We start from the raw sequence: 144,179 nt of genomic DNA, 5'->3' as shown, positions 1-144,179 counted from the left end.
GAACTCTGGACATGGGCCCAGCTCCCTACCGACTATGCTATCCCGGTGTGGTCGGTTTCTTTAGTTAACGTCAGCAAAAAACTAATAAAGTTTTTTAAAAAAATGAGGTCAGTAAAATCTTTTTTATCTCCATTTAAAAGAATTTACTTTTGTTTTTTAATATTAGCCTAAATTAAAGGCTCCAAATTTAAAATTAAACTTGTTAACCATTTTGCAACTTTTAAACAAGTTGCAATGTTTCAGTGCTTAAGGCATTGAACTGTCATTTTCAAGGACTAGGACTCGATTCCCAGAGGCGGTATAAAGCTCACCCATTTTCAGATCGACGAGTACTAGCTTGTCTGGGCGGTAAAAGCGGCCTGTGCGCAATGCCGACCATATTGTAACGAGCATTCCGTTGCTCATGGCATCTGTGGAGCCTCAACCTCTATAACATCCCTGGTTGTAGAAGTGCTTTCTTCTTCTTTTTCTGCTATTAATAAACATAAGTAAATATTAATTATACGCTTAAAATTATACAATACTGTAAAAAAATTATTCGGATATAAATTTTTGCATTATTACTTAATGCCTAATGTATGTAATACTATTACATATTACCACTATAATGTATTTACTTTTCATTATTACTATAAACAATATCTTTGGTAAAAAAAATTTAAAAAGTTTTTATAGTAACTAAAAATTAAATAGAAGATTTAAAAAAAAAGCAAAATTATGTATCAAGCTGCAGCGATAAGCGAAGTAAATTTGTTACGAGATTAAAGCTTTAATTTTAAATGTTATTTTAATAAGTTTTAATAAGGAGATTTCTAAGACAAACAATTATTTTAAAAATATTCTTATAAAAATATTACATTTATTTTATTCATAGATTTTAACAGAATCATTAGAGGAATATTTGCAAGTCATTAGAGAATTGCATGTCATTTGAGGAATTAGAGGAATCATTTGAGGATGTCATTAGAGAAATAATTAGAGGTATGTTTGCAAGAGTATGAACAAACAGAATTGATTTCTTTTTATTACAATGCAAATAATCACGGAAAAAAGTACCGGTATTCAGGGTACCGGTATTTTTTTTTTTTTTTTTTTTTTACCGTCAAATCAATTTTAAACGGAACATGCTACGGAACTAAACATCGGATAAAAATCAAATTTTGCAGTAAAAATTACAGCAAAATCACTGAATCACTCCAATTAAATAAATATTACGGTAAAAATTGGAGTATAATATTTCATAATAAAAAAGAAATTTTACGTACAAAGTGTCGGTACTTTATACCGTAATTTTGTCCGGGATTTTTTACAGTATATATATTTTTTTTAAGTGAATAATTTCAACTTTAGAAGAAAAAAAATCTGTTTTGTGTCAAGAAATAAAAATGTTTTAAAAAGCAATCGTAGTGGTTTGTGACCGGCAGAGAATTGAAAAAATATTTTTTAAATTTATTGATTATTTTTAAAAAAAAGAATGCTATTTCTTAAAGGATTTAATCAACGTTTACGTAAAATTGTTTTTTAACTGCAATGCAAATACAATAAGGCTGCTTATTTAAAGAAAAGCAGTATTAAAAAATGTTTTTTTTAGAGGAAAATAAATATATGAAAGCAAATTTTTGTATTAACTAAAAAATTAAAAAGGTTTCAATTACGAAAGATTGCAAATATTTCAAAGATAAAAAAAGATCCTTTCATTATTTTTAAAATGTGCAAAAAATGAAGCATTTCTTTATGAAATTAATATTCTTTAAAAAAATTATAAAGAAAATATATAAAAGCACTTGTTGATTCCCTAAAGGATTAAGGAAAGAAACCTTTAAAAATGGAGCTTTTTTACGAGCATGGAATAGTAATTAGCTCATAGCAAAGAGAGACAGTATTTTTTTTGTATAGTTAAAAGTAGAAAACAAAAAAAAGTTTTTTTTTGTGTGTGGTTTAGCTAGCAGGTTTCTATTCTGTCTTCGTACAAAGAATATCAGCTTCTGTAACCAGAAGAAGGAAAAAACACAAGCTACAATGAAAATTCAATTTCAATTTCTCTAGTAATGCTTGAAATAAAAATTTCAAGCTTATTCCCTGTTGCTCCTTATTTACGCGTAAAGAAAATAATATAATTCCAATCCACAACAAATAATGATTCCTCTTGAATATATTCCTGATATTAAAAAATAATTTTCAAAAAATAATAATGATATAAAGGTTTGTAAAATCACAATTTTCATTCTTTAAATTCATCAATTATATTTTAAATGCAAAAAAAATAATTAACTAAATAAATAAATAAAAATATAATGTTTCATTTTATTCTAAATTTATTAGCCCTTGTTCAGAATTAATCACCAAAAGTAGACACTTTGTATGCGTTATTTTTTAAGCATTTTAGTGTAATTTTTCTATATTTGTTTATTACTCTTGGTACAGAAAACAATAGATCACAATAAAGACAAAAAGAATAAAAAGAAAAACGAAGAAAATTTAAAAAATCAATGAGTTCTATTTACTGCGCACAAGCTGCAAGTATATCGAACTCATAGAATAAGTTAAAAACGTAGAGAAAACGTGGAAACAATTAAAGAGTAATGAAAAAAAATAATTATTATTTTTTAATTTATTTATTTTTATAATTTTTTTTCTTCGTCTCTTTTCATTAATCTTTTTGTTCAGCCGAATCAGAAAAATATTATATTTGGCAAAAATATTCTTTTTAAATTTATTTTACAATTATGTAACATAAATTGAAATATTCCTTTACTTAACATTATTATTACTTTTTTTTCTAAGTGCGTATCTAAATCTAATAAAAGCGTTAAAATTAAGAAATTGTTGCTCATATTCCGTATACATATGTGGCCCCTTATCTCCCCTTAATATTAACCTATAACTTTCAAACTCGGTCAGATATTATATTGTAACACTATACTACCATACCAAAGTATTTAAATAGTATTTCATTTGGTAATTTTTATGTAATGGGTTCAGTTCATATGGTTTTCAAAATTCTTATTACCACACATTTAGTAAAAAGTACAATTCACCGAAGAAATGGATTTTGTGCTATGCTATGAACAACAATTATAAATTTACCAAATTTCACAACATTTACCGAATTTCATCACAGATTATGTAACCTTATTTTATTGTTAATTTGAACAAAATCAGAAAAAAGAGTCGCATATTTAAAATTCGAATTCTTTGGAACTATTTTACCAATTTCGCCAAATTTTGTACTTTTTCCATGTAAAATTACACACTTTAAAATGATGTAAAAAATTATTTGACCTTACAATTCAAAATGTTTTCGACTATTATTTAAGAAAATAATAAATATGTACTAAAATTTACTTTTTGCATAGAATTAATAATTATCTTTGGATAAACGAATTTTATAAGTGCGCGCAAAAATCTTTCGAGAAAAAGTTCTCGAGATATGGCGAAATACGTAAAAAGTCAAATTAACTTCGGGGTCCAAATTTTAGACCGCTCTCCTGACCAAACTATGAGTACCATATTTCCCAGATTGTGGCTACCCCCCCCCCCATATTTTGAGGGTCAGAAATCTAAATCCATCGAAAAAGAAGGTATGTTTATTCAGAGAAAGTATGTTTTTGTGTCTGATTTCGTAACTTGAAATATCGTTTGCACTTATTAATTAGCATATTTTAAATCACCCCTTCGAGCTCTGAAAATTGAGTCCTAGAACGTGAAGATCCAACCATTAGATTAAAAGTTATTCAGGGTGGTCTGTTCTTTATTTTGCGCACTGCATAGTAAAGGGGTATAATCTTTTCTACCTTTTTGACGAAACTGTTTCTGAATAAACATTCCAATATCTTTAATAGGAAGAGGTTTTTACATATTCATCCAAATCTAGTTAAGGATTATGTAATAAGTGTTAGATTTAACGCAACGTGTCGAGTTACTCTATTTCGCGAAAAGGCAAATTTAAAAGGAATGTGAGTGAATGATAATTAATGTCGAAAATCAAACCTGGAAAGCTTGCGTGACTATTACATGCACCTATAACACTTCGTTATATACTATATTTGATTCAAACGGTTTTAAAATCAGATAAATAATGTTGAAGAAGCGATCATGACGTCATGGTGGATGAAAAAAAATCCAGAATTTTCCGTCGAATTTTAATTTTAGACTATTTTTGCCGCATAATTTATTGTTTAAGTTGAACATTACTGTTGAAGTTACATTCGACAGTAATCTACCCTACAGGCAAAACCAAATAATTTCGAAGCAATGTAAAGTTTCAGAATGCACTGAGATGACATATGAGTGAGCAATCAGCTTTTTCCTGCATTTAAGAGTTGCCATTTCGACAAACACAAAATAATTTTATCATGAAATGACTGTCGAAAATAAAAAATACAGCTTAAGGATTTCCGAATGATCAAAAGTAAGAGTTTTTCTAAAGAGAGTGAATGAGTGAAAAACAGTTTAGCTAAATATTTAAGAGTTGCCGCTTCTTCAAAGGTCTTGTGATTTCACGAAATAATTGCAGAAATAAAAAACATCCGCTTAAAGATTATTGAATTTTACTACTGAGAGTGCGCGAGTGGGAAAAAAGTTTAGTCAAATATTTAAGAGTAACTGTTTCGGCAAAAGTCACGTGGTTTTACGACAAAATGATTGTCAGACAAAAAAATCAGCTTAAGGATTATGAATGATCAAAAGTAAGAGTTTTTCTAAAGAGAGTGAATGAGTGAAAAACAGTTTAGCTAAATATTTAAGAGTTGCCGCTTCTTCAAAGGTCTTGTGATTTCACGAAATAATTGCAGAAATAAAAAAAATCCGCTTAAAGATTATTGAATTTTACTACTGAGAGTGCGCGAGTGGGAAAAAAGTTTAGTCAAATATTTAAGAGTAACTGTTTCGGCAAAAGTCACGTGGTTTTACGACAAAATGATTGTCAGATAAAAAAATCAGCTTAAGGATTATGAATGATCAAAAGTAAGAGTTTTTCTAAAGAGAGTGAATGAGTGAAAAACAGTTTAGCTAAATATTTAAGAGTTGCCGCTTCTTCAAAGGTCTTGTGATTTCACGAAATAATTGCAGAAATAAAAAAAATCCGCTTAAAGATTATTGAATTTTACTACTGAGAGTGCGCGAGTGGGAAAAAAGTTTAGTCAAATATTTAAGAGTAACTGTTTCGGCAAAAGTCACGTGGTTTTACGACAAAATGATTGTCAGATAAAAAAATCAGCTTAAGGATTATGAATGATCAAAAGTAAGAGTTTTTCTAAAGAGAGTGAATGAGTGAAAAACAGTTTAGCTAAATATTTAAGAGTTGCCGCTTCTTCAAAGGTCTTGTGATTTCACGAAATAATTGCAGAAATAAAAAAAATCCGCTTAAAGATTATTGAATTTTACTACTGAGAGTGCGCGAGTGGGAAAAAAGTTTAGTCAAATATTTAAGAGTAACTGTTTCGGCAAAAGTCACGTGGTTTTACGACAAAATGATTGTCAGATAAAAAAATCAGCTTAAGGATTATGAATGATCAAAAGTAAGAGTTTTTCTAAAGAGAGTGAATGAGTGAAAAACAGTTTAGCTAAATATTTAAGAGTTGCCGCTTCTTCAAAGGTCTTGTGATTTCACGAAATAATTGCAGAAATAAAAAACATCCGCTTAAAGATTATTGAATTTTACTACTGAGAGTGCGCGAGTGGGAAAAAAGTTTAGTCAAATATTTAAGAGTAACTGTTTCGGCAAAAGTCACGTGGTTTTACGACAAAATGATTGTCAGATAAAAAAATCAGCTTAAGGATTATGAATGATCAAAAGTAAGAGTTTTTCTAAAGAGAGTGAATGAGTGAAAAACAGTTTAGCTAAATATTTAAGAGTTGCCGCTTCTTCAAAGGTCTTGTGATTTCACGAAATAATTGCAGAAATAAAAAAAATCCGCTTAAAGATTATTGAATTTTACTACTGAGAGTGCGCGAGTGGGAAAAAAGTTTAGTCAAATATTTAAGAGTAACTGTTTCGGCAAAAGTCACGTGGTTTTACGACAAAATGATTGTCAGATAAAAAAATCAGCTTAAGGATTATGAATGATCAAAAGTAAGAGTTTTTCTAAAGAGAGTGAATGAGTGAAAAACAGTTTAGCTAAATATTTAAGAGTTGCCGCTTCTTCAAAGGTCTTGTGATTTCACGAAATAATTGCAGAAATAAAAAAAATCCGCTTAAAGATTATTGAATTTTACTACTGAGAGTGCGCGAGTGGGAAAAAAGTTTAGTCAAATATTTAAGAGTAACTGTTTCGGCAAAAGTCACGTGGTTTTACGACAAAATGATTGTCAGATAAAAAAATCAGCTTAAGGATTATGAATGATCAAAAGTAAGAGTTTTTCTAAAGAGAGTGAATGAGTGAAAAACAGTTTAGCTAAATATTTAAGAGTTGCCGCTTCTTCAAAGGTCTTGTGATTTCACGAAATAATTGCAGAAATAAAAAACATCCGCTTAAAGATTATTGAATTTTACTACTGAGAGTGCGCGAGTGGGAAAAAAGTTTAGTCAAATATTTAAGAGTAACTGTTTCGGCAAAAGTCACGTGGTTTTACGACAAAATGATTGTCAGATAAAAAAATCAGCTTAAGGATTATGAATGATCAAAAGTAAGAGTTTTTCTAAAGAGAGTGAATGAGTGAAAAACAGTTTAGCTAAATATTTAAGAGTTGCCGCTTCTTCAAAGGTCTTGTGATTTCACGAAATAATTGCAGAAATAAAAAAAATCCGCTTAAAGATTATTGAATTTTACTACTGAGAGTGCGCGAGTGGGAAAAAAGTTTAGTCAAATATTTAAGAGTAACTGTTTCGGCAAAAGTCACGTGGTTTTACGACAAAATGATTGTCAGATAAAAAAATCAGCTTAAGGATTATGAATGATCAAAAGTAAGATTTTTTCCAATGAAAATGAACGGGTAAAAAAGAATGTAGTTAAATATTTAAGAGTTGCCGTTTCGTCGACATTCACGTGATATCATGACAAAATGATTGCAGAAAAAAAAATCGGCTTAAAAATTACTGAGTGATCAAATATAAGAATTTTACTACTGAGTGCGAAAAATGTTTAGTCAAACATTTAAGAGTTGCCGTTTCGACAAAAGTCACGTGATTTCACGACAAAATGATTGCCAGATAGAAAAAATATCAGCTTACAGACTGCTGAATGATCAAAAGTAAAAGCTTAACTACTGAAAGTGTACGAATATGAAAACAGTTTAGTCAAATATTTAAGAGTTGCCGTTTCGTCAAAAATCACGTGATACTATAAATAAATAATTGTCAGAAATAAAGAAAATACAGCTAAATAATTGCTGAATGAGAATAAATGAGAATTTCTTTGCTGAAAGATTGTAAAGTGAGATTTGTCTGAAAAAGTTAAATTGAATTAATGAATGGAATAAACTACTGATCAATGGTTGAATAATTAAAGCATTATTTTTTACTAAACTGTACACAGAAGCTGTGTACCTTACTTAATTTTTCTACTGAAAAGAATATTTTTTTTAAAAAAGAAAAGTATGCATAACAATAAATTGAATGGTTCTATTTTTTTAGCAGAATGCAGAATAAATAAAGTTTTATGATGAAAAATAACAGTCTTCTGCAACAAAGAGCTGAAAAAAAATTTACCTGCAAAAAAACTTTTTTTTGCTTTCTATGGAAAGAAAAAACGTTTTTTCCATTCTATATAAATAGTGTGTTTCGGTCTCTTTACAAAAGATAACATTACCTTTTTTTCTTTACCTCATGTTAGAAGGCAAGAATTTTTTTTTTATCCTTCTGGAATTTTTTGTACGGCTATAAAATTTAAAAACTGACGCGTGTTTCATAAAGATATGATCAATAAAGGAAAAACAAATTAGTATTTAACATCCCTAATAAGAATGTACTTGAATGACCATATTCTGAAAATTTAAGTTTCCAAACTATTTGAGCAATCTCTTGTAGTGACGCATACAATATATCTATGTAAATAAAGTAAACTGTTTAAGGTATGTGTGTATATACCTTATACAGATCCGAAACTCTGAATTGATTAGCATCAAATTTGATGTACAGAGCGCACAAAAAACGGACCACACTGAATAACTTTTGTTTTTATGATCAGATTTTCACCATCTAGGATTCAATCTTGATGATTAGTGCAAACGATATTTCAAATTACGAAATCAGACACAAAAACGTGCCTTTGTTTTGCAAAAAAAAAAACGTTTGCATAAAATTCAAATTCTTAGGAACTATTCCACAGATTTTGGTCAAATTTTGTATTTCGCCCCGTAAAAATATACATTAAAATGATGTAAAAAAATATCCACCTTATTGTTCAAACTTTTTCTACTATTTTTAAATAAAATAAGAAAAAATATTTATCTGGAATAATTTTTGGAAAAAAAGAATTTAATAAGTGTGGGCAAAAATCATTCAATTAACTTAAAAAGTACTGGAGAAATACACAAAAAGCAAAATTAACATTAAGGGGGCCAAACTATTGGGACCGTATTTCCCACATTGCGGCTAAGCCTATATTTCAGGGGTCAGAATGTAGAATTTGTCGAAGAAAGGTTTGTTTATTCAGAGAAAGTACGTTTTTGTGTTTGATTTCGCACCGCAAAATATCATCTGCACAAATAAATTAGCATCTTTGAGATCTTTACTTCGAACCATTAAGATTGAGTTCTTGAACGTGAAGATTCAAAGGTCCGATCATTAGATTAAAAATTATTCAATGTGGTCCGTTTTCATTTTTCGTTTTTCATTTTGCGCACTATACATACGTTCGAATCTGTCTACTTTAAAGACTCTCTCCGACCACTAATTTACGTGCTACATCCCAAAAGACGAGTTTATTATGGGACTTGATAATTATTTTATAGTATGAATGGCTTTCTAGCTTGTAGCTCTAATCAACGTTAATATATCACAACGAAAATAAAGGGTAATAATTTTGTGGCGCATGGCAGTGACGTCAACGAATTTGTATTTTAAAAGGCATATGTAACCACGTGTTTCTTATACTGATAAAAACTAATAAAATATAATCGAATTATAATCGTTTGTTGTTGTCGTTATAAGTTGAGTTTTTTGAATGCTCCTTAAATTTTGGAAAATTAAAGTAAATTGCGGTTTTATTTGTGTTAGTTATATAATCGATTACAGAACACTCCAGTTACATATTATTCGTGAGCTTATTTAATAATCCATATTATTTCAGAAGACGTGAACTATTTTAATGTTCGATCCATCTCGGCTGATTTCGAAGCCTAACGAGGCTTAGCTATTGAATTCAGTACCTACGAGAGAGTAATTTTTAAAATCAAAATAGTTTATTTTCCAAGTAATTTCAATCTTTTTGTCGGATTAATTTGGAAGCTATTATACTATATAATACAATTAAGATATTTATGTTCTCAAAACAATACAATGTAACTATTATAATATATAATATAGCAAAGATACAATAAAGATATTTATGTTCTCAATACAATACAATTTTTAATCGTTAAGTCTTTCAGTCATTAATATTTAAAATTAAAATAATAAGAAACTTTGAGAAATCATCAATACACATGGGAACCAATTACATTAGCTTATTCTATTTTTATTTATATCATTTCAAGTAACTAGTTCGAAACGAATAATTTAAACTGGATACACGAATAGCATTAATTTTTTTCTGAGTTTTAATATATAGTACATCAAATAAGTGAGCGGTTTGTATAAGTTATGAAGAGGGATTTATAGAAAACCTTTGACTTTGCTCTTTAGTGTCATTTGATAGTTTGTCATTGACAAACAGAAGTTAATAATGAATGAGAATTTTGATTTAGGCTTAAAGAAAATTTGAGTTTATCGTTTGCAATATTGAGAAGATGTTTTGAAATTTTTATTTCTCTTATATTTTTCCTTTTCACCTGAAATTTTCTGTTCTGAAATTTATCCGCGAATGTTTCCTTAGTTCAAACAGAAAATTGAATGCGATTTCAAAATTGCAGCCTATACCATTCTGATGGAGGAAAAAAAAAGCGTTATTTAGGAATTTGCTTTAGCAAGACAATAAATGTAACAAAATTTCTGAAAAAAGATTATCATTAAGATCAAAACTTTTCAGTAGTAAAAATAAATGTTTGCGAAGCGCAATAAATAAATAAAAAATAAAATAGTGGAAAAATAGCGAGAAAAATAAAAAAATAAATGAAAAGCAAATGACACGAATTAATAGCTTTTGATCTAAAGTCGGTTTATAGTATACTAAGATTTAACTGTATTAGTTTGAAGGTCTAAGTTTACAAATGTTAATTAATCAGAGTAGACTATATTTTAAATGGCAGAATTAAAAATAAAAACGCACATTTTTTCGACTGATTTGCATTTTTGTCCCTTAAAATACAAAGGGCAACTGCACTGTGGAAAATATGGCCACAAGGTTTTGTCAGGATATCGGTCGAATCTTTAGACTCATTAATGGAATCACAATCATAATTTTTCTAAAAATGTATTTCGAAATCTCAGACAAAGCATTTATTTAATTTAAAATTCAGTAAAATAAAATATTTTGAAAAAAAATAAATCTAACAATTTAAAATTTAACAACCTATATAATTTAAGTAATAAAAATAATTATTAAAAATACTTTTTTTTTTCTTCAAAAAATTATCTTTGGATTATCGCTTTTTCCGTCACCTGATACTCTTTTTTAATTAGCGCTCTTTACTGTTTATCTTCCATGAAGTTCTTTTCAGAGGATGCAGAGCAACACAAATCTGAGTTAAGATGCAAAAGAAATTTTCAATTATCATCAGTATATCGATTCATGAAAAAAGGATAAATAAAATATAATAGTTTGTCCTTCTTTCGAAAGACTGCTTATTTCATGCCTGAGTGTATATTGCGATAGTTTTAGAATAACTAACAAATTGTATAGGACTATATCTATTATAACGAAATATATACTTTCTTTATACCTATTAAAGGTGATCTGTGTGCAGTGCTGACCAGATTACCACAATGACCCCGTTGGTCACGGTGAAACCTTAATCTGGCCTACAACGGGTTGTTGTGTCAACGCTTTACTTTTTAATAATTCCCATTTATTAGAGGAATAGTAATATAATACTTAACTACACTTTAAAATAAAGACGAAAGCCCAGCTTTAAAAGGGGTATATTTTCCTTTTCCTACAATGTAATGATAACAATAATAATATAAAAATAAATACTAAATATCGATTTGAAATTTTAAACTCTACCAGCCTGAATTTTTTAAGGTGTATAAATTCATTAAAATATATAAAAAAAACAGCAAGTTTTCTCTAAGTTTGAAAAAAACTTCAAAATTTAAACAAAAATGTAAGTAAATTTACTAAACAAACTAAAAGTGAAAAAGGATAACCAAATTAAAATACATTTAATTAACAAGATTAAGACTCCGAAGAAGGAAAAATATTTTTAATTAAAACGTATTTTAAGTTTAAGGAAAAACATTTTTCTACATCTAAATGAGGTTAGAATTTTTAAAAGAAATAAAAATGTACACAAAAGAAAAGTTTTTTTTTCCAACACTAAAAGCCATTGTTTTTGAGGTTCATTAAATTCGGTTATATTTTGTCTGTAGTATCAAATTCATTTTGATACATTTTTTTCCAAAAGTATTTTTTACGTCCATCTCTATTTTTTTTAATTTTATTTCCTGTGGCGATTTTGATCAAGCACCACCTTCTTGTTGTTTATTTTTAAAAATATTTTTTTTGGTGAAATAAAATCTTTTAAACATATATATTTTTTAAAAACAAAATATGAAGGCAAGAATACTGTCATTTATATCATGTTTTGAATCACAACTATTATTGTATAGTAATAATTTAATAAACCAATAGAAGTCAACATTTTTTAACATATTTAGCTAGCTGAAACCTGTATGGGTTGAAGAAAGGTATGGTAGTAAATTTTGTTATATATGGTAGTAAGGTATGGTAGTAAACACAGTACACTTAGTATGGGTTGAAGAAAGTAAATCATCAATACATCGATATTGATAAACAGTACGAAATCATTGACAAAATTGAAAGAAATATACCGAAGCAATTATTAGATAAAAGCATTCTCATAATATCTATTTATTATAATTTGTTACTCTTTCCAGTGACTTTGCGTTATTAGATTAAGGTAAACAAGTTTTAGAATTTCATTCCATGGAAATTAAGATCAACTATTTTCATGATCATCTAGCATAGTCTCCTTGAGGTCAGCTCATGATATTCAAAATATACCACAGTCAAGTAAATTTCTCCGGCATTTATCCTTTCATGATGGTCCTTTCATGGTCAAATCTATTACCACAGTACTTGTTATCTTCGAAATAATAGAAATACTTTTACAAAAAAGATTGAGGGAAAAATACTTCTCCCACATCGATTTACATTCTATTTTGATGATCAAAAATTATCTTAAATTAACTAAAATAATAATCATCAGCATGGTCTCCTTGGCTGAGGCTAACTCATGATATTCAAAATATACCACAATCAACCAATTTTCTCCAGTATTTATCCTTTGTGTAGTGGTGAAGGGCGTATGAAATCTGTTGTAGTTCATTTACGTCACACTAGAGCTGCACAATGGGCTATTGGCGACGGTCTGGGAAACATCCCTGAAGATGATCCGAAGACATGCATCACATTTTTGATCCTCTGCAGAGGGGATGGCACCCCTGCTTCGGTAGCCCGAAAACCTGCACGTGAAGTCAAGCCCTTTACGGTAGAACAGTTTATTGAGGACTAATACCGCACACCGTAGGTCCCTACGCAGACTGATCCAAGTGGTCACCCACCCGCACACTGACCGCAGCCAGTAATGCTTGACTTTGGTGGTGATCTGCTGGGAACCGTGTCTTAACGATCAGTCCACAGCGGGACCGTATAAAATTTATTACCACAATACTTGTTTTCTTCGAAATAATAAAAATACTTTTGCTAAAAAAATGAGGAAAAAATACTTTTTTCAATCGATTTTCCACTCTATTTTAACGCCGAAAACATTTAATGACATGAGGAATATTAAAATTGGAAAAAAAATATAAATAAAATGGTGAGAAGCTAAAAAGTGCTTTTAATGGTGAGTTAGCATAATTTCTAATGAATACTTTTCAAGAAAATATTGTTAGAAGAACTTTAGAAGAAAATTGTCTTTGAAGATTAGTTTTGATCGATGAAATTAAGTACCATATAGAACACATTTTCGCAATCGTAAATTGAATAAAACATTTGGCAGAAGTACGACTTATCAATCACAGAAGTGTTCTAATCCTATTCTTTTTGGCAATATTTCTGTTTTGCTTATTCGAGAGATCTAACACTAGACAAGTCTAATCATGTGGATGGGAATAGTCAATTCATGTGAAAAACTGCTAACAAGCCTTTTGCTAAGATCTTTTCTTTCGAAACGTGTTTTGATAGTTTCTCAGAAGCTTATATCAAAAGCTAGTCACGTTGAACGATGACTAGAACAATAAATCTTTCCTCATTTCGAGTACGTATTCTTGTTCTGTTTTCTACTTTGTCACGCTTGAAAAAGAACTATGGATTTTGTTTTCAGCTGATTTCGGATATTTTTCTAAAAAAGCAATAATTTTAAAAAAAGTTGTTTCAAGGCATTGATGAAATTCATTAAAAAGTTAGAAATAATAAATTATTTGACATTTTCTGAATGTGATGCGATCAGTTCAATTACGATTTTGATTACGATTATTACCAATTACGATTCAAAAACTTGCAGTTACATTATAAAGTCAATCTGTCACAGTTTCGCTCCATCTCTCGTATTGAGTTGGCAAATATTACTTTTTTACTATCCATAACTTTCTGGGTGTCATTAAAATGCTTATTGCTTAATATTTCAGATTATTAGAAATTGCTTTGCTCTTTTTTTTCGAGTTAGTTTATGTCAATTTTCATATCATTAAAAATGGAATGTCAAGTTAAGGAAAATGAGCATTTTCAACAGATCCTTCTTTTCGCCTTCAATCAAGAGTCGAAAAGCTGCTCCTGAAATGTCTGCTGTGTATATGGGAGGTGTCATAGATTAAAGAAGTGCTTGAGCTTGGTATGCCAAGTTTAAAAGTGTCAATTTAGACCTAAATGTTTTATCTCGTTTTGACTGAAACCCTAGCTGCTCAGTTGAGTTCGTTGAAAAGTAATTAAACCAAATTTTAAGCTAAACTTTTCGTCAAACAACAAGTGAACGAGTAGAAAATTGAGTTCTCCCATACCTTAAAGTTTAAGGCTTAAACTATTAAAAAAAATTTTAAAGAATGGCTGGAATTTAATTGCATGCCAAATAAATCAAACTTAATATGTATAATGCATGTATATTTGTAATATTTTTGTCAAATCTGCAGACAAAATGTAAACAAATTAGGAAATGCATATGCAAGTGACTAAAATAACAACAACAGCATAATTTTTAAACATGATGAATAATTTTCATGGAATACACCGTTAGAATATTCTCAGAAAAAAAAAATCGATAAATAAAAATTCATTTAATTGTTTCAACACATGACGAGCTTCCAGTGTCCTCCAATCCCCAATTTGTGACCCTGGAACTATTAGAATAAGATACTCTTCTTCACGCATAGATGGCAGCACCACAAAGTTGCTTAACACGAGAAAATTGGATTTTCCATCCCTCCGATAGGGGAAACAACCAGATAAACTATTTAAATTACATTTCACTGCTCATTCGATAAAACACAATTTAACAACAACCTAACTAGATTCCCATCACCTAACTAAAAGCCTAGTGCCAATGTCCACTTAAATTTCAATTTTACAGTTTTGAAACCATGCTAGTTATAAATGGTTAAAAAACAGTATAGTTTTTTGTTTGAAGTTCTTTTTTTAACCATACTAGTTGTAAATGGTTTCAAAACCGTAAAGGTAAAAAATGCTCTTTACCTTAAACTTTATGATTTACAAGACGGACAGATTGCAAGCGGTAATTTTACCGTGCTTTTAGAATGAAAATTCTAACAGAGTGTATCATAATCAGTTAGTTTAGCTGAAGAAATTTAAAGTAGCTTCTGTCTTCTGTAATGTGCCTTTCAACTCTTGCCTGATACTTTTAGCATTCAAAGAAGTTTTAAATTCAACATTCCCCACTCTTCGGTAATGCTTTAGTTTTTATCTCCCCTTTTTATAATTAGCAACTTCTAATATGTATATTTTTCATTTATTTTTTACAACGATTTTCAATGTATATCAAAGGCCCCTTAAGCGAATGTTTGTTAATTATTTTTGACCCCGATTCTAAAACCAAATGATAAAGAGATAATAGAAAACCCTCCATAACTGAAAATAACGCTGCTAACCATTTTTTATTTACGCCATTAACCATTTTTTATTTACACTGTTAACCACAATAATTAACCCTTTAATCCACATTTTCCAATAACATTAAACAGGGCTATTTATGCATTTAATTTAAACTATTATTTTTGAATCATACAAAAACGATAAATAACTTAAAACATCTTTTATTCTGAATAAAATGGCGAAATTTAACGGTTATATAAAATTTTTTTTATAGAATTATTTTGTTTTATTGCCATTGTATTTATCAATTAGCTACGCATCTGACAAAAGCGACAATGTCGAAATAATCGCTAAGTTTATAGAATATTAAAGAATAAGTATTTTTTTAAGTATTAAGAAGATTATTTTTATACATTTTTTTAAGTATTGAAAGGAACGATGTTTTTATTTTTATTTTGCTATGTTTTGAATATGTTAACAATAATGTCATGTAAGAATTGCGTAAAAAGGTAATTAATGTCAATTTATTTGTGGGAATAAAATGCAATAAAAATAAAAGCAAACTAGGGTCAAGTAAATAACTGGCTAATGAATTGCTGATGCAATGATTACGTATTGCTAATGAGGAAGCTTTGTCTGGGCCAAAACTTTCGCCAATCGAAAATCGCCAAGCTTTGTCTGGAACCCGTCTACCGGAAAAGTACCCCTTTTAATGACAATTAAAGAAAACAAAAAAAAACAGAAAAGTTGAAGTACAAATAAGCATTGATAATTAACACAGTTCTTTTTTCTTTAATTAATTTATTTGTATAATTGTACTTTTTTATACCTCATTTAAATAAACAAACATTATCACATTTAGTAAATAAAGTTACTTTATAAAAAATATCTATTTTCATTTCACGTTCTAACTTCTAAGAAATTAGATTTTCACAAGCTGAAGGATTATTTGTTGGATTCGTGGTTCTTCCCTTTGATATCAGAAAGCAATGGTAAACAAAAAAGTCAAGAACTAATACTCTAACAATGAGTATACACATAAAAATAAAATGAAATTAAATGGAACTTAATTAATTTTGAGATAAAAGAGATTAAAAATTGAATGATAAGCAAACAATGTGTGTGCAAAGCGAATTCTTAAAACTAATGAATTAAATGAACGGTTTAATAGATAATCTAAATATAAATGAAATTGAAGAATATTTTTTAATTTCATTCTTTTTGTGTTAAGTTGAATTAGATAAAAACAAGTGGATTATTTGAAATGTATAGGCAAAATAAAAATTTCAATTTCGGGTATTTTTCATTTATTAAAAAGGGTCCTATTGAATCTTGTCACTTTCATGCAAATTTTGTTTACCAATATTATGTATTTCCATTTTTTGCCTTTTCTTGAAGTTTTATTTCTAATTAATTACTTATTTTAAGGATAGCTTAAACCATTTTAGTATAACTAAATAACTTTGATAGCTGATTGTCGATATCATATATAGCTGATATATTATAGATTTAAAACTTTTTATTTATTTATTAAAGTATTCGCAGATTCAATTATTATTCGAGTCACTAATGAGCCAATTCACCGATTAGCTTTTTCAATGTTTCGTTCATTAGCTGTAACTGATCTTCCTTTTTTATATTCTAACGTTCCTCTTTTCCCGTATTCCAGTCAAATTTTACTAATTTGAAAATTTTTGAATATTGGCCGAGAAATTTAGGCAAATTTTAGTAAGCTTAATTGGAGAAGGGGGGGGGCTTATAATCGGATCCGTAAACTTTGCAAAATAGGTTGGTGGGGGCATTAGCGATAAGTAGCTAAATATCACGGAACAGCACTCACATAACATATAAATACAAAGAAATGAAAGTTGGAAGAAATTTTTTTTTAAAAATTACAGTTTAAAAGGAAACATGTAAAATGCTAATAGGAAATTTTTTTTAAAAAATAAGATTTCCTTTTTTTTACCGTTCATTTTTCTTCATAAAACATCCAACATTTAGAACAGCAAACGAACAGAGAAATTTGCTGAACATGCCAGCTTCAGAATTCAGGTAGCTCTCGCTCTTAGTGTCTGATTTACTTTGGCTTTTTGCCAAGTTAAACTGCTGATAATGTCAATTTGGACCGATAATGTTAAAAGCCTGTGAAGAAGAAAAGTGTAAAGCAAAAGTAGGAAGGAAGAATCGGTGGGACAAAGCTTAAACGAATAAACTAAGATGTCTGGGTAGTTCAAAAAAGATGTTGAATATTACCATGCTTCTCCTTTTCTTTAAAACTTTTTATGAATAGATTTTAAATTTTATAGGTAAATTTTAGATATATATATATATACTCTTGGATCATACGCAGATAGGCATATAATCAGAAATATATGTGCTCATTTATTTGCTACTTCTTACACTAAACAAAAAAAATAATCCCTGATACTGATTCGATTATACTGATTCGCTTACACACGAAATCACTTATACGTCGATACATTCAATAACTGATGCTTCTATTTTCTGATCGATTTCACTATCGATTTCCCAATGTTCAATTTTCCCACTTTCCATAATTCATTCATTCATTTACTTATTCTAATCAAAAATCTTTATAAAGTATATGCTTAAAGACTCTTGGCGTCTCCCAGCAGTCCACCGCTGGTACAGGAGTAATAGGCCTGGTGGCTCTCTGGAACTTGTTATGCAGCTGATTAGATCAGTCACCCCCACTCTCTTTCTCAGTGGTCACTTAAGATCTTTATAATATTCAGTGGTTCCAGGTGCTAAACCATGAGCTACAATGAGCAGGCAACCCCTGATGATATCCATAATTGCCTGGGACTTACTAGACAAGACAGGACGAACAATCCTGTGATGTTATTGGACTTTTTTAGAGTGCACAAAATCATGGACCTGATTTAGCCCTGCTGATCTTGGGGACGTGCTACGACAGCAATTATAATGTATATTTCGTAAATTGGAAACAAGTGGAAAAAATCAAACGTTCAGGTCATATAGTAATGGAAAATATAAAAACAACACTACTTAAATGTTAAATCACACAAAGTCAAATAACTTAACACTTGATGTAGCATAATGACCGATGATGATGATTCCACGATGAGTTCAGAATTCTTGTAAAAAATTAAAACGAAACTTTGATAATTTATACTTTAAATTTACAAAGTGTTTAAAAAAAGTAAAAAATATAAGGGGTAAGTTTAATTATTTCCCTCTAAGAGATATATATCTTGTTATTTAATTTTTAAAAAATATATAAAGGCATGAATCAGTTACTTTCATCTTTTTCATAACCCGCATAAACAAAACCTTCCAGCACAGCATAAACGATTCTTACACAAATAATTTAACAAAGCATGGAAAAATATGCATAAAACTCTACTCTTAATTTCAAACATTTATCATATAAATGCAAAAGCGAAACCAGCCAATCAAATTTAATGAGTGTTTGTTTAGGAACGAAACTATTTAAAATAATAAAATATATTTTGGCGTTTTTTTTTGCAGCAGTTAAAAAAAAAAGTTCTAAGTGATTAAACATTTTGGAAACAAAGTCTCTGCTTTAAATAATATGATTACCCGTGATTGTTTGGGCAAATGAATGTGGTATAGATAACTAATTTAAATACAATGGAAATTCAATCAAATGGATACATATTTGAGATTAAATTATGTTGAAAGGAAATAATTATTCTGAATATTCGATAGATTCGTAAAATAGCAGTAAATATTAAAATCGCATCAGGAATTACATAATTTAATAAATCTATTTTATTTAATGGTGCAGAAAACTTTGATAATTTAATAAACATATTCTACCATCACATCATGAAAATAAATGTTAAACAAACAATATTTTTTTTCTTTACGTTGAAAAAGAAACATTTCTACTTCTTAGGGATCATATAAATATTTTGGTTCTAAATATATAATAATATTATTTAAAATAATATTATTATATTATTAGTACTTGAATAATATTATTTGAAAAAAATTGAATTGTGAATCGAATGTTAAGAAGAAATAAATACAAATTTTTTTACGAAAACAAAGAACATCCATCAAAAGAATTGACTTTTACACATAAATTAACGTTTTATGCCAAAATTAATTTCGCTTGTTCTTGTATTTAAGATTGTGATATAATTTGATAGTTATGTATTACAGCAGTGGGAATTAAATAGAATATATCAGTCACGCAAAAGAATTTAACAAAGGTGCAATAACAAAATTAATAAATAAAAGGTAAATTATAATAAAAATATTTGTAGAAAAACATTTGGGCAGAAGCATAAAAGCATTTTTTTTTTGTTTTCTTTACGTAATGTTATTTGTACAAGCACTTGAGGGGATCAATTAGTGGACACTTTAAAGATTTTTTTATAATTTTTTGATTTGAAAGAGAACTTGGATATCAATATCAAGTGAAGGGAAGGGCTCAAAAATTTCTAAAAATGCATACACATTTCAAAAAATATTTATAAAGCTATTTTTTCTTTGTCCATAGCGCAAGTGCACTACAATCGCTGAAAATGCATATGAGGCGTATTAAAAAAATCTACGTACCCTAAATTTAAGGATTCCTGCACTCAATTTTATTTTTTAACTTCTTTGTTTTCTTTTCCCGCACTCCAATTCATTTTCAAGCATATATTTTTTTTTTATTATATTGTCTATCAGAACATCTTAACTATATTGTCTATCAGAAAAACACACACACGCACACCGACACTGATATGTAACCTCTTTAAGATTATACATTTCTTAAATATAAATCTTAAAAAGTCAAAGGCTTAATTTGAAATGGAAACATGTCTGCAAACATATGCTCTTTCGTTATAGTTAAGCTTACAAATTAAAATGAAACTATGAGGACTTAAGAATAAATTCAGAAGAAAATTAAGAAACATACGGGAAGGACTAAAAAAAATTTTTATACATGTACTCAGAAAAACGTGATAATTTCGTTCTGCTTATAGACGAAACGAGCATAGCTATAGAAATTTATTTTGCTTCTAGAAAGTAATCCATTTATAAAATTAAATTAGATATTTCTTAAGAAAATAGGAATAATATATAGTTTAAATGAAAATGTTTGATTTCTTCCCATTACAAATAGTATGGATAGCAATATAGAAGTGCATATTTTAAGAGTGAGAAATAGGAGAAAGTAAAATAATTTTGTATTTTTAGCTTCTTAAATCTAGTAAAATTTCTGCTAATAAAATTTAGAGAAACTAAAAAAAGCTTCGAAAACTATTTTAAGAATAAATAAAAGTACGTTAAATTCAACTACGTTTTTTATGAACAAAAACTCACGAAATCTAATTGCATTTTAAAGTATACGATTGAATTATTTTTAAGACTTTTATCTTTAAAATTCAAAAAGTTTTTTGTGAATTTTCGTTTTTAGATTTTATCAGTCATTCCCAATAATTTTTATTTGTTATAACTTCTATCAATTCCTATTCGTTATCATTCCTATCCCTTTATTTCAATAAATTCCTATTCTTTTTTTAGTTCCATTAATTTTTATTCAAAATTATTACTATTAATTCGTAATTTTTAATATTCCAGTTAATTCTCATTCTTTATTATTCCTTTCTTCTTATCAATTCTTATTCTTTTATATTCCAATTAATTCTTATCCTTCATTTTTCCTATTCTTCATCATTCTTATTAATTCTCAGTCTTTAATATTCCCATTAATCCTTACTCTTCATCAGTTTTATCTTATTACTATTTTTAATCATTCCTTTAAATTTAATATAAAGGTGATTATTCTTTGTTCATAATTTTAGAAGGAATTGTGAATGCTCATTTATAAGAGAAATTCAATAAAATACTGCAATTAACTAAAAAATAATTTAAAATACTTCATTAGTAAAACTTCTAACTAAATAAATTTTAATTTTCGTATGAATTCTTTTTCTTAGATATTCTTTAAAAAAAAGTTTAATTAATCATTATTTATTTACTTTTTCCCTGAAAATTTGACATTAACTAAGATGTCAAAACAAAATAATCATTATTCATGTGTTTGTATTAGTCAGTAAACAAGCTTTAAGTAATTTCCTACACTCTTTCTGTGGAATCAATGTGCCACATTGTTGGCCCCCTAATTTGTGTATAATTTTTTCCTTTGTTACATATTATCACATAATATCTGGTCGAGTTTCAAAGTTAAAGGTTAATATTAAGGGGAGATATGGGGGACATTTTATAAGTACGGTATATTAGCAACAATTTCTTCATTTTAACACTATTTTTTTGCACTTGGAAGAACAAAAAATAATAATTATAGGAAAAAAATTCTTTTATTTACGTTACAATATTGTAAAACGATAAAGAACATTAATTTTTTTTAAAATTTGATTTCTAAATATTCTCCATGACTTGGGTTCAAACCCCGACCCTCGAGGTGAGCAATTTCTTGTTTCCTATCCCTTAGCCCTAACGACCTCGCCAAACCTCTGGCTGTCCCACTTATAAAAAGCTTAATCTAATAACCAGTTGTTATTCTATGGAACTATATTGTGCAACGTTGCAAGGCCCCTAATTGGTCTATAATTATTCCCTTTAATACAGTAGTGTAGTATACCATAATAAAATATCTGATCGAGTTTGAAAATCACTATTAATGGTAGATAATGTTAATGTTAATGGAAGATATGGGGCAACTTATATGTATAGTATAAGAGCAACAATTTTTTCCCTGTAACGCTATTTTTTGCACTTAGAAAAAATAAAAAAATAGTAATTCCAAGAAAAGAAATATTTTATTGAAGTTAAAATATTGCATAATAAATTGAAAAAATCATTCATTTTTATTAAAATTGTTTTGTAAATATTGCCATCAACCAGGGTTCGAAACCCAAACTCTCGGGACATGAGACCCAACAGCCACATCACACCTGGCTCTCTGACTAAAAAAAACCTTTAACTAATATCTCACGCTTTTTCCATGGAACCATATTGCGTTACATTGCGCGCCCCTAATTTGCATTTCATTATTTTCTTTGGTACAGTAGTATTATAGTATAAAATCTATTTGAGTTTGAAAGTTATAGGTTAACATTAAGGAGTGATTTCATTTATATCATTTATACGTTCAGTATATGAGTAGCAATTGCTCCATTTTTAAGCTATTATTCGCACTTAGAAAAAAGAAAAAAACAATAATTTAAAGAAAAGGAATATTTAATTTACGTTGCAATATTGCAAAATAAATTTAAAAAAAACATTTATTTATTTATTTATTCTAAAAGAACTTGAATTGTAAGTATTGTCCACAACCGGGGTTCGAATCCGTACACTCGGGTCTAGCAATTTCTAGGTACCACACCTGTCTGTTTGACTTATAACAAGCTTCAAGTACCATCCCACATAGTTTCAATGGAACCATATTGTGGGCCGTCCAATTTGTCCGTAATTAATTTCTTTGGTATAGTAATATAGTACATTATAATATAGTATTTGGACGAGTTTGAAAATTATAGGTTAATATTAAGGAGAAATATGGGTCCATTTATGTATACATTATATGAGAAACAATTTCCTCATTTTAGCACTTTAAATTGAAATTAGAAATTCATGCATACATACTTATACATATTATGCTACATTGAGTGCCCACTAATTTGTGCATAAGTATTTCTTTTGGTATAAAAGCATAATATGTTATAATATAATGCCTGACTCACTTTGAGTATTATAGATCAATATTAAGGGGAGATATGGGACAGTATATATATATATATATATGCAGATAGATATGGGACCGTATATATATTTTAACTCAATTTTACCCACTTTAAAATATATACATGCCTACTCAAAAATTGTGCCACTTTGTGGGCCCCCTAATTTATTTGTAATAATTTTCTTTGATTTGGTACTATTACATACTATAATGTAATACCTCACTGAGTTTGAATTAAGGAGAGATATGGGGCCATATACACTGAAGAGCCATTACATTATGACCACCCTCCATCTATAACAATGCGCTCGCCCAGGTTTTCATGGTTTCTCGAACAGGGACAATGTTTTCATGGGGCACATTAGGACCCATAATCCTCATAGAACAATCCCTGACGTCTGTAAGCTACTTGAACATAGTTGCAGACCAGGTTCACCCATTCTGCGGGGGAAGGTGTTTACCAACAGGATAATGCGCCATGTCATAAGGGTCGAATCGTCGAGGAACATTCCAGTGACTTTCAAGTCATGTCTTGGCCCCCAAATTCACCTGACCTTTATCCAATAGAGCATTTGTGGTCCTACTTGGAAAACCAAATTCGTGCTGCCACGCTACCCCCTCGCAATGTGAGGGAATTGCAGGACCAGTTGGTGAGCGCTTGGTACCAGATACTTCAGACTACCTATCAGCACCTTGTGGAATCAATGCCACGGAGGGTGCTAGCAGTTTTCAGGACTAAAGGTGGTCCTACATGTTATTAGCAGGGTGGTCATAATGTAATGGCTCTTCGGTGTATATGCAGTATATAAGAACCGAACCGTTTATTTAGGGTGTGATCATTTGTTCCTAAATTTAGATAGAAATGTGTAGAAATTCAAATTTAAATAGATGTATGCATTAAAACTACTATTTAATTAAAATATGCCAAACTTAAGGATCAGTTTAATAATTAAAAAAAATTAATAAGCAAAAATTGATGAAAACTTTAATAATCGAAACATTTTTAAAGTTTCTAAATTTAATTTTTCTAACATTGTTTAATAAATTTTTCAATAAAACTAATAAAATTCATTCAATAATGCCCTTAAGAAACTCCCAGCTATTTTCGTAATTAAATATCATTCATCAGCAGTGTTTTCTAATTAGAACACTTTGTTTTTCTTTTTACGTTTCACGTTTTTTGATGTTCCATCGCTTCAAATATCTATTTATATTACCATGAAAAATAGAGAAAAAAATTGTCTATTTAAATAATCTTCGTGAAAATTTAGATTATTTAAGAACAATTTTCATTTATATAAAAAAGATAAGGTGAACATTAATATCTTGAACTTCTGTGGTTTTTTTTTTTTTTTTTTTTTTTTTTTTTTTTTTTTTTTTTAAAAAGAACACTAATTAAGAATCATAGTTTAAAAATTACAAGATTCCTTGACTTCATTAATATTTCGAGTTTTTTTTTTACAGAAAATTCAAGGAAATTAGAAGCATTTATTGATTTTACACTATTTGTTTTACCTTAATTGAACATTTTAGTAACAGAATGGGTTTCTAAGTAATTAATAAATTTTTTTTACTGATATTACTGGATTTTTAAATTTTCTAATAATATGACTATTTTTATAATATGTACTATAATTAAAATAACTTAATCCATTGTAGTTACGCATTTACTTTTTGTTAAACAAATACTTTAATTAAGAATCAAAATTTAAAAGTTAAAGCCTTTTCCCCAAAATTAAACAAAACAAAAAAATGGGAGAAGTATATTAATTTTAACATTTTTTAAAATTATGAGAAATACTTTCAAAAATGAGTCTTTAAGTAATTAGTTACTACTTTCTAATAACTGGATTATTACAATTTTTCTAACAATATTACTATTTTCTTGATTATAAGTAATAATAACTTGATGAAATGTAAGTATTCACTTTCGGTTAAAAAGTATTACTAATTGCAAATCATTATATAAAAGTTAGAGATTTCTCTAACTTTATTATTTCTACGCTTTTTTTTTCAAAGTAAAAAACAAAAGTAGTATTCATTGATTTTACAAGCTTTTTTTAACGTTGCTCAACTTCATATTGATTACTCCATTCATCACACATCGAAAAATATTCCTTTAATTAATGACATGGGCTGCATCATGTCAAGATATATATCTTTATGGATTTTTCATTATTATTTTCATACTGATTCGTATTTTAATACTTTAGAAGTATAAGATTGTCTCATACTGTATTGTGCTTGCTGTTTTAGAACTCAAAATTTTGCTAATTTGATAAATATTTCAGTAGGAAGTATAAATGGAGAAAATAAAATTCTGGTAAAATTACCGCACTCTATGGTAATGGTACTTCTGGTGGCAAAAACAACATGATTCTGGTTAATAAAGCGAAAATATACGGTATTTAAACAATTCATTGGTAATTTTTCCTTTCATGTGGTAACGGTTTACTGGAAATATTGGTATTCAAAATTATCGACCATATTACCATACTTTTAGTCAAAAATAGAAAACTAAAAAGTAAATTTAACCGAATAAATGGTTTTTGTGCCAGGCTCTAATGTATCCTGATAAAATTATCAAATTTTGACACATTTAACCAATTTAATCAGGTACTATAAAGCCATATTTTATTGTTAATTTTACCAATTTCATTACCAATGCGTTTAGGTAAAAATCGCCGAAATTTTAGCTTTCCCGTAGAGTCAGAAACACGGTAAATTTTACCATATTCTGGTAGTTTAAACCATACTTTTTTCTACGTGTATCACTAATACTGAACTTTCATTAAAAAAAATAATACTGCCCACATGTTTCAATTAAAGGCAAATAAAACGTAGAATAAATCATATAAAACTTAGTACTTTAATAAATAAAACATATAAAACTTAGAAAAATAAGTTTTTAACTATACCTTTACTATCAGTATATTGAACCTTGAAAATTTTCTGAAACCTAAAAATTGGTGTTAAAGCGTATTCAAGTTTAAAATCACCAGCTGAAGTTTAATAATGATTAAATTACACAATAAATTGGTTCCGAATCGGTTCGGTCGTAATGGCTGCCCTTAATATATCGAAAAATACTTGTCAAAATATCAAAAGCATTAACAAAAAGTTTTCAGAATTAAAATGCGAGCGAAAATCCTATAGAAATCAAACAAACCACTACAGAGAAAGGCGGAGTTTTAAGGATCAAAATATGTTTGATTGCCAGATAAAACTGTAAAAGGTAAACAGTTAAAAGGTAATCATTATCATGATGATCTCCAATTTTGACCAGGCTCTTTTTAGCGTTTAGGCTAAACTACTTCCTACTTTCTTCCTTAGCGACTCACTAAATTTCGATTGCATTTTCGTTTCGTCTTCATTTTAGTTCAATATGCGTAACCAAAAGTGCATAGTTTCTTATCTTTATTTTTGACAAGTAATCAAAAAATATTAATCGAGTGTGGTGATTACGGAAAATTTGAATCTTTTGAAATTTAAAAAATTCTAAGCAGAAATTCCCTGAAATAACTGAAAATTTCTGGATGCTGAGCTATCTGGACTCTGAATGAAGAAAATCATATTTCCTTTTCTTTTAAAAAACGAAAAATAAATCAAGTTATTAGTTGTCATCAAATTTAATAAAACACAGAAGCCTCCACCAGTTTCAGGTACTTTTTAATAGAATGATTTGCATATGGAAGATGAACGCGAAATATCTGAGAAGATTTCCTTGGAATTTAAAATATTCCTTTTATTCCAGCAGGAATTTCATTATCATGTACTAGTTTTCATATCTTATGAAGAGGAATTTTTGTCTCGAAGTTATAATTGGGATTCAAAGTCAATTGTGATGTTACTTTTTCTCTTCACATTGAGAAATTAAGTTTGAAAAATGTCTCGAGGGGATATTTTAGCATATTCCCGTGAGAAAGCAATTTAATTTCAAAAAGTTATTGTTTGAAATATTTCTATCTTCAGTTATTGATTGAAATATCCATTTTTTGTCAAAACTTTAACTAGTTTAAGAGCAGAAATATTTAGAAGTAAGCTTTATACAAGTAGAAAAAGGTTTTAGCAAAATTACCGTTTTATAAGTCAATGACATTTTTGTTAAAAAACAACAACAACATAATACTGGTTAATAAAACCAATATATATGATATTCGACTCATTCATTTGGTATTTATCTGTTCATTAAGTGACAGTTCAATAAAAATTCCGATTTGCAAAGTTTTAATTCTTGTTACCACACATTTAGTAAAAAATACAAAACTGAAAGTTAATTTAACCGAATAAAAGGTTGTCATCCCATGATCTAAGGCAGGGTTCCCCAATCCTATGCCCGCGGGCACCATGGCGCCCGTCGATCCGTCTAGGTGCGCCCGCTGCTTGTGCCCAACGATAAAATATTTCAGTTTTCCATTTCCCCATAAAATGCTATGCAAATACATACATAAGTACGCTAGCTCAGTAAAGGTAAAGTTCTTGACAGATTTCTAGATTTAACTGAAGAAATAAAAAATTATCTTGCCGCCAAAGATCAAAAATTTTTAGATCTAAGAGATCCTCTTCGGCTAACAGATTTGTCTTTCATAACGGACGTAACGGAAAAATTAAATAATTAAAACTTGGAGCTGAAGGGAATAGACAAACATATAGCAAGAATGATAGGGGCTATAAACTCGTTCAGAGCTAAGCTAGTTTTGTGGATATCACATTTGAAAATGAAGTCTCTTGTGCATTTTCCATACATGATCAATTTGAAAAGCGCTTTCAACAGTTTAATATCATCGAGATATTTGATCATATATTTTGTAAATCCTTTTACCAACCAAATAAACGTAACCGTAATAGTAACACACATTTCAGAATTTCTTCAAGTAAGGCGAGAAGTGGAGATAGACATTTTGGATCTTCAGAATGATATTATCCTCAAAACTATTATATCAGATGAGAAATTCTGGAATATAGTTGTCAAAAATGAATTTCATTCTTAAAAAGAGCAGCATATAAAATTAAGTCGCTTTTTGGTTCCACATACTTGTGTGAATCTCTGCTTTCAACAATAAATATCATAAAATCAAAATATAGATCCCGACTTACAGATGAACACCTTGACGATTGCTTGCGAGCAGGAATTTCACCATATTTTCCCAATTATGAAGAGCTGGCCAGTGAAATGCAATGCTAAAGACCACATTGACTGTATTTTATATACTTTATAAATAATTTTTATGCTTCGTATGGTTTGAAAAAGGAATTTAGTAATCATTTATTTTACACAAGAATATTAATACTAATTAAATTCCCAAGTTAAATTAATTTTTAAAATAAAATTTTTTGTGCATTATATGTAGTGTGTATTATTACCTACGTCTATCAACTATAAATTTATCTCATAAAAATAAATGGTGCCCGCCATTCGACCGATATTCTGGTATTTGCTCTTAGGTACAGAAAGGTTGGGGACCCCTGATCTAAGGTATCATACCTAAATGGCTAAAACTACCAAATTTAAAACCATTTATCAAATTTTATCACATATTGTAAAGCTGTTTTAATGTTATTTTTACCAAATCATTAAAAAAAACGCTTCTGTAAAATTTACCGTGTTTATTTTTGTTGTTCCCACAGAGCCAGAAAGCTCTGCAAACGTTACCATATTCTGGTAGTTTTGACCATACTTTATTTCACAGTGTGAGATTATAGGATTAAAATTAATAATGCTTTTGAGGCCTTTAAAGATAAATGCTTAAATAAAAATACTTTAACAGTAAACAATAATATCGATACTTACAGTTTACAGTAATAATTACTGTAAATTTACTGAAACACTCTCATTAAATAAATATAATTGTAAAAACTACTTTATGATATTTCACGGTGATATTACAGATGATACACCCAAATTGCCGGCACTTTATACGGTAATTTGATCTAGAATTTTTCAGTAATTATCAAATTTTAAAAAGGTCATTTACTTAAAATTTAGTTTTTCAAATACTATTCGATTGATTTCGTTCAAATTTTGTACATTGCTATTTAAAATTACATTCTTTAAAATTGTGTAAAAGTTTTTATACCTTATTGAATAGATTTTCGATCATAATTAAACGAGATAGTCAAAAATAATAAAAATAAAATTTATATTATCTAGGTCGAACTATTGAGACAATATTTTTAGATTCCGACTACCCCCTACATATTTTGAGGGCCATGAGTTCGAATCCGTCGAAATAAAGGGATAGTTTGTTGCAGTGAAAGTACGTTTTTGTGTCTGATTTCGTAGTTTGAAGTATCGTTTTTAATCAGCTAGTTAATTAACATATTTGAAATTAGGCTCTCGAACCATTAAGATAAAGTCGTAATACGTGTAAATCCAATAATTAGATCAAAAGTTATGAAGGGTGCTTAATTTTTTTTTTGGAACTGTACCACTATTTTTTCCTAATAATTCTTTTTATATGATTGCAATACAGAAAGTGTGGAAATAAAATTTCGTAACCGTAATAAATTTAACGTTAGGAATATCTGTTATGAAATAAACACCACATCCTTGCATATGTGCCTTATGTATTTCGTTTAAGGTTTGACAAAAAAATGAAAACATCTCCTTTTTGATCGATTTTAAAAACGTAGTTTTAAAATGTTTCATTTTTATTATTTACACATGTTTAAAATACGCTATGAATTTTTTACATTATTTCTTAAAAAATAAATAGATTTTTTATTGTGCAAAAATTTTCAAATATTACTTACTTATCTTTCTTATCAAGACTGTAACTTTTTCAATATTTACTCTTTATTAAGATGTTAAGAAATTTAAATAATATGAAGTAATGGAAAATTGAAACAGAATTACTATTATTAATTTTTATTTTTATTTTAACGCAGTTTTTTTAAACATTTTTATAATTAGATGTTTTCAGTAATGTTGTGAGCAAACTTAAAAACAAAACAAATCTAATTATTACTTTAAAATAATATCAACATTGCTTGAAATAAAAAGTCTTTACAAAGACCTGCAAAATTAATTAGAAAGAAAATCTTCCAATTCATTCAATTAAAAATTCATTCTTACAACTTTTTATTAACTAGCACTAGTTATGAATTTTTAATTATATATATTTTTTAACTTTCCATCCAGAGCTTTGGGATTAAGTACATTTGAGATAATAGAAAAAGAAATTAAAAAAAAACTTAAAAGAAACTAGAAAAGCTAATTTTCTTCGAGGTTATTGCAATTTTTTTCCCGAAGGTATTTTTTATTTTATTTTCAGCCCTTTTTAAAACTTAACATTTTTATAAAGTTTTTCCTTAGTCTCTAATACGTAAAAATCAATTTCCCGTTGATGAACTTTGCGTAAGCGAAGTTAGGTAAATTTTTTTTTTGATTCGCTGATAACTTCCGCCATCATTACTTCGTAGCACGAAACACTATTTAAAGTTGGGTTCTGCACAAACGATTACAAAATTGATTAAATGAGTAGATATATTAATTTTTAAAATACAATCTCATTTTAAATTAAAATGGGACCGGAAGAAACTTTTTATCTATTAATTGCTAATTTTGTTTCGACCAAATTTACGGATATTCAAATTGCACCGAGGAATAATGTAAGATTATTTTAAGTCTTTGGTAAAATGATAGATTTATTAATATTCCCAAGAGAAATGACTGTAAAGAGCTATTTTGACTAGCATTTAATCTAAATTAAATAACTTTTATGAACTCAATAAAGATTTTTTTACTGTCAGTAAGTATTAAAATATTTGGGCTGTGCTGACATAATTGCAGGATCACGAGGAATAACTTGTATACATATACACTATAAATTCAATGATTATTATGTTCAATGTTATATTCCTAAGGAAAACTTCGGAACGAAAATGAAAACATGATTACTGTTTGAAGATCACGAGTTGAATCCTCAGATATGTTGTTGTCTGTGAAAGCGAGCCTGATCTTGTAATTCCCAGACTGTATCTGAAATATTGTTGACAACTTTCAAAGTTGCCACCTTTTGACCTAATGCAGAGCGGCAAAAGTATTACCTTTTTAGGGATGCTTAATTCTTATGTCGTTGAATACAAATCTTTGTCTTTAAAATGAATCAAATAGAAAAATACAATGGAATCAAGTCTGGCGAATAAGGAGGAGATTTTTCTGCCGAAAGAAAGTCAGAAAAATGTGCCTTATTTTTGATTGTCTTCGCTGTGCGCTGGTTAGCATATTGTGTAACACAAATAGTTTTCATACACATGGTTGGATACTCGCTTTGATCAGTATTTAAAATTCGAATTTTTAAAACTTCAGTGTTGCAAAAAATATGAAGTTTAAAAATTTGCTCATGTTTAGGACTGGGCTATAAATCGATGTATCGCGACATATCGATTTAACGCCTATATCGGCAAGTCGATACAGCGACTTTCGTTCCAGGCGATGCATCAGATTTCTGATGCATCAGAAATCTGATTTAAGTCTTCCAGGAAAGACGATATAGCGATATAACGATATAGCGATATAAGACACACAAGGATCTTCCCTTACGTTCCGATGCCGACTCGGGGTGTTCGTTTCGTTATGTTGAAATGGCCTTGATTGATTAGCGGTTGAATCAGAACCAGAGTTTTGAGAATACTATATCGTGATCTCGCATGTTCGTTTTCGCTCCTCTTATTTTTGCTTTGTCGCGACTTGATATCATTTCTTGTAGATTATTTTCAGAGGGACTAACTTCGTAATTGCTGCCGTTGCCTTGTTCTGAACGAAATCTATTATTGAAAAGAATTTATCAAGAGTTTCGTCATTAATTAGGTAATTTTTTTCAACAAAACTTTTTCTTATTTTTAAATGTGAAAATTATCGGAAATCTAATTTAAGGCGCCCATAAAGAATTAAGTTACAAAGTAATTAAATTTGTTAGGTTTTTTTCTCTTAATTTATTAAAAACTTTTTGGATAAAACTTCTAATAATTTAATGGGTTTTTATTACTGATTTTAAATTTATAAATCTTGAGTTGCTTTTATTTTTAGAAATAAAGTTAAAACAAAACTTATTTTTTGTGATTTGGATTTGGACATAAGTCAATCAATTTCGTTTATTCAAAAAAATTTGAAAAGTTTGCGAATTTCAGTTTTTCAACAATCAGTTTTTTTAAATTTTCTTTTAATGTTATTAGTTAATTAGCTAAATATGTTATCGAATATCACAATTCTTTTGTTTTTATTTTTAAGAAATTAAACCTTACTTTGTTTTTCGTTCATAATTCGGTCATTATTTAATTTAATGTAATTATTTATGTGAAATAATAATAATAAAAAAAAGTGATTTAAAAGCGCTTTATTATTTTTTTTTTAAATTTATTTGGCACTTTGTTTTGAACATACAAATAATTTTTAACGAACTTATTTTTTAAATTTTCTTTCTATATTGTTAGGTAAATATATTGATAAATTTCCATTTTATTTATTTTTTAAATTTATTTTTAAATTAAGAAATCTTTCGTTATTTGCGTGATCATTTTTAGAAAATATAACAAAACTTGCGTTTACTTTTTCATTTAGAATTTGAACATTACAATCGAATTTAATAATTATGTAATTATAAAAGTTATTTTTATATGGCTCACTTAGTAAAATTTTTTTTTATGGCTTTAAACTTTTTTTTTTTCAAAATTTCATTCGCTTAAACTGATTGATTTTCAAATAATTAATAAACCTATCGTTTTAAACTTTCTTTTATTTCTAGTTAAAAGCTTAGTAAAGTTATCGAATAATTACCTAAATTAATTAATAATTAATTAATAATTTAGATAATTAGGTACTTAATGCTAATACCTTATAAACGATAAAGAAGTGCAAATATTTCATTCTGTATCTACACATTTTTTCGATAATTATTTTAAGTAAGTTTTGTGCATAGTAGTCAATTTATTTAATATCTTTCTTAAGCAAAACATATATATCTTCAAACCTATAAATTGATTTAAATCAATTTGAGTATGGAGTTTCGATAGAAATCTGACTTTCTGTGCCTTACAAGTAAATGAAATTCAAAAATACTATATCGCGATACATCGCTATATCGCGATACAAAACTGACGATGCATCACGATATATAATTTCTAATATCGCCCAGTCCTTCTCATGTTACATGTCGCCATCCAACAGTAATTGCAATCTTAGGCCTAGATTTTAATTGAAATTAGTGCAAATAATGCTTGTTTTAAAAGTAAAAACTTAAACCTGTAAACAGTAGATTCGCTGGACACGCTTTTGTAATTTTTTTAAACTTCATAGCATTTATTTTAACCAGATACCGCAATATTCATTAAAAGTTTTAGCAAAAAATATGAATCCATTTTTGAAGCTTAAGAACTGATTCTGTAAGCTTATGAAATAAGTGATTTAAAACCCTAATTCGATAAATAAGTAAACCTTCATTATTTAAATATTTATTTTTAAATGTATTTCTGACCAGTCTCTGAATTTTTATTTAAATGCTCAAAATTAGTTTATATACTTAGCTGTCTATTCCTCAATTACAAATTTAAATTAGTCTTGGTTTTTAGATTAATAATGTGTATCACTGCGATTAAGTATTAAATAAACTAATGCAAAGATTATTTTTTCAATTTATAGGGCAAGAATAAAAACCTTTAGTTCAATCAATAAGCAACATTCCATTATTTAAAATTTTGCTTTTGAGTTTAATTTTCAAATAAATTTTACTAATCTCAATTTTTTGCTAAAATTTTATTGCATACTCTGAAAGCTCAAAACTGATAATGAAACAATGAGTTTAAAATTTAATTTCACACTGTTTTTCAAATTTTATTTGAAAAGTTTTAACTATTAGGGCATTTCCATTTTCCTACTAGTTTCCATGTCATTTTGAAGAGAATTTTCATGCAAAAGTTCGCTTAATCATTCTTCATTAAAATCAACTGGACATCCAGAACGAGATGCATTTTTGAGATCAATATTTTCATTTTTATACTTGACATATACCAAACATGAAATAGATTTTTTTTTCAGATATGGTATCCTCTCTATACGCAACACAAATGTTACAAACAGTTTTTACAACCTTAAAACTTTGTCTAAGATTAAAAAGAAGGAGAAGTCAAAAATGCTAGTTTTTCCCAACCTCATTCTAAAACATTCCGGATCAAGTTATGGCAAAAGGAAACGAAAATACTCTAGAAATCGAGCAAATCCCTATTGAGAAAGGCGGCACTTAGAACACATTAAAATATTTTTGATTGCCAGATAAAACATAGAGGAGTTGAAAGGCAATCTTTAGCACAACTGGTAAAAAGTACCGACACTCAGGGTAATAGTACTTTCTGCAATAAAATCATTTTTTTACCGGAACATGCTACGGAACAAAAAATCTATTGCTGCAAAAAATCTACAGAAATAATTACAGTAAAATCACTCAATAACTCTAAATATATAAATATTGCTGTAAAACTTACGGTATTATATTCTACCATAAAAATAGATTTCATAATATAATGCAATTTTCGGATGATGCACCCAAAGTCCGGAATTTTATACGGTAATTTGATCCGCAATTTTTTACAGTGTTTACATTCTGCCTTAATAATCAGACAATTAACTTAAAACAAAACATAGATTTCGGTAGAACATGTCATCCTCTTGTGAAGGACCTAAAACTGTAGACCAAAGATGTTTAATGATAAGCGGGATGTTAAATTTAAAAGAAAAAACAAACTTTAATGCATTTATATACCTCAATATTTAATGCCTTTTACAATTTTTTAATGCCCTTGCCTCTTTATTAACTCAATATTTACAGTGCGTACTCCAAAAAAAAGCTTGATATTAGACTTTTGCCTTAGGCTTATTGCGCAGACCTAATTGCGCATAAGAAATAGAAAAAAAAACACATTTGCATGAATTATAGACTATAGCAGCGGTGTCCTAATGGTGATCTGTGGAACCCCAGGGTTCCGTGGAAGAGTGAATGGGGTACCGAGAGTTAGTGCATTTTATAACCAGTGATGAGCTTTGATTATACTCAGATCCTACCTATAATTCATAATTTATTTAATATTACAATTAGCTTTATGAAATTATTTCAAATGAAATTTTAATAAAATGGAAATGGCATTCTGTGAAGGAAAATATAATATTTCTAATAACAATATATTGAACAAATTATTTTAAAAAAAAAGCTTCTATAAAATATTTCATTAGTATTTCCTATCACGCTTTTCAACTCGAAATAACTAAATTCTTTAATATAGAAATATGTTTCTATAATAACTATTTTCAACGTTTATACCATTTGTTTTAAGTTTCCATTTCAGCTTATATATATATATATATATATATATATATATATATATATATATATATATATATATATATATATATATATATAGATATATATATATATATATATATATATATATATATATATATATATATATATATATATATATATATATATATATATATATATATACACACACATACATACACACCAGAAACAAATTTATAACTAGATTAGATATAGCACAAGGACTGGAAATTTAAAGGACAGACATAAAACCTAATTTAAGATTATTAATAACAAAACTACGAGAAGTCATCAATCCTTTAATGAAGTATTTTAAATACGTCTTTTGATTGGTTATGACGTTCATAATTACTTAAAACTTTATTGATAAAGTTGGGGTTCCGTCGAAAAAAGGTTGATTATTTATGATTCCGTATCCGGAAAAAATTGGGAACCACTGGACTTACAGTATTAGAGTTAATACGAAAGAAATAAGCCGCAAACTTATGGGGCAAAGGCTATCTAATCAAGTCAATGGAAATAAGGTATCCGAGTGAAAAATTGCTAACTACCGTCTCCCTAACTGTTGTTGTTTCAGCCATTGTATTTACATTGCTATCCAAAGTTGGTTGGACGAGTTCGGACACGATTGATGATTACCGGGAATTGCTTCTTGGGATAATTATCTGTCTTCTTTCTTCGATTAATTTTTCCATACAACTGACAGGATTTGTTGTGAATAATAACGGAATGTGGTTTTTTTTTCTTCTAAAATTTTTTTTTGTTTTCTCCTCTAATCGAGGTGAGAATAAATCTGTAAAAAACGCGGATTTTTTAATATTAAAAAAAAGCATTTTTAAACGCTGTGTTTTCTATTTACATGATGGTGCGTAGCCAAATTATTCAACAAAAAATAAGCACTTTTAAGCACTTATCAAATACTCAAAAAATATTTTTAGGCACTTTAAAAAAATATCATAACTAAGCAGGGTTGAAAAGTTTTTGACAATTGACGGTTTTATCTTGTTTTAACCATCATGTCAAAAAAAAAAAAAAACCTTTTGGCATTGTTTTTGACAGTTGTCAAAAATCATGAAATTTTGAATCATGTAAAACGAATGGCGTTTTCATACGCTACGGACTGAAAATACGCCGAAATAGATTGGGGTTGAATCAATTGTGAAAACGCTGTGAGCTGTGTCTTTTTGCATAATTCGAAGGGAAAATCAACATAGTATAGGAAAAATCTCATTTTGAAAAAGGGTAAATTAAGCATTTTTTTAAAAACACCGTAAGAAAAAAGCACCTTTAAGGGCTTTTAAAAAACGAAATTAGAAAATAATCACTTTTAAGCACATTTTAAAAACACTACGTACCCTGTCTGTGTATATGTTATTAATTGTAAAAGTGGTCCAACTCCATGTTTTCAAAACATGCATTTTGCTTTGTTGTATCATGTTCAAAAAAACGTGTATCTTTCATTAAAAAAAGTGAGGCAGGCAGATTCGGTATCCAAATTTAAATTTTGACGACTAAACTATTAGAAGCCACGTTGTACCAAAAATTGGTATTCAGTTGCTCGCTACATAAAACGGACCTCAATTTCACCATATTATGGTATTTCCCCCAAATCCAAATATCAGTATAGTTTGTCTAAAATAAGAACTCCTCCAAGCATTCGTAAATCCTGCTGCGGTGACTTTGGTAACGAGGTATGACTATTTCAAGTAAGGGTGCGGGGTCACTGTACCCTCACTAAAATGAGCCATTCTTGTTTCCATAGCACCAGACGGCCTCAGACTTGGTAGCTGGAGGAGTTCTTAGATTAGACAGACTATAGAAGGTTGCACCAAAAGTAGGTGTTTTGAAGAAACAAAACACCTATTTCCATTCCTTCTTTTTTTTTATATATTAAAGCAGAGGGAGGCACCATTATCAGGTATTTTTAAAGCTCGCAAATGCAGGCCAAGTTTGCCATTTACCGTAAGTAGGTTATTTTATAACATACCTCTAACCATTTTATACCGCCAACCAAATTAAGAATGCAACATAAAGGAACTTTAATTGGAACATAAAACTTAATTAATGCAAATAAAACCTTTACTAACATAAAGAAGTTGATGTTTGAAACAGCTTGCATTAGTTGTCCTGATATACCGAGTTGTAAAGAAAACATGGCGTAGTAAACAAACATCGGTCAGTTTACAATCACCGTCAAAGTTCTTTTACCAAATTTTGGACAGTCCACTGCAACATGGAAGTATTTTTCTATCACACTACACAATTTATGGTGTAAAAAATAAAATACTCTTTCATTTAAACAAACTTCGCGATAATGAGAAACTTTGCACCAAATATTGTTTTAAAGATTTACCAAATTTTTTTTACAGTGTACAACAATTGAATAATTGTATTAATTTCCCTATACAAAAATATCATCATTTCAAAATTTATTTGCAGAAAGACATTTCCCTTCTACGATAAACAATCAATATACAATAGACATTTCACCGATATTGCCACAATATTAGTTTTATTTATTTATTTTTTGTTCACATTACGAGTTAATGAATAATTGTTTGTTTTAATGTTCTTTATCCTACGTAAAATGAAATATATTTTAAAATATGAAACTAATGTTTAATTTTATAATTTAATTAAATTAAATTGAAATATAAAACATAATGTTGTTGTAGCGTTATCATAAATTTAAATTAAAAAAAAAACACACACAAAAATACAACTATGCAAAATATTTTCATCATTAAGAAGCGAATCTTATCCAGGTGATCTTGAAATTTTTTATAATATTTTTTTAAAGAATGAACAGTAAAAATTAAATATATAGCTATATTATTCTCAATAATATTAAAAATAATGTATGAAAAAAATAAGTATTCATGAGATACAGAACGTTACTAGATATATATATATATATATATCTATATAAAAGATATATATATATAAAAGATATATATCTTTTAAAAAAGTTTTTTGAAAGGGGTACCACAAAAATTTAATTTTAGAAATATTTTAATTTATTTTAAAACTCAAAGAACAAAAAGGCGGAAAAGAAATTTAAGTATGAATATTGTTTTTTCAAATGAAAATTTCAATTATGGAAAAACTAAAAAACAAAAATAAAAGTTTTTTTTTAGTCAATCTAGAGCTATTGCATGCTACCTATTTTAAGTAAAATTCAATGCAATCGCAAATCATAAATAAAAAAGAAAATTTGTTTAATCTTTAAATAAACAAAACATGTTGTTCAGAAAAGTATTGGAATTGAAAACAGAAAATAGATTAGATATGAAACCGAACAAACGCAGAATCGTTGAAAATAACTCAAAACCATTTTTTGACTATCAACAATGGAAAATAATTTATACAAAATTGAATATGTTTATAGATTTTATTCAGTTTCTTTTGCAAATTCAAATTAAAATAAGTTCAGAAATATTTTATGGGATTAAAAAAAAACATTCCTTAAATTTGAAATAAATTTCGGAAAAAAACACAAATAGACTCATTCCAAGAATCTGTACTGTAAGTGGGGGAAAAATTCATTTCTTTTATTTTGAAAGCATTCTTGTACAATAAACATAAACAGGTTTTTGATATTACATATTAAGCCTAGCAAGGAAACGGTATTTGTAGTTTGAAGCCCCCCCCCCCAAGAGCAGTGATAATGTTTTTATCTCGTGAAAAGTTTGCAAGTATTTCTCAGAGATGCAATTTTTTAGAATGAGAAGGATAATTGGGAACAATAAAACAAAATGATTGAAAAAAGGTAACTTCCAAACGAAATAAGAATGAAAAGAGAAAAAATCACGGTGTGTATACGTGTAATAACATAATAAAGAAACTTCCGTAGAATTACTGTTTTTCATTTCTCAGTTTTAAATGTATATTTATTCTTTTTTACGATTATAAATTTTTGGTGTTTAATTTATTAATGTATGAGATATGGATTCACAAAACGAACAGGTAAAACTCATGCTTCACATTTGACACACTGAGAAAAACAAGTATGTGCAAAATTACCATGTTTCTGTCTCTATAAGAACACCAAGTAGCTCGGTAATTTTTACCGAAGAACTTTCGCAGTGATTTTATGGGATTAAAAAAATATTTTTAAAATTTGAAATAAATTTCAGAAAAAGCACAGACTCATTCCAAGAATCTGTACTGTTAGTGGGGAAAAATTCCTCGCTTTTATTTTGAATATATGCATCTGTGCTTCATAAATATAAACAGGTTTTTGACGCAAACATATTAAACCTAACAAAGAAACTATATTTGTAGTTTGAAACCCTTAAGAGCAGTGATAATGTTTTTATCTGTTGAAACGTTTCTGAAGAAGGCAAATATTTTTCAGAGCTGTTGTAATTTATAAGAAAATGAAGAATAATTAGCAACAATAAAACAAAATGATTGCAAAAAGTGCAATTTCCAAACAAAATAAAAAGAAATCAGGATGTGAATAAGTGTAAATGAATAATCATTATGTGGTAAAATTTACTTAAGTAAAAATTAAATAAAATTGTAAAAAATTTTAAATGTGCTTTTAAATTTTTTCAAATTTTGAAGTCGATGTTTAAGTTATCATGGATTTTTAAAATGCATGCTAATTTTAATTAAAATAATAAACATAGCTTCTTAAACTGCCAAAAATATGTAATTTTTTTGTTTTATTACATAGATTTGTTCACTATTTAATTACGTACCTCATTCTCAATGAACTGTGATTGACTTCGAACACGTGACTGCCTCATTTTGTATAGAATAATATATTTGTAGTTTGAAGTCCCCCAAGAGCAGAGTGATAATGTTTTTATCTGATGAAAGTATTGCAAATATTTTTCAGAACTGTCGTAATTTCTCAGAAAGCGAAGGATAATTGACAACAGTAAAGCAAAATGATTGCAAAAAAGGTAACTTCCAAACAAAATAAAGGAGAAAAAAAGGAAGAAAAGAAATCATGATGTAAATAAGAGTAATAACATAACAAGAAACTTCTGTAGAATTTCAGTTTTTCAGTTTTAAATGGATATTCATTCTTTTTTTAACATCCAGTAACTTTTGGTGCTTAATTTGTTAATGTAGAGAATATTGATTCAAAAACCGAATAGGTAAAACTCATGTTTTACATATGATGCACGCTGAAAATGGAGTATGGTCAAAATTATCAGAATATGGTAAAATTTATCCTATTTCTGGCTCTCTAAGAACGCTAAAAAGCTCGGTACTTTTCTCCGAAGAGCTTTCGTAGTGATTTTGGTGAAATAAACAATAAAACCTGGTTTTATATGAAGTTTATAAAATTTGGAAAATGTGGTTAAATTTACTGTTTAGTTTTGTATTTTTTACTAAATGTATGGTAATGAGAACTATAAATTTAAAAACCTGAATTTCCGGTAAAGTATTTCGATACGAATGGAAAAACTAGAAAATTAATGGTTAAAATACTGTATATATTGGTATTATTAATAAGAATTATGATGTTTTTTTTTAAACCAGTAATGTCATTACCAAGTAAAAGGTAATTTTACCAGAATTCTTTTCGTCGTGTAGGGAGATAAATTCATATTTTTCCCACCCAACTTATATTATCAATTCTCATATTATAAAATCCATATAATCCATCTCATAATTTGTATAGAAACGTTTCGGATAATTATTTTGAACAAGTTACAATATAAAGGAATTAGCATTTTATTTAAATTTACAATAACGGCGTGATAGATATTTCTGTAAATCTATGATTTGAATTTTTGTAAGGCGCAAGCTTCAGATAAAGGAATTGTCTATTTATTTAAATTTGCAATGACACGATAGAAGCGGGAAATGTCAAATATATCTTCCCCACTTTAATTGAGTCTTTTTTAGACATTGAAGACACTTAAATCGCTGTTTAAGTGTATCAGGATGCAACGTTAATTCCATGGAAAAGTCAAAAACATATTATTTTTCCTCGACAAGAAAAAGTTATTTACTTACTTTATTCGCTCTTTAATCTAAATAAGTTGATTTCTTGTAAGTAAAAAAATGTTTATTTTGGTAAAAATGGAGAAGCACTTTATAAGTTTAAAAGTTTAATTCACCTATTTTTGACAAAATAAAGAATTTATTCACAATAAAGAAAAGTTTAACCAATTAGTCTTCGTCAAAATATTTTCAACATAGAAAAGTGTAATTATCTTATTTTTGTCCAAGTGAAAAGTTATTTACAATAGAAGAAAATTTAAACAATTTTTCTAGGAATCTTCGATAAAATAACGGACTCATTTTCAATAAAGAGAAATTTAGCCATCTTTTTCATTGAAATGAAGTTTATTAGTTGAGTCACATTAAAAAATTTTTTTGTTACATTCTTTTTATGGTTTCATAATTAAATTTCAAATTTTGTTAAAAAATAAATAAATTTTTCCCAATTAAAGATTTATAGCCATTTTATTTTGCAAAACAGATAAAATTGTTAAAAAATCTTTTTTACACATAGGAAAGTTTAAATAATTTGTTGTTTTTGTAAAAATATATAAATTCTTTACACCATCGTGTTTAAAACAAAATTATTTTTTGTGGAAAAGGAAAAGCTCATTACAAGATTTGGCGTTTTAACAAATTTATTTTAGAAAAATATTAAAAGTTATATTTGCACCATAGAAAAGTATAACTTTCAAGTTGCTGCAATGTTTTGGGTGGCACATATAAAAATAAAAGCAATGTTTAAGTAAAAATAAATCTATAAAAATGCCGTTTGCTGTAACTGCTTAGTGTATAACATTTTTTCTATTCAGAAAATAAAGTTAACTTTTCTTGTTTTTTATACTTAATTCAATATTGGATTATATTGGAAGATTATTGTTTCTGCTCAGATGGTTTTTATCACCCGGGAAAGAAATAAAACTAAACTGAATAAGTCTAAAATTTTCGAACTATGTTCTATAACAGCATATCTTTTCTTACGGCCTCAATAAAAGAAGGCGTTTAAAATTTTCACCCATTTTTATAGTCTTTTCAAATGACGGTTTTTATTTTTACTTTAGAGTCAAAAATAGTAAAACCCGAAGCAAGACATCGATTTTTCATACGTTTTAAACTATTTTATTGATATGGAATTTATTTTTTTAAAAAAAGTAATAATCTAAAACGGAGAGAGGTTAAGAAAAGTATTTGTATTTTTTTATTTTTTTTATTTGCCTAGTTTAATTTTTTCCCCAAAAAAGTTCAATTGTTCAGTATAATAATAATTAATAATTAAATAAAATCTTCGGTTATTCGGCTTGATAAGAATAAACTATTAAATAAAACTTTATTTTGTTCCACTATGCACTGATAGTAATTTCTCGGAAAAAATGTTTAGTATAATAATAATTAAATAAAATCTTTTGTTATTCAGCTTGATAAGAGTAACTTAAATAAAACTTTATTTTGTTCCACTATGCACTGATAGAAATTTCTCTGAAAAAATGTTTAGTATAATAGTAATTAAATAAAATCTTTTGTTATTCAGCTTGATAAGAATAACTTAAATAAAACTTTATTTTGTTCCACTATGCACTGATAGAAATTTCTCGGAAAAAATGTTTAGTATAATAATAATTAAATAAAATATTTTGTTATTCAGCTTGCTTAGAATAACTTAAATAAAATTTTATTTTGTTCCACTATGCACTGATAGAAATTTCTCGGAAAAAATGTTTAAATAACAGTTAATATCCACAAAAAAAACTATGTTATTCAAACTGTTAACAACGAGAAAAACCGTTGATTACCTGCTTTCACTTAATGCGGTTAAACAACCAGAATTTTATTGCACCAACTAAGCCAACTTGATGAAGCCACTTAGTTCCTTACAGATGGGTGTGTTTAATATCTGTCACACTCATCTGTGCTAATCTGTCACACTCATGATCGGCTGGACGGGGGTTCGAGTCCAAGTATGAAATTTTTCCAGTGTCATGCGCTCTCTATTGCCAATTACTTAACGAAAAGCTGAACTGTAATATCCAGTTCAATTTTCTTATGTTTTTTAAATCATGCTATTTGTAAATGGTAAAAAAACGTATCATCTTGTACTCATGGTTCGATAACCATACTAGTTGCAAACAGTTTCAAAATTCTAAAGGTAAAAATTATTCTTTGCCGTAAACTTTGTGGTTAATTGGATGGACAGACAGCTAACAGTTATTTATCATAATTTTAGAATGAAAATTCTAACAACGTGATATTATTTATTAAATCAATATTTATGATATTATTGAAGTTTTTCACTATTCCTTATTTATTTATCTTTAGTTGTCAATAAATAATTTCAAACCATTATTTATCTTTGTTTATTTAATAAAGACGTGAGGCAAAATTGTGATAGTATTATGCCACAATGACACATTTAATTTTATAGAAAAACCATAAACTAATAAAACTTATAATTAATTTTTGGCTTTAAACGAAATTTTAAATTTTTTTTTAATAAATCTTAACAATTTTAGCTTAAAAAAATGAATTTATGACATTTTGAAGTTAAATTTTTATCTGGAAGTAAAATTCAAAAAAAAATTGAAAAGTAGTGGAATTTTGAAGTATACAGTTTTGAATACAGTTTCCTCTTACACTGTTTAAAAATTCTGATCAATTGACAGTAAAAAATACTGGCACAATGGGTATTGGTACTTTTTGCCGCAAAAACCATTTTCAACGGAACACCTTATGGAACGAAAAAACTGATGTATCATAATTTTTTCTGTAATAACTACAGTAAAATCATCGAATCAGTCTAATTAAATAAATATTACTGTAAAATTTATGGTATAATATTTTTTGGCAAAAATAGATTTTACAGTAACATGGATTTTACGACTGATGCTCTCTAAGTCCCGGTAATTTATACCGTAAATTGATATGGAGTTTTTTCAATATACAAACATTTTCGAATGTTTGCAAAATAAAATTTATCAAAATAATATTCTTTTAATTTAATGTTACACATTTACTAACAATAATAAAATTATTTTATATGTGTTGCTCAGAGTGCATGATTCTAAGCCTATAGTAATCTTTTTTAAGAAGAGTAATTATTTAATATTTATGCTCTATATTTTGTGAATTAATTGTGAATAAACTTAAACATAGTTTTTGTTCAATTTAAGTTTTTTTTGTAATAAATTAGGTGCTTTGAAAAACGCATAGATGGTGTGTAACATGAATGATTAACATAATCATTATAATAGTGCTTAATATTCGCTGTACATACCAGATAATCATTCGAAGAATACGACACGCTCATATTGGCATTTGGAAAGTCTGTAATAATATCAACATTATTTATTATTGCTTAAATTATAAAAAATGTTCTTTGATTTAATATTTAATAATCGCGTGAATATTTTCAACTCATGCAAAGTTTTTTAATATTTCATTCAATAAATAAATTTAACAGTTTAATTCTTATTAGAATTCAAAATATTCTATATTGAGAATATGTGACGATCCCATTTTGAATGATGAGCCAAACATTTTAAAAGTTGTGGAAAAAAATGCATATTTATTTAAATATAACTTGGTAGAGTTTAATTTACGATCTACTTGCAATTTTTAAGTGTAGAATCGTTTACAAAGTCACTATTCTTAACAAATAATAAGATTTAAAATAAATAAATAACAGTAAGAAACTATTAAATTTAATATATTTTAATGAAGACTTCCATTTGTTGAAACAAAATATGTTGTTTTTCAAAAGCTTTATGGAGGTTTGTTTAAAACATCTTTCATTTGGGCCCCTGTTACTCAAATAATAAGTTAAATAACACTATCATAATATAAAGGAAAAGAGTTGTATATACGTACATTAACTAAGTTAAATTAATTAACGGAAAATAATATTTTTGTTATTGTCAAAATGTTCCAAAAGCATTTGCAGTGCTTTAAATGCCATCTAAAATAAAAGCTTTTCTCTTTATTTCCGTCAAATGCAAAAGTCTATTCATTCTACCATGATATAAGCTTCGATTCACTTAAGCTAGAAGCTTACTGTCAAATGCAATATGTACTCAACCCCCCCTTTCCTACTTTCAACGCCACAAGTTTTTCCACCCAACTGTTTTAAGTGCGGCCCAGGGAGTGAAATATGCCAGAAGACGATCCGGAGTGCAATCCGGACAGTCATTCTTTCCCGCTTCTCCCGGAATCGGGAAAAGCTTGCATTTGAAAAGCATGGCTCAGTTGTTTTGCAGAGTTGTACTACTTCTGTTATGGTCTGCACTTTCCGGAGAGGCTTCGAGTTACGAATATTATAGCAGTTCTATCAAACAGCAGTCCGGAAAATCTCGTCATAAATTATTGCTCATTCTTTTGGATGGATTTAGGTGGGATTATCCCGACCGAGATAAAGGACTTCCTGGTTTTAGGAGATTAGCGGAGAATGGCGTGCGTGCGCCTTATGTCACTCCGATTTTTCCGTCTAATTCTTATCCCAACTGGTACACTATTGTTACAGGTAAGGAGCTGTAAGCCTTTTAATATTTTAAATTTTTTGTCTTGTAGGAATTTGGCTTCGGCCATAATGAATGAAATGGGAGTACAAATTCAAAAAACATGGTTAAATATGAAACAAAATTTGAAACTGGTTGTTAGATAATTCATTTTTAGATTCGCTTGAACTTAAAAATCAAGAGTATACTAAGTTTTTTTTAAAAATTATTATTAGATTCAATTGAATTGAAAAATTCAACCCATGATTCAATATTTCTTATTTAATAGGGTCTGACAAGAATTTATTTCGCACTTGGTTGATTGAAATTGTGATATACTTAGTTCATACTTAGTTTAATCTTGAAAAATTAAATATTTTTGGGCTGAAGAACTGAGCTGATGGCTAATTAAAAATGAAATATATGCGATGAAGAAATCACTAATTAATTAGCTAGAGCATATTTTTCGTTAATGACACATTTTGTGTAATTTGACAAAAAATAGATTTAAAAATTAACAGTCAACAATTTAGAATTTAATAAAGATTATTATTATTTTTTATCAAATGTAAAATTTGTGTAAAAATTTTACATTTATAGTAATGTAAATATTTTTGACTCAAGTGGAAATGAGATGGAATTGTATAAAGTTTTAAAGATGCTTTTAAAATTTTGGAATTGATGTTTAAGTTAGCATGGATTTTTAATATGCCTACTAGTTTTAATTATAATTATAAACATAACTTTATAAACTGTCAAAAATATACATTTTTCTGCTCTATAACATAATTTTGTTTGAAATTTAATTTCCTACCTCTTTCTCCATGAACTGTGATTGACTTCAAACACGTGACTGCTTTATTTCGTCAAAATCAAATTATACTTTTTGATTTATACTTTTATATACTTATCAAATTATACTATCATTCAAAAATTATACTTTTTGGTAAGGAGATAATAAATAATTTAATGCATCGTCAATTTGAGGCCGTTATGTTAAAGAAACTCATAGAAAGGGCATCTTAAATTCCATTTTTAAATTTTTTAATTTTCATTAAAAAATTTCGAAAATGGTTCAGTATGAAGTTTGTATAAAGCAATAAGTGAAAAAAAATTTCTTCTTTAGTTTTATGTGCAGTTTAGTAACAATTTAATTTACTTTTATTGTAAAGTCTCCAAACAACACACTGAAAAACTTTTGATCTAATGATCGGACTACCACATACTAGAACTCAATTTTTAATTTTCGGATTATGATTATTTATCCCAAAAATCTGGGAATTATGGTCCCAATTGTTTGGCCAGCAGAGCAGTAGGAAATGTGAAAATGTTAATTTTACTTCTTGCATATTTCGCTATATCTTTTGCATCTTCGCCATATCTCATATTCGTCATGTCAACTCAAAGATAATTAAATAAAAATAATAATTTTATTTAATAATTTAATAATTATTTTATTTTATTTAATAATTATTTTATTTTATCTAATAATTTAATAATTATTTTATTTTATTTAATAATTTAATAATTATTTTAGTTTACTTAATAATTTAATAATTATTTTAGTTTATTTAATAATTTAATAATTATTTTATTTTATTTAATAATTATTTCAGTTTATTTAAAAAAAATTAATATATTATTTTATTTAATAATATTCGAACAATTTAGAATCGTAAGGTATATAAATTTTTCACATAAATTTAAAGAAAATAATTTTATATAGTAAAATACAAAATTTAAACGAAGTCTGTCGTTTATGAGAAGTCAAATTTTGAAAAATCAGGTATTTAAAATTCGATTACTCAGGAATTATTCAACCAATTTCGTACAAATTTTTTAATTTGCTATATAAAATTACTTTCTTTAAAGTGATGTAAAAGTTTGTATAACATACAATTAAAATAATTTTCGAAAATTAATAAGTAAAATAATAAAAAAGAATAAATATTTACTAAAATGATCTTTTTTGTAAGAAAGTTTCTTTGGGCAAACAAATTTTATAATTGCGTGCAAGATTTTTTTAAATTCGCTTCAAAAAGTTCTCGAGATATGAGGAAATACACTGTAAGTAAAATGATAAGTTTTACAAATTATCGACAGCAGCCCTGACCAAATTTTTGGCCATTGGATCGAAAAATAGGAATGTTTATTCAGAGAGGTATTTTGGTGTTTGATTTCGTTAAACAAAATATCGTCTGCATTAATTAATTAGCAGAGATCACCCCTACGAACCATTAAAGTTGAGTCAAAATGAAGTGAAAATCCGGTTATTAAACCAAAAGTTATTCAGGTTATTTCACTTAATTTTTTGTGCACTGTACAGGCTTAACACAAATGTATGATCTGATTTTAAATACTTATGATTTTAAGTCTATAGCACATTTTAAAGTTACACAAATATAAAAAAATGCACCATTTTTTTTTTACTTCCAGATGTTTTATGTGTTACTCTTTTATTGTTGAGCTCTAACTTGTAATGCATGTAGTTCCACACGTTTTGTAATTTCTCATTGTCAGCGATTCTCTAATGCTGCAAAAATGCGTTCTTAAAGTTATTGTGGTGACTTAAGCTTTAGTGGTTTAAAAACAGTATCTTCGACGTAGCCCCTTAAAAAGAAATACGATTGGAAAAGGTGATAATTTTATTTTTTACTTTATAACCATCGTTTCACAGCCGGCCCAATTTAGAGTTTACGACTACCAATGTTCAACTCCGTAGCCTTATTTTGAACCCTATCCTGGATCAAGTATTGAGAGAATTTTGCCTTCACGGAGGACACTTTGGATGGAACTAACCCGCATTTGCGTTACAAGGACTGGAAGACCACGAAAACCACCCACGGTTAGCCTAACGGAAAGGGGACTCTAACCTATGATCCGCCTACCCCTGAGAATATTTTACGTCAGTACTGTGGTCGGAGCGAACCGTGTACGGAATTCCAGCTATCACTGGGTGATTCGAATTCATCAATACGAACTCGGTTCACCTCATTGAAAAACGAGCACTCTATCCCCTGAACCATCGCATCTCAGGGTAAGGTGATTTCTTTTTTTTTTGTTTTGTTCTATAACTGTCATTTAACAGCCGACCCAATTTTATGGGTTTACGACTGCTAATGTGCAACTCCGTAGCCTTGTCATTTTGAACTCAATCCAGAAGACAAGGGAACTCCTGGATCGAGTATTGAGAGAAATTTGCTTTCGTGGAGGACTTTTTGATGGAACTATCCCGCATATTACATGGAGAGGAAGACCATAGGAGCATCCCACGGTTTGCCTGACGGAAAGGGGACTCCAACCCATGATCCGTCTACCACTGAGGATATTTCACGTCAGCAATGTGGTTGGTGCGAGCTGGATGCGGAATTCGTATTGGGATTCGAACCCGGTTCGCATCGTTGGAAGGTGGACGCTCCATCTCCTGAGCCATCGCGACTCTGGGTAAGGTGATTAAGGGTAATTCACCTATCACTCTCATGCCCAAGACACTGTTTATGAAATGCTGGTGTCAAAAATACAGCAAGAACTTCAAGATCGCATTAGTGATGAATTGTTGACAGTGTGAAACTAGAATATGTGTGGAGCAAAACTGATTATGGGTCGTATGTCAAAAGTAAAACAAAAGGGTCACATTGTGAACATTCGTAACTGAAAAAAACGGTATGATTTGTTTCAATTTCGTGTATCATGTACATTAATGTGTGTATTAATTTCGTAAGTTTATATGCTTAAAATTCAGTCACGATGGATAAAGCAGAACAACGCGAATATAACGCAGACAAAGGCACAAAAAATAGGCATACTCTAGTTTCATTTCTATACACAAGAGCTTTCTTCAGTGTTGAAACGCAAAATCATAGGAGAAAATAATGAGACACGCGCGTTGCAATAAGAAAAAGATGGGAAAGACGAACGAGCTTGAACAAGGTAAACCAATGTTTCGCTGCTGTTTTTTTACTCTGTTTTTTCAGTATCTTGTCCAAGCTTGTTTCTCTTACTATATTGATTAGATTGTTTTTTTCTTTTTCTAAATGAGTTTGTCTTGTACTTTCACCCGTTATTTTGAGTTTAAACACTGAGGAATGTTCCTGTTTATAAAATCAAAGTTTTTGCGCCATGATTTGAGCTTCATCAACATTATTTTGCTTTATTAATATGTTTAACAGAGTTTATCCCTTCTTCATTTGCATTCTAGTTATCCATTTCTGTAAGCCACGCATTAAAAATAAATTTAGGCTTATTTTATTGCTCCTTACTTTATTACTCCTTAAGGAGTCATAAATTACACCTTAAGCACCAAAAAATGTTATAAAACTATTAGAGCTATAGCAGTATTTTTATATTTTAATTTAATTTAGTCCATATTGTAGCTAACTGTAAGCCATATTGTAATCATTATAGCTAACATATCTAAAAAATAACATCGCGAATCTCATACATGACGAAAATTATTGAATACGATATTGTTGTGAAAGTTGTTACATTTTATTTGGGTAACGAGAATATCTACCAATGTTAAAATAGTATAAATTAATTAAATTGAAAAAATACTGCTACAGATTGTGAAGTATCTATATTTTTAGCAACATATCACGGTATTAAACTTTGATACTATCGGTTATAGGTTCCAATGTTGGCGATGTTGATAACTCAGGAAACTTAGCAACTCTGCCAACATATAGTCCATTCAACAGATAAGTACCCGATAAATTTATTTCAAGTTTATAAAACTTGAACGATGATAAAAATCAAAGACAATCGAAATACAGTACATTATCGAATTACGATACAATCATTTTCTGAAGAAAATGATTTCAAATCAGAGATAAATTTGAGACTATATGTTTATACAAACAGTTATTTTATAAATAAAGAAATAAACTTTTATACGTGATATTTTTCAATCACATATTGTTTTAATAATTAATTCCATGAACTATATTTCAGAAATAGAGTAATAAGAAAAAGTAAAAAGACACCATCGCATCTTCTATTCGTATTAAAATTATAATTAATATATATAAATTAAAATTCGATGTTGCGGGAAGGTTAAATTAAATTTTAATAATTCTCAAGATAATCTTGCAATAACTATAAAAATAGGTTAAATAAAAACGAGTTTAATAAAGAAACAAGTCATGAATGTAGCGAATTTATAGCAAGTGAATTTATAATTATGTTAGAAGGGACAACATCCTGTTCACTTCCGCTCACCAACTCCCTTCATTGCTTCGCAACTACCCTTGTTTCTTGTATGACACAAAACAAATTGTTCCAATAAAATATGTTCCACTAACTAAAAAACTGAATGGAAAAAAGTAAAGTAAACTCCTTTTTATACCCATCTAATCAGTATCTATCGCTTTAAGATTTGTTTAATTTTTTAAGCCTTTTCATATTTTTTATTTTTTTAACCAATGCCCACCTGATTGATACTCATAATTTAGGTATCAGTTGGCACATTTGTTGGCCACTTTGGCAGGAGTACCATATCAGGTAGGCCAGCGTCCACAGTATGGACAAAGAATGAAAGAACATCCATGACCTGTCCGGGATTCGAACCCGGGACATTTCTGATGTGAGGTCAGCGCCCTGACCACTACGCAATCCGGACGTCTTAAAGTCTTTTAGAAATTCAATGACTTTTGCTTTATGATTTCTATTGAAGTTTCTTTGTTATCCCAAATCGCTTGTTGTTCTACAATTTTAATTGAAGTTTCTGTTTTAACGCGAACCACTTTCGCTTTGCAATTGTTATTAAGGTTGTTTTGTTAACTCAATTAACTTTTGTTTCGCAATTAGTATTGAAATTCCTTTGTTTATAAATTTTCTCCCAATGAGGTACCTCAAGTTCGAATCCCAGCTTTGGCTGGTCGATACGAGTTTTGATTCTCACTCGTGCTGAATACAGTACTGACATAAAATATCCTCAGTAGTAGATAAATAATGGGTTCGAATCTCCTTGCTGTTGAGCTAGCAGTGAGAGGTTTTCCTCTCCATGTAACACAAATGGGGGTTAGTAAATATCAACCATGAAGGCTATTTTCTCCCAATGCTTGATCCAGGAGTTCCCTTGCCTTCTGGTTTGGGTTCAAATTTACAAGGCTACGAAGTTGAACTTTGACGGTCGAATCGGGTAGGCTGTTCTATGCTGGTTATAAAATAGAATATAAAATTAAATAAACCTTCCACAAACTCATAATTTTTAAGTTTTTTTTTTGTTGATGTTTTGCCTACCTTTTCAAATTTTTACTCAATTTAAAATTGTGATAGCGCTGATAACTTTCATCAATCTACTCTCAGTTTCTGCGAGGAGGGGGATTTATACCTTAACCCCCCCCCAAACTTCCGGATAATCTTAATTTTCAGAAAAGCTTTCCTAGAACCACGAATTTTGGTCTCTCCTTTTTTTGAATATTCATGCGAATAAAGTTTTTTTCCCAATAGTTTTATATTTCCGCTAAATAAAAAAACATTAATTTAAATTTTGCGATATTTATGAATTCTTGAGGTAGAAAGAATGTCGTAAAATGAAACAAAATCTCACTTAACAAAAAAAAATTTCTGTTCAAAGAAAAAGATAATTTCTTCTAAAATATTTTCAAAAATGAAAATAAAAATCTTTTGGAAAACTATTTTATGTTATTTTTAAGCAAAACTGTTTAATATTAATTAATTTTAACTTTTTTTTGTTTACTCTTTTTGAGTTGAAATATGAAGAATAAAAAGTAAAGAAAGTAAGAAAAGTTTTATAAATTCAAACCATCACTTATCGAAGATGAAATTAAAACTTCTTATAATCATACATGTAAAAAGTAATAACAAAGGAAAAGTAAAAAACAAAACTTGTAAAAAATATATAAACACAGTATTTTGTATTCATTTTAGTTTATTTGACCAAAAATACTTTTGAAACTTTATATTTTCACTTGAGTTGCTTACATTCTTACACTTTTATTCGATTTGAAGTTGAGTAAACTGTAAAAAGAAACCGAAGAGAAAAATCCTTTTTATATAGTAGTCAACAAATTTTTATGAACGAAAAAGATTTTTATTTTCTCTCTTTAAAATAATTAAATAATCTTATAAAAACTTGAAAAAGAAAAATCTAGAAAAAGAAGAAGAATTCTAAGCTTTATATTAATTTAAATGTTTTATTAGAATTTACTATTTCCTTGTTGATTTGTCCTTTGTATTACAGTGAATCATGTCTTAATTCAGGAAAAGAAGTCCGAAACCGATTATAGCTTTTGCTTTATATTTACAGTACATTTTTTCTGCCATTTACATAATAAGAAGGAGAACACTTTGATAACTTTTGATCTAATGGTTCGGAGAGTGCACGGATCCTTTTATGTTAATATCATTTCTCACGTATTTTACTACATCTCTAAAACCAATGAAGAGAGTCCAATAAATTTTACACAATATAAGACTTTTTCACCCAAAAGTAATAAAAAGTAGTAAGTTATTTTTCGTTATTATTTATTATTATTTAATTTACAAGTAGCCATAAAAAATTCAAATAGTAAAGTGAAAAATTTTGTGTATCTGAACACAAATAATGGTGGCACATACTTTGCACCAAAATTATGTTCTACTGCACCAAATCTCAAGGATAGTCCCTGATACTGTGAAGCAAGCAGAATGTTTTTTTACACTACTTGGGGTAAGGTACGGCTTCCAGCTACCATGTTTGTTATTTTATAGCAGTAAAATTTATAATAATAAGACATAATATAATAATCTATATTATATAAAACGCTAATACGTATGTATCAATAAAACCGATGATATTTCTTTACTCGCGTTGGCAACAGTTTTCATTTTTAATTGATAGGCTTCGGCGCGCAAGAACACGTAGTGAGCATCATATGGCTAATCTATATTATATAAGACGCTAATACGTTTTAATTGATAGGCTTCGGCGCGCAAGAGCACGCAGTGAGCATCATAAGTCTAATCGGGAGAATTCTCACCGAATTATCAAAAAAATTCTCACAAAATTATCTTCATCGAAGCCGATGCTTTACATCCGGCGTTCAGTACTATTTCATATTGTTTTACAACACATGATTTTAGCCCTCTGGTGGGAAAGACTTTAAAACAAAACTTACAACAGTTACTTTTCTCAACAACTGAAATTTAGAATAGTGTGATTAAGAAAAATATGTGAACTGTTTGCAATTTCAAATTAATATAGAAATGCACGGGTTTATAATTTTCTACAGTGAAAAGTTTTCGGAACTTCAGTGTTCAAAAAAGTATACAAAAGCTAGACGTTAAGAACGTATCCAATGAGAGAGCAAAGCGAGCATCATGAACTGCGAAAGCAGTTCCGGGGGTTGGCGAGCGCTAGCGAGCAGGGGGCGAAGCCTCCTAGTAATAATAATATTATAATAATAAGATATGATAATCATAAGAATCAGCAAATTTATTTTTATGAGACAATATAAACTAAGAATCAGTAATTTAAGCTGTAACGAAGTTTTAAAATAAACTTGAGTTTGTAAATTAAGCATACGCATAGCAGATATAATATTAAGAGGAATTTGAACAAGGCTTAACGGAGTAGGAGAGATTAAAATAATACGTAAGAAATCATTTAGTACAGTTTACAGAGACTTAAAAACTAAAGTATAGTATAAGCAGGGCCCGGTTAAGCATTCGCCAAATGCTATAAAATCGTAAATTTGGTGAATAAAATTGTGTTTTGGCGAAAGTATTGGCGAATGATTTATTTTTTTTTGCAGTGGAAAGAAAAATATATATAAAAGATTGTTAAGATTTGCATTTGGCGAAGACTGTCAAAAATTGGAGAATACTTTTGCTATTTGGCTAATAATTTGAAGTCCTTAGCGCGGGCCCTGTATAAGGCTTTATTAGACAACTAAAAAGATACATAGATGTTTTTAATGACGAATTTTATTTCCAGCAGATGAAAAACAGAATTGAATGTAACAGCTAACTCTCGTTAATGATTGTAAACAATTGCAGACGAAATCAAAACGTGCCAACATTGGAGTTTTCGAAAGAGGAAATATTTAATGTATCGCATAAAAATAATCTTGGTGCAATCCTTTTGCATTCTGGGTGCTTAAAGCTATGAAAGCTCGATTTTGAAAAAGTGTTCTTTTTTTCACAACTCTTAAAGATGTTCAGCGAACTCGAAGAGATATTTCACCACAAATTTCTTCAGCAGATTTTTTTGACGTAATTTTAAATGAAAACTCCATTATTTGAAGGAAATTGGTCGATTAGCTCAGGTTAATAAAGATATAAGAGATTTAAGAGTGAAATAAACAACCTTTCAGCTGACTTGACTATTTGAACCATACTTACACAGTTACTTACACAGTTCAGAGGCGAATTCTCTTTCCCTTTAGCTAACACGGTATTAGTGTTGTATTATTTTATAACCGTCGTTGAACAGCTGACTCAATTTTGGGTTTATGACTACTAATGTTCAACTCCGTACCCTTGTAATTTTGAACCAATCCAGAAGGAAACTCCTGGATCAGTACCCCCAGAGGTATGATTTGTAATGGGAACATGGAGGACTTTGGTGACTCGACAGATTTAACTTGCATCAGTCACCATTTACTACACGGGGAGTCTTCGGCTGACAGGGATCGAACCCATGCCCTCTTGGACATGGGCCCCGTGCCCTACCAACCAGGCTATCCCGGCCTTAGTGTTTTATTATAAAAAAAAAGTCTGAAACTGTATTTGTCTTGAAAATCTTGCACAATAAAATCATATTTATGCTTAAAAACGTTTACAACTATAGTGGCTCACTAATTATAAAAATAGAAACAGACATAGAAAGTAATCGTCAAATTATTTGTGAAAAGGTAAAGTTATTGTAGGGCAAGTAAAACTGTATTGCAAAAACTAGAATTTGAACTGACGGTTTCAATCTGTTTATGATAAGGGGGAGAAGCAGTGAAAAACCGTTATATCATCTTAACAGCTTTAAACCGTCAAATAAACGGGGAAAGTCCGGAAAGAGGTATTTTTTGCAACGCATCTGCATTGTTGCATTTATGTCATTGTATGTAAAATTGCCGATTGAAATAATCGTCGTACGTATTCGAAATACGACGTACTTGAAATTTTTTCTTCATAATTATCTTTCTTAATTAAGCAGTAAAAAAGAGTGTTGATTGAATTTTTTTCATGATTATAATTTTGTGTTGAATCTTGTCCGTCTTCATTCAATGTAAGAAAATTAATTTTCTCAACTCAACGACATTTTAAATACACAGTAAAATTCGTTTCAAATTTATACTTAATAAAAAATGAGGAGAAAATAACCAGTCTTTAAATTATTGAAAAATGCATTTTGTGGTGTTGACTTTAAAATAAAATAATTTCATCACAACTAATTAATTATTTTTTAATCATTTCAAACATTCAGAAGTTTACTGTTCTTGTTTCCTAATGAACATTTAAATAAATTATCATAGTTAATTAAGAATTTAAACATGAGCCCACAATTCAATTACGTGGATATTTACTTAATTATATTCAATAAGAAAGATAAATAGACGTTTTTCGATGAAATGAACAAACAGTAATTAAATCGACCAAGGAAATGTTATTTAAATTTTTTTATAATTTCTAAAAAAAGTTTAATTTTAATGAATAAAGTAATTTTAAAACGTAAGTAAATGAGAAATTAAAAATAAGTCTTCCTTTTTAACAAATTAATTTACTCTCTTCCTTGGCTATTTAATATTTAATTATAATTTAATTACAAAATAAATGTTATTCCTTTTTAGCTATGATGCTTCAAAATATAAAACTGCCTTTTTTTCAAATTAAATGATTGGTTTATTGGATTCTCGTTTCGCATATCAGCCAACATGATTGCTTGTCTAACTACTTAATTATGAAACTACTCATACCAGAAATTAGTTAACGTCTTTTTCTAGGTATTTAATTTTTCTCTCTATTCTAAAAAAAAGTTTTTGCAGTTAATTTTGTCCCCTGAAAAACTTTTTAACTACGTGATGAAAATCTAAGATTAAGGAATCAATTCATTCAGAATCTTTCAGGGAAGACATTTAGGGCATTCAAATCTTTTACATAATTTTAAATTTTTATTTATTTTAGTTTTAAAGCACGATTTTGCAGTTAATAATGAAGAATAACCGCCGTTCACAACAGCCAATCACATGTCTGAAAACGGCAAGCTTAAAAAAGCGATTTACAAGTCTGAATTTTCTTTTTCAGAGATGCAACCAATCACAAAATAGTTAGAATTTCATTCTTCAGTTTTACAACATCTCAACTTATTTTGTATTGATTAATCTGATTATTTGTTTTCTAAAACGTTAATTCGTAAGTTTAATCTGGTTTTAAATCTTAATTCGATTTCCTGTTAGATTAGCTTATGCCTTAACAATTAATAAGGGCCAAACCTTCGATAAAGTTGGGCTATATATTGAACGGCCTATTTTTTCTCATGGTCAATTATATGTGGCATTGTCAAGATGCACAACGAAGGAGAACATTAAAATATTTATTAAAGATGATCCTGTCATTAACAATATTGTATATAGAGAAATATTATAACATATATATATAATGTCAAATTTATAAATGTATTTAGCGTAAAGAAAATGCTATTGGTGCATTGATTATTTTAATTCCGCAAAATTAATGTTTTCATTTATAGTTATTTTGCTGAATATTATTATATTTTTTTTTTAAAAATTACCCTGTTCTTAACAATATTGCTTATTGAAAAATATTATAGTGTTTGCATATATATATATATATATATATATATATATATATATATATATATATTGAATTAAATGTGTTAAAAATATATTCATTTCTTTGGGACAAAGTCTGTATTATTGTGATTATCATTTTTTTTAAACAAGTTTCATATTAAGATTATATCTGCACATTGATGTTAATTTCTGACAATTTTGGCTCATTTAGAGAACAAATAGGACATAGAAGGAACTGTAGTCAACGAAAAAAAGTGACATTGATATTGACACACTGCTTATTCTGCATTTAAGAAAATTAATTCTTTTCGATGATAACAGTTAATATTCAGTTTAATATTGAAATATATGAAATCAAAGCATTCTTGGTTTTGCGAAGCAAACCAAGCAAGAATTGCGAAGCAATTCTCCGGGGGTTGGCGAGCGTCAGCGAGCAGGGGGCGGAGCCCTCTAGTTTTTTAAATTTTAATTACAAAATTAATTATTCTTTCTTATTATATTATTTCTTTCTATAGTATTCCTTATAGTATTATTTCTCTCGAACTATAATGTTTTAAACTATAAAACGTTGTTTTTAAAACTAGAAGACTGCTTTATAGTTAGAATTCTGGCATCGCTTCTCAGCCACCGCATGATTGCTTTGTCAATATTTTTGCTTCTCAATGCCGAACGGATTTTTTTTATTTTTTAATTATAAGAACATTTAAAATTAAAATACTGCTTTATTATTGGAAGAATCGAAAAGCTTATCAACCACCTTCATTAACTATTTAAATAAAAGACTATTCATACCCACCGTACCTACGTTATTTGTGAGATGCTATTTCTGAGCATGCGCAGTATTGCTAAGGAGCGGAAAATAAGGTTACAGTTAACATAACGCAAAAGCTCTTTATTGTTAGAATTCTATGATTGCTTTGCCAGTTTATTTGCTTCTCAACATCTGAAATTATTTTTACATAACATCATTTATAGTTAGAAGACTGTTTTATTGCTGGAATCCTAGCATCGCTTATAACCTACTATGTTTACTTGCTTAACTATTTAACTATCAAATTAGGCGTGTGGCGTAACTGCCACTACAGATATTAAATACCAAAACACTAGTATATAAGACATGTTACCTTGAAGTATTGTTATTAGTGTTAGTAATTTTAAAAACAATCTGCACTAATTAATTAGCATAAACATAATTAGTATAAACATTTCTATTCTTCGCAATTTAAAAAGTTTGCGATAAAATAACTGCGTGAAAAATGTTTTCATTAGCTTAAGTAGCTCCAGAGATAAGGTGATATATCAACAAAAATAAATAAATAAATAAAATTTACATTAAGGTACTGAAATCTACTACTGTTATCCTGAACTATTGAGTTCATATTTTCTATATTGCAACTACCCTATCTCCCGTAGGAGATCTGAAATACGAATTCATTGGAAAAGAAAAGAATTCCAACTATGCTTACACTTTTGATTCTAATTCCATAAATTTAAATATCCAATTTTCCAATAAGTAGCATATTTTACGTCTATCCCCTTAAAAGAGAAATTCATTTATTATTTGGTGAAAATACGATTAAGTCAGAAGATACTTCATCATTTTCTCATATAATGATTTAAATCAGATTTAATTGGATGCCTGTAAGCGACGTCACACATGTGTGTTGAACCTGATTGGCTTCTGAATCGACAAATGACACGATCTACCTACGATGACGTTATTTGAAGGCACCCAATTAGCTTAAAGTTAATGGTGACAATAGTTTACTTGAAATAAAAAAGAAATATTTATCTAAACATAAACCATCTATACATTATGACCAAATATTTGATGAAATAATTTTTAAACGAAAAAAATTGAAATTGCCGATGTTTCGATTGAACTAAAGATGTTTGATACATTAAAGTGAATATAGTAATATGGAAGTAAAAATTATGATTGAAATATAAATATTCAGAGGGAAAAAAATTATTAATGTTTTTTTTTTCATGCCAAAATTGCCATTTCGCTTGCAATCAGAGTTGCATCTGAGTAACTTCAAACAAAGACTGAAAGTAGATTTTAAGAAGGCAATGGTACAAAAGTTCTGATTTTGCATAGTCATCAGGATTAAAATCACAAAATGAATTTGTTGTTGTTGGTTTAATTTGCGGTAGCCTGCACAATGGACTATTGAGATGGTCTGGGAAACATCCATGAACATGATCCGAAGACATGTCATCAGAATTTTTATCCTCCTCAGAGGGGATGGCTCCCCTGCTTCTGTAATCGATACCGCGCACCCTCGATTCCTTTGACAGCCTGATTAAACAGGTAAACGATCTACACACTGACCGCAGACCGTTTGACTTCGATATTCTACTGGGAACTGTATCTTAACGATCAGTAGTTCACTGCGGGACAAAGCTCTAAATGTGATCCATCTCTTGTGCATCTTAAAATTCGCGCATCCATTTTAAAATTAATTTAGAGTGTTTTGAAAATAAATATTATCTGCTACATACTTTTCCCACCAAAGAGCACCCAATATGTTTCAGAAAAGCGTTTATTTTCTCATAAAACTTACATAAAAATGTTTATTTTCTGTAATCTTGGAAAGGAAAAATGCTTCTCTATTTTGTAATATATATATATTCGGAATGACTCCATTGAAATAGTTTGCTTTGATCGTAAACTCAGAAGTTCTCGAAATCAAAACTCGTTATTATGAACATTTCGTAACTGCGTTTCATTGTGATCTGCTTAAGATAAATCCGCTGCAATGACTTCAACTTCAAATATTGATGGATGAAATGAAATAGTGCCGTGTAACACAAATGTATATGAATATATATTAATGCAGTATATTTTACATTGTTTTATTTGTTATCAAATTGTAACCAAAATTCTATATATAATTTTGTTTTGTTTCTTAAATTTAAATAAATTAGATTATTTTCTAATAAATATACACCACTACACAACCTTAACGAATATTATTTGAACCGTTTCTCCTTACTAATTCCGTTCCATTTTGAAAATTTAAGACGCCCGGTGGCTGAGCGGTAGAGCTTCGCGCTGTCGTGCTACAGGTCCCTGGTTCGATCCTCGGGCTGGGCAAGGTTGACTCAGCCTTTCATCCCTTCAGTGGGTCGATAAGCAAGCATGCTTGGGAACTTAACACTGGGGGGTTCCACGTTCGGTTGACCACCTGACCGGAACATCTGCTCCTGCACTGCAGAGCCCAAGGTCAAGAAAACTGAGATGGGCACAGTAGGCCTTGGCCCTCTATGGGCTGTCGCGCCGCTGAGTTTGAAAGTTTAAATGTTTCAAAAACGTAAATTGACGATTTTAATGAGAGTAAATTAAACGAACATACTGTGTTAGTTGGACAAACATACTTTTCTAAACCATTTTTTGGCTTTTATGAATCATTTAATTTAGGTATTTTTACACATGTATGGTCATTTTTGTCGTGTAGGCTAGTAGTGGATTCAGTTTTTGAAAGCTATTGTAATGGAAGAATTCTCTAAGTACGTTTAGTAGTACGACCTTAGAGCACCTGTCTTTTAACGACTAATTAAATCACCGTGTTTGAAATCACAGAAACTGGAATATATAGATTCATACAAGGAGAAAAAATATTTAGTTAAAATTAATGCACATGACATTTCGGGTAGAAAAAAAAGTATAATTACGGTAATAAAACCAAAATATATGCTATTTAACCGACTCATATGGTAGCGGCTTGTCGAAAATTTTTATTTTAAAAATTACAGTTTTTATTACCGCTGATTTAGTAAAAAAGGCGAAACTAAAAAGTAAATAAAAATTAATGGTTTTTGCGGCATCTTAGTGAAGTTATCGAATTTTTCCCCATTTACCAAATTTTAATGCTGATTATAAGACAGTATTTTCTGGTTAATTTTGCTAAAATCATTATCAAAGTGCTGTGCAAAAAATTACCGTGCCGATTGGTGTTCCTAAAGAGCCGGAAACAAAGTAAATTTTACCGTATTCTGGTAGTTTTGACCATACTTTTTTTCTCAACGTAGATTTAGCCAATTAAAGGCTTGCAGACAAGAAACAAAGGCAGATCATAATCCTTATCTGTAGTTACTGATACGTATTAACATTAAATTTAAATTCACTAAAATGCTACTTAAAACTTTTATACATAGTGAGTTTTATACATACTTCATGTGAAATTGCAGTTAAAATGTATTTCTGAAACTTAAATGAGATTTTTTTTGGGGGTTACGAGCAATATAAAGACTTTTTGATTTTTATTGCCTAAAAGTATATGAAATATTATAAGGTTTATTTTGTAAATAAAATCTTCTTAAAAATTTACAATAACAACTTAAATCTATTTAATATTAAAAATAAGTTACAAAATAAACTGTTTTAAGATACCATTTTTCAAAAACTATGTCTTCTTATTCCCTTAAAAAATTGAAATTTGCATCAACAAAACTCATCTTTTTTTACTAAATAATAAAATTATCATTTCAGCTAATATGTCCGTAATGAATATGCAAAATTAGGAATTTCTTACGTCTATACTGTTTTCAGTTTCTATAACAACCGTAAGTACCTGCTTCGTAATAAACAACAGTTCGAGGGCTGGGATAGCCTGGTTGATAGGGCACTGGGCCCTTGTTCAAGAGTTCATGGGTTCAACCCCAGTCCGGCCGAGGACTCCACGTGTAGTAAATGGTGACTGATACACGTTAAATCTGTCGAGTCGCAAAATCCTCCATGTTCCCAAAACAAATCAATACCTCTGGGGGTGCCGCGATGGCTCAGGTGATAGAGCGTTCGCCTTCCAATGAGGCGAACCGGGTTCGAATCGAAGTCGATACGAATTCCGCTTCCGGCTTGCACCGACCACAGTGCTGACGTGAAAATATCCTCAGTGGTAGACGGATCATGGGTTAGAGTCCCTTGCCGTCAGGCTAACCGTTGGAGGTTCTCGTGGTCTTCCACTCCACGTAACGCAAATGCGGGTTAGCTCCATTAAAAAGTCCTCCACGGAGGAAAATTTCTCCCAATACTCGATCCAGGAGTGCTCTTGTCTTCTGGATTGGGTTCAATAATACAAAGCTACGAAGTTGAACATTAGTAGTCGTGAACCCACAAAATTGGGTCGGCTGTCCAATGACTGTTATAAAAATAAAATAAAATACCTCTGGGGGTACTGATCCAGGAGTTTCCTTGTCTTCTGGATTGGTTCAAAATTAAAAGGCTACGGAGTTGAACATTAGTAATCGTAAACCCAAAATTGAGTCGGCTGTTCAACGACGGTTAAAAAATATAAAAATAACAGTTCTAAAAAACTTGCAATGTTGTAAACGTGTAAAAGAATCTGTTATTTATATACGTTTTCAGTTTCTTTAAGTGTCGCAAAAATGTGTATCATAATAAACATGTGAAATTTTGAACCTATTATTTCTATGAATTTCCTATTTAAAAGTCATATAAAAACCTTTGTTATAAGAATGTGTCATTTCAATATTTTTTTAATTGTCGGAAACATTTTTAACTCCAACATAATACCACGCATAATGAAGATGGTTTTGATATATAAGTTGGTTACTTGAAAGTATCCATTAACGTGCAGTAATATAACTAATGTGTTGGTATACATGTTAACAGTATCCATTAACTCGTAATTGTATACCAAATCTCAGAGTTTTATGGGTCTAATCTGGGAAAGCAATTATTTGCTTACTCAGAAGTTTTTCGTATGGATGAAAATCAAACAAATATCCCACAGAGGTTTTCTATCTGCATTACTGCGATTAACTTGGATGCTATAGTTGCAGCTGGGAAAAGATAACTTACTAAAGATAAATTGACCCTGAAAGTTGCAGAAATAGCATTTATTGCTTACATTCCAAAACATATGTTTTCATTTCATGTACTAAAATGTAATTATTTGTTACTGAGACAAATACTTCAAGTTAAGAACTCAAAAGGTTTTTTTTTTACTGCATTACCATACAAATTAAAATAAGACTAGAAAACCAATAATTGTATTAGACACTAATATTCGTGAGAAATGCAACACCATGAAGAAATGATGCAAATTGAACCAAACTTGCATGAAATCAAAAGAGAGGTTAGACAAATTATATTAATTAAAAAGCGATAGTGCATCTATAACTATTGCGCATAAACCACTATTGTACATGTTTATTAATCCACTATAAATAATATGTGGGTTAAATTTCATTAATTTCTGACAATTCTTTCATAGTACTAAAATTTTCATAAACATTAATGTGAGCCGTGATGGCTCAGGGGTTAAAGCGTTCGCCTTCCAATGAGGTGAACCGGGTTCGAATCCCCAGCAATAGCTTCTCGACACGAATTCCGCATCCGGCTTGCACCGACCACAGTGCTGACGTAAAATATTCTCAGTAGTAGACGGATCATGGGTTAGAGTCCCCTTACCGTCAGGATAACCATGGAAGATTTTCGTGGTTTTCCACTCCATGTAACGCAAATACGGGTTAATTCTATCAAAAAAAGTCCTCCACGAATGTACTCCTAGTAATTGAACATTAGTAGTCGTAAACCCATATATATATATATATATATGTATATGTATATGTATATGTATATATATAAAATTTTTTTGTTATTATAGCAACAGTATTTGTTAGCAAAATAAACTTTCGCTTCAATACAATCGTCTTCATTTCATATTTTTCAAATTACTTAATCGCTATTGTAACAAATGCTTAAAGTCACAAGAATATAAAAGTAACCAATGTCGATAAAAAAAAGTAGCTTGGATCTTTCTATTTGTTGGAACTTACTATATATGAACTGGGTATTGAATCGGTAGAAGCAAAATCTATTTATAAAATTCGATTTAAAACATTTAGTTTTAAAATATATTTTTTTTCATTTCATCTTGATTAGAAGTTCATTTTTGTTGAATTAAATAATTGGATTACATGGGTATAAAGTAATTTTTTTTTCGATGCAATATATAATTAACTGAGAATAGCGCACAATGTGATAGTAATATAAATTTTTAGAATCTGTCTAAAAATGAAGTCAAAATGTACGTTGAAGATTACAAAATAACTTTTAAGTTAAGAGCGATAACAAAATATAATGAATCACTACGGAGAAAGGTGGGTCTAGAAACATCAAAACTAGATTCCATATTAATTGTTTGGAATTGCTTTATCCAAAAATTTAATATATTTTAACTTTTTCAGTCTCGTTGTCCTCAGCTATGAATTTGTTAGATTTTATTAGGTTTTTTCCCCCTACTGCCGACTTAGTGGTTAGCGTGCCTGACTGCAGAGCCGCTGGTTGCGGGTTCGATTCCTGCTCAGGGCATGGATGTTTCTTTCTCTCTCTGTGTTTTATGTCCTTTCTTCTTTGTGTGTGATTGCGTGAATGTGACCCGCCCTATAAACGGGTTTGTGCCGGCCAGGTGGCCGAGTGGTTAGCGTGCCTGGCTACAATGGCTGCAGGTTCAAATCCCGCTCTGGGCATTGATGTTTCTCTCTGTGTTGTCTTCTGATGTGTGAATGTATGAATGTGGCCCACCCTATGAACGGGTATTTGTGGCAGTGTGGCGTGGGTAATGTTGCTCGCCTCCGTGACTTTGGTTCACGGGTGCCCACTGGGCAACGATAAATGAGCAACACTTCCGGCATCTTCTAAGGTTCAGTGCCTGCCGTTATTAAAATTTAAAAAAAAGAAAGAAAAAAAAAACGGGTTTGTGGTTGTGTGACGTGGGTAACGAGTAGCAGTTCTGGCATTTCTGTGTCCAATGGGACAACCCCTAAGTGCCATTAAAAAAATTATTATTTCCCCCTACTTAAGTTTAAATATATGTAAACTTTTTTTAAACTTCTCTCTGACAATGAGTCTAAAAACTATATTTAGGGTGATCATTACGGAACACTCTACGCAATGATTGATTTTTAATTGGATTATAAAAATAGATTTAACGATTAAAATAAAAACATAGGTCTATTAAAAATAAATTTTAAATATAAAATGTTTTGCATTAAAAATTCAATTTTTCATTATTTTATCCAATCTTTGAATGAATATTAACTTGCCTTATTTCCACACTGAGAAAAGAGTATTTTATTTTATAACCATCGATGAACAGACGACCCAATTTTATGGGTTTACGACTACTAATGTTCAACTCAGTAGCCTTGTAATTTTGAACCCAATCCAGAAGACAAGGGAACTCCTGGATCGAGTATTGGGAGAAGTTTTGCCTTCGTGGAGGACTTTTTGATGGAACTAACCCGTATTTGCGTTACATGGAGAGGAAGACCACGAGAATCTCCCACGGTTAGCCTGACTGCAAGGGGACTCTAACCCATGATCCGTCTACCACTGAGGATATTTCACGACAGCACTGTGGTCGGACCAAGCAGGATATGGTCAAAACTAATAGATTAAGAACGGAGTATGGTCAAAACTAGTAGAATATGGTAAAATTAACCGTGCTTCAGGCTCCATGGGAACACCATAAAACTCAGTAAGTTTTACCAAAAACACATTAGTCATGATTTTTGGCAAAATTAATAATAAAAATATAGTTTCATAATATATAATAAAATTTGGTAAGTTGTAATAAATTTTAGCCTTATACATTTTCTGATAAATATTCTTTTAATTTCGAAAAATTAAAACTAGATATAATTACTAACAAATTCTAACAACCGAAGAATTATTTTTTTAGAACTAAAATAAAAAGTCTGTCTAGAAAATAAAGTGATGTTTAAGGTGTGATTCAAGAAAGTAAGCTGTCAAGAGAACGTACTGTTTTCGGCCAGACTAAATAAATAGTGTGTCAAAACAGAAACTCAGCAAAACAAAAGACAAAGTTTCTCTTTTGGTAGATGTAGACAAAGCTATGCAAAATATTTTCTGAGTTTTTCAAAGAAATAAACTGCATAATGTTCTTTAACAATCTTAAAATTAGAAACTTGTTGCTTAGTACGATTTGAAATACCAACTAAGACTTTATCTCACAATTTTTCCTAATTAAATATGTTATTTGAAAAGTAAATTAATTTGCAACTTAATTAAGTTTTGTCAAATTTACATTTTCGAACGAAATTCCTAATCTCATTCTTTACTTCATAGCAAAGTTCAGAATTTTCGGTTCCAAAATAATTTTTATTTTTGTTCTAACAACCTTAAACGTTTATTTTTTATCCGAATTTTAAAATTTTTCAAGCCCCTCGTTAACATTGTATTTTCTACTTCATTTCGGTTACCATATAAACAAAAAAAAATACCGAATAAATTGTTCAAATACAATATATTTTGGCTTTCAATACCAGAATTATGGTTTATAAAATTTCATTACAATACAAAACGGCAATTTTACCAGAATTGTTTTTCAGCGCATGAATAACAAATTGCATTTAGCTTTAGTTAGTCGATACTACACTGCTATATTGAACTATATTGCAATAAGAAGCTTAGAAACTTCGTCCTCGTCTTACTTAATGCTTCATTTATTAAAATAGAATACGTAGAATTTAAATTCTTTGTAATAAACTAAATTAAGCTGAGAAATAAAGTAAATTAAGCCTATTAGAATTTGAAAATAGGATCTAGTATTGAATTATTTTTTGAAACAAAGGTTTAAAAATCTTTAGAAATTTATACTTTTCAAAAGTTTGTTAAATTTTAGATAATATAAAATTAATAATCTTTACTATTAATATTAAATTCCAAAATTTTTACAGAGCAAACTCTGCTGAGATTGTATATTCTAAATATTTCGATAATATAACTAGCATAAAAATTAAATCTGATAAAATGTAAAGCTTTGATAAAAAAATTTTTATCAACTGTAAATTTGCTTTTAAATTATTTGTTTTGGAATTTGTAGGGTAAATACATCGAAATATACACAAATTAAGCATTTCTGAAGAATGCGAAATATTTCCTAGCTATCTTTCCTAAAATGATAATAATAATGAAGAAACAAATTTTTGCTTTTGCACCTTTATATTCTGCTTAAATTATTATTCTGGTAAATTTAGGTTGAAATAAAACCTAATAGTGAGATGATGTCCACTTTTAGGTTTTAAAAGTGGACAATTAAATTTAATGAAATCCCAAATAAGATTCTTATGTAAATTAGTCTTTCAATTCATTTCGCTCTCAAACAGAAAAAAAGCGGATTTGAAACAGATGACGTAAAGTTGACAACGAAAAAATGAAAAAACACATAAAGGGGAAAAATAAAATTGGAAAAGACGAGAGCTACATATGCCAGGGCAGATTGCATTTCCAAACGCTATAGGAGGAATTCATGTCTTTAACTAGGGAATTGGCATACATATAAATGAAACAAGACTCTGCAGCAGCAGCAAGATGAACTTATGTGAAAGTGGTGTAAAGAGTTTTGAAATTATCTAAATTAAATTTATGCCCAAGGTTCCAACAATGTGCTGTTATCGATAATTTAACGGATTCTTGTTGATGGAGGTATCTATCGTGTCCGATGTAGCCAGGGGTTATTGACAAAGTATGTGATAAATGCCCCAGTGATTTCAATTCTGAGTGTAAGAGATTTTATTTTTGAGAACAGGTTTGAAAGTTACTTTATATCCAAAACCGGGTATGATGTTTGCAATTTTGTTGCAAACGGAAAAGAAAAACGATGTAATAAAAAGTCCACTTGAAAGATCTTCTTCTAATCCTGCTCCCAGCTTTGCCTTTTTACATGAGCTATCACGTGGCACGCAGTTTACAATCTGAAATCATTTGAGATTAAAGTCAGTATAGATTGTTAAACCTTGAGTTTATATAACTAAAGATAACAATGCTAAAAAATTTGTTAAGCAAAGCTGAACAATTTATAAAGCACAATAAATGCGCAGAAGGGTCGGGATAGCCTGGTTGGTAGGGCACTGGGCCTATGTCCAGAAGTTCGTGGGTTCGATCACTGCCGAAAGAAGACTCCCAGTGTAGTAAATGGTGACTGGTGCACGTTAAATCTGTCGAGTCTCAAAGTCCTCCATGTTCCCACAACAAATCAATACCTCTGGGGGTACTGATCCAGGAGTTTCCTTGTCTTCTGGATTGGTTCAAAATTAAAAGGCTACGGAGTTGAATATTAGTAGTCGCAAACCCAAAATTGGGTCGGCTTCTCAACGACGGATGTAAAAAGATAAAAAAAAAAAATTAAAAAAAATGCGCAGAGATACGATGGCTCAGAGGAGAGAGCGTTCGCCTTCCAATGAGATGAACCGGGTTCGAATCCCAACGATGGCTGGTCGATATGAATTCGGCATCCGACTTGCACAGACCACAGTGCTGACATAAAATATTATCAGTGGCAGGTGAATTATAAGTTCATGCTAACCATGGGAGGTTTCCGTTGTTTTCCTCTCCATGTAAAGCAAATGTTGGTTAGTTCCCTCAAAAAGTCCTACACGAAGGCAAATTTCTTCCAATACTTGCTCTAGGAGTTCCTTTGTCTTCCGACTTGGGTTCAAAATTACCAGGCTATAGAGTTGAACATTAGTAGTCGTAAACCCAAAATTGGGTCGACTGTTCAACGACGGTTATAAAATAAAATAAATGCACAAAAACTAATATGCTATTAGTTTCAGTTCTGTAAACATGAACCCTTAATAGCTTCGAACACAAAATGACAGAAGAAAACAAGCGACACACAGGTTACAACAAGGAAAGTGGTTTAATCAAGATGAAAAAGCTTGGAAAAGATAATCAACAAAAAAGGAAGAGCAAGATGAAATATAAAATATCCTTAAACTATAAATGATATATCCTCAATCCTATGTTATATTTGTTCAATTTTAAAACTTTGCTTAATTTTAAAACATAATTATTGTTTTAATTTTAAAAAAAATTATATTTTAAAGTTTTTTAATTTTTAATTCAAAAACAATATGGAGTTTTCGGAATATTATCTTAAAAAAATCATTATATATGTCTGTTCAACTATAACGTTATATATTCAACGTAATAAACAAATCACGATGGAAAAAAAATTCCCTGCTGTTTTCTATATTAAAAGTTAGAATGAGGTAAAATTTCAGTTTGAAGCCACGTTTAGAAATTCAAAATCAATATTCAATATGGAATGAATATAAGTGCAAAAATATCTCGATCCTGAAAAGTTTAATATAGGTTCCTATGCAAAAACAGCGTTTTAATCAAAATTTCATGTTAGCTTTTGGCATTGGAATTGTGTTCAAAAAACCTCCCTATCACTAAACTTTTTCTCTGCGTAAGGAAATATAAAAACACGAAATATATCTAGCTCTTGTTTCTGCATATTAATATTTGCTAACATTTTTTTCAAATTTTATTGAAATAAAAGTTGAAAAATTCTGCATCGGAAATATCAAAAAATGAAGTGGTTATTATTTTTTGATTGGCCTTCGATTCCTTAGTAAAATTAAAACTACGCTTAATTCTTTTTTCTGAAACGTTATTGAGATTCTGTAATAGTATCCTCTACACTGTAAAAAAATTATGGTAAAACTCATTTCTACCAAAACATGTTACGGAACAAAGAAATTAACATGGCATAATTTTTACAGTAGTAATTAACGTAAAAGCGCTGAATCACTGTAATAAAATAAATATTTCTGTAAAACTTATGATTAATATTTTACGGTAGAAATGGATTATACGGATGATGCATTCAAAGTTTGGTGCTTTATACTGTAATTTGATCTAGAATACTTTACAGTGAAAAAGTTTAGAAAATAATTATTTTCACAAATTTATCGAAAAATTTAGCATAATTACATTTTTAGGACTGCGTATTAAAATATGTTTTAGGGCTACGTGCAATAAATATCCTCTTAAGTCAGTTCAAAATACGTATAATTTTTTTCTCAAACGTTATTGAGATTATGTAATAGTGTCTTCTACACTATAAAAAGGTTACGGTAAAAAATACTGGCATTCAGAATGCCGGTACTTTTTACAGTAAAATCCATTTCTACCAAAACGGAACAAAAAAGTTGAGATGACATAATTTTTACAGTAATAATTACCGTAAAATCGCGGAATCACTGTAATAAAATAAATATTAATGTAAAAATCAGGAATAATTTTTTACAGTAAAAATGGATTATACGGATGATGCACCCAAAGTTTTTATACCGCAATTTGACCTAGAATACTTTACAGGGCATATTTTTATGAAAAGGTTTAAATCATAGTTTATTTCACAAAATCATAAAAAAATTCAGCACAACTACATTTTAAAGACTGCGTATTAAAATATGCTTTAAGGCTACGAGTAGTAAATATTCTCTTAAGACAGTTCAATTCATTCAAAAAATTGTGAAAATATATACTGAACAAAATCATAGAAAAACTTAAAAGTAACTTAAAAGTAATCAGGATAATCGCAATTTTAAGACTGCGTATTAAAATAAGTTTTAAGGCTACGTGTAGAAAATATCTTCTTATGCTAGCTCAGGGGTGTCAAACTCAAAAGCTAACTTGGGCCAAATAAACAATGCTTAACTTTCGGTGGGCCGCAAAAAAAAAAAAAATATTTGTGTTTATAGAAACAAATCTTTTTATTTTCAATAGTACATTGTAATAAACATATATAAAGTAAAATTATTGTTTGATATCTCTTCGCTGCTACTATCTTTCCTATTTCGGGAGAAATTTTATTGGCCGAGACTACTTTAAAAATTGACCTATCGTGAGCGTTATTAATACGGTTTAGGACAGGAGATTTATTTCCATTCATAACAGAAAATAATTGCTCGGACTGATAAGTACTTCCAAACATGGAAAAAATTTCATATGCGAATTTTCGAGTATTTTCAAACTTAGCAGGTAAATATTTGTAAAATTCAGGCACACCCACTTCAATGAATTTTGCCTTCAAATTTGAGTCGCACTGAATCTCAATCACTACCATTTGCATATTACTGGGTACTGAATCTATATTTATTGAGAAAATCGAAGAAAACAAACAAGATTTGTCTTCCAATGAATTAAAATCTTCAAACCTTATTTCAAATTCTGTTCTAAGATAGTAAATTTTTTCTGTGTATTTTTGATACGATGCAGTTTCCCTGGAAGGGCAAGTGCCGCAAGCCAATTAGAATTTTACATTTTCGCCCGTACAATTTAAAATGATCCGTATAGTTTATAAATAAAGTATATTATAATTTTATATGCTAGTTTCTATTCTAATTAATATTTCTATTTTATTTTTACTTTGCGTCGAACATATTGACTGGGCCACAAAAATGTTCATCTCGGGCCGCGAGTTTGACACCCCTGTGCTAGCTCAATTTATTTCAACAATTGTGAAAGTACATATCGAAATCGAATTTAAGTTGAATGAAATCGATTTTCATTTGTAAAATAAGTAAAAAAATTAATCCAAATTTTGTTTAGTTCAGTCAGATTTGAGCTTTTTGATATAGGTTAAGTCTTAAAAAATACTCCCTGTTCTTCCTGCCTTAATTATTTAAAAATGATATTCATTGAGAAAGTAATATTTTCTATTTGTTAAAAATAAACATTTTGGATTGAAAAAAAAAGAAAATATAATATTGAATTGAAATAAAGATAAATTTAATTGAAAATAATATTAAAAAAAATTAAAAATAAGCAAAAAGAATATTTTATGCGACTGGAATTTGAACTTTTTCTTACCTAAGATACAAGACTACTTTTTTGAGACAAGTTTTAACTAAATCATTTAACTAAAACTAATATAAAATATTTCCATAAAATACAACCAAAAAACATTTGCATAGAATATAGAAATTCATTATTATATTTTATTATTATTTTTAACTGATATAGCTATTTTCCGAAATTCATTTTTTTATATTACTCTCAGAATAACTGCTCCTTATATTTATTATATATTACTAATATTTTACTATAAACATTTTATAATAATACTTGAGATGCAGAAAAAATCTTTAAATGCGGAAAATAAATAGAGAAATTTTTTTAAATTAATTTTAAGAAAAAATTTGTTCCGATGCGTCAAAACAAATTTTTTTAGAATAAATTATCCTTCTGTATTTTTATAATAATTAGAATTTTAAAAAAACAACTATTATAATTTCGTGGAGCTCATTGCAATAATGAAATTTTCCTCTTTTTTTTCCTTTTTTTTTTAAACTAAATTTTTGTAGAGACTGAAATAATTTGAAATCTTTCGAAAGGATATATTTAATAATTTATTGAATTTAGAAACATTTTAATGACATCTTCTGACAGACACTAAATTTCTTTTTGAAAAAAATCAAAGTTATTAAAATTAGAGAGAATAAAGTTTTTATAAATTAAAATCATGTAAACATGCATGCATTGATCAGCTAAATAGAAGTCTTAAATGCATGTTTCAATTTTATGCGTATAGATTTCGAAATCTGCTTTTACTCTTGCCATATAACTTTACAAACTAATTATATTTTGAATGGTCTATCGAAGAAAATATATGTTTTTTTAATGTATTTTGAGTTTATATCGAAATTTGCTTGATCTAGTGTCATATAACTTTGCGAAAGAAAGATATTTGAAATGCCTTGCGGCAAAAGTATATGTTTTTAATCATAATTTTAAATATATTTCATTCGTAAAGTGTCTGAAACTTTGAAGAAATTGTACTTTGAAGCATCTACTGACAAAAATTTGTGTTTTTCTAAATATATTTAGGAATATTAAAAAAACTGCCCTAATGCCTACTATAAATTTAATAATGCCTTAAAAACAAAGAAAGCATTTACCGAAATCTGCGTTTACTAAAACAACACAACAAAGGAATTCAAAGTATTTAACAACGAAAGATTACATATTTTATTGATTATTTTTCTGTGCAGAACCATGAAAAAGTTTTTTTTTAAAATTATCTTTTTTCATACTTTTTCGATTCATTAAGTCTTTAAAAAAGATTGCGCTTTATTCTTTTTTCGTATATCTTTTTGTATAACTAGTGAGAAAAATTTATCCAAATCTGATTAACCGTTATTAGCAGGTAACTAATGAGTGATGTTTTTCGGTATTAGATTAGCAATAAAAATATAAATTAAACTGGAATATTAATTAATGTAGAAAAAATATAATAAAAGACTAATATAAATTAAACTGAAATATTAATTAATGTAACAAAAAAGTTAATAAAATACTAATATAAATTAAACTGAAATATTAATTAATGTAACAAAAAAGTTAATAAAAGACTAATATAAATTAAACTGAAATATTAATTAATGTAACAGAAAAGTTATTAAAAGACTAATATAAATTAAACTGAAATATTAATAAATGTAACAAAAAAGTTAATAAAAGACTAATATAAATTAAACTGAAATATTAATTAATATAACAAAAAAGTTAATAAAAGACTAATATAAATTAAACTGAAATATTAATTAATGTAACAGAAAAGTTAATAAAAGACAAATATAAATTAAACTGAAATATTAATAAATGTAACAAAAAAGTTAATAAAAGATTAATATAAATTAAACTGAAATATTAATAAATGTAACAAAAAAGTTAATAAAAGACTAATATAAATTAAACTGAAATATTAATAAATGTAACAAAAAAGTTAATAAAAGACTAATATAAATTAAATTGAAATATTAATTAATGTAACAGAAAAGTTAATAAAAGACTAATATAAATTAAACTGAAATATTAATTAATGTAACAAAAAAGTTAATAAAAGACTAATATAAATTAAACTGAAATATTAATAAATGTAACAAAAAAGTTAATAAAAGACTAATATAAATTAAACTGAAATATTAATTAATGTAACAAAAAAGTTAATAAAAGACTAATATAAATTAAACTGAAATATTAATAAATGTAACAAAAAAGTTAATAAAAGACTAATATAAATTAAATTGAAATATTAATTAATGTAACAGAAAAGTTAATAAAAGACTAATATAAATTAAACTGAAATATTAATTAATGTAACAAAAAAGTTAATAAAAGACTAATATAAATTAAATTGAAATATTAATTAATGTAACAGAAAAGTTAATAAAAGACTAATATAAATTAAACTGAAATATTAATTAATGTAACAAAAAAGTTAATAAAAGACTAATATAAATTAAACTGAAATATTAATTAACGTAACAAAAAAGTTAATAAAAGTCTATATCGCAACAATTGATACTTTCCTTGTGTTTGGGGGAAATTTTAATTGAGTATAAGTTGGAGTCGAGTTCTTAGGAAAGATCGGAGTCGGAGTTTTATTCTAACATTTCAATTACTGACTCGATAGGTCTGATAAACACTAAGATCACTCCTAAACAGAATCATCTGTAGTTTAGTTTAATACAATGAATAATGTTACGAGTTTCAAGTATCTCTCCTGAACCGACTAATTGAAAATATCAAAAGGTTTTTAGGATCGGAGATTAAAATTGTTCCTTTTTGCCCGTTTTGCTCCCGCCTTTTTGTAAAGACTTTCTCTATATGTATTGGACAAAACGGTTTTTCCCTGTTTTGCGTACTAATCATAAGCGGATTAAAACTGTCTGTTCAAATTTCAGTTTCTGCAAGGTAGTTTTGCTTACCGTACGGTAACTATACCTTTTGTCGAATTCTTTTAGGGTTATTTCTTAAACATGTTTTTTTTTTCAACAATTTTTTTATGATTTTAAACATAAAACTGTAATTGAATCACGATTCTATTGTGAAATTTACACTCTGCCCGATTATTATATTTCTTTAGATATAATTTTTAGGCTGGGATAGGGTTGTTGGTAGGGTGTTGGGCCAAGAGGTCCAAGAGATCGTGATTTCGATCCCCGCCGGTAGGAGACTCCCCGTGCAGACAATGGTAACTAGTGCATGTTAAATCTGTCAGGTCACAAAGGCCTCCATGTTCCCTTAATCAATCATACCTCTGGATGTAGTGAATTGCAGATAGATCATTCTCTAGTTCAGATCAAAATTACGATATATGTATGACTGAATGGGTCAGCCCTATAAACGGGCTGTGACGCGCGTGTAGCTGAAGTCGTATTCCTGGCCATAGATGGCGCCATTGAAAAACAAGAAACGCACCTTCTGCCTTAAATTCACTTGGTTTCACAAAGCAGTACTGCTGGTATTGGCAAGTGTCATTAGAAACAACAACGAGAGATATAGTTTTTTTTTCTCATTCATTTTTATATGGGTGGCCACTACAGTTTTTAACGTTTTCCACTTAAATATCATTTCAATAAATACGAGTTTAAAAAAGAAAAAAAAAACATGTTTTTTTCACATTGGGACACTAAAGCTGCTGTAGCTCCGGGGACAAAGCGTGAGTCTTCCAGTGAGGAGATCCGAGTTCGAATCCTCGACTGGTCGCACCAACCACGATGATGATAGAGTTATTTGATATAGGTTTTGTTACAGAAGAACTGAGTAAGTTAAAATGGCAGAGTTTCCTTTTTGTTAAAATAACAGAACGTATCTGCTGAAGAAACAGGTGTCTATTTTTAAATAACAGTTTTTTTCTGAGAAATAAAGAGTTTTAACCTGACAATTGTTTCCTGTAAATCTAACAATATATTTTTTTTGGTACGATGTTCAAATTTCAGAACTCTAGCTCAATGATCCTGAATTTAAAAGAAAATCCTAACAACGTTCCGTATTAAGGATAAACAAAAAAATTTAGTAAATGCAAAAGAAATTTTGAAGAAAAAAAAATAGAATAGTTAACAGTTTGATTTATAACAATGGATAATATTAAAGTAATGAGAAAAATTCAAATGATACAACCGAATTGAATTTTTTGAACTTTTTAGAAGTTTTCAAGGCTGACAAAAGTCATTAAACGTTCATATTTAGTAATTATAAGAGCAGCACATCAGCATCTCCTAGAATGTGACACTCCTAGGATGTGTTGGACACCTACGCTCAAACTCTTCCCTTTTTATATTATGGCAAATTGTTCTATTAAAGAGTTTAAAAATAACAAAAAAAAGTGTAGTATAATGTAAATATAAACATGTCTGCTTTTATTTTCAACAAAAATCTCAAAATTCACCGAGAAAAAATACAATCATCATTGATGTATTCTCCTTTAAAATCCTCACAATTGAAAAGGAAATCAATAAATGTTGAACAATAACAGAATTGTTCCATTTTTGTTTGAATCTCAGTGGATTGGATTCGTCACTTAGATTCGAGCTTTTAAGGAACAAAAAAAATACATTCCTGGTAGGAACTCAGTAATAGTTTAGTATATTTTATTTCTTGTGATATTTCCCGAATAAGAGAGAGGCTGAAGGCACAAAGTAAAGGAAGGAAATAAATAAACTACCTAAGAAGATTTACGAAGGAAAATGTTATGGTAACTTAAGCCTAGATTACTTATTGTTGCAATATAAGAAAAGAATGATGAAGTTAGAAGAAAAGGTTTACTGAAGAGACTTAAAATATTTATGGGAATAATATGTACAAATATATTGCTGAAAATTATAAATAATATATAAAATCAGATAACAAATAATTGCGTAAATACTAAAACAACGGTGAGGTGGTCTCATATGCTATTAATAAATTATTAAAAAAAATTAAACTTATAAGAGGATTTCGGAAATGTATTATTTTTTTTGTCTAAAATTGTTCCGTTTTTTATTATATAGCTGATCAAAAGATTCATTAAAGTTTCATACAACACTATTTTGTTGATGTTTTTACTGTCAAAAAGCTGTTAAATTAAAGTTTATTTTTATATCTTATTACCAAAAGTCATATTATTTAATTTGCTTGTGTATGAGCTTATTCCTGTAATTAAAACTATAATATCTCGAAATTAAAAAAAAATTAGTGCACTGAGGAAGCTTATTTTGCCTGGTATATGTTTTGTTTAGAAAGTATTACAATTATTCTATTTAAGTTTATTTAATCTATCATAAATACATATTATTTTTTTTATTAACAGAAGTAATATATTTTTTTTAAGATGATAATTTGTTTAAAAACACTTACTTATCAGTTAGTAGTTTAAATTTAAGCAGCAAATGTTTTTAATATCTGGATTTATTTAATAAACTCTTCTAAATGAAAAAGAAAAACAATTTTTATAAAAAATAATAAAAATTATTGTTACATAAGTCAGTGAATTTATATAAATATTGCTTTTACAAGTACTTTTGAATGAAAGTCAGTGTTTATTTTTTTGAAAAATGCATAAAAAAAATTTCTGGAATATATTTCAAGATCACAACAAGGATTATGTGGAACTTAAAGATACAAAAGCATGTAAAGAATTGTGCAACCTAGTATAATTTTACCATAAAGTCTTATCAATAGTTAGATAATTCACATTTTATTGCTAATTAATGTTATTTGCTCTAATTAAGTATATTTCTTTTAAAAAGATCCATTAAAAATTAAAAAGTGCTGAAATTTTTCTACTGATACACTTTTTAAGAAATAGATTTGAAATATTTTGCTACAATTTTAAATACGTCAAAAATATTATCTTAAGTACGAGGATTAATTGGATCCGAAAGTGTACGAAGAAGAATTGAAATCGTTAAACATAATTACCATTATTTTATTTTAATTGCTCTAATATAATTTTATTATCGCTCATTACAGTATCCCTCCTAAGTCTCACAGTCACCATTTTTATCATTTTTCGGATTTAACTTTTTCGTGGCGAAAAATACTTGCTTTGTATTTAAAATACTGTCTGAGGAAAAGTATCCGAACCCCAGTGTCTCACAGAGCTCTGAAACACACATTAAAATATTTTTTTTAAAAAAATGATAACTGATTTTAACAGTATTAGGAAGATAGTAAGTATTAACAGGATAAACATCCCAATGACTAAAATTCTTGATTTTCGAAAAACTTTAGACTTTTTTTTAATAAAAAAAAATCAAAATTTGTTCACAATAATAAATATAGATGGAGTTTTTGAATAGACACATGGCAAATAGTTAGGTTTTTCATTTATATACAAGGAGTCACAACAAAGTTCAGCAATCAAAAATGACTTTGTGTAGTTTAATTATTTTGTTTCATGAGGTACAAAAGGTGGCTGCAAGCTCGATCGGTAATGATGATTACAAAGTTATGATCTGACTATGCACTACTAATTACCATTACTACACTGTACAAAAATTTTCGTGCACCTGAACACCAAAAAGGTGGGCAACTACTTTACACTAAAGTGGTGCTCCATTGCACCAAAACTCAAGTATATTTTTTGGTGCTGTGAAACACCAAGAATTTTCTTTTGCGCTACTTATTTGCTATTTATTAACTACCCTGTTTGTTAATTATTAACACTAAAAATTATAACTACAGTAAGATACGGTACATATAAGAATCAATAAAGTTATTTTTGCAAGACAATGTAAAGAAGAAATCAGAAATTTAGATTGCATGCGTACTAAATTCTGAAATTGCATGCGTACTAAATTCCGAACAAACGTTCGTGCTTCAGAGAGAATATTAAGACGAATTTAAACTGGGCTTAACAGAGCAGGAGCTGATATAAATAATACAATAAAAAAATTATTTAATACAGTTTATTGAGACTTTGAAATTAAAATATAAATATCTTTATTACACAACCGAAAAACATACATATTTCTAACGGCGCACTGTAGTTTCTGCAGATGAAAATCAGAATTTAAGACAGCTGCTAACACTCTCAAAACTCGTTATCGATTGTAAACAATTACTGACGAAATCAAAACGTGCCAACATTGGAGTTTTCGGAAGTGTAAGTATTTAACGTATGGTGTTAACGTATGAGTGATATTGGGGCTAACTTTTTGACTTATCAGTGTTCATACATCCTTTAAACTCTAAATTATGTGGTTTAACTGGGAAAAAAAGTGTGCCTTCACACAAATTTTAGGGTTGTTCAAAATCCGATTATTTATACTGAATTATTTTGTATTGCAACTTCGAAATTTCATGAATATGAACGTTATTCTTTTTGTTCTTTATAGGACTGTATGCAGAAAATCATGGATTTGTACAAAATATGATGTATGATTCTTACTTTGATGATTTTTTCTTGATGGGACCAAATGATACTGCTTCCACTCCTCATTGGTGGGACAAAGCTGAGCCTTTATGGATAACTGCAGAAAAACAAGGATTGAAAAGTGCTCTTTATTGGTGGGACGGATGTCAAGTGAGTTTTTATTTATTTATTATTTTTTATGCCACATTTTTTCATGAATATGTGATCGAAAGTTTGACCATAAGGAAAGGAATTATACATGATATAAAAGGACAACAAACAGAAATCATTCTATATTCCATGTTCAAATGTTCTATTTTTATAAATCAGTTAGTAGCCAGTGGCCCATAGACTCTTACAACTTAGTAGCCCATTTTTCCTCAAACTTAATGAATCGGTGATTGACGTCGATAGGTCCTTTTTTTGTCCTCTTTCTGCGAACTATTTTTTTTGCTTGAATTAAATTATATTTCTTGAAATAATTTGTATTAGATGTCATCTGCGGTTATAAAAAATTAATTCAATAATAAAAATAATATAAATATGTGATAAAATTAAGTTAAACAAATTGATTGTAATGAACTCTTTTTTAAATATTTGGGAAGGCAAAATACATTTTATGTATACATTGCAGCTTTGAAATATGTGAATTGTTAAAGAATTCTTCTTCCATGTAAATCTTTCAACCGCAAATAGATGGTTTCTGAAGGATCAAAATTTTGAATCAAAGAGAGTGAACATTTTAATGAAAAAAGTTCTGTTTTTTTTTTCTCTGCATTGATGTACTGTTATAATTTAACAATTTTCAAAAAAAAAAATTTTTGACTGGTTGTTTATTTAATTTAAGTCGCTCTTTTTTGTTGATTTGAAACGTGACGAGTTTATCTAGTGGTCATTTTCAGGTCTACTTTTTACTCTATTTCCCGACATGTTACACATTTACGACTAGTATTCCTACGCATTTCCTTTCAGATTATTTTGTGACCCAAGTACGCTCGATACATACTCGAAATCCATCGATACATACCCGAAATACATCGTCACTCTATACATACTCGAAATTACTCGTTGTATCGAGCGTACGCTGGATTCGTACGCTCGATACAAAAACATAAAGTTGTGATGAGTTTTACCACATCTCATCATTCTACAAGTTTTCATGTTTATTTCAAATGTATTAGACATTAGCCAAATAAAAATAGTTTATAAACGCATGTATTTAAGCCTATGTAATAAATGAACGATGTTAACTTAATGGCGCAAGAATTTTAAAAGGATTAATTATTTCCCATTATAATTTAGAGGTATAGAGACATTAGTATCACATTATTCATTAACGTATGATTTACATAAAAATGTGTCATGGTTTCCTAAGCAGTTTAGTGACACAATTGTTTTGGTTCTTTCACAATTCTATTTTTTCAATTACATAATGTCCGCTATTGTACAATGGAATCGAGACATTACCGTATCCACCGGCAAAAAAATAAATTCACAATTTCTGTGAGGTTACGTTAGAGAGCGATATACATAGATAAAATAAAAGGAAGTTTAAACAAAAAAAAATGCATGCAAAAAAGTTTAAACGCTTTTGAGGTAAAATATTCGATTAACTAAAAACTAGCTCACTAATGAGCTTAACCTGAACGAATAAAAAGAGTGTATTTTATTTTTGCTTCCCCCATTTATAAAAAAATTTAATAATGTAGTTAATTGCCCACTGTCACGTGAATTGATTATTTCGGCACTTAATAACTCACTAAAAACAGTCAAAAAGCTTAACTTACTATTACAAAATTATATTTACCTAATTTATGAAGGCATATTAAATTTATATTGCATTTTTTCGCATAGTAAGATTGCATTATGTTGCATTCTTTTGAAACATGCATAGGAATTTTGAAAGCTGTTTCTTGTTAACATTAAATATATTCATCTTTTTACACTTTTTATTCGTATAATATTGAGTATAAACACTTAAAAATAATGCTTTTGCTATCGTGTGTTCCATTTAGAGCTACACAATATCGTTAACAATATCATTTCGATATCAGTGCATGAGTTTGAAAGCATGTTCGTATGATGATTATCTTAAATATTAATATTCTTCAAAAACAATGTTGATATTTTGAGAAAAAAATGCTGATTTAATGTTATGAAAAGTGTTTAATACAGTTATAATTATAGAAATAAAAAACATTATACTGAAAGTAATAAATATTTTTATTTAAACTATAAAACGTCTGAAAGGAATTTCGTTACTCCTGAAAGAAATTTTTTTTATTCTATAAAAGAAGACAATTATTTATGAAAGACAAAAAAAAAAAATGTAACATGGAGAGTAACAAAACAACACTATTTGTGATTGATTGTTATTTTTAAAAGCAGGAAATTTAACGTTAAAAAAATTCTGTTTCATAGACATAGGTGTGTTTTGGAAGAAAACAAATATATTATTTCTGAAAGAAAGGGGGGAAATGGCACTTTCAAAGGTTAAAAAAAATACATAATATATAAATACACACAAAAAAAAATACTTGTAGCATGATTTGGCCTTCAATCTTATTCTTTATAGTCGACGGATAATATCTTCAAGTTGTACTGTACATTATACGAAATAAGTCTATATTGTTTTCTTTTTATCCCACTAGACACTCAATCCATTCAGAGATCTTTGATTTACTTATTTATTTTTAAATTTGCTTCGAAGCGACAGTATGCATAGTACAAAACTCTTAAGCAAAGTACAACAAAAAATACCTGCACTCAGGTTGCCGGTACAATTCATTTGTGCCGCAACAGGTTGTGGAACAAAAAATCTGATAACCGTAAATTTTGCTTTAATAATTACGGTGCAATCACTAAATCAGTCTAATTAAATAAATATATCTGTAAAAATTACGGTACATTATTACGGTAAAAATGGATTTTACGGATGGCTTAACCAAAGTTTCGATACTTTATACCATAATTTGATCCGGGATATTTTACATTGCGCTCGCTTCTGAAACGTGGTTTCTAGGTTTAAATCCTGTTTATTTTTTCTACCAGGAATTCTTAATATATAAAAGTACTGGCTAACTTTAAATGGGTACTTCATACCTCACGGCGTATAATTTTATAGTGCATTTCATAAGAGCATTTCATAAGTACATTTAGCGTATAGTGCATTTCATAGGAGAGTGTGTCTGGGTGGTGCAGTTGGTTTGTCGCCGGCCTTCTGAGCCTAGGTCTGCGGGTTTGATCCCCGGCCCAGACACCGGATTTTCGGGATGCAGAAAAAGCGGCCATGTCGCATGATTATGCGGCATGTAAAAGATCCCTGGAGTGCCTTATTGGCTCTTGGCATTCCCGGCAAAATAGACAGGGACAGTGATGACGTATTTCACCCCGCCTCCTTCCAAACGCGTTCCAAACAATTTTTCGGACGAACCATTTCAATGGCATTTCCTATGTGAATTTAAGACGGCAAGACTTTTAGTTAATTATTGAAATAAATAAATTTATATAGCGCTTCTAAGGGACATATTCCTAATTTATGTAGTTTTCATTATACGGGGTATTCAGTAGATTTTACGAGTTAAGTGCATTAAATGCTATAAAAAAGTTTCAAAATGGTTATCTTTAATTTTGATGTATAAAAATTTAAGCGTCAGTACTATTTTTAACTCTTGTTTCATGTTTATAATAATGCCTTATTTTATTTAGAATTTGTTACATATTCTTAACCTACATCTAATTTTTTTCTTTAGTTATGGAAAGGCATGCATTGTTTTAAAACGTTCAGAAATGAATTTTTAATCTATAATTAGATTGTATTTATCAATACTAATGTCTGTTTATTAAATTATACCTGATGATTAAATTTGTAGTTATTGTAAACTTTGTTTGCTTAAGATTTTCTGATTATTGCTGCTAATTCTCATAAGCTTTAGTTTTTAACTATTAAATAGGAATAAATTATGTCACTAACTTATTTAATATGTATACATATAGTTAAATCTGCACAGAGTTTTAGTTTAAACTCAGATTTATTTTGACTTGAGATTTTTTCTTGTTTGTATTTATCAGTTCTTAACAGTAGTTTTATGCATTAATTTTTTGAAAAAATTAAGATACCTTATTATTAAATAATTAATATTAGATTATTTCTTAACGTAACTAGTGTAGTGCTATGTTAAAGTGTAGTGTTATGTTAAAAGGGTCAATACTATGTATAGTTTCCAGAATTTTAATATATAGAATAGCTAAATTATTTTAGAATTTTAAATTTCTAATTTTCATTTTAAAATGTGAGAGGAACAATTTTTTTTAGGTGTTATATATGAATTTATCTTAAAATCTCAAATTCCTATTTTATTCGATAAGAAAGTGCAACATGAATTTTTTTAGAATTCTTTAAAACATGCTTATCCCATACATAAACTTTTATTTAACATTCATATTTATTAATCTATGTATTCACATAGGTGTTTAAATTTTACTTATTTAATAATATTAATTTCGCATGCATTTCAAATAAATTTAATTCAAATTTTTAAGAAATTTTTTAATTTAGAAACTTAATTCTTTATTGTATGTATGTATATTTAGTTATACAGCTTTTATTTTGGCAAATGTTACTGTTATCACTTTTTATAGAATAAAATTTGTATTTGACAGTCTAAATCAAAATTTTTTAAATTTCCTTCATAGTAATATTCTATTTGTTGCAGTGAACGTAACATTCAAGTCATCCATATTTATTTCATAATTTGGTTGTAAATATGTTTTAAGACCTGTCAACTCGTTTGTTTACATAATTTTTTTTTTTTTTTTTTTTTACTTCCTATCATTTTAGTAAATTTACCAATTAATTTGAGCTATTTTAAAAACGTGTATCTAAAATGCTTTATAATTTTCACTAATTTATCTGACTTTATTCATGCTTCTTACTTAACTTTTTAATTTGTTTTAAAATTCTCATAATTATTTACAATTAATAAGTTGTCTCAATATTATAAAAAAAATTGATTTAATATAATATACATATTTTAAGAAAAATTAAACATAAATTAGAAATAACTTTTTCCAAATAATAAAATTCACAAATTTCCGATTTCCAGATTATAAATACAATTTATATGGTAAATATTAAATACAAATTCTCTCAATCATATATACAAAAAGTTTTCATAATCATTTGCAATTAATAAGCTATTCCAATTAATATCATAAAAAGAGATTAACGTAATATTAATATATGCAACACTTTTTCTTGCCATGTCAGTGGTTAAATTCGACTCTATATTAATATATTCAAAGATTTAGTTCACCCACTTTTAACTACATGAGAAACGCCATATTGTTTGCTCCGTTCAGAACTTTGTTTGGAACGAGGAGAGCTAGTGACGTCGTTGATGACGTAGGACTAACCCTGTCTATTAAATTCCTAGTGCACTTTAGCATCCAAATAGAGTCTCGGTGCTGCCATCTAGTGTGGCAGAAACTAGACATCCAAATTAACATGGCCTTAACGAGTGGCTACCACTTCTGGAGAACGCACTAGGTCTGCTCATCGGGAAGATTGATTATGCAGCTCATTGGAAATATTAAAAATAAAAATTCATAAGAGCTGAAGACAGTTACAATAGTTTCTCGTGGGTATTAAATAAATTCATTGATAAGAAAATTCGTATTTCTAACGTATTAGCACTAGATTCAGTGTTAAAATTTTTTAATATTAATTATAGAAAATAATTGCTTTTGTTGGTACTGCTTTGTGTTATTAAACGAATTTTTTTAAACATAAAACTGATTACCAGAACACAATCAAAGCAATTAAAGAAAAACTTCAGTTTTAGAATGTTACTATAAAAAGAATTTAAGAATGAATGAATTATTTTCAAAATTCTTCTCACTGTAATAAAAGATAATTAGTTTTATAAATTAGAATGTATTGCTTCTATATTGTATTACTATTTTCCGTTTTTCTGCCCCAACATTTTGAAGTATTATACAGCAGCCTATTGTGTGAATTTTTAAATCTTTGCTTTCTTTCATTGGATTTAAAAGGATAGAGCTTTTACAATTGGTTTCTCTTTTAATTAACAATTTTGTATAGGTAAATGAAATTTTAAAAAAATGCAGAGATTTTCTCTATATCGCAAATTAATTATTTCACATTTACCGAAGAGTAAAATCACTCGAATACTCATTTACCGATTTCATTATTTATTTCCGAAGAGTAAATTCACACAATTAAATCACAAATTACTTACGACTTAAAATGGTACTTGTGATTTAATTCTTTATTGTACAAGACAAGAACAAAAATTAACATGAAACTGTAATTGAATTCAGTTTTCTTAATAATCCAACTATCAGAAAAACTATTTAATTACTAAACTATTTGGTTTTGCTTGAAATATTCAACTACAAGTATTTAACTGTTTATAAATTAATAACCTTTAAATAAATCAATAACCTTACCTTTAAAAACCAGACATGTTTAAAAATTGTCTTGAAACTTAATGCACAAAACGTATAGTTAAAGCACCATAACAAATGATAAGCGAACACAAATGACGTTCACTTTACCATACTTTACATACTCAAGGCGGGCTTCTAGATTCTAAACATACATTGGCAGTGACACTGGCTCTGAAAACATTTGGATACTTAGTGATAGTCGTAGTGCAATTCAGCACCTACAAAATTGACATCAAGTCAGTAACCAAGTAGGTTTACAAATACTGGAAAAACTAAAACACATGTCCCAAAAACGAGATATTCACATTCAGTGGATACCTTCTCACGTAAATGTATCAGGTAGTGAAATTGCTGACATGTTGGCCAAAAGGGGCTCCACAGAGACTATGACTAGTTGAGACTCCCTCACTTTCCACGAAATTTCTTCTGTATGGAACAGAAACTGCAAACAAACGTCGCTTACTCCCCCTGCTCACCACTGGTATTGTAGAAAACTCTCCGGAATGACTTTTAGCTCCGGCTGCAAAATTTTTCCAACCTGCAATAAGTGTCATTTAGAGCCAGCCTATCCGGAGCATATCCTGGACTGCCTGGGTCTGGGTTTGGAAAACCTAAAATTATCTCCACTTCTCGGAATTGATTTTGGTAGAATACATGGACTCTTGGAACAGATCTAGCTGTTGCTAGGTCATGAAGGATTAGTAACAACAACAACAACAAACATACATTTAATATGTGATCACACTAAGTATATATTTTTTAATTTCCTGTTAAAAATTAAATAAGACAGCTTGCACCTCCTCGTATTATTTTTTAAGAAAAGGGAAAAATAAAAATAATATTAAATTTAAAGAATCACTATTAGAAAAAAGAAAACGGAACAGAAAGCATTAAAACTCGTTTCAATGCTGAAGTTAGCGTCCATTCGCGATTTAGCTCCTCAATATTTCCACCAGCATTATAATTTTTTTTACTCCCGCCTTCCTTAGTAATGATTCATTAGATTTAAATGATATTTTTGTTTTTCCCATTTATATATATATATATATATATATATATATATATATATATATATATATATATATATATATATATATATATATATATATATATATATATATATATATATATATATATATATTTAAAACAAAATATCGTGTTTGTATCTTGTATCACCTAAAATGAGACCGTGTATCGAGGTTTGAGCACACATGAAGGGACGTGGAGGGCGAGGGGACATTTTTTGAAAGTTTCATGTTTTTCAACTTTGTGTGCTTGTAGAATGTATTAATTTTCACTTACATACAAACGTTTATATATAATAATAAATACAGTATTACAATATATCTATTACAAAAAGAGTTATGCAACTAATAGTAAGATCTATCTTAGATTTGCAGTTTTTTAAAGTGATACTTACACAATCAATACTTAGTAGGATAACCCTTATTTTTTAAGACAGCTTCACAGCGTCTTTTCATCGAGTGAACGAGTGTTTGCAGTTCATCTTTCGTAATTACATGGCGCCAAGAATCAATTATAGCTTCAATAAGTTGTCTTTTATTGGATGGACGTTTTTTTCATACAAGAATTTTCAAACATCGCCACAAATTTTCAGTTGGATTGTGATCAGGGCTGTTTCCTGGCCATGGTAATATATCTATGCCCTTATTTTGAAACCAAGCTTTGCATACTTTTGCTGTGTGGCATGGAGCTGAATTCTGCTGAAAAATAAATGGTGCGCTGTTGGGGAAGAGATCTCTGATGGAAGGTATCAATTTTGATTTCAGGACAGTTTCGATGTATTTTTTGGCATTCAGGATGTAAAACCAGGTTAAAAAAAATGCGCAAGTGCTACTGCCGATAGAAAAATTAAACTGCTATGCCGTCAAGATAGAAAAATTTCATCAGATGCTATTAGATGTGAAATGAATGCAGCGGGTATTGCAGTAAGTTCAAGAACAATAAGAAGAAAGTTATAAGGATTTGGACTACAAGCTAGAATTCCAAGGTAAAAAACCATATTTAAATCAAAAGCAACGCGAAAAACGAGTTAAGTGGGCAAAGGAACACATTAAATGATCAGAAAATCAATGGAAGAAAGTAATCTGGAGCGATGAGAGTAAAATATCGCTCTTTGGTAGTGATGGTAGAAAATACGTGAGATGTAGAGTAGGCGAAGCACTTCATCCTGATTGCATTGAAGCAACTACAAAACACCCAACAAATGTCATGATTTGCGCATGTATGTCTGCAGATGGTGTAGGCCGAATTCAAGTGATTGATGGCATCCTGAAAGCCAAAAAATACATCGAAACTGTCCTGAAACCAAAATTGATACCTTCCATCAGGTATCTCTTACCCAACAACGCACCATTTATTTTTCAGCAGGATTCAGCTCCATGCCACACCGCAAAAGTATGCAAAGCATGGTTTCAAAATAAAGGCATAGATATATTACCATGGCCAGAAAACAGCCCTGATCTCAATCCAACTGTAAATTTGTGGCGACGTTTGAAAATTCTTGTACGAAAAAAACGTACATCCAATAAAAGACAATTTATTGAAGCTATAATTGATTCTTGGCACCATGTGATTACGAAAGATAAACTGCAAACACTCGTTCACTCGATGAAAAGACGCTGTGAATCTGTATTAAAAAATAAGGGTTATCCTACTAAGTATTGATTGTGTAAGTATCACTTTAAAAAACTGCAAATCTGGGATAGATCTTACTATTAGTGACATAACTTTTTTTGCAATACAGATATTGTAATACTGTATTTATTATTAAATTCTACATTAAATTATCTTCAATTTGATATATAAACGTTTGCATGTAAGGGAAAAGTAATACATTCTACAAGCACACAAATTTGAAAAACATGAAACTTTCAAAAAATGTCCAAATTAAGTTTCATATTTAAGATAAAGCATCAATGTTAATGTCAATAAAAATTATTTATTCTTTTGTCAGACCTAGCGAAATAATCCTTTATAAGATAAGAAACATGAGTTTACTAGCCTTTATCACCACAGAATGTTACAAAATTTAGACGCTTGTTAAAAATTGGATGCATGTCAAAACATGCATGTCAAATTAGCTTAAATACATTTTCCTTAGGACTTAGCCTGATCCAATATATTAATGAATTTTATATTTTTAGAGACAAATTTACAAATTATTTCAAAAAATATTAATTGGTAACACGTTTATGATTGATTTGAATTATTTTAGATTACCTAAGATACTTAAAAAATAAGTTTTAATTGCATGAATATCCAATCAACTAACAATTTTAAAAGAAAAGAACGCAAAATAGGTTTCACTCAAAAAGTAATATTCAACGGTCAAAGGCACAATATTTAGTGTTTCGAGATGCAATACCATTATGTTGTACCTTAACCTATTGTAATGTTTACCAGTTGTAATGTTGTACCTTAAACCAACGTTCTTTAATTAAAAGAAAAAAAATCTTAACTGCATGGCAGGATTCGTGTTCAAAAAGTTACATTAATTAACAAGCCTATAATACATTTCTTACAAAAATTTCTCTGTCGTTTGAATCATTGTACATCTTTATCTTTTTTTTCTGCTTTTAGCACAAAAAAAAAACAAAGATATTTCGCTGCAATACACAACACTTTCTCATACATGAAATTCTATAAGTTTTAATGTCAAGAATTAAAATCTGACTATTTTATCTGATTATTTTACGAGAAATAATATAAAAAGCTTATTTTTAAATAGTTACTTCACAAAAAGCATATGATTAAGTTTTTTCAAATTTTCATATTTCAGTTTTTGTCATTGCGTACTTAATAATTCAAAATATGTTAAATTATCATTTAAGTAAATAAATTTTTCTAAGAATTATATTTGGGTAATTTAATTCCATATTTGCCAACTAAAAGTTCCCTTTGCCTGCTGTATTTTATTTTTCAAAATATATAACAATATACAAAATAATGAATTTCAAATATTTTTCGAAGAAGCTCTCTGAAATATTCGGATCGGTTTTGAGATTGAGGCATCTATTGTGAGTCAAGAATTCAAATCATTCGAAGAAAGGAGCATTATTATTAAAAATAAAAATAAAAACTCTTAGCTCATTAACATTCTAATATATTTTATTATATTTTTCGAATTACTAAAATTAATTATCAAAACCATGGCGAACGTTTTTAACTATTAAAATTGTATTATAATACGGCCACTTAGTGGAAAAGTTTTGCCATGCTTAATTTTATTCATTTTTACAGACAACGCAAATTTTAAATATATTTCAAAAACGTATTAACAATTCAAAAATATTCTTTTGTTAAACTTCGCAAAATAAATAGTAAATTTCAAAGTATTCAAAGTAAAATAAATGTTTCAAGCATGAGTTTTAACCATTTACGTTTCTGCTCTCGTTAATATCTTTCGCACAAAGTTTTTTTGGATTATTAACTAATTTATGCAATTAGTTTATACAGATATATCCTACATTTAAGTCTATATTTAATAATACTTCGATGAATTTTAGTTAGAAATAACGTATTTATCAGCATTAAATAACAGTTTTACATTATATATCAGTAGGAATATTTCTGCCTTACCATATACAGGATGTTCTGTAATGACCACACTTAACACTTTTAAAGCTCTTGTCGAAAATTTAAGTAAAAATGTATGAAATATATTGGACGCAAATCAAATATAATATGTAGGGTTCACAAACGAGTAGGAAATAAAATCGCTACTGAAATCTTCCGAATCGCTAGCGAGGAAGCCAAGATGGAAAAGCATCAAAATCAGTTAAATTGCCCGATGACTTAGAAACGCTTTAAATAATGGCTTTTCAACCCCTGTTTCCTTCAGCAATCAAACAAATTTTGATATTTTAAGTTCAGAAGCATGGATTAGCAGATTTCAACTGTGTTTCTGTGTTTTTCTTCGCATAAATAATAACTTGCGGACCCTAGTGCTCGTTTTTGGAAAGAATTTTAATATTAGGGATTAAGGATAGTTTATACTTGACACCAGTGGCGTACGCAGAATTTTTTCAAGGGGGGTGTTCATAATTTTCTGAAACTACTAAAAGAAATTCGAATCTGTAATAAAGCACTATTATTTCCCTAATTTAGACAGCTAGACAATTTTGACTTTTTATTTAGACAACATTGGTTAGTTAAACTTTCACATTCATCAGATTTTGTTATGCTAGAAACGTTTTCTTCAACGGCAGTATCACATTTCTGTACAACAGAAAAACTTACATTGGTACTAGATGCTGTCACCTCACTAATTTCAGGTCGTGATTTTTTCTCAAAATAATTAAAAATTGTTAAATTCTTGCGTTTTGACATCCTAAAGATCCAAGAACAGCAAATATATATATATATATATATATATATATATATATATATATATATATATATATATATATATATATATATATATATATATATATATATATATATATATATATATATATATATATATATATATATTGGCACAGAAATATCCGATATGCTACGATCTCAAAGTTTCGAGCTGGAATTAATAACTTCAACGAGCCAATGGTATTGTTCCTGATTTCTTCACTAGTCGAAATGGTGGCGACGACGGGTTCGGTGATTGAATGAACTTTTTGTTGAGATAAATCAAAACAGATTTAGCGACAAGCTCCGAAAGACAAGCGGCAGAGATAACTCTTAGTCTGACTAACTAACTCCACTGTACTCCGTTCCCCCTTTTATATAATTTTTCACCGCAACTCCAAAATTTTCGAATTGTCTCAAAGACGACAGAACGTCTAGGATTCCAGAATCATCGCATAAAGACCTCGCGAATGACAGCCAGTTTCGAAAACTATACTGGCAGGACAGAAAGGAACCAGTCCGTAACAGTATCATGTGAATTTGGTTTCAAAAGTACAACCCTATTATAGTAAATGTTTTTTTTTTCAGTATTCTGAGAAATACCGTGAGAAAAAAAAAGTAGGCATAAGGCAAATAAAAATATAGAGTCTTAAAAGATAATAGCTCGCACAATTTCTACTAAAATTTTTATTTTTGCCATTTTGTCTGAGCTCAAGGGGGGTGTTTAAACCCCTAAACCCCTCCCTTGCGTACGCCACTGCTTGACACTCTGTGCACTATTGGAAATAGAAATTGTGTTTTCTATCAATCTGCATACAATTTAAGAAATATTACGATTTCATTGATTTTATATATAATTACTACGATGTTTTTTTCTCTTATATGTACTTCAAAAGAATGTGTCGTTTTATTTGCAGGTCAAAATTCGAGGACACAAACCATCTTTGTGTAAAAAATATAAATATGTTGGGTTTGCATGGCCTAATGTAAATGAAGATACAAAAGAAGCCTTGATGAACGCTTTACAGCTGTTGGAGAGTAATGAAATACAGTTAGCTCAAATCTATTACGAGTTAGTGGATTTCACTGGTACTATTTCTATTCTATTTTTCTAAAATTGTTAGTACTGTTTGGCGTTACTACCACTAAGATTATTAAATATCGATTCTCTAGTATATAAGACATGTTAACTTGATTCCATCTTGAGATACCTTTTGATAGATAAAGTCTGACATGGTCTATAATTATATCCTCATATTGGAAACCTTCGGACGTGATATAAACCCGCCAACATCAATGGATGGTCCATATTAAGCAGTTGATTTGCTCATAAAATAGCGCTCATAAATCCCATGAAGTAAATACAATTCTCCCGGTCAATAAACAAACAATAAATAATGAACGAAAAAATAAATAAATAAACTAACAGCAGTAATCAACTAGTGGTATACGTTCATAAAATTCTATCACACGTAAAATTCTGGAAGGGATGCATACCCTCCAACTTATGAGGATTTTGAAAATAATTCTTTCTAGTGGTAGCGAACCAAAGTAGAAATTTTTAAAACAAATGGATATCTCATAAAACTTTTATCAGAACTTAAGAATCTAGCCATATGGCCTGCACTTTTATAAGTAATAGTGGACAAGTTACGCTAAAATTAATTTATTTTAAATATTAAGACATTAATTTTGCTACCGTCTGAAAAGAAGATTTCGGAAACTACGGAAATTCCGTAGCAGTTGGAAATTCCGTAGCAATGTGCCGTAACTACCACTAAGAATATTAAATATCTATTTAAATTTGCAATTAAAATTACACGTCCGAGTCACCAATGTGGAGATATTATTATCGACTATGTCAACCTTTCATCTATCAAAAGGTACCTCAAGACGGAATCAAGTTAACATGTCTTATATACTAGTGAATTGATATTTGACAATCATAGTGGTAGTTACGCCAGACTATAAAATTTCAAATCAAAGTTTTTTCTTCAATATATAGTATGAAGTTAATATTGTTAACTTTAAATCAAATAATTCTCCTTTATAAGCTATTAACTAATTTTTTTGAGTATCGGTTAAATTCACAAATAACTAATTCCAAAATACGTATAAGGATAAAAACGTTTTGACAGTTTACTCTTTAGTATATTAATTACTTTTTGAAAAATGAATTATCTAATTTGATCAATTTATGCCAACCCAAAATCCGACTCCTGATGTTGAGTTTGGTTAATTTTTAAAGTGTATAGATTTTTTTGTTCCAATTAGAGTAATGCGAATAAATGAAAATTAAAGAAAAAAGAAATACGAAGAATAAAACAAATAAAGAGTTATTATAAGGTATATAGAAATATCTTAAGATAGAGATGTTTTATAGAGAATATTTCTGAGAAAATCCCTTTCATTTGTGTCAAGTTTCAAATCAATCCAAACAATTTATGAGTCTTAGTAAAAGGATTTCCTATCACTTGAAATAATATATATAATATAAATACAAGAAAACACGAACACGAAGAAAGTTAAGAAAAACAATAAGTTTCATTTATTGCGCTTAATATATATATATATATATATATATATATATATATATATATATATATATATATATATATATATATATATATATATATATATATATATATATATATATATATATATATATATATATATATATATATATATATATATATATATATATATATATATGTAACATAAAAAGCTTTTATTAATCTTTTTATGTTAGTTTCTTTGCTATGAAACAACTCCTACTTTATTCCTAATTAATTATTCTATTCCAAATTCTTTCTCACACTTTCAAAAGCCACATCCTGTTCTTAAATCTATTTTTGGCTCAACTATGCATTTAATTAAGAGCAGGACATATCTCCCTATGCTCTGTGTGGGAAACGCTAGATTTCTTTCATAAACCAATAGTAATCCTTATCACTTCCCTTTTCCCCTCAAATATAACAAAATAGAGGGAAATTCCTTTGCTACTTTCCCTAAGATAAAAACTTAAGCACACAGTTTTTGAGTGCGATTTTGAGCTCCGCCTTTGCTAGAAAATGTCTTAAATATACTATGTGAAGCTAATAAAATATTTTTTGCCTTCCAACTGCTATCTGCGTGGCCTAACATCACTCACCATGACTGCTACCCTTTCATATATATATATATATATATATATATATATATATATATATATATATATATATATATATATATATATATATATATATATATATATATATATATATATATATATATATATATATATATATATATATATATATATATATATATATATATATATATATATATATATATATATATATATATACATAATGTTTTATATTTATTATTGGTTTTGCTAAACAATACAAACATCATTTTCTTGTCGCTTTTTGAAGCAATTAATGGTCCTAAATTTCTATGAATATTTCTACAATAATTTTAAGTGCCGTATTAACAACCGAAAAATTTAAAGTTCTGGCTTCGAAATTTTACCTTTTGTTGTGAAAGTTAAATAAAATGAAAATAAAAGAGAAAGTGAAAATGAGATGTGCTATGAAAAAATTCTTACAACTATCAAAATCGAAAACCATGTAAAAGTAAGGAAAGAAATAACTTTATACATAGTTGCATTTCCTAAAATATTTGTTGAATACATCTAAACTAATCAATAAATAATTTAATAAATGTAAAACTTTATAAAAAGGATTTTTTTTAAATGTAATTAAAAATAAAAAAAAGGATACATTTGGTTCGTACAGGAATTTAAAGAATTTTAAGGAAAGGTATGATTAAAAGTAATTTCTATAGAAAGCCCGATTTCCTAAATTGTTACACTATGTGTTGAAATAGCATTTTTTTTCTTTGAAAGTGTTCCATTATTTTTTTAAGAAAGGCAACTTATAAGCAATCCGTCAAAATGATATTTAATTGATCGTGGTTTGAAATTACATTTCCAAAATACCTTCATACACGCACATATGTCCTTATATTTAGTCAATAAAAAAAAACATTTTTTACGCTTTACAGATTTTGAATATATTTTTTGCTCTGTTATCAACTAACGTAATATAAAATTAGTTCTTGACATAATGATTATATCAACAGCTCTAAACCCAACATAGGAACGGGATATGAAGAACACAAAATAACAACTCTATAAAATCAAGTAAAAATAGATAAATTACATACAGATGTTTTGCTAGCATAAAAAAAATAGTTTATTCATTTCTTCATCGTCTTACTTTTAGCTGTTTTTCAAAATAATGTAGAGCAATAAACCAGAAAGAATAAACAGTAAAAAACTCAAACGATTTAAACAATTATAATTCCTTTAATTAAACTATTTCATTCCTTAAAAATTAACATCCTAGTGCAATACATTGTCAAAAATTTCTCGAAAAAAATTGTTAAATAACAACTTATTTAATTGTTGTTTCTCCATATTAAAAAAACAGTCTAATAGCCACTATGATGGTATTCAAACTGCTAATTGAGAGAAAAACTGTTATCACATGATGCAATATTTCCACATAATACAACTAGAATTTTATCGCATCAACTAGACCCACCTAATGAAGCCACTTAGTTCGTTGCAGCTGGCAACATATTGTAGCCGAGAGGGCTAATCTGTCAAACTCATGACTGAGAAAACGGGGGTTCGAATCCCATAGTCGAGACCACAATATTTCTTCCATCCCCTTCGACATATGAAGAGTATCCAGTGTCCTGCACTCCCCGACTTCCTTCTTTCCCGACTCTTAGTGATCTCCAGACCATTAGAATACCATACTCTCGGTCACACATAGACGCACGGCCTCCCGTGATATTGACGGGCTGGAGTGTCCAGTAGTAACGCGCCATTAAGAACAAAACTAATTCATTTCTTTTGTTCGGAAAACATTTTATTTCTAATTTTACACACCAGATGGCAGTACCGGGATATTTTTAAGGTAATTGTAGATAGTTAATTTTAAACTAGATGTCAGCACTAATCAATTTTCAAGTATTAAAAAAATAGGCATTTTTATGAACGTTTTCTTGAAAACTAACCGATGGTTAAGGGATTAATACAAAAAAGTTTTGTATTTCCCATCTCTTACGATAGGTGAAACAGCCAAATAAACTAATTAAACCCACATTCCACGGGTTATTTGATAAAACACAACTCAGCCACAGCCTTACTCCAATGTGAGCAACCTAACGAAAAGGCTATCTCCAATGTCCAGTTAAATTTCTTTTTTTAAGGTTTTGAAACCATGCTAATTGCAATTGGTTAAAAAACCGTATAGTTTTGTACTTATGGTGAACACCCATACTAGTTGTAAACGATTTCAAAATCGTAATGGCAAATATGCTCTTTATCTTAATGTTTATTGGATTCACAGACTGAGATCATTTTACCGTCAATTTAGAATTAAAATTCTTGCAGTGTAGGGTGTAGCACACAAGAAAACTAACCAGTACAAGCGTTCTTAAAATTAGAATATAAAAGATTCAAAGAAAGTATCATACTTTCTAAGAACATTGATACATTCCTTTCCGAGTGAATATGGAAACACAAAATGTCTCATGAATTCGTTAAGCCCAAGGAACAGTTAATTACGAATCTGCATAATTGACTAACAGAACGTTAAATATTATGCATCTTCCTACTATGAGACTTAACCGAAAATCTTACGAAATCGTAAAATATTTTAGATTTTCATTGAAATAGATATGACTGTAACATGATAATGAGTATTGGAAGGTGACTTTATTTAAGGGTAGTATTTCCGAAGCGTGTGTGCATGAATGTATTTTCTTAAACTTTGAACAAGAAAAATAGCGTTAAGAATACTTTTAGACATTATTTAAAAGACTGGCTTAAATATATGCCGTTAAAACAAGCATTTAGTGTCTTTTAGGTATTTTAAATGAAGAATAATTTTGCAGTTGAAACATTAATGTTTTTCCATTAAATGCATTCTTTGGCAAAAAAAAAAATCATTTTATATAAACAAATATATAAATTTTATTCAGGAAAATGTTTTTCCAAAGTAAGGTTTTATAAAAGTATTACTAAGATTATTGAATTTTCGCAGTATTCGTTGAGTAAATTCACATGATTGATTTTCCATAGCTTACACTAAATTTACGGGCATGTTTTTTAAACAATTTAAAATAGTTATCTTCATGCCAAAACCGAAACAATAGCATAAAAACAATTTAATTTGCTATTATGCTTTTTTGTGAGTTTTCAATGAGTTATTGTTTGTGAATTGTTATTTCTACTAAAAAACAATAATTTCGTTTAGAAGAAGTTCTCGTTATTAGCAGCACATTCTAATTATTGAGAGAAAATCCGTTCATAGGGTTAAAAGCAAAGAAAATCTCTTTTTTTCCTCATGGAAAAATAACATGACTCAAGGAACTGAATTCACTTAATTTTATAGCAATTTGCTTTTTAAATTGATAATCATACAAGAATCGCCCAAAACACTGCTCTTTAAATTGTAAAGTTTTGTAATTGAGAGGAGGGTGTAATGTTTAACTTATATTATATTATAAGTATATTGCTTGGTAATAATATATATCATGATAAAAAATAAATTTATTTCTTAGGAATTATTTCTACTTTATTCTATTTCTTAGCCATAGAATTTGCAACAAATGCATATTACTCTTAGGTCAAGTTAAGCCTATCTTGGGCCAACGCCCCATGCTTGCTTGTACCGAAAATAGAGCAAAACGTCATTATGAAGAAAAACAAAACTTTGGTGAAAATGAAAAGCGTTTGTAGCTTAATTTTAAAATATTTAAAAATTTACTCCAAATTTAAATATGCGGGCTCAGAAAAATTTGCAAAAATCGAGAATTGTTCATTGATTTTGATAATTTTTTATATAAGAGGAAAACTTGCCAAACGGGTGATTTAAAAAAAGCATAATATTTTTCTTTAATATTTAAACATTTTGCCAATTTTTTTTTGTCGTATGCCTGTTCAGGCAGTGGGGGTGCGATTGTTCCTGTTTTTCAGTGGCGCCATCTATGGCCAGGAATTCGACTTCTACCACGCCATTCACACAACCACAACCCGTTTATAGGGCGGGTACATTCACACACAAAGGAGAAAGGGCATAGAACACAGAGAGAGAGAGAGAGAGAGAAAGAAGCATACATGCCTTGCCTGGGATTCGAACCCAGGACCTCTCTGGTGCAAGGACAGTTCCCTGTCCTCTACACGGGACGGTCGGCATTTTTTTTCTTTGCCTATTTTAAAGCCTGAAAAAATTCTTACGGAGCAACCCGTAAAATTTATATATCAATTAAATTCAAATATTTAATAATTTATATGCATGACTGATAACACGAATTAATGATTTTCAGGGCATAAATTCGGACCAGATTCTTTTGAGCTCAGACAAGCTGTAAAAACTATTGACAGCATACTGGATGTCTTGCAACATGAAATGACGAGAAGGAAAATAGATGATAAGGTAAGTTATAAAACGCTACATCTAAGAAACTTCAAGAACATTTTTGTGCAAGTATATAACAGATCCGTTTCTTTCTTTCTTTTTTTTTTTTTTAAGAGTAAATATGGATCTGTTGCGCTTTCGACATTTAAAAAAATAGGTCCATGTTTTAAATCAGATTTCTGCAAGCGGATGTTTATAAGTCCTTTTGAAGATACTTTGCAAAAAAGGGAGGGCTCTCCGTATCCGTAACCCCTAATCTATCGAGAGCTGATTCTGCACTTTGAAAAATACCCACAGCTCCTTCAAAAAGGATTTTGTTGAAAAGAAAGATATATTTTCAGAAAATTATCTGCTTAGTTTGTATCGGAATAGTTTAAATAAATCTGCTCTATCCGTGAATAGTTTTCTTTTAAAAGTTTTAACCATAATTCCGATTATATACTTTTCTTAAGTTTGAGACATAACTCAAAAGATGTTACATGTGAAATATAGTTCTTTTTTTATATCTATAAGAATGTTTTTCGCATTTTAAATCTTTCAGGAACTGTATTTAAACGTGTATAGTATTTGAAATAAATGCCTGGTAATAATATTATGAGTTACCTTTGGGAACATATTTTACGGCTTTAAAAGCAATAAAAGTTCTACAAAGTTTGAATTCGTCGAAGATATAATACCATTTATAGTTTATTTCATTTTTTCTTCACGATATAGAATTCTGTATATTTTATTAAAAAACTTGCATTTAAACATGCTCGTTGTAAAAAGATTAAACAATGTATACTTTGGAAATTTCTAATGCATTTATTATAATTTGTATGAAACGGTGTATGGTAACGGGTATTTCGTCTATTTTATGCTGCGAATAGTTTTTTATTATTAAATTTTGTAGCGATTTTCAAAGACGATTTAATTTTAAACCTCGTGTTATGATTCATGTTTGAACTAAATTTTTTGATTTTATTTATTTACTTTTAATGCCAACTTTTGATACAAATTTAAAATTATATACTTAAACTTCTAAAATCAAACTTTTCGAATTTCCACCCACCCTCGCTTGTTTAAATATTCTAAAAAAGTAGTTCAAACAACAACAAAAAGGTTTTTTAAAAGTTGAGTAGTTTTTTTAGAAAATTTCTAAACTGACTGGAAGAGGACACTCGAATCCCCTTAATATGTTTGTAATTTTATCCGTTTATTACTCTAAAGACAAACAGATTAATACTAATTAGTTGAAATTCTTGTTTCTGCACTTACGTTTTAGTTCTGTGTTACGCAATGTAACTTCACATTTCCAATCTTTTTATCTTTTTTTTTTATAATTGCCCTTCATAAATTATTTTATAGTTGTGAACAGCGTATAAATAAAACTGCGAACAGACATTTATTAATAATTTAATATTTGTTTATACCTACTGAACCAACAAGAATTATTATTAAACGATCATGGAAATGCATTGTAGTACCAATATGAACCATCTTGAAATTCCATCATAGTTTCTTAGAACTCAAATGTTGGAACGATCATGAACCACCATCTCCCCAACGTAGGAATTCGGACTGATTTATGAGAGGCCAACATTAAAAAAAATTTTTTTTGAAGGTATATTCCTGAGAATCAACAAAAATTCCAATTAAACCATCATGGAAGCCTATAGTTGAAACCATCATGGACCATCACGGATCTTCATGGATTTTTGGTGCATGAGAATCAAACTTCTCCTGACGGTATTAAAGTAGTGTATTCCATCATGGAATGATGGAATTTTGTTGGCATATCTAATACCATTAACGCATAACGGAAAATGTCGATATGATTTTGACCATCAAATGATGTCAGACCATCATGAATCGCACTGAAACCAAAATAAACCATCAATTTTTTTTTTGATAGGACCATCAAGAATTTTGACTTGGATGTAAAGGGATATTTTAACGGAAAAAAATGCAATATTTTTATTTTGTGTTATTTTTTTTAACTACAAGCAAACTCTTCTAGGTTTACGTCTGATCAAAAAATATTTATAAGAGATTTTATTTAAAAGAAATCGACAGTAAGACCTTTAAAAACGAATAGATTGGGTTAACTGTAGATTTAATGAGACAAATAAATGTGCATTACTTATAAGGATTTAAATAGGAAGTAACTACTAAAATGAATCATTACTAAAGGATTTAAAGAGAGAAATAAACGGTGCGATAAACTAATTAGTCATGTGACATATAACTAATATGTATAGCAGTGCAAGAGTATTCTTAGAATCTGCTCTACTTGTGTGAAATAACAATGCGTACTCAAGTCGAATTGACAAGTTTAAATTTAGTGCAAATAAAATCGAAGGTAAGGCCACGGGGGCATTTGGGTAGAAGGATTCGCGTTTACCAGAAGCGGGCGAACCTCAAGAGGTTATTAAGCCAAATGATTTTCCTCGTAAATCTATTATTAATAAAAGTCAAGGGTATTAAATTTCTACGAAGTCAAAACACAACAAAGAGTGTTTTTACTAAACAGAATTAATCTTGTATAAGCTTTTATTTTATACATTGGATGAGACTCTTACGGGAGCTTTGATCTTTGATCTTACAATTTAGACAATACGTTTATCGTACATGTACATACTTTTTTTTATCTGTTTCTTCATTAATTATGCTCTTTTTAAAACTGTTAAATGTTTTTCTTGCTTTTTACTTCCTTGGGGAATTTAATTTAAAGTTTGTTTCTGTGAAAAATTATTTTATTTAGTTTGTCTTATTTAACATTTTATCTAACTATTAATCCATTTCATTGTTATTTTAGGTATTTTATACCTTCTTCTATGCGTTTAATGTTTACTTAGTTGTAGTTTGAATCTTAGGTTTTTAATTTTTACCTGCATTATTAAGACAAAAATATCTATATTCTTTAAGGCTAAGTTCGAGTTTGGTTTTTGAAAAAGCAATTCCCAAATCAAGATTTTGAAACTTTTAAAAATAAATATATCAGTTTTTTTTAAAATTTAACTATTACATTTCCGTGAAATTATTTGATTAAAAGTTGCGTTATTATAGGAATAGTGCACCATGAAGTTCAAAAATTTTTTGAGATTTTATTATATAACTTTTAATAAACAATAAAAAGGAAAAATTGCTATATCATTAGTATATTATTTGTTTGCAGAAACGTTTCTAAAATTAATTATGGTATATCTTGCTCTTGAATGCTACAAGACGGATGCTGAGCAGCATATGTTGTTGTATCTCTTAGGTTTACATTCCTAAACCAAGTCTGAAAGAGCGCTAAATAGCAACAAGTTGCAAACAGTCTTTCCATCTTTCAATAGTTGCCCCAAAGAGGCACCAATATAGTCAATGAAACGAGGTAGAAACGCGATGGCTGAGCAGTGACAGTTGCATTGCCATTTATAGTTTCATATGTGACCAGTCCTAAGTCTGTATAAGGCATTCGAGCCTTACAACAACAAACAAGTTGCAAACTGTCTTTACCTCATTCAATATTTGCCCCATAGATGTACCAATATAATCAATGAAACCAGAAGGAAACGCGATGTCTGAACACTGACAATTGGCATTGAAATATATGTTGGCTAATATGTTGACTATTCCTAAGTCTGGATAAGGCATTTGGGCCTTACAACAGCAAAATGCAAACAGTCTTTCCCTCATCCATTAATTGTCCCACAGAGGCCCTAATATACTCTATGATTGGAGACAGAAACGTGATGACTGAGCATTGACAATTGGCATTGTTATATGTGATCAGTCCTATGTGACTAGTCTAGATAAGACAGTTGGGGCAAATGTGGGACATCATTACTCTAGGGACAATCCAAGGCACTTAGCGGCGGTGCCATGCATAAACTGGGAGAATCTTCCAAAGAGGTATTTATTTTGTCCAAAAACAGAGATGCCTCTGACGCTTATATATTTTGGAGGAAGGGTTTGTGGAAAGTAAAGGTATATCAAATTCGATCTTAATATTTCACAGATGTTTGTTGTATAGTCTCTTAAGGTTCAAAAATGAATAAATAAATATATTTTCTAAATTTTCAAGAGCTGTATAATCTTTTAAATTAATTAAAAATTTTCGATTTTCTCTTTTAAGGTTAATTTAGTAGTGTTGTCTGATCATGGTATGACTTCAACAGATTCCAGAGAATTAACAGTCATCAATCTCCAACTATTGATAAATATTTCAGATATAAAATACATGGTATATTATGGTGCTAATAGTATGATATTACCGTGTGAAGGCAAGATAATGAAAGTAAGTGTACTTTTTCATAGTTTGGTCAATACATAGTCATTTTGACAATTGCATGCAGGGTGTTCCGTAAAAACCACCCTTAATATGTACGATAAAAATCTTCATCGAATATGAAAGCAAAAATGTATGCACATTAGAGGTCCTGAATTATTATTCCATCGAGAATCGCTATGGAAATCCAATCGATTGCTGTAGAGAAAGATAGGTGTAATAAACATGAAAATAAGTTTAATTGGAGATTCAAACTTGAAGGTGTCTCTAATAACTGTCTTTCAACTCCTCTCTGTTTCCCAACGCTATCAAACCTGTCTTGTCGCTTATATCTGCCATCTTCTTAAAATATTATTTATTAAATTTCGAAGTGCTTTTGTTTTTTTCTTCTATTAAATATGAATGCTTGGGGAAAAATTTTTTTTACAAAACAACTAAAATTAATCTAAAAAGAAATCACTTTTGACGAAATACATCTTGTTTTTCTAAAACTATCTTATTTCTCCAATCTTTCTTCATCTTCAATTACCTAAGTTAATCTTTAAAATTTAAAATTAAATTATCTTATAAATAAATTATATTAAATTATCTTAAAAAATAGTCACATTTGAAGAAATTGTGCTTCGTATTTTTTAAAAATCACCCTTAGCTCATTAATATTGCTCTCATAAAGCAAATGATGATATTTAGTATGAGAAGAAAACTATAGAGTTATTTAAATTAATCTTCAAGAAATATTCCCATTTGAAGGACATTATATATTTTATTTTCTTAAAATTTTCTTTATCTATCTTTCGTTTGGTATGAGAAAATGATAATACAATCTCTAATTATTTTTTAAAAAAATATATATATTTATAAATGTCAAGATCATACATTGTATTTTCTTCAAAATATTTCCATTTTAATTTTATTGCACTAAAGTAAAAGTTATGAGAAACATCAATGGAAATAAAACATACGTAAAAATGTTTCTTTTTCCCACTGAAAATTATTTTATGTTTTTGCTCATTTCCTCTTCAGAATTAAAAATTTAAAATACATCCTGACTCTTTTCGTTAACTTTAGAATCCAATTCCAATTTCTTGAAATATTTTATATATTTTAAATTCAGGAACACAATACGTTATTCAAATCATATTCCTGAAAAGAACTAAAAGTTATGAAGCGCCACTTCATCAGACGTCAAGCTGAAATTTTATAAAGAATTTATTATTCAAAATTTCACCTAGACTTCTGTATAGAATTTCCATAATCATAGATTTACAACTCAGGAGAATTTTTCATTCTATTCTAAATCAAAAATAGTTTCCTTTAAAAATATTTACACCTTGAACACATTAGCTCAGGAATTTTTCGAAGCATTTAAAATCACGAATAAAATGTTCAAATAGTTTTCCAAGCAATAATTTGTCACGCTTATTTTAAATGTAAAAACATTTACGAACAAATTTATTTTAGTTACTTAAGTATAAAAATGTTTTGTCTAAGTACTTCAACGTAATGTAAAAAAAAAAAAATTTTTAAGAAATTGCATTCAACGAGAAAAATAACTTCTACTTTGCATAAATATTTCAATGGTATTACTTTTGACACTAAAAGTTAAGAGAATAGTTAATGGAGGTAGTTAATAAAAAACAATTTATTTATATTAAATAAACTGCGATATTTTGGTTAATTTTAAAGTTTTCAATTTTAATGATTTAAAAAATTATTTTTTTGTAACTGATTTCAAGAAAATTAAAATAATAATTTATTAAACTATAATGACTGTAATTAATAAATAAGCAAAAATATCTCATTTTATTACATCAAAGTAAAAAAAAATTATTATGTATTTTTTAAAAACGAAAATATTTAAATAAGTTTACTAATACATAACACTAAGGGTAGATGCAAATCTACTTTGCCGACAAAACAATCTTTAAGTTTATATAAAGATTGCAGGAATATATCAAGATTTTTTTTGACAACACAGTTTTTTTTTCAAAAGAATTTAATAAAACAATACAAATTAGCATATGGTATTTAGGAACAAAATTTTTAAAAAAAATCGAAAATTATGCAAAATTCAAGTAAAACTGAAGTGTAAGGAAGATTTTAAAACTAAATAAGTTATTTGAAATAAGTGTGTACATTGCCTTAGATAAATTTTTTGAAGAAGTAATATTTTTAAATGTTTTGTATTAAAACTTTAATTCTTTCGATAACTAAGTGAACTACAATTTAGCTTTTTTTACTACAATGCTTGCAAGCAATTTTTTTCACATAAATGCATTGAACTTGTCTAATAAAAAACACAATTAGAATTTTAAAATACGGTGCTTTTTTAAAATTATAATTTTCTACTTATATTTTTTAATTTAATTCAAGTGACTTATAATTTTGTAATTTTAAAAATAGCTTTTTGAAACTCTGAATATAGATTTTCTCTTCATATTTATTTGACTTAATACAATAAAGAACAATTCTGAAAAAAAAATACCACTTAAGCTTATTGAAAATCTTTATTCGTTACTTACAGTTAATCGACTTGATAATCAAAAAATATTCAGCAATTTTTAACCACTTTCTTTATTGCATTTTATTCGAAAATATTTAGAGAAGTATAATATATATATATATATATATATATATATATATATATATATATATATATATATATATATATATATATATATATATATATATATATATATATATATATATATATATATATATATATGACATAAAAATGATATATTTTACGAAGATTTTACTAACCTAAAATATCAATACAAAACAAACATTCTTAATATTGTTAATACTAGTTATTTGTAATTAGCACTTCTAACTTTTATTTAAATTATGCAATTATTATTCCACTACTTGAGATTACTTTACTTTTTCCACTGAAATACCACTTACAAATGCGTTATACTATTTACTACACTAATATTATATTACTATTTATTACACTAATTTAATCATAACACAAATAAAAGTAATATTTACTATTAACGGAGAAAAGTTTTTAAAATTCTATAGATTTTCTTAAGTTACTAAAGCTCATTAATCGCAGTTAAAATTTTAATGCAAAAGTTTTTTATCAGCACATGAAAATGATCACACATTAAAACTTACTTACAGCAATTGAAAACTGAATAATAATTGATTAATCATATTCTCAGAGTGGTAAACAGTTCAAGCTCTAAACTATAATGTTACAAACTAAAAGAAATCCACATGAAGTTCAACTTCGTCAACGAACTCATTTGTCATCTAGGTCATGATCGAAAAGAAACCGCGTCTCACTTTGACCAACCGTAAAGTATTCTTCTTTATTAAGCCATCCACACGTAATCTTCTCACCTTTTTTTCATTTACAATAAATAAATAAATCAGTATTTAGACTATTTCGTCACGCTACGAGTTCATGGACACACATTACTCTATACAAAATATGTGATAGACAGGATGTTAGTTAAGGTATATAAACATTTTACTGGTTAAGCTTTCTATCAGTCTTCTCTTCCTTCCTTCCTTCAGCAGTCAAAACATTCTATTGCTTCGAATATGAAAACGATTTTGAAAATCGCTCTTTTTGTAAGCGCTTTATTATGCGTTAGTTCAGCACTTGATTCACCTGATCAGAACAAAACTGAAATCCATAGAAAGGGGCGCAACTATGACAAAACCTACAAATCTCCTAAAAATAACTTTGGAGACACCGATAGTGACGATATCGATGAGGATTACCAATCTGGACCTGATGATGACCAATCCATAGGAGGCTACAATGGCTACAAAGGTTATGCTTCAAAGAAATACCAACCGTTCGCACCAAACTACAACCCCGTCTATCCTGGTTTCAAAGGTGGGTTCAAATTTCCAAGCGGACAAGTTGATCCTTCTTTTTATCCACTTATGATGACCGCTCTGAACAAACCCGAGGAAGAAAAAGAGGGTGGATTTCTTTCGAAACTGGCATCAGATCCAAAGTCCCTCACGGTTGCTGCTCTCATTCCCTTGTCGCTGATCCTAGTGTCTGCTTTGCCAACTCTACTTAATTACTTTACCGGTGGAATGCAAGGAGCATTTCTAATGTTGTCCAGACCACAGCGACCAGCAGCAGGGAAACCGCCAGGAACGGTTACGAGTTTCCCATTAATTATGAGAAAGTTCTGGAAAACATTGCCGAGATTGCCATGATCATTGGAGAGGACGACTGCCTCAGGAAAACTGTTTGCAAAGTTGCCTCTGGTGATACTCTTGTTCCTGGATCTGAATACATCAAAAGAGCCTCCCGTGCTGTTGCTACTCTTGTGAGCGATGACTGGGCCAGCAATATCGGCGTGAAAGACATTTTAGATGGTGTTAAAGAAAACAACTGCAAAGATGTCTGCAATGTATCTAGCACTAAATCAAGAAGTCTCAAATAACTGTATTTGTTTCAGTTAGAGAAAAAATATGGTAAGAAGAACTATAACTATTTTTATGTAATGTTTATATATAATTATATAAATCATTTGCTACATAGAAATCTCTTTTTAAAAAAATATATTTTAATTATTATAAACCACAGCAAATTAAAAACTATATTTAAGCGAAAAAGTTGAAAAATTGAAGTTGTTGTATTTTAGTTGAAAAATAGCTTTTTTTTTTATTCCTTTTGCTGTTTATAATATCTTGTATAGATTCCTCTGATATTTTATTTAGATTATACCAATTTAAATATATTTAAGCTCTAAACCATTGTTAAACATTAAAAATTTTCAATAAAACTGTTAATAATATTTTGGTAGTAAGTTCCGGTATAATTTAGTATTGTATATTTCATTTTTTAATAGTTTGGTATAATTTTGGGTTTTCTAAAGTATATTCTAAAGAACATTGCGAATTAATATATATTAAATTTTTTTTCTTGGAAAAACTATCTGGTAAAAGAAAATGTAATTATCTTTTATGTAATATAATCATATATAATTATATAAATAATTTTCTACGTGTAAATCCTTTTAAAACAAAAATATGTTTTTTTAAAGCAAACTAAAATAAACTAAGTGGTATATTTAAGCGATACTAATCAATATCTTATTTGAAAAGTAATATTCTTTCATATTTTGCTATTTATAATATCTTGTGTAGATTCATCTGATATTTTACTTTGATTATACAAATTTAAATAGACTTAAGCTGTAAGTCATTATTATATAATAAAAATTTTCTAATAAAACTACTCAATAAAATTCTGGTAGAATTTATTTTCCAAATTAAATTCATAAATATATAGAGAATAAATTATTTTTATTTGATTTTTTTAGCATTTGAAAAACTATGTGATTAAAAGAAATATGATTATTTTGTAATATTCGTATTTAGTTATATAAATATTTTGCTACATAAATTCTTCTTTAAAAAATATTTCTACTTTTTCAAAGCAAACTGAAATAAGCTAAAAACTGTATTTAAGCAACATAAAAAAGATATATTTTGTTTGAAAATAGTTTTTTTTTAGTTCTTTTCTGCTATTTATAATATCTAGAGTAAACTTATAAAACATGGAAAATTTATTTATTTATATATTTTTTTTTGCATTAGAGAAACTATGTGGGTAAAAAGAAATAAAAAGATTTATTTATGTAGTAATTGTATATAATTATATAAATTATTTGCAGCATAAAAATCCCTTTCAAAAAAAAATTTACGATTTCAAAGCAAACTGAGACAACTAAAAAGCTATATTAAAGTGATAAAAAGCTACATTTTAAATTTTATTTTCAATGTTTCTGATATTTATAATATCTTGTGTTCATTACTTTGCTGTTTTATTTAGATTGTGTAAATTTAAATGTATTTATCCATAAACCATTGTTAAATATTAAGAATTTGCAATAAAATTAATTGTTCATTATAGTTCTGGCAGTATTTATTCTTCAAAGTAAATTATTCATATAGGCATTGGGAATTATATTTAAAAATCCAACCTTAAATAGTAAAATGATTCAATTATGGTGAAGAAGTCACACTTTTTATTTATTTATTATTTTTTAATTTTATTTATTAAATATTCTGTGTTTTAAATTTTTTTCATTGAAAAAATATGAATATAAGAAAGTGTTGCGTAAAAAATTATTATTCTTCATGTATATAATATAAGTTATACTAAAATGGTGGTTTAAAAAGTTTTTGATTGTCATAGTTAACAAAAATTACGGCATTATGTATTTTCAACAGAATATGAGATATAATTAAAGAATCTTATTCTTATATGTGAAAAAAAATTTCAAGTAAAACTTCTAAACTAAATATGAGTTCGCTTTATGGTAAAAGAGACAATATTTTTCTGAATATTTGAATATAATGAACTAAATGTTTTGTTTGATAAAATATTTGTATAGAGCAAAAAAAAATTATTTAAAGCAATTTAAGATAAACTCGAAAGAAATAATCAGTATCTGATAAAAAAAAAACTTTTTTGCCTTTTACATAAACAGAAAAATATTTTTTAACCACTCAAATCTAAAAATCATCATCATCAGAATTGGCACGACAGCCCCTTTTGAGCCTGGGCCTTCCTCAGAAGCTTTTCCCATTCTGTCCTTCTCCCAGAAATTGTTTTCCAGTTCTTTACTTTTAGGATGGCAAAATCCTCATCTACACAGTCCTTCCATCTCTTTTTGGACCTTCCTCTTGCCTTTTAATGGAGGGGGGTTGCATTAGAGACTCTCAATGCTGTTCGTTCTGGGCTCATTCTCACTACATGCCCGGCCCATCTCATTCTACTTAATTTAATAGATTTAATGATATCATCGCCATCAAAGATCCTATATATTTCAAAATTATATCTTTTCCTCCAGCTGTCGTTATCGAGTATAGGGCCAAAGATGGTTCGTAGGACCTTCCTTTCGAAGGTTGCTAATAACTTTTCTTCCCTGTTTGTTAAAGTCCATGTCTCTGAAGCATAAGTCAAAACTGACTTGATTAATACCTTATAAAGTAAGATCTTAGTCTTTCTTTTTATTACGTGAGATTTCAATAATGATCTTAAACCATAGAAGCAGCGATTGGCTGCGATTATTCTTCTTCTAATTTCAGGATTGATGTCATTTTGATAGTTTATTTCTGATCCTAGATAAGTAAAATTTTTTACAGATTCAAATTTAAAAGAATCTATTTAAACAATTTAGGGATGGTTTCCTTTGTCCCACAATACATATATTTTGTTTTCTCTACATTCACTCTTAAGTTAATTTTTCTAGCTGATTTTTCCAGTGCCAAAAAATTTTCACTCAGTGCTGTCCTAGATCTTGCGATGATATCTACATCATCGGCGTACGCCAAAATCTGTACTGATTTATTAAATATAGTACCTGTAGTATTTATGCCAGCATCTCTAATAACTTTTTCTAAGGCTATGTTGAACAGAAGACATGCTAATGCATCTCCTGTCTAACTCCATTATGAATTTCAAAAGAAGTAGTTCCCCTTGAATTCGAACTGTTGAAATGGTTTCAGTGAGTGTGAGCATTACAAGTCTGATTAATTTTGATAGAATATTAAAATCATATAGGGTCCTTAATAGCTCAGTCCTATTAATACTATCATATGCCGCCTTAAAATCCACAAATAAATGATGGGTCTCTATTCCAAATTCTCTACATTTCTCCAAAGTTTGTCGTAGGGTGAAGATTTGCTCAACTGTGGACCTTCCTTTGCGGAAGCCACACTAATAGTCACCTATAACGCTGTCTACAATGGGAGACAGACGTTCAAATAGGATATTTGAGAAGACCTTATAGGCAACGCATAACAGACTTATTCCTCTATAGTTGTGACAGTCCAATACATCCCCTTTTTTATGTATTGGACATAAAATACTCAACTTCCATTCAGTAGGTAATATCTCCCAACTAGATAGAACAATTTTCCAGATGTTGTTTACAATAGCGCTCCCACCATATTTTAGAATTTCAGCTGGGATATCATCTGGTCCTGCCGCTTTATTACATTTCAGCTTGTTGATAGCGTGTTGTACCTCTTCCAGGGTCGGAGTGTCAACCAGTGTATCATTGATATTGTTGACCGTAAAATTTAATTCACTTGACTCATTGGAAAATCTAAAAATCAGCTTTTATTTTAAAAATATATATTTTAAAACGTTCCTGACATATAGATTAAATTGTAACTCATACATTTATGTTGTACATTGTTAGACGTTTCTCTGCAAAAATAGTTCGACAGCCATTTATTTAATAGTAATTTTACCATATTCAATCAAAATAGTCAAATACCGTAAAACGTAAAACCGTAAAAAAGGTAATATTCAAATTGGTAAGTGTGAGAAAAAAATGCTTCTTAATTGTTTTTATTTTGGTAATACGGTTAAACAACCAGAAATTTAAGCATGCCAACTAGGCCCATTTTATAAAGCTATTTTGTCCCTTGCATCTGGGTGAATACTGTAACTGAGAGGAATAATCGGTCAGTCTCGTGACCGGCTGAACAGGGGTTCGAATCCCAGCATCCTGTACTCTTCAATCGGTGACCCTGAACTATAAGATAAAATAACTATCATTCACGCATAAATAACACAGCACCCACAGAGCTCCAATGTCAGTTTAAGTCTCGTTTTTGCGGTTCATAAATATTCATAAATGGTTACAAAACCGTATAGTTTTGTATTCAGGGTGTTTTTTAACCGTAACTGTTGTAGATGGTTTCAAAACCGTAAAGGTAAAAATGTTCCTAATCTTAATCGGACAGGGAGACTGCTGCCAGTTATTTTAGCGTAATTTAAGAGTGAAAATTCTAACAGGGTGGATAGTTTAAATATTAATACATTAAAATTAAAATCACAGAAAAACAATGCATAGTAAACAATAGATGTAAAACAATAAAAGTGTCTTTTATAAACTTTGTAGTATTTACTTTTTTTGAAATGTGTGCATACATGTATTGTTAGTTAACTATATTAAAATTATTTGTTTAACTGATTGCATTAAAACTTTAGTATCAAATAATACAATATTTTTCTTTAGTTTCCTATCTTTTTAATTTAGTAATTAAATTCACATAAAATTTCCAATCTTAAACTTTTTTTTTCAATTAGAAACATGAATATAAGCAGTTTTGTTTAAAAAATTTAATTAATCATACTAAAATTAAGGAAATGTCAATTTTTATCGCATTACTTTTGTCATCACAATATTTAAAACCACAGGATTTTACAGGTATGACTTTAATATGCAAATATCATAAAGCTATATAATTTTTCTTAACCTAAAAAAATTTTGTAACTAATGCTAATTAAAAGTTATTAAAGATTTTACTACTTTGAGAGTTAAATTTGTATGAAAAACAATTTTATTTTATTAAAAAAAGTAAAAGGGTTTTATCCCTTAAATCTCTCAGGTTAATGGAAAATGAGTTTTCAAAATTTAAACTATTACAACTAATTAATTTCTTTAAACTTCCTTTTGAAATTCAAATGTAGTTATTCCTTTGCTTTTATTCTATTTATAAAGAAAATACTTGTAAGAAGCATTAATAAAGGAATTTGTCATTAATATTTATGGTGGCACTTAATTATTAAAGGTACATACTTATAATACCATTTGTAGATTACACTGGGGAACATTTTTTTTTGCTACATGAGATTTTTTTTTACAAATTTTAGATACTTTCGTATCACTGATTTCAAATCAACACTCGAGTTTTTTAACGTCATCTTTAGCGAATTTTTTGTCGAAATGTTTAAAAACGTTATAAATAACAGGGAGTCGCATAAATGTTGCGACACAATTTTAAAGGAGTGCAACATCAAAATTTAAGTCGCATCGAAACCCATCTCCCGAAATGTCATAAGCCGCTAGGGGAGCTTCCCGTATTATGAACTGTTTCTTCGTGTGCTTCTGAAGAAATAATAATAAGGGAAGAGCCCCCAGCCACGTCTGATGGCATTTGTGGCCATGGGTTCCTCTACAACTTTAATCTCGATGGTGTACCCTAATTGGTTTGGTCGAACACTTACACGATGCCCCGTTACAGATAGCGTTACACATTTCGACTTATACATTTCGACAAAAAAAAAACTAAAAATCCCATTTGGATTATTAAAAATTTTTTGAAGCTTTAGGAGAGAAACTACTTTTAGATTTGAAAACTTCAAACCCAAATCAAACAAGATCAAGTATTTGTATAAGTACGGGAAAAAATTTGTTCTCTGTTATTAAGAGGGGTGTAAGAATCCATTTATACAGATGACTAATATATTAAAAAAAAACAGTACTGCTCATTAAAAAATATCACAGTTAGTAAAATAAAATTAAATGAATGTTTCAACAATCTGAATTAGATGCATAGCAAAATAAAAATTATAGAACTTGTAAAGAATAATTTTTCTAATTTCATCATGTTTCATGGATATTTGCTATATCTAAAGCAACCTGACGGTTTAAAATATTTCGAAAAAATTTGACATAATTAAAACGCGTATTCCTTTTCTTAGACCATGGCTCTTTAATTAAACAATAGAAAAAGAAAAAAAATTCTTGTTTTTAAAATGATAAGCAGAATTATTTTCATTGAAAGTTTCAGACAAAAAATACTAAAATACAATGATTCTGAGAATACAATGATTCTAAAATACAATGATTCTAAAATACAATGATACTAAAATACAATGATACTTCAACCGTTTGCACAAATATAAATTAAGGAATACTGCCTGAAAAAACTTCCTTTCAAAGCTTCTGAGAATTATTAAGTAAAACTATATAGTAAAAGAAAAGTTTTCCAAAACTGCATAACCAACGATATATTTTCATGTTTGTTTCTAACTTGAAATTAAGGAAAATAACTGAGTATGATTACAATGGGGAAAACTTTCTTTTTAGTTTTCTGTTGCATGCGAGTTTTTAATGGATTTGAATATTTTAAGGCAGCTGATTTCAAATCTACAATCGATTTCTCTATCCAAGTTGCAGTTTCTTTTAAATTACTTTTTTACTCTATCTTTAGTTGAAATGTACAAATTTAAAAGCGTTATATATTACAGGGTCTCGCATATATGTTGTGACAAATTTCTCTAGGGGAGGTAGGGCACATCATCAGTTATTAGTGAATTTAGGGATGACATCAGGGATTATAGGAATTAGAGAAAATCCTCATCGATTATAATTGCACTGGAATTCATGTCCAGAAGTTTCGCCCTACGCCACTAGGGGCACTTCCCTATTATGAACTGTTTCTTCGTGTGCTTCTGAGCAGGTAAAGTAGGGAATCACTCCTAGTTGCGTACAACGATATTTGCGGGGATGGATTCCTATGCAATTTTAATCCTGATGATGTGCCTTAACTTCTTTGGAAGTTTGTAGCCACATTTATGTGACCTCTTTTATATATAACGTTTTTAACTTGTACATTTCGAGAAAAGTAGACTAAAAATTGAAATTTAAAAACTTTTGTAGCTTTTGGAGAAAAACTAATTTCAGATTTGATATCCGCATATCCAAATTAGAAAACATCAAATATTTGTTTAAATGCAACGAAAACTTTTTCCCCCAGTCTTATTCACAAACATTTGCTTTGTCAGAACAATCCATTTGCTGTTGTTCTCTAATAATTCCCCCAAAAATTACCTTTAGAATGACGATATATATATATATATATATATATATATATATATATATATATATATATATATAGATAGATAGATAGATAGATATATATAAAACATGGATAAAATAAAAACTAAATTGAAGAGAAACAAGAATGGTGAAAGCAATAGTCGTTATCAAGACACGTCTATTGCTATAAATGCGATATTTCTGAATAAAGAATAATTATCCTAAGATAAAAATTATTCTTTATATGTGTCGATATCGCAAAAAACAAATAGTTGGAAAATTATGAAATAAAAGTAAAAAGTAATCAAACTTACCGGCGTGTAGCAAAAATGCGGTTTCAGGTTTAAAAGTATAATAATTAAACAGTTAGTGAAATTAGTGAAGAGATAAATATTTGAAGTGGTGCTTATAGCTAGAATCGAATAAAATAAATAAAAATATATATTTTTATTTAGCATTGAAACCACTATTCTTAGACTCAGAAATCCTTTTTAAAAAATGTAAGCAAAATAAGCGAAAGTATATTTTTTTGTCTAATAACTAACATAGACAGTTTTATTTAAGACTAATTAAATGGGTCTCGTAAACCATGTGTTCGAATTTTATCAATTTTTTGTGTAGTACCTAAAAGTCCGAACAATAAATAAAAAGTTATTCTAGGCGTAATGGTTTTAATTTGAGCGTCGTATGCATCTGATAAATTTATTTATTATGTTTTTTTAATAAAACCTTTTTTTTTAACAAAATAGGTCTTACAAACCATGTGTTCGGATTTTTAAGTGCGACCACAAGACTAAAAGTTTATGTTAAAAATTGGTTTGTGCATTATCTATATCTAATAAGTTCATTTAAAATATTTTTTAAAACCTATAATATTTCTTTTGTTACAGGTTTATAAAGCTCTCAAAGGAATAGATGGACTTCGAGTATATTTGAAAGATGAAATACCAGAGCATTATCACATAAAGAATAACAGACTTACCCTTCCCATATTACTTGTGGCTTCCAAAAACTATTATATAAAAGGAGTAAGAAATTCTTTGCTATATAAAGTTTTGATCGTTGTTTATGATTATTCCACAACATTAAGTGAGAGATCACAATGAAAAGTTTTAAAGAAATAGATCTGCTTCCTTTAGCTTTCTTTTTTTATACAATTTTGCAATGATTATTATTTATTAATACCTATATAATTTCCTTAATTTTTGCTGATTTTACTCTTGCAGTTGTTAATTTTCAAATTTTCAAATGTTTTTGGAATTTGCATGGGTTCTTATTTGTTAATCGTGAAGTACAGTCTAACTCGTTTACAACGAATCCTGTCTTTGCGAGAACCCGAATTTAACAAAAAAATTATAAATACTTCGTTGGTACTATGTTAAGTTGATTGGAGCATAGCTCGCTTTTAATGAGCGAACCCTGGATTTAGCCAATAATATTTTTGTGATTCATTAAAATTCTTACTTATACCTCCCCAAGTTCAATCCATTCTTGTAAAAATTCCTTTTTGATGTTTTTCGAGTAGATCAATTCCTTCTTGATGTCCATAATATTTTCGGGTATAAATTTTTTCCGAAGAAAAAAGGCACAGTAAAAAAACAATAAGATAGTCTATCTGCACCGATTAATTAGCATGTTTAAAGCTACCTCCTCGAACCAGTAAGAATGAGTCCTAGAACGTGACGATCCGAACATTAGATCAAAAGTTATTCAGCGTGATTCCTTTTTTTTATGCACTGTACATTATCTCAGTACATATTGAGAAGTCTCTATCAATTTTTGTCTGGATTCAAAACAATTTGCTCTGTATGATGTGATTGTACAGAGGTTAATACACTCATTTTTCAAGAAAGTTTACCCTGTCCGAATCCTGGTGCACTGTTAAATTTCTCGGAAAAAATGGCTAAATAACAATTCATTTCATTGTTATTTTTATGGATTTAAACAAAACAGTCAAATGACCGTAAATAAGATGGTATTCTAACTGTTAACTGTGAGAAAAATTGTTCATTCTTTAACCGTATTAGATAGACATTTTATTCTTATAAGAGAAACCTTTCTTTCACTTAACATTGTTAAGCAACCAGAATTTTAACCTACTTAGCCCACTTAATGAAACCACTTAGTTCTTTGCAAATATAGTTAGATATTATACCCTAGAGGGCAAATCTGCCAATTTCGTAACCAACAGAATTGGGGTTCGAATCCCAGCGTTAACACCACAATATTCCCTCAATTTCTTTCAACACATGAAGAGTTTCCAGTGTCCTGCCCTCCCAATTTACGACCCTGGGCTATTAGAATATGATACTCTCATCCACGCATAGATGGCAGCACCATAAATCTGCTACACTATCTCCCATGTCCAGCTAAATTACATTTTTACGATTTCAAAACCACGCTAGCTTTAAATGGTTAAAATATAGTTGCAAAAGTAAAAACTGCTCTTTACCGTAAACTTTCTGGTTAATTTGATGGAAAGAATGTACCATTTATTTAAACACAATTTTAGAATGAAAATTCTAACAGTGTAAGGACTGCAAACTGCTCTTGTTTTTATTGCAAACAACTTAAGCCTATTGTGTACAATTCCATTAATTTTTTCTCATATTATCAATTAATGAATAACATTAAATGATACGTTACATTAATTATGAGTTCAGTTTTTTACGATTTCAAAACCATGCTAGTTGTAAATGGTTAAAATATACTTGCAAAGGTAAAAACTGTTCTTTACCGTAAACTTTCTGGTTAATTTGATAGAGAGAATGTGCCGATTATTTTAACGTAATTTTGGAATGAAGATTCTAACAGTGTGAGGACTGCGAACTACTTTTTTGTTTTTTATAGCGAACAACTTAATCAATTGGGATCAATTCTATTAGTTTTTCCCATATTATCAATTAATGAATGACATTAAATATGTACTACTTTTTTGTTTTTTATTGCGAACAACTTAATCAATTGTGATCAATTCTATTAGTTTTTTCCCATATTATCAATTAATGAATGACATTAAATGATACGTTACATTAATTATGCGTTTGATGTGATGTGATGTGATGTGATGTGATGTATTTTGAAACAAATGAAGATGTAACTAAATCAATTTAACGAACTAATCGTTTGGAGCATTTCTTAAAAAATTTCGCCAATAAGGAAAAAAGTTCCATGTCCATTTCTAACACTGTTAACTGTTTCATTGCAAATTCCATTAGTTGTTTGAGAAAAAAATCTATCAAAACAATTCCGCAAGTATCATATAATTAGAAATAAAAAGCTTGCAAGCAGCAAAATGTATTGTAAAACTTAATTTTGAAACAATAAATTCAGTACAATATTTTACTCGCATATTATGCTAATGAACCAATTTCTTCGTGCGTGCTCTTGGCGTTGAAAAAGCTACTTGTCTCTGCGAAAACATTTAGAGATACGGAAAATATAATTTATTCTAACTTCTACGTTTCTCTTTACTAGAAATCTTGAATAATGCATGAATTTTAAAACTCGAAGCGTATAATTTGCATTCAATAAAATTTTAAAAGCATTCTTACCTTTTTTTCCCTGGGAAATGTAATCATCACGTAATAAAATATTAATAGGTATACATATTATACATATATTTTCGTTTTACGTAAAAATTGTTTTTTTAGTGACATATTTTAATGCAGTTATAACATGTTTTACTCACAACAGCGTATAATTGTAAGATATATTTTCAGAAGTTTGTGAAATTTTAGTGGTTAGAATTAAGAATAAAATAATTCCAAGTTTTATTAATATTTAAAAGGGCAGAAGGTGTTATTTGTAAAACGGAATAATAATTTGAAAAAATATGTTAATGTTACTTGACATTTTTATTAAGCTTTGGCTTTTATTACAAATGGTTTCGATGGTTTATAAATTACAATTTGGAGTGATTCGATATTTACTTTTGAGAAAACCTGAATAAAAATTAATTAACAATGTAAATAATTTGCTTTAAATTATATTTTGAAGGCTTTCTATTTTCTAACTATTTATTCATCACTTAATTAAATATAAGTTTCAATTATTCCGTTAAGTTTTATTATTAAGCTATTTTTTATGAAACATACTTTTATTTTGTCATTTAAATAATTTCAGAGGAATATTTTCGATTTAGTTTTCAATATGCATAATTAATTTTTCAAGTAAGTAGCTTTATATGACAATGCACTTTAAAAAAATATTAGAAACTGATATGTCAAAATTTTAAGTTATCTTGTAAATCAAGTTTCTTAAATTAACTTTGGTATAAATGCACATGTGATTTAGTTGGGTTTAAGCATAGTTTATAACAAAAAAAAATTTTATTTCACTTTTTATATTCTTTTTTTTTTGTTCTGTGTAATCTGATTTTCAGCTTTCGTATTAAGCAAATGTGTTTATTTTAATATAAATAAAAGTTATAATAAAAATGTGCTTTATTTTAGTTTTTATCCAAAGGTGCTTTATTTAAATTAGTTACTGCAATCTTATATTATTAGAGTTTGAATTTCGGTTTTATTTTAATTTTGTATCTATTATAGAGTACAAATGTAGGTATTTTTTGGATTTAATTGTGCTTTAAATGTAGGCCTTGATACAAATGTTTTTTATTTGATTTTTAATGCTAGTTTTGATGCAAGTATTTTTAAGTAAGTTTAAAGTTATTTATATTGCAAGTGTTAATTCGAAATATATTTTGTTGGTATACACCGAAGATCCATTACATTATGACCACCCTGCTAATAACATGTAGGACCATCTTTAGCCCTCAAAACTGCTAGCACCCTCCGTGGCATTGATTCCACCAGGTGATGATAGGTAGTCTGAGGTATCTGGTACCAAGCGCTCACCAACTGGTCCTGCAATTCCCTTACATTGTGCGGGGGTAGCGTGGCAGCACGAATTTGATTTTCCAAGTACGACCACAAATGCTCTATTGGATTAAGATCAGGTGAATTTGGGGGCCAAGACATGACTTGAAAGTCACTGGAATGTTCCTCGACGATTCAACCCTTATGACATGGTTTGAATATGAGTGTTAGTGAAAGTTTTTGTTTTGTTTTGCTATATTATAATTATTTTTAAGTTATAATGAGTAATGTGATTTGCTTCATAAATTAAGAAGTCCAGATATTTCTAATGTAAAACTTATTGATTCATGGAAACCTTAATAAGCTTCCGATCATTGCTTGTTAAGTTAATGTATTAATTCATTAGCGCCTTATTTTGGTTTGAATGGAGAGTTTTATGCAAGAAAACTGTCTATGTGTTAAAGGCTTAGCTCTAAGTTTAATCTCAAATTTATTTCAACAAATTCTTTTTAAAAATTAGTATAGTGCTTAAGTTTGAGTTCGCCACTGGCTATGACTGTTTCCCGAAGCATTGACACTGTTATCGCTTTGTTTCAAGTACAGTACAGAACCCGTTATCCGGAATTCAGAAAACCGGAACGAAATTCTATAAATTTTCCCCCCATTTTTTTAAAAAAAAATTTTTTTTCCTCATAAGATTTTAAGATTTTTCTTTCTTTTTTGAAAGGTGTTTATCTTACCATCATTTTGGAAATAATCATTAGTGTATTACTTCATCGTTTTTTCCTCTTTTTAAGATTATTTCTAATTTTTTTTTTTAGTTGGCTTTAACAATAAAAAAACGGCTTTTTGTAGCGATTCAGAAAACCGGAAAAATCAGTTATCCGGAATAGCGATGGTCCCGATCGTTCCGGATAATCGGTTCCCTACTGTACTATCTATAGTCTTTGTAATCTGGGACGGATCGTAGACGGTGACCATCTCATCTTTTGCCAAACTTTAATGTTCCCTTGCGTACCACTACTCGGCTTTTTGAATTCATAGACAATTACTACAGTTGCTTCTCTTGATATCTATGTTCTTTTTTTCTCGCTATACTCGTTATCTCTATGGTTTTATATTTAAATCCTGCCATTAAAAATAAAAATATATATATTTAGTCATCAATGTAAATACATTTTTTTATTTAAATGTACGCCTTTATCAAGTATCTTTTATTTTAATTTAATTGTTCACATTTGGGTCTTAATGCTAATTGAGTTTTATAAAGAGTGTTATGGCTCGTGATTATATTGTGGCGTAACTACCACTATAAATGTTAAATACTAATTCAGTAGTATATATCACATGTTAACTTGATTCCATCTTGAGGTACCTTTTGATAGATGAAGGTTGACATAGTCTAAAATTAAATCCCTTCATTATTTTTAATTTTAGACTATGCCAACCTTCATCTATCAAAAGGTACCTCAAGATGGAATCAAGTTAACATGTGATATGTGAAACGCCACATTATCCTTATTTTCTATCCTGTTTGGTACTATGTTAAATGAGATATATAAATGTTAGAGTGAGTTACTATGATGCATTTCTTTTAGTTAGATATCCCTGGCAAAAGTATTCCAACCGGATCGTCAATTTCATTAGGTTCACATGGATATGATCCGTATGAAGTACCTGATATGAGAGGCATATTTTTCGCAAGAGGACCAGGTAAACCTACTCGGTAAACTTTCTTTAATTTATTAATGAAGATAATTCATTTTCAGGTACTTTTTTACATCACTCATTGAGGTAAGAATAAAGATAGTTGGATTCGCGAAATTCAACTATCTACGTTCTGGTTGGGAAGCATAGTGCCGAAAAGCAAAATTCTATGCCAAATAAATATCAATCGCGTATTGAAATTGTCAGCAATGGGTTGCAAGACCTTTAATCCAGCCCATTCCCAAAGAAGCGATTGTTTTAGATTCCAAACTTTCGCGTACAATGATTGTGTACATAGCAAACGAACGATTTTTCACTGTCGTTTTCCTCGCTTAATCAACTCTAAAATAGCAGATCTTTTGCTTGACATTGTCGCAAAATCCAAAAAATAAACAATTCGTAAACTAAGACATGTAAAATAAAATATTTTATAATTAATGTGGTAAATAAAAAAGCAATGAACACACAAATAAAAAAGAAATTAGGTAACTTCTATTCCGTGATGCAATAGTTTTGTCCGAGGTTTTTTTTATGGCGTACCCTATTAATGCCAAAATCAATATTCAAACGTTAGTAATAACTTAAGTCAAAGACAAATAATTTTTCTGAAAAATACAGCATTTTTTTTAAAATGTTGTTACATGGTATTATTCTGTTAGCTCTTGTTTAAATCCCACATCTCACTACAAATCAATTACTATTTTTTTCAAAAATAGAGGGAGTTTCTTTTATTTAATTTAAAAAAATTGACAATTATTATAATATTTGTTTATTTTTTACTGTTTTACATTGCCTATGTTACCTTATGAAATATATGTAAACATGTTTCAGAAAATGTAAAATTACAGCACTTGTTATGCACTAATTCATTATTAGGTTAAAAGCCATAAATAATAAAGGCAGGTCTGAGTGGTAGCGCTCCCGTATCATAGGTCCTGGGTTCGATCCTCAGGCCGGGTAAGGTTGACTCGGCATTTCATCCCTTCAGTGGGTCGATAAATGAGTACCAAACATGGTTGGGAATTAAACATTGGGGGATTCACGTTCGCCTGACCACCTAACCGAAACGTCTGCTCCTGCACCCCAAAGCCTAAGGTCAAGAAAACTGAGATGGTCACTGAGATTTGGCCCTTTATGGGCTGTCACGCCACTGAGTTTTTTTAAATAAAAGCAGGTATATTGAATGATTAGAAGGAATGATTTAGAAAGAAGAAAAAAATCATAACGTATGAAATATTGAAAAAATTGACAACGCTGGAAACTTTTGTACATGTATATAAAAGACTATATTTAAAATAACGAAGACTTCACGAAAAAATATTTGGTTAAAGAACTTTCTGAGACCGATAAAAAATGAGAGAGTGATTCTTATTACGACGATAATAAAAAAAATTGACATAGTCGAGACAAATGTATGTTTATAATGATTTTTTAAACGGAACCTTAGCACAAAGTAGTTTTATGGTAAGCTTAATTATTGCATGAATCAAAGTTTTGCTGGGAAACATTATCTATAACTAATGAACTTTAAAAATAAACTTTGTCTCTTTCAATACCAGAAACTTTTGTCTGTACACGGAGGTAGAAATTCTAGTAAAATTACCGTACTATATAGTAATGACATTTCTGTTAAAAAAGAACTAAGATTAAAAAAAAAAACATAATTCTAGTAATAAAAACCAAAATGTGCGGTATTTAAACCATTCATTTGGTAACAGTTTATCGGAAATTCTGGTTTTCAAAATTATAATTCTTAGTACCACAATTTTATTAAAAAATACAAAACTTAAAAAGTAAATTTAACCGAATAAATGGTTTTTATGCCATTTTCTAAAGTATCACTATAAAATTGCCAAATTTTACCACAGTTACCGAATTTTATCTCACATTATAAACCATATTTTATTATTGATTTTACCATAATTATTAACAAAGCGGGTTGGGTAAAATTACCGAGCTTTTTGTTGTTCTCATGGAGACAGAAACACGGTACCATATTCTGGTAATTTTGACCATACCTTTTTTTTTCTCAGTGTAATAAACCTAATGAGAGATATCTCGTGCTTCAAGTTACATAAAAATATTAAAATTTACAAAAATAAAATTTGAAACGTTTTTATATATCTATATAACTAAAACAATCTTACATAAATAGAAACAAGTAAATTTTTTATCACATTTTTCTTACAGAAAAAACAAAAATAATTTCAATTGTTAAAATATTGGTCGTGAAAACGATTTAGAACAAATGTTGCGTAAAATGTATAAAAAAAATACAGTTTCAATAAAAAAAAAATCTAACAAGGTCAATAAAAGATTTTTTGCCTACACTGCACAAACACCCGTGAACACACGCGATATGAATTTCAAATATCTAGTTTTTTTTTTCCTTTTACGTATGCTCTAAATTATTCCAGGATTGATACTAGTAAACTTTTTTCAAGGGAGATCTTCCAACTGAAAACGAAAATAAATTTATTAAATAAAAAAAAGAATGAGTAAAAGAATTCTTTCGCTATAAGTATTTGCAAAAGAAATAACACATTCCGATTAATTGCAAATCGATGGAGGAAAAAAAAACTGCGCGTTAAACAATTACTGCAACTCAAACAATGTTTGTCTTAAGAATTTTTTGCGAAGAATAATGATACTATTCTGAAAAAAAGGCAGAAGAATTCTATAATGGCAGGTAATTGTAAGAAGATTATATACAAAGAAATTACTTGTCGTTAATTGAAGTGAATACAAGGAAAGAGGAGTTATTTTCGGTTAAGTGTAAGTGTGGTCAAATTGACATTGTTCAATGTTAGGAATAAACCATTATACCATAGGGATTTTAGTGATAATTCTTGTTGCAGAGCAGTAACATTTTTTCCCTCCTTTTTTTATTTGAGAAAAGCATAGTTAAATGAAAAATCAATTTACAAAACTAAATTAATTTACACGGAGAAAAACTTTGGTAAAATGACCGTATTGTATGGTAATGACATTTCTGGCGAAAAAAAATGAAAAAAACATAATTCTGTGATAAAACCAAAATATATGGTTATTTATAACCCATTCATTTGGCAATTTTCCCGTTCAATTACTAACGGTTTACCAGATACTCTGGTTTTTAAAATTATAGTTCTTATTACCAAACATTTAGTAAAAAATTCAAAACTGAAAAGTAAATTTAACCGAATATATGGTTTTCATACCATGGATCTAAGGAATAAGGAATCAAGATAAAATTACCAAATTTTGCCACATTTACCAAGTTTCACCACATTTCACAACACTATACTTTATGATAAATTTAACTAAAATCTTTATCAAAGCGCTGCGGTAAAAATAACCGAGCTTTTTGGTGTTCCTGTAGAGTCAGAAACACGGTTCTTGCCATATTCTGGTGGTTTTACCATGCCTTTTTTTCTTAGTGTAGTAATTGCTTACTGTAGTCAACTTATATTTCAAGTTATAGTTCCCTAGTTCTTAATTGTAAACAAATTCCGTCTCCATACCTATCAGATATGCAAAATATTCTACCCTCAATACAAGATTAACGCAAACAAGTTACTGAAATTTCAAATATTTATGATTTCGAAACCACATTATTACACATATTCATTCATAAGAAATCAGTATTCATATTTTTCTTACGGAATTTTAGTTTCAGTGCGTATTTACGTAAGTTCGTAACGCTCCGTCCGTTTACCTAAGTATTTACGTATTACGTAGCATACGCAATTACGAAAGTGGCAAAATTTTATTTCATTAAATGCTTAAGATAATTAGTCTGCTTCGTTTAATTTTTTTTTCAGTTCAAATTCTCTCTTTTAAATTCTGTTAACGCATGAATTTTAACAATACAAAAGTTAAGATGGTTGAATTTATAGTCCCGCTAAAATATTCAATTTCCTATTGTTTCAAATTAAATAAAAGTAATCTCCGAAATTATGCATTCACAAATTGAGCTGCGATGAATGATTTATTTGAGTATTTCTATGTTAATAACCACAGAATATACTTTCTTTTTTACATTAGGATTCTTGTACTTCTAAAAAAACTTTTTTTGAGAGTTAGAAATTTTTTTCTCAGTAAACTATAATTCTTCATATAATTTTTTTCTTAATTCCTATCTCTTATATTATTTAAAACTCCATAATATTTAAAATTCTAAACTCAAATTAATAGAAAAAAAAACACTTGGACATTTAAAACTGAAAGAAAAGAAAAAAGGGATTTTTAAAACCTAATAGAATTTAAGAATTATTTAACGAATAATAAAGATTGATTTATTTAGAATTATTATAGTTTATTTCCAAAAGAATTTATTAGAATTTTTTCCAGATTTATTAAACATCATTAAAGAGTTTGTAGTTTTGCAATTTTTTTCTCTTTTCCACATTAATATTTTTATCTCCTTTACTAATTAATAACATGTGGAAATTTTTTTTTTCATTTTACCCATTTCTTATATCAACTTACATAAGGAAATATACAAATTCAACTGGTTTTTATGCATTTCAACTTAGTTTTCAAGTTTTATTTTCTAAGATATTTTATATTTCTTAATGTTTTAATCTTCTTGCTGTATAATTTCATTTAAAGCAAATATTTTTATATAATAGGAGGGTTTTTGAATGGAAGTGATTCGTCATTTACATTTCATGGTTCGTCTATTTATCAAAATCTCGTAGTAATCTAAATTATCGATAGTAATGAATAAATCAATACAAAACAATTATTTAATTCTAACATAATTAAGCTCTTGATGGTATTATAAATCAATATAATTCGAAACGGTAAATATGTTTACTTTATAAATGTTCTTTATAAATAAATACTTGAACTCATGTTTTTGCGAACCATAATAAACAACATTTAATTTGTTAAGAACTGAAAAACTGTGTTTTTTTTTAAAAATACTTCCTGTTATAGTTATTGATTTCAAAACACATTTCACTATTTTGTCACTTTTTCTGAACTGAGCTCTTTGCGAAACATTTCTACTCAGAATTTTTATTGAATATATTTTTCTTTGTTTTTTTATTAATTTATATTAATTTTGGTCGAAATAAGTGAAAAATATTCTATTTAACATTTTAATAATTGATGATTATTAAATATAGCATGAAACATTGCTGTCTTTTTCAGCGTTAAAGGTAAAATCATCCAATCACGGCTCACTTTCCAACAATAATTTTTTAAATTTATACTTATTTGCAGTTTAGATCTAAGCGAAACAGTTATTCATTATTGAAACTTCTGTTAATTTCCGTAATCAATGATTGATATATTTTTGAATTTTATATTTTAGTACAAATATAATTCCGATAATCTAACAGACTTTATATTAGAATGCTTTTTATAATTGAAAATTACCAAACTTTATTTTTGGTTCTAATTAGAGCGTTAGTAAAAAGGTAAAATCCTAGAATAGCTCACCCCTTGACGACTTCTTGAAATCTCGCCAAGTTTGCGGTTATTACTTGGATCAAAGTTGTTTTTCATTATTAAAAAATCAATTTAAATTATTTCAAATTTATTAAAATATTTTTAATAGAATAAAAAATAACTTGCATTAAGGTTGCAACATATCTCCTCGAAATCTAGTCTGGCGAGATTTCAAAAAGTCGCTTGGCGAAATTTCAAAAAATCGCCACGGAGAAAGCCAATCTAGGCTCCACCCGGAAAAAAATAGATAAAAAGGACACCGGTGTCCCATTTGTGTCAAAAGGTTAATAACCAGTAATGATAAATAAAAAAAAAACTTAAACTTAGATACTAAATGTTCATGTCAACATCTAACATTATTTAATTTCAGGTCTGAAAAAGAACTACATTTCGGAACCTTTGCAGATGGTGTACATATATAACATTTTATGTGAGCTTTTGGGAATCGAGCCTCTTCCAAATAACGGAACAAATACCGTGACGAAAGGAATAACCGCACTCAGATATTCCTCGGGAGTGAAGATTTCTAAACTGTCTCTAACAATTCTTGCATCTACTGTACTTCTCTGCAACTCTATAAGTCACAGTTATTTTTCAAGAATTACCTAATTATTGGTGTGCATTTATATTTATATAAAGGCGTTTTGAATAAAAGTGCGCTATTTTAATAAGTGTCTATTGATTTTAATGAGTCAATCATTTGTTGGTTTCTAATTATTTAGTCGTCAGGAAGGCGATTTCTTAAGATGGATGTATCAACTTCAGCGCTTATTATTTCACATTGACTTAATATTTTATAGAATCTTTTTCTTTTATTGAAACTCTATATATCTCTACGAACGAAAAAAAAATTATCGTAATCTCTAAAAATACTAAAAATGTATTTTTTTTTAAACTAAATTTTATTAAAAAAGGGACGGTTGAAAATTCGCTGTGAAATATGAGTTTTTACGGGAATGACGGTATGGAAACATTAGTAGAGTAATTGGCTCTAGTCTAAATTGGCTTAATTTTTAGTGAACAAGAATAAATCACCAAAGCACACTATTGCTAAGTTACACTACACTTGTATTCATTAGGTTTAGTTTTAGTTTAATACGAGTGAATCATCAAAACACACAATTCCAAAATTACTACAAAGTTACACTAGAGTTAGTTAGTTGGCTTTAGTTTTAGTTAAACCAGGATGAATCACCGAAACACATTGTACCAAAGCGTAAATGTGATTCATCATAATATTATGAAACGGTCACAATAGTATTATACTGAAATTAATTTGACGAAATAATGTAAAGAAAAGACAGTCTAAATTGGTCTACAGGTCGTTTCCTGTCTTCATTGCATGATGTTACTAAATAAATTCCAGCACAAATGGCTACGGAGAAACTACAAGGAACTTCTCCATCATCCTTCATACTTATTAGACCAGTGTTTCCCAAACTTATGACTTTTGTGTACCCTTTCTAAATTTTTCGTAACGCTGTGTACCACAAACAAGAAATGAATGTATCTTTTACTATAAAAAATTGCACGAAAGTTAAAAATCACAACTGGCTGTTGACACCACTAATTATTAACTGTTAACTCTGCAAAAAATAGTCAATAGAAAAATACGTAATTGTAAATTTTCATTGCTAGCTTTGTTTTTAAATATCATTTTTTTGAAATTTTCGTTTGTTGCAAGATCATTCGCATAAGAACGCGTACCCCAGCTGAACTGTTCCCGTACCCCTGGGGCTATGCGTACCACACTTTGGGAAACACTGTATTAGACCAACATAATCTTTTTTTTCTGAAAAAGATACATTGTCTGCAGATCGTCTTCTCTTTTAATAGCATGGAATTGTTTAACCAATCATTGCACAAATGCCACGAGGAACTTGGCCATTATTCTCCATACTCATTTGACCAACTTACTCTTTTTTTCTACAAATTTCATATTTGACCACCTTGTTTCAGTTTTCTATAGCAATTTTCCATTTTATTTATAACCTTTTAATAAAATATTTTCCATAAAGAAATTCATTTCAAACTGAAATTGAAAGTTAAAGAATTATTTTCCTTAACTTTCCGTTTAATTCTATTTATATACTTTTTTTACAAGACTTGAAATATTCATCCAGTACTTCGGTGGTCTTTGATTTAAACAATCAAATAATTTTAATTAAAATTCATTCGCGACAATAATCTGTTGGACATGAACATTTCCGTTTTAGAATAACACATTAATATTTATATTCACTTTCCGTTTAGGTCAGAGTCGCAATAGGCAGTTAAAAATTTGTTCTTGTAAACAGGGTAAAGTCCCTTTGTCAATATTAGGCAATTTAATTAATCTTTTTAATACCCTTTTAAATATTAATTAAGTTAAGTTTCATATTTGTATAATTTGGTTAAAGCTGAGTGGATGCATTTCGAGATTTAATCAATGACTTACTCTGATAGAATTAATTCAAAGATGTACTTAAATATTTTAGATTACTTATAATAATTAGGTATTACAGTTTTATTATTTATTTGGCATTTTTAATGCAATTATCGTTTATGTTTTTTTTTATGAAAACTAAGAAATTTATCTCATTAAGGATAGTTAAATATTTTTAATTGGAAGATTTGGTCTTGGATGATTTGGGTAGTACTCAATTTAATTTTTGTTCTGGGATAAATGTTAGTTGCTGTTCATAAAAAGAAATTATTTTTATAAACAAAAATACCGGGTAATATAAACAGTTGATTGGAATTATGATTGTTTTAATTTAATAATTTGATGTGATTTATAAAATTTGTTTAATGACTGCCTGAAAATAACTGGGTGAAACGAAAACAAATAATTGCCTAATTGGTTTTAATGTTTCATCCAAACAGATTTCAATTCTGGAAATAGAAAAATTATTCAGTAAATTCCTTGGAACAATATCATTCTTATCCTCTTATGACGAAATATAGGAAAAAATGGTACTCAAAGTTTCAGTAAAAAGTATGTTAATCTTCTCGTGGTTTATTTTTCTTTTTTATCAAAATAAGTTCGAAAAATGCGTAATTTTTTTATTACATTTTTCAAATCAGATGATGATTCTAAAACAGGCACGCCTTCGGATCTTTTTGCAAATTTCAATTTTCAGTATTTGCTGTTTAACACAATAAGGCATTTTCCTAATGACAAATTATGCTATAATAATACCTTGGGAATTGTGCTAAAGTTGAAAAATAATTTTAACAAAAGTAAATTTTTTCAACATCTTTTTTTAAAAGAACAGCTTACTTTAAGTTAGCGGTGTAATATATAACTGTGTAATAATATTTAAACGTCAAAATAAAATTGCTGTTCGAATTTGTTCATTTAAAAAACAAAGAACTCAATTTTTTGAACGGCTCTAATATGCATTTACTTCTCACAAACCAAGCAAATAAGAAACAACAAAGTAAATAAATAAATAACTAATTTGCTCAATCTTAGAAAAAAGGGTGCACTTATTTACTACCATAAGTCAGACGTTTTGCGATGAGTTATTTTAACATAGAAAATGTTCTTGAAATCTTATCAGCTAACTGGCTATAGTTCTGAGACTTAAATAAAAACTTAACAATTATTTAAAGCAAGTGTTAATTTCTAGAAAAATTTTAAGTACTAATAAAAATTAAACAAAGTAGTTTAGCATATTATCGGGAAAAAATCTGCGTGGTAGAATAAAGAAAGAGGGGAAAATATAATGAAATAATTAGTTAAATAGTTCTGTGATAGGGGATTAAAAATTTAATTTCAAAATTCAGATGTTCGGTCGACATCTAAGATGTTGAGATATTTTAAGACGCTTAAAAATTTTGGATTCGGTAACTTTATGTTCGGTATCTCTTTATGTACAGCTCTTTATGTTCGGTATCTTTATGCTCCTTGTAGTGACTTACAAAACATTAAGACTGTTTCAGATAATCTATGTTGAAATCACAAGAAACAATTAAAAGAAGTCACTCAATAATTTATCTTCACTTTTCGAAAAAATAGGATGCTAAGTAAACAGTCAGCTGTTTTGCAAAAGAATAATTTTAAACAGCAGAATGTTTCTAATTTCGTAACAAGATTTTATTCTCAGCTAGCAGGCAATAATTCTTTTAATAAAAACTTGACAATCATTTAGAAATGAGTTTTACTTTAAAGGAAAACCAATTGATTAGTGTATTAATGAAAAAATAATATGCGTGGTAGCTTAAAGAATAAGAGTTTTAAAGAGGCTGAAATTTATGTAAATAGTTGGTTAAGATGGACACTTAGAACGTGAAAATCCGATCATTAGAACGAAAGCTATTCAGGGCGATATCTTTTTTTTTGCCTACTGTACAATGCGCAAAATAAAAATCATAACAAAATAAACTTTGATTTAGAAAACACATTTTCCCGTACCTTATATGTAACCTTAAAATGCAAACCTTAAAGATGTAAAGAAACTCCTGCAAACGATATTTTAAGTAACGAAATGAGATGCAAAAATGTTCTTTCGTCGAATAAACGCACTTTTTTTCCAATCGATTTGAAAATATCTGTCAAAAAAACTATGTGGATATAACCGTAAGTCTGTTGTGATCACGCTTTTCAGATTGCTTCGTCCGCCCCCACATTTGGAAGGAGAAAAATTCAAATCCCTCAAAAAAATCACATTTATTCAGAGAAAGTAATTTTCTGTGTTTGACTTGGTAACTTAAAATATTATCTACTTTTAAAGGTGCTTCTAATAATTGTCTTTCAACTCTTCCTTATATACTCAAACACCCAAGCAGGTTTTCAGTTTTGCACAACTGTATTCCACAATGAACATTTGTCGGAGTTTAAAAGAGTTTTTGTCCTCTCCTCTTTTAAATATTAACTTAAGTTCTCCAATGTGTAAAATATTTTGTCTTTAATTTTCGACAATGATTCTAAAAAGATAGATTATGGGTGGTGATTAAGAAACAGCCTGGATTTTATATTATTCAGGAAAATATGAATGTATTTGTGTTTCAGTAGTTCAATGTCGTAAGTATTTTACAAATCTGTTTCACCAATAGAGACATAATACGAGGAAAGCCCTTGGCGAGGAAAGCCCAGACTTACTACCTTCCAACATGATTCTTGACAATTCTCGTCAATATTGGTCTCATCGTTTTGAAAATCGAAGTTTTCAGTACTATGATTTTATTGTCGAAATGGTCGCCAAAATTATTGCCAAGTCGGCAAAAATGTGGCCAAACCAAGTATTCCATAAGAAATACATTAGCTGTTATTTTCCTTCTAAATTACATTAGAATTGAGCTATTTTCTTGCAAATTTTCTAATTTTAATTTTCATTTTAATTTTCTAATTTTAATTTTCTAATTTTCAAATTTTCTAATTTTCTAATTCTATTTAGCATTATAACAAAAGAATATGCACAAAATTATACACATATTTACAAATTTGTAACAATAATACGTTTTTCATTTTTGTGCCATTATTCATTTTTCATTCAAGACGGTTTGCTTCATTTCACGTCATTATTCATACTCAACACAAAATATACCCAATCTATATTAGAAAAGTACTACAGTCTTAAATGACCAAAATACAAGTAAACTGCATATTCACTTCCGTTGCTGGAAACAAAAATAAAAGAAATAAAACTAATGGTCTCCAAAAGGCATTTTAAGAGACTGAAAACTAAATGTTTGCAAGAAAATTAAAAGAAAAAAACATTCGTTTAAAAAACAAACTTTCAAGCAGCTTTAAAACCTGTCAGATTAAATTCACTACTTTTTTTTCGTTTCTTCATTTGATACATCATAAACGCTCTCTCTGGTAAAATAATGCAGTTAGTAAGAAAAAAGAAGACTAAAAGTACCTACTTTAATTAGCTTTCTAATGAAGCAGAAAAATTAAGTGGCAGATTTTTTTCTAAATAATAAGTACTGTTCATTAAAATCATTAATGATATCAGAATAGTAGCTTTAATTAAATAGGAAGTACATTTAAAAAAACAAACGCGTAATAAAGTGTTATTACTTTCCATGAATACGCATAATGACATAAATGAGATTTCAATGTCAATAAATTTTTTTCACTGAATCTTTTAACTATTCACGATTTTTCTTCTTAAAATTGACAATGGAATCACTTGAAATGTTTTTTTCTCTCTCCGAAGAACAAACAATTTCTATAAATAAAAAATTAGTTTAAGTACATAAATCAGTTATATTTTTTTTATTGACTAAAGCATTTTGAATAGTTAGATTTAATTTTTTTTTCAATTAAAATCGAAATATTTTTAAGTGGACACGTTTTTTAACTGAACATTTATATTAGTATAAGTTTAAAAAATTTATATTATTTCAAAATTAAATTTGGTTTTATTATACATAATGAAATGCTTATAACTATGCCCGTAAAGTAATCATGACCATAAAAATTCAGGTATGACCGTAAATTCTTTCCGTAAAGAATGCGGAGAAAGACCGTAAATTATCGCCATTTTCGTTCTGAGTTCTTTGTAAATGGTCAGTAATGTAAATACAGTGAGAGAAAAATGATCTTTGTAGCCGATTGAGTTCGAATTAGGTATCTTTTCAACCGCTGCCTGATGATCTAACCACCAGGAAAAAGGATGTAACATTGTCGAATTGAGTTATGAAGCTTTATATTATAACCGTATAAATCTACTAATCTTGCTGACGATCAATGGACTTTTTTTGCAAAAGGAGGAAGCTAACTGTATAAAATAATGGTCAACTCTGTTAATAATGCTTAAGTTCTTAAAAATTAGGATAACTGGGTTTTTTTCTCAATTGGGTATACTATAGTCTACGTCACAGATCGTGTTATTCCTACTAAATTTAACTAGTAAACAGCATTTTCTGCGAACCTGATTTCTAGTAACAAGTAAGCATCAAACGAAGTGTCTTGTTATAAGTCGCCACTCGCCAGGTTAGAATTGTATTAGTCTAATTCCTTTGGAAATAATTTATTTTGTTGTTTTACCTAAGTTTCCGAATTTAGCAAACATATTTAAAACTCAGTTTATTAATTAAACTAAAAGGTAAGTGTTATTCCTAGTAAAATTTTTGAAGTGGAAGTAGTTGCGTTTTTCTCATATTATACCCAATTAAAGAAGCTGGGCCGTTAAATTTACAGATAACTCACCGTATTTAACAAAAATTTGTTAGAGTGAACACACAAACATTATTATTTTCAATTCTGAAAGCATTTATTTCCAAAACCTTTTACATTTTTACCTTATCATTATCAGATCGAATGTAAAAATATTAGTTTCAAAACCACAAGGTGAAAATTTGTTAGTTTTTGATAATTTATAGCTAAAAAATTTTCGAAATAGATGTAGACTCTTGGCCACTGCGGCATCACTTATTATTTATTTTATTTTTAAAAGCTGTGAGTGGCATCAGTTGACTTGATTATAATTTTCATGGAACGTTTGTGTCTTGTACTTGTCGTTAGCTCTTACCTGTTTTATTTATAATAAATGTTTTGTCCTAATTATCTCTTGGTATTTTATTTAATGATTTCAAACTCAATCTTTAATATTTATAAACCCTGCAAGCTGGATAAGTTTTTAGAACCGTTTGCAACAATAGACAAAATAAATTTTATATATAATTTCAGAATCTAAAAAAACTATTTGTGAAAAAAATGCAACCAGACTGGGGAATGATACTTCAGATACCTTTTTTGTAAGTATTTTAACCTCGTGAATTTGTTAAGAGCAAAAAAAATTAATACAAAATTTAATGATAAAGATCCACGAGGCTGAGAAAAATTATTTGACCAGTGCAAAAAGGTTTCAAAAGAAAATGTAAAACAATATACAAATTAATATTATTTCTTTTATCAAATATAAGAGGAAAAATATTAAATTTATAGATTAATTGTTTCGTAATCATACATAAAAAATGTTCATCATAAAAAATGTTTATTCATCTAATAGAAAATATGGATAAAAAGAAAAGGAATTAATAAAACATAATAAAATAAACCCATTGCAACATACAAACTGAAATGTGAAGAAAAAAAATTTCAAAAGGATTGAATATGTTTATATGAAACAAAATCTATTAATTTAATGGAGAAAATTATTTACTACTTCTTTGGATTTTTAACAAACATTTTTAAAACAAATTTTTGAATACAAACAACATTTCCAAAAGAACTTATTTTATAAGGAACTATTTTGTAAGATACATTTTTTAAAATGTTACTAGCAGAGTAATTTAGTAAGTAAAAAAAGTAATAAGATTAATTCTTTATAAGCAGCTTCTCCTTTTTAAAAAAATAATATATTTCCAAATAAGAGTAACTTCTATAACGCTTTTATTTTTATAAAAATATCCATTCCAAAGCGAAGAAACCATTTCAATTTCTCAACAAATAATATAATTTTTATAAAAACGAAAATAGTGCGCTGCAAATAAATTAGGTTTCAGTTTTAATGAATGCGAAAGAAATGGAAATATTGGTTCCTCTGTTGCTTTGTTACTTTAAATCTTTCTTTTTTCTTTTTGTATCCTTTCGAAAAATTTCCCGAAAATCTATCATACTTTCTAAGAAAACTTTAAAAGCAATAGAAATCAAAAGATATAATAAATAAGTCTTCACGCATATTGAAAAAAACGTAACTTACATGACCTTATCCTGCAGTTATTTCTAATGTACAGTGCGAAAAATAATAAAAAATAATAATGATCACCTTAGTAACGTTTCACCTAATGAACTGAAATGTTGATTTGTTTCTGATCTTAAACGAGCTGTTTATTTAAAGTTAATATAATAGTATATAATGAAAAAAAATGCACAGTGCAACAAAACAGAAAGAAACGGCTTTAACAACTCTTGATCTAATGATTGGATTTTTACGTTCTAAGATCCAATCTTAATTTTTCGAATGTCTAACCACAAATATGCTAATTAAATAGTGTAATTAAATTCCTCTGGGGGTACTGTTCCAGGAGTTCCCTTGTCTTCTGGATTGGGTTCACAATTACAAGTCTATGGAACATTGATAGCCACAAGTCAAAAGTGGCTAAGCATTTCATTGCTAGTTATAAAATAAAACTAAAATACATAAAATCTACATTGTTCTAACATTTAAATTATTTTATTTGTTCATACGTAAAAACATATCTGAAAGACCATTCTTAAGTTTTTGTGAAAGGTAGGTAGTCGTCAAAATTTGGATCAGCTGTTCAACGACGGTTATAAAATCAAATTATATTAATAAATGTAAATGATATTCTAAGTTCCATAATCAGACATCAAAACATATATCGATTTTGAAAATATGTGGGGTGCTGATCGATAGTCAATAGTGATAAAATAGTCAATAAAAAATAATGAATAGGATATCAAAAATTACTTGTTTTTAAATATTTTTACGAAGTTACTAAAATACTTCAAAATAAGATGATAAGAAAAAATTCTATAAAAAAACAAAACAACAAAAAATAAATAAATATCATAAAAGAAGAAAAAATTAAATATTTTTAAATGAGAGACACTGTTAGTGGCTTCAAGTATTTTTAACTACTTTCAACTAACTTTCACGCCCAAACTGATTTTTCTCAATTATATTTTTAATCAGGAAGTTCTAACCTAATAGATTTACCACGATACGTTGTATTTATCAACTTTTCTTCACGGTAATAGGAAGTAAATAAAAATAGTAGTTGAAAGAAGCAGTAATCAGACACTTAATAGACAGGTGTTAGAAGAAAAAAAGGCATTCCGAAGAAAGGCAGGATTAGAAAAGAATGTGTCGTTGTTTTTTGAGGAATTTTGTACCTTCAAATATTTTTTGTTGCGTTTTAGTAACGTTCTTGACATGCTGTTTTTTTTAATACTCGGTTTATTAAGAAAAAAATATATACAGTTTTTAAGTTTACTTTATATTTTCGGCTCAGATGTTTGGTTGATAATAACAGAGTGATAAGAAATATCTTGGTCAAAATATAATGACAGTATTTTTATCGCAACATGTCGAAAAAAAGATATTCAACATAATTTTTTTTAAAAAAAAATCAACGATAGACCTCTGTACATTTTGTGTTGTAGTACACGCAACTGTAACCACTTATGAATTGTGACTTGCTTTCAATGCAAGAAAGGCTTCTTCATTTACTAAACTTGAGTCAAAGAGATTTTTCAGCTTGGAAACAAAGGTTTAACAAAATGAACTTTGGCTCAACATTGGAGACAAAGGCTAAACTGGTAGCCTAACTTGAAAAAACTGCAAAAAAGCTGCTAAAAATATAATTGCATGGAAGAGACTTTTAAAAGAAGGCCAAACGCCACCCAGGGCCGTTGAACCAGTGTCGAAGAAGAATTTTCTACTATCTGTAATTAAATCTATAAGTATTCCATTTGCAATCAAACTAAAATGTCTTAAATATAACGTTTTTTAAAAATTTTCTTACTCTACTAAAAGTTTTATGTTCGAAGTAACATGACAGATGGAAGAATATACCCCGACCCACCCTTAATTAGGGTATACGGGTAACATGTCAGATGTAAGCTCACCGGACAAAAAATTAGTCACCCTAGTGCGCAAGCACCGATGAATTGTTAGGTTTCGTCAGATGACGCAGTAGTTATGTAACGTGTTCAGTTGCGTGCCCACTGCCTCAAAGGGATCAAGGCAAGTAGCCATCAGTGAGATATTTTTGTTTTAAGCACAACATGTGTGCAAATGTGGGTAAGTGTAAGGATGTGACAGTGTGGCAAAAAAGGTTAATTGTGTTTGGCCGTGCCCATGGTCATACGGTGAATGAAGTTTCTGGATTTGTTGGTGTTTCGATGCGGATTGTTCAAAGTGTCTACAATCAGCGGTGCAATACACGTGGTCAAGAAAGACGACGCCAGAATTGTGGTTGGAAGAAGATACCGCATGAAAGGGACCGGAGTTGTGTTTTACGACTTATCAATCAAAATCATTTCCAAACCCGACAGGAATTACTTCAGTTAGTGAATGAAGGTCCATTCCAACCTATTAGGGAGAGAATATTGCGACGGGAGTTGTATGCAATGAACATTTGGATTCGAGCACCTCGTAGGAAGTCATTGCTCACACAGGCACATAATGTTGCGAGACTTCAGTGAGCTAGAAGTCACCGAACGTGAACAATTGCTGACTGGTGGAATGTAATATGGTCTGATGAATAAACTTTTTGCCTTTATTCAAATGACGCAAGTTGTCGAGTGCATGAAGCATTTCATCCTGACTGTGTGCGAAATCAGGTTAAAGACAGGTTGGGACATGTTGGAACAACGGGTTAAACACCGAAATCAGCATCCTCGCAATGTGATGGATTTGCGGGATCAAATCCTCAGCGTGTGGCTTAAACTGGATTTGAAATACTTTTCAAACCTTGTGAACTCTCTTCCTAACCGAATCCAAGAGGTTATCAAATTCAGAGGTAGGGGAGAGTGGGGTCAATTGTAACATTTTTTACTTAACTATTTTTAACTAACAGAAAATCCAATATATTATCAGTATTAATTGACAGACGAGTAAAGTAGACTATTCTCTACTAGAAAAAAAAATACCTTATTTTAAATGTTATTATATTAGTAATTAACAATTTTCGACAGTCGTGCACTTGTTACAATTGTCCCCACTTACGGGGTCAATTGTAACAGTTCATAAATTCAACTAAAACATAGTAAATTATACATATTATCATAGTTGTGATATATTTTTTTATTGATCAAAATAGTAGTGATATTTTAGGAGTAAAAATAATAATGAGCAGAGACCTAAAGGGTTCAACTTTTAACTTTAAGGGGTTAAAAAATTTAATTTATGCTGTGAATGATGACAAATAAAATAATGCACATGCAACATAATATAAATGATATAGGAAACTATTGGTGGTTCTTAAAGAGTTAAGTAATTGTTTGTAAGCATAAGATTATTTATTTTCAGCTGTTACAATCGTCCCTTTACTTATTGTTACAATCGTCCCCAAGACGCCATTTCAGCTTCATTTGTTAAAAACATTGCTAGTTAATTAACTAAACTAATCTTTTTTTTCTGAAATGTTAATTAAGGTGTCCACTTACATATTCGGTTACTAATTTTTATTTGTTTAAACAAAATTACTTTGTTACAATATAATATTCTAATACCAAAAAAAGTACTTACGTAGCGTGAAAATATCTTTTGTGATGTAACTCTTTCAAAAGTATATAAAAATGGTTGCCAGCATGGGTGTACATGTAGATTCATTAAATACACCTTGTGCACCACCTAGGAACCAAATCTAGAGCCCGACACTCGAAATTTTTGCTCTGTTACAATCGTACCCTGTTACAATTGACCCCACTCTCCCCTAGTGTTACACGCTATTAAATTATGTTTTTCATGATTTCTCTAAGGGTGACTAATTCTTTGTCCGGTGTGCTTATAATGTCTCCTAAAAACAATTAAACTATTTTTACATTTATCGAATGATAAATGTTATTAATATTGTTGAATTATATTGTTTAATTGAAACTTTATTTAAAAATGTGTTCTCCATTTTAATGTTGAAAATAGAATATTAATACAACGTGTGTTAAGAATATATGTTCTAAATAATTCTCTTATTGATGTAATGAAATAAATTAAAAGAGTGTTAGTTGATAATTCTGAAAGACAAAACAGCAACACGCAAGACCTTCGTATTTTATTCTAATAAGATCTAGAGGCATTATTTTTTTTTTTTATAATTCTATATTTCTAATTGGAAATAACAGATGGTGTTTCAGAAAGAAAAATGTATAAATTAAGAAAGAGAACATGTTTACTTTTAACTTGAATATAAATTAACTTTGATTGCAATATTTTTGCATAAAGCTACGCATATTAAACGTTTTTATGTCTTACTACCAAAGACTTAACTAGACTAATTCGTTAACCTCAACATTAATATTATGAATTCGAACAAATATTTATTTAGCTGACTTGTTAGAGTTAAACTAGTTTTTCATAATAGTATTGGAAGAAAACGTGCGCTTATACACAAAGAAAGAACATGCTTGAAATCATAACATGGAAGATTTTAAGTGGGTATGGTAGTAGTTTATTTGAAAGATCATTTAAAAGGAATATATTATCTGGCCTTTTTGAAAAAATAAATATGATAAAAAGTTTCAGCCTTGTTTTGAAAGGTATAATCTTTTAAAGAAATATGAAAGTAACGAGAAAAGTTTTATTAAAAATAAGAAGGAACTATCAACAAATACTGTAGATAACCTTTATGAATTACATTATTTAACGCTATATTGAAGTAAAAGTTCGAGAAAATTGTTTAAACAAGCTTTGATGTTGTTCAGGCTTTGTTTAAGATTACAAAAGTGTTCCTTCGAGAAATCTAATTATTTTTTTATTCTTCCCCGTGTTTTGTAAACTCATTTGTCTCATAATCTGATAATAATAATTAGATCTATGAATAAACGAAGTGTAAAAAGTCTTGAAACTTGTTTGCTGTTTAAAGCTAAATAGTAAAATTATTAATTATTTCAATATATATATATATATATATATATATATATATATATATATATATATATATATATATATATATATATATATATATATATATATATATATATATATATATATATGTAATGTTATGCCTTTAAAGGCTAGAGATTTGAAGAGAATTAGGCGAATACATTTAAAAAGGCATTTTATTACTTATTTATATGGAGGATGGAAATCAGTGTTCATGAAATCTTTACAATTATGGTTTCCCCATTTCAGGGCTTGTTTGGGTTTGGCCTAGATTTCTCTAGCCATGGAAAATATGGAAAAGCCACGCATTTTTGCCTCTCCCGAGCTTTTAAAGAGAGGTCCTGTAAAGGGGAGGGCGTTGCAAGCATCTTCTTATTCAATGAAACGTCATTCAATTGATAAACTTTAAAGATTTTGATTCGTTAAAAGTATATCGCCACTCTGACGGTGGGAAGTTTTTGGGGTATTTTAATGTCTACTTCATTTACGAATTATTAGACCATTAGCTTCAGAAAATAATCTTTTATCTGGCCGTATCTGGTTCATCTTGACTTTTTATGGCTCTTTGTGAGAGACCGGCTTCCATATCTTAACTTTGATAAGAAACATATGTTTTAAGCTTATCGGTTAATATAGAAAGACTCGCCAGAGAATTTCTATATTACATCCCCCCTCTCCGAAAAGTTTCGTTTTATATTAAATTTAGAATTTAGGAGAAAGTTTATATCTAATTACTTGCAACACCTTCCATCAGAATTTTCAATGAAATTATAACAAAACACACATTAAATTTTCAAATACAAAATATTCAAGCAAAACAAAAATAACAAATGTAAAGTAAAATCTATGTACAAGAAACATGTATACCTATTAAGTATAACAGTATGTAATGTTTACATTAAAATACTATCTTCTATATGCAATGTATTAAAGTTTATGTGCATTAACACCACAAAATGCTGTAAGTAAAGATTCTTTTTGTTTCTTTTTTAAGTAAATAAAGAAGACAAATTAAAAAATAATAAACTTAAAAACATATATACAGAAATTCATTATTCACATACTTTTTTGAAATAAATGAAAGAAAAAATAAGAAAAGGACACCAATGTGTCTTAATTCTAGAATTTAAGATTCTAGTATCGTTAAGGGCATGCTACTGGATACCAAGTTGTAGTCCCGAAAAGAAGGAGAACAATTCTGTATCTCATCAATATTGATACGGCAGATTTTATCTCAAAATACACAACAATGAAAAATATTATTTGTTGATGGTTAGATTATATGAGAAATTTCACCCTATATTTATTTTGGATTTGGGTAAACACACCCTTTGTAGAAATTTTGAGGGGTCAGATCTTCCGTGAAAAAGGGCTAATATGCTCAAATGAACCATGTACATGATAATTTCCTATCATCAAATTTATATAATGCAAAACAAATCATATATTTGTTTTTCTCTTTTATATTTACATTTTTTATTTAATAAATTTTATTCAGGATTAAGCTTCAATTTCTCTGGTTCATAATACTTTCTTAGTTTTGAAACATGTACAATTTCTGATTTTTCTTTAGTGTGACTATTCTTTTTATTTATTTCATAATTTACATCAGACATTTTTTGAATGATGCTATAAGGGCCACTAAAAGTTGGAGAGAGTTTTCTCGTGTTAGGATATTTAAACTCTTCATACATGACTGTGTCACCTGGTGAAAAGTTTATATCTACAAATCTAGAATCGTAATAAACTTTATTTTTCTCGTGGTATCGTTTTGTGTTTTCTATAGCTATTTTCCTAGCTTCTTCAATTGGAGGATAAATATCCTCTTTTAAAGGATTTTCATATGGAACTATGCCATTTAATAAATATGCCGGCGGGAATTCCGTAACTGAGTGAGGAGTTAAATTATATTCCTGAACAACTTCTTTTAATAATTTAGGCCACGGTATCCTGGAAGAATTTTGATTAATTTTGCATTTTAAACGCGTTATTATAGTTTGTCCTAATCTCTCTACTTTGCCATTAGTTTCAGGCCTATGAGCTGCAGTTAAAAGTTGCTTAACGTTATGATGTTTAAGAAATTTTTTGAAATGCGAAGATGTAAAAGCTGCATTTCTATCACTCAAAAGCTTTGTAGGTATTTGATTTTGAAAAATTTGATGAAGAAAAGTGGTATAAGTTTCTGTTGTTATAGATTTTGAAGCGAATGCCCATATATATCTAGTCATATGATCAATAATTAAGGTCAAATATTTTTTTGTTGAATTATAATGATTAAGACCACCAACACTATCTATTGCAAGTAAGTCAAATGGCTTATCAACAGGAGGCATTGATTGTAGGAGCCCAAATCTTTTTTGACGGGGCTTCTTATTTAATTGACATGTGTGACAATGCTTAATAAATTTAGTTATATCAGAAGTAATGTTTTGCCAATAATATACCGGAGTTAATAAATTAATTGTTTTTTGAATACCCGGATGTCCAAACTTTTCATGAGTAATTTTGAGTAATTTTAACCGTAATGAAAAAGGTACTACAATTTTAGTAAACCCTTTTTTACGAAGGCATAATACATCATTAATTTCTACAAATTTTCCAGTTAAATTGTCACATTTTTGAGCCTCTATAATTTCATTTAATTGCAAAAGATGTGATACTTGACCTCCATCATTGTTTACATTTACATTTGAATCTGGTGTTTCTCTCGAAAGCATATCTGCTTCTATATTTGTACTACCTTTTGTATATTTCACAATGTAATCATACATACTAAGGTGTAAAGACCAGCGAAATAATCGTCCTTTAAGATTTTTAACATTTTTAAGCCAAAGAAGGGCTGCATGGTCCGTATGTATTGTAAATTTCTTTCCAAAAAGGTAGTGATGAAATTTATTTAAAGTGTCCACAATAGCGAGACATTCCAGCTCAGTGATAAAATAGTTCTTTTCATAATCTTTTAATGAGCGGGAGTGGAACGCTACGGGATACAGAACACCAGATTCATCACATTGTTTAAGTACAGCTCCAATACCATTTGTACTGGCATCAACAAAAATATGACAATCATGAGAAGGATTAAATATTTTTAATATTGGTTTGCTAGTTAAAGCTGATTTAAGAGATTCAAAAGATTTCTGACATTCATCTGTCCATATCCATTTAGTATTCTTTTTTAACAAATTATTTAGTGGAGCTCGAATAGATGCATGTTTATCTATAAATTTGTTATAAACATTAATGGATCCTAGAAATCTTTGCAAGGATTTTACATTTGTAGGAGGTTTTAATTTTTTAATAGCTTCAATATTACTATTATTTGGTGTAACAGTGCCGTTTGTTATCTCATATCCCAAAAAATCAATTTTTTGTTTTAGAAAGGAACATTTAGAAAATTTTAATTTAATACTTTCTTGTCTATATATATCAAAAATTTGTTTAATATGATCTAAATGTTCAGAATAGCTGTTTGAAAAAATAATTATATCGTCAAAATAATTTGCAGCGAATTTAATTTTATGTTTAGTAAGGATTCTACGAATAGTTCTTTGAAAAATGCTTGGGGCATTTTTCCAACCAAAAGGTAAACGTAACCATTCGTACAACCCATTGTGTGTTGCAAATGCTAATTTTTCTGTGTCTTCTGGGTGGATTTGTAAATGCCAATAACCACTAATCAGGTCAATCGAAGAATAATAAGAACTTTGAGTTAGTTTATCAATTAGAGATTCCATGAGAGGTAACGGTTCCGCGTCCGACTTCGTCACCTGATTTAATTTTCTAAAATCTACACATAAACGCGTTTTTTTATTTTCCTCCTTTTTAAATACTAATGTTACTGGGGCCGAATATGGAGAAGAACTTTCTTTTATTATATTATGTTTTAATAACTCTTGAATTTGGTTATCGATTTCTTCCTGTTGTTTCGGAGATGTTTTATACGGCCTTAAAGAGATCGGTAAATCTGAAGTCAACCTCACCCGTTGCGGT

The 144,179-nt window shown here is 28.7% G+C and overlaps 1 protein-coding gene across 2 annotated transcripts; it reads left to right on the top strand.

Annotated features, from left to right (window-relative positions):
- The first annotated feature begins 45,468 nt into the window (after positions 1-45,468).
- LOC107438564 (glycerophosphocholine cholinephosphodiesterase ENPP6) lies at positions 45,469-127,352 on the top strand. Of its 2 annotated transcripts, none has more exons than XM_043047481.3 (8): positions 45,469-45,840; positions 79,519-79,706; positions 92,291-92,462; positions 98,760-98,869; positions 102,954-103,115; positions 115,606-115,743; positions 121,134-121,248; positions 127,052-127,352. In XM_043047481.3, exons 1-8 carry the CDS (start codon positions 45,558-45,560, stop codon positions 127,288-127,290), a joined length of 1,407 nt encoding a protein of 468 aa, XP_042903415.1. In that variant the 5' UTR covers positions 45,469-45,557; the 3' UTR covers positions 127,291-127,352. The 2 variants fall into 2 exon arrangements, with proteins under 2 accessions (XP_042903415.1, XP_071034470.2); XM_071178369.2 differs by having other exon boundaries at positions 121,134-121,261.
- Positions 127,353-144,179: the final 16,827 nt, after the last annotated feature.

This window comes from Parasteatoda tepidariorum, chromosome 6, assembly GCF_982258835.1.
Source record: "Parasteatoda tepidariorum strain Cologne lab strain chromosome 6, Ptep-v5.0, whole genome shotgun sequence".
Classification (NCBI taxonomy): domain Eukaryota; kingdom Metazoa; phylum Arthropoda; class Arachnida; order Araneae; family Theridiidae; genus Parasteatoda; species Parasteatoda tepidariorum.
The sequence above is the reverse complement of the archived record's forward strand: the minus strand, read 5'-3'. Positions and strand labels throughout refer to the sequence as shown.

Bases quoted from the DNA above. Each gene is read 5' to 3' on its own strand.
- LOC107438564 (XM_043047481.3), top strand. From the start codon at position 45,558: ATGGCTCAGTTGTTTTGCAGAGTTGTACTACTTCTGTTATGGTCTGCA. The intron at 79,707-92,290 runs GTGAGTTTTTAT...TTTTATTTGCAG, and splicing joins ATTGGTGGGACGGATGTCAA to GTCAAAATTCGAGGACACAA. The intron at 115,744-121,133 runs GTAAGAAATTCT...CATTTCTTTTAG, and splicing joins AAAACTATTATATAAAAGGA to TTAGATATCCCTGGCAAAAG.